The 144,179-nt window shown below is 31.7% G+C and overlaps 6 protein-coding genes across 15 annotated transcripts; 2 read left to right on the top strand and 4 right to left on the bottom strand.

The window, feature by feature from the left end:
• Positions 1-26,196: 26,196 nt before the first annotated feature.
• Positions 26,197-37,501, bottom strand: LOC139491583 (uncharacterized). Of its 2 annotated transcripts, XM_071279339.1 has the most exons (8): positions 37,415-37,501; positions 34,530-34,600; positions 34,125-34,250; positions 31,927-32,040; positions 30,871-30,954; positions 29,190-29,273; positions 28,646-28,662; positions 26,197-28,087 (listed from the first exon to the last, which is right to left on the bottom strand). In XM_071279339.1, exons 1-8 carry the CDS (start codon positions 37,432-37,434, stop codon positions 26,921-26,923), a joined length of 1,683 nt encoding a protein of 560 aa, XP_071135440.1. In that variant the 5' UTR covers positions 37,435-37,501; the 3' UTR covers positions 26,197-26,920. The 2 variants fall into 2 exon arrangements, with proteins under 2 accessions (XP_071135440.1, XP_071135441.1); XM_071279340.1 differs by lacking the exons at positions 34,125-34,250; positions 34,530-34,600; positions 37,415-37,501 and adding an exon at positions 32,594-32,704.
• Positions 37,502-37,523: 22 nt separating this feature from the next.
• LOC139491582 (E3 ubiquitin-protein ligase XIAP-like) lies at positions 37,524-47,322 on the top strand. 2 transcript variants are annotated; one of them, XM_071279338.1, is made up of 7 exons: positions 37,524-37,583; positions 38,480-38,529; positions 39,237-40,338; positions 41,819-41,985; positions 43,538-43,661; positions 44,556-44,724; positions 45,527-47,322. In XM_071279338.1, the coding sequence occupies exons 3-7, from the start codon at positions 39,495-39,497 to the stop codon at positions 45,540-45,542; spliced, it is 1,320 nt and encodes a 439-aa protein (XP_071135439.1). In that variant the 5' UTR covers positions 37,524-37,583; positions 38,480-38,529; positions 39,237-39,494; the 3' UTR covers positions 45,543-47,322. The 2 variants fall into 2 exon arrangements, with proteins under 2 accessions (XP_071135439.1, XP_071135438.1); XM_071279337.1 differs by lacking the exon at positions 37,524-37,583 and having other exon boundaries at positions 38,478-38,529; positions 45,530-45,623.
• A 2,746-nt stretch (positions 47,323-50,068) lies between these two features.
• Positions 50,069-76,166, bottom strand: LOC139492511 (obscurin-like protein 1). 4 transcript variants are annotated; one of them, XM_071280682.1, is made up of 11 exons: positions 76,120-76,166; positions 73,777-74,034; positions 73,002-73,267; positions 64,287-64,544; positions 63,231-63,488; positions 59,051-59,311; positions 56,106-56,360; positions 55,015-55,269; positions 53,558-53,812; positions 52,582-52,598; positions 50,069-51,146 (listed from the first exon to the last, which is right to left on the bottom strand). In XM_071280682.1, exons 3-11 carry the CDS (start codon positions 73,108-73,110, stop codon positions 50,256-50,258), a joined length of 2,559 nt encoding a protein of 852 aa, XP_071136783.1. In that variant the 5' UTR covers positions 73,111-73,267; positions 73,777-74,034; positions 76,120-76,166; the 3' UTR covers positions 50,069-50,255. The 4 variants fall into 4 exon arrangements, with proteins under 4 accessions (XP_071136783.1, XP_071136781.1, XP_071136782.1 ...); XM_071280680.1 differs by having other exon boundaries at positions 73,002-73,256; positions 76,120-76,154; XM_071280681.1 differs by having other exon boundaries at positions 56,130-56,360; positions 73,002-73,256; positions 76,120-76,154.
• Positions 76,167-83,709: 7,543 nt separating this feature from the next.
• On the bottom strand, positions 83,710-100,166 carry LOC139491577 (uncharacterized). Of its 2 annotated transcripts, none has more exons than XM_071279330.1 (8): positions 100,052-100,166; positions 93,942-94,024; positions 92,009-92,155; positions 89,807-89,917; positions 88,888-89,001; positions 88,340-88,450; positions 86,941-86,963; positions 83,710-85,113 (listed from the first exon to the last, which is right to left on the bottom strand). In XM_071279330.1, the coding sequence occupies exons 2-8, from the start codon at positions 93,994-93,996 to the stop codon at positions 84,013-84,015; spliced, it is 1,662 nt and encodes a 553-aa protein (XP_071135431.1). In that variant the 5' UTR covers positions 93,997-94,024; positions 100,052-100,166; the 3' UTR covers positions 83,710-84,012. The 2 variants fall into 2 exon arrangements, with proteins under 2 accessions (XP_071135431.1, XP_071135432.1); XM_071279331.1 differs by lacking the exon at positions 100,052-100,166 and adding an exon at positions 99,187-99,282.
• Positions 99,462-122,791, top strand: LOC139491580 (baculoviral IAP repeat-containing protein 3-like). Of its 3 annotated transcripts, none has more exons than XM_071279334.1 (8): positions 99,462-99,618; positions 104,223-105,038; positions 105,715-105,881; positions 108,144-108,270; positions 110,462-110,646; positions 113,619-113,649; positions 120,847-121,631; positions 122,631-122,791. In XM_071279334.1, the coding sequence occupies exons 2-7, from the start codon at positions 104,621-104,623 to the stop codon at positions 121,101-121,103; spliced, it is 1,185 nt and encodes a 394-aa protein (XP_071135435.1). In that variant the 5' UTR covers positions 99,462-99,618; positions 104,223-104,620; the 3' UTR covers positions 121,104-121,631; positions 122,631-122,791. The 3 variants fall into 3 exon arrangements, with proteins under 3 accessions (XP_071135435.1, XP_071135436.1, XP_071135437.1); XM_071279335.1 differs by lacking the exon at positions 122,631-122,791 and adding an exon at positions 114,294-114,486 and having other exon boundaries at positions 120,847-120,962; XM_071279336.1 differs by lacking the exons at positions 113,619-113,649; positions 122,631-122,791 and having other exon boundaries at positions 120,847-122,543.
• Positions 122,792-125,568: 2,777 nt separating this feature from the next.
• On the bottom strand, positions 125,569-139,578 carry LOC139491578 (uncharacterized). 2 transcript variants are annotated; one of them, XM_071279332.1, is made up of 7 exons: positions 139,337-139,578; positions 138,276-138,343; positions 137,045-137,176; positions 136,078-136,191; positions 134,478-134,582; positions 128,045-128,067; positions 125,569-126,948 (listed from the first exon to the last, which is right to left on the bottom strand). In XM_071279332.1, the coding sequence occupies exons 2-7, from the start codon at positions 138,313-138,315 to the stop codon at positions 125,794-125,796; spliced, it is 1,569 nt and encodes a 522-aa protein (XP_071135433.1). In that variant the 5' UTR covers positions 138,316-138,343; positions 139,337-139,578; the 3' UTR covers positions 125,569-125,793. The 2 variants fall into 2 exon arrangements, with proteins under 2 accessions (XP_071135433.1, XP_071135434.1); XM_071279333.1 differs by lacking the exon at positions 136,078-136,191 and having other exon boundaries at positions 139,337-139,428.
• Between the last annotated feature and the right edge of the window lie 4,601 nt (positions 139,579-144,179).

The raw sequence follows: 144,179 nt of genomic DNA, 5'->3' as shown, positions 1-144,179 counted from the left end.
ATTTTTGCTGTTTACAGTTTATCTTTATCTATAATAATATTCAAGATAATGACCAAAAACTGCAAAATTTCCTTAAAATTACCAATTAAGTGGCAGCAACCCAACAATGGTTTGTTTGATTCATCTGAAAATTTCAGGGCTGATAGATCTTGACCTAATGAACATTTTTACCCCCATGTCAGATTTGCTCTAAATGCTTTCGTTTTTGAGATATAAGCCAAAAACTGCATTTGACCCCTATGTTCTATTTTAAGTAACAGCGGCCATGTTTTTTTGACGGATGAAAAATCCAAGCACACACTTTGTGCAGGATAATCTAAGGAACAATCATGCTAAGTTTCATTCAAATCCATTCAGTAGTTTCAGAGGAGAAGATTTTTTAAAGTTAGCAAATGTGATGAACAAATTGTGAAAAATTGTCATTAAAGGACAATAACCCCTTAAGGGGTCAATTGACAATTTTGGTCACATTAACTTATTTGTAGATCTTACTTTGCTGATCATTTTTGCTGTTTACAGTTTATCTTTATCTATAATAATATTCAAGATAATGACCAAAAACTGCAAAATTTCCTTAAAATTACCAATTAAGTGGCAGCAACCCAACAATGGTTTGTTTGATTCATCTGAAAATTTCAGGGCTGATAGATCTTGACCTAATGAACATTTTTAACTATGTCAGATTTGCTCTAAATGCTTTCGTTTTTGAGATATAAGCCAAAAACTGCATTTGACCCCTATGTTCTATTTTAAGTAACGGCGGCCATGTTTTTTTGACGGATGAAAAATCCAAGCACACACTTTGTGCAGGATAATCTAAGGAACAATCATGCTAAGTTTCATTCAAATCCATTCAGTAGTTTCAGAGGAGAAGATTTTTTAAAGTTAGCAAATGTGATGAACAAATTGTGAAAAATTGTCATTAAAGGACAATAACCCCTTAAGGGGTCAATTGACAATTTTGGTCACATTAACTTATTTGTAGATCTTACTTTGCTGATCATTTTTGCTGTTTACAGTTTATCTTTATCTATAATAATATTCAAGATAATGACCAAAAACTGCAAAATTTCCTTAAAATTACCAATTAAGTGGCAGCAACCCAACAATGGTTTGTTTGATTCATCTGAAAATTTCAGGGCTGATAGATCTTGACCTAATGAACATTTTTACCCCCATGTCAGATTTGCTCTAAATGCTTTCGTTTTTGAGATATAAGCCAAAAACTGCATTTGACCCCTATGTTCTATTTTAAGTAACGGCGGCCATGTTTTTTGACGGATCAAAAATCGAAGCACACATTTTGTGCAGGATAATCTAAGAAACAATCATGCTAAGTTTCATTCAAATCCATTCAGTAGTTTCAGAGGAGAAGATTTTTTAAAGTTAGCAAATGTGAAGAACAAATTGTGAAAAATTGTCATTAAAGGACAATAACCCCTTAAGGGGTCAATTGACAATTTTGGTCACATTAACTTATTTGTAGATCTTACTTTGCTGATCATTTTTGCTGTTTACAGTTTATCTTTATCTATAATAATATTCAAGATAATGACCAAAAACTGCAAAATTTCCTTAAAATTACCAATTAAGTGGCAGCAACCCAACAATGGTTTGTTTGATTCATCTGAAAATTTCAGGGCTGATAGATCTTGACCTAATGAACATTTTTACCCCCATGTCAGATTTGCTCTAAATGCTTTCGTTTTTGAGATATAAGCCAAAAACTGCATTTGACCCCTATGTTCTATTTTAAGTAACAGCGGCCATGTTTTTTTGACGGATCAAAAATCCAAGCACACACTTTGTGCAGGATAATCTAAGGAACAATCATGCTAAGTTTCATTCAAATCCATTCAGTAGTTTCAGAGGAGAAGATTTTTTAAAGTTAGCAAATGTGATGAACAAATTGTGAAAAATTGTCATTAAAGGACAATAACCCCTTAAGGGGTCAATTGACAATTTTGGTCACATTAACTTATTTGTAGATCTTACTTTGCTGATCATTTTTGCTGTTTACAGTTTATCTTTATCTATAATAATATTCAAGATCATGACCAAAAACTGCAAAATTTCCTTAAAATTACCAATTAAGTGGCAGCAACCCAACAATGGTTTGTTTGATTCATCTGAAAATTTCAGGGCTGATAGATCTTGACCTAATGAACATTTTTAACTCATGTCAGATTTGCTCTAAATGCTTTCGTTTTTGAGATATAAGCCAAAAACTGCATTTGACCCCTATGTTCTATTTTAAGTAACGGCGGCCATGTTTTTTGACGGATCAAAAATCGAAGCACACATTTTGTGCAGGATAATCTAAGGAACAATCATGCTAAGTTTCATTTAAATCCATTCAGTAGTTTCAGAGGAGAAGATGTTTGAAAAATTGTTAACGACGACGACGACGGACGCCAAGTGATGGGAAAAGCTCACATGGCCTTTTAGGCCAGGTGAGCTAATAATATCATTCATTTATAAAAATATGTGATTCAAGTCAAAACTTTTCTTACACTCGTAAAATTATATTGCAAAGTGTAAATTTTCTTTACTTTGTTAAATTATATTGACCTTAAAATATATTTTTGTTTTATTCTGAACACTTTCATTAATTCCTTCAGAGAACAAACTTGCTACTCCCCAATGGAGCTTATGGTTCTGTTGTTTGAAGTACAATCTGCTACAAAAACAGTCTGATTAAAACCAGTCCCTACTGCAAGTGAATGGTGGGGCTGGTTTTAATCAGACTGCACAAAAGAATGATTACACACAAAAAGCATAACAAATAACAATAATATCATTCATTTATAAAAATATGTGATTCAAAAGTCAAAACTTTCTTACACTCGTAAAATTATATTGCAAAGTCTAAATTTTCTTTACTTTGTTAAATAATATTGACCTAAAAATATATTTTTCTTTTATTCTGAACACTTTCATTAATACCTTAAGAGAACATATTTGCTACTCCCCAATGGAGCTTATGGTTCTGTTGTTTGAAGTACAATCTGCTACAAAAAGAGTCCGATTAAAACCAGTCCCTACTGCAAGTGAACGGTGGGGCTGGTTTTAATCAGACTGCAAAAAAGAATGATTACGCACAAAAAGCATCACAAATAACAATAATATCATTCATTTATAAAAATATGTGATTCAAAAGTCAAAACTTTTCATACACTCGTAAAATTATATTGCAAAGTGTAAATTTTCTTTACTTTGTTAAATTATATTGACCTTGAAATATATTTGTGTTTTATTCTGAACACTTTCATTAATTCCTTTAGAGAACAAACTTGCTACTCCTCAATGGAGCTTATGGTTCTGTTGTTTGAAGTACAATCTGCTACAAAAACAGTCTGATTAAAACCAGTCCCTATACTACAAGTGAATGGTGGGGCTGGTTTTAATCAGACTGCAAAAAAGAATGATTACACACAAAATGAATCACAAATAACAATAATATCATTCATTATAAAAATATGTGATTCAAAAGTCAAAACTTTTCTTACACTTGTAAAGTTATATTGCAAAGTCTAAAATTTCTTTACTTTGTTAAATTATATTGACCTAAAAATATATGTTTCTTTTATTCTGAACACTTTCATTAATTCCTTAAGAGAACATACTTGCTTCTCCCCAATGGAGCTTATGGTTCTGTTGTTTGAAGTACAATCTGCTACAAAAACAGTCTGATTAAAACCAGTCCCTACTGCAAGTGAATGGTGGGGCTGGTTTTGATGTTATATGTATATGTTATATTTGTTATTCTCGTGGGATTTTGTCTATGTGTGTTACATTTTAGTGTTATGTCGTTGTTCTCCACTTATATTTAATGCGTTTCCCTCGGTTTTAGTTTGTTATCCCGATTTTGTTTTTTGTCCATGGATTGATGAGTTTTGAACAGCGGTATACTACTGTTGCCTTTATTTAATCAGACTGCAAAAAAGAATGATTACACACAAAAAGCATCACAAATAACAATAATATCATTCATTTATAAAAATATGTGATTCAAAAGTCAAAACTTTTCTTACACTAGTAAAGTTATATTGCAAAGTCTAAATTTTCTTTACTTTGTTAAATAATATTGACCTAAAAATATATTTTTCTTATATTCTGAACACTTTCATTAATTCCTTAAGAGAACATTCTTGCTTCTCCCCAATGGAGCTTATGGTTCTGTTGTTTGAAGTACAATCTGCTACAAAAACAGTCTGATTAAAACCAGTCCCTACTGCAAGTAAATGGTGGGGCTTGTATTAATCAGACTGCAAAAAAGAATGATTACACACAAAAAGCATCACAAATAACAAAAATATCATTCATTTATAAAAATATGTGATTCAAAAGTCAAAACTTTTCTTACACTTGTAAAGTTATTTGCAAAGTCTAAATTTTCTTTACTTTGTTAAATTATATTGACCTAAAAATATATTTTTCTTTTATTCTGAACACTTTCATTAATTCCTTAAGACATACTTGCTTCTCCCCAATGGAGCTGATGGTTCTGTTGTTTGAAGTACAATCTGCTACAAAAACAGTCTGATTAAAACCAGTCCCTACTGCAAGTGAATGATGGGGCTGGTTTTAATCAGACTGCAAAAAAGAATGATTACACACAAAAAGCATCACAAATAACAATACTATCATTCATTTATAAAGATATGTGAATCAAAAGTCAAAACTTTTCTTATACTCGTAAAATCATATTGCAAAGTGTAAATTTTCTTTACTTTGTTAAATTATATTGACCTTAAAATATATTTTTGTTTTATTCTGAACACTTTCATTAATTCCTTTAGAGAACAAACTTGCTACTCCTCAATGGAGCTTATGGTTCTGTTGTTTGAAGTACAATCTGCTAAAAAAAACCAGTCTGATTAAAACCAGTCCCTACTGCAAGTACATGATGGGGCTGGTTTTAATCAGACTGCAAAAAAGAATGATTACACACAAAAAGCATCACAAATAACAATAATATCATTCATTTATAAAAATATGTGATTCAAGTCAAAACTTTTCTTACACTCGTAAAATTATATTGCAAAGTGTAAATTTTCTTTACTTTGTTAAATTATATTGACCTTAAAATATATTTTTGTTTTATTCTGAACACTTTCATTAATTCCTTTAGAGAACAAACTTGCTACTCCCCAATGGAGCTTATGGTTCTGTTGTTTGAAATACAATCTGCTACAAAAACAGTCTGATTAAAACCAGTCCCTACTGCAAGTGAATGGTGGGGCTGGTTTTAATCAGACTGCAAAAAAGAATGATTACACACAAAAAGCATAACAAATAACAATAATATCATTCATTTATAAAAATATGTGATTCAAAAGTCAAAACTTTTCTTACACTCGTAAAATTATATTGCAAAGTCTAAAATTTCTTTACTTTGTTAAATAATATTGACCTAAAAATATATTTTTCTTTTATTCTGAACACTTTCATTAATACCTTAAGAGAACATACTTGCTACTCCCCAATGGAGCTTATGGTTCTGTTGTTTGAAGTACAATCTGCTACAAAAACAGTCTGATTAAAACCAGTCCCTACTACAAGTGAATGGTGGGGCTGGTTTTAATCAGACTGCAAAAAAGAATGATTACACACAAAATGAATCACAAATAACAATAATATCATTCATTATAAAAATATGTGATTCAAAAGTCAAAACATTTCTTACACTTGTAAAGTTATATTGCAAAGTCTAAAATTTCTTTACTTTGTTAAATCATATTGACCTAAAAATATATGTTTCTTTTATTCTGAACACTTTCATTAATTCCTTAAGAGAACATACTTGCTTCTCCCCACTGGAGCTTATGGTTCTGTTGTTTGAAGTACAATCTGCTACAAAAACAGTCTGATTAAAACCAGTCCCTACTGCAAGTGAATGGTGGGGCTGGTTTTGATGTTATATATATATGTTATATTTGTTATTCTCGTGGGATTTTGTCTATGTGTGTTACATTTTAGTGTTATGTCGTTGTTCTCCTCTTATATTTAATGCGTTTCCCTCGGTTTTAGTTTGTTATCCCGATTTTGTTTTTTGTCCATGGATTGATGAGTTTTGAACAGCGGTATACTACTGTTGCCTTTATTTAATCAGACTGCAAAAAAGAATGATTACACACAAAAAGCATCACAAATAACAATAATATCATTCATTTATAAAAATATGCGATTCAAAAGTCAAAACTTTTCTTACACTAGTAAAGTTATATTGCAAAGTCTAAATTTTCTTTACTTTGTTAAATAATATTGACCTAAAAATATATTTTTCTTTTATTCTGAACACTTTCATTAATACCTTAAGAGAACATATCATTCTTTTTTGCAGTCTGATTAAAACCAGCCCCGTTGTCACTTGCAGTAGGGACTGGTTTTAATCAGACTGTTTTTGTAGCAGATTGTACTTCAAACAACAGAACCATAAGCTCCATTGGAGAGTAGCAAGTTTGTTCTCTAAAGGAAATAATGAAAGTGTTCAGAATAAAACAAAAATATATTTTAAGGTCAATATAATTGAACAAAGAAAAGAAAATTTACACTTTGCAATATAATTTTACGAGTGTAAGAAAAGTTGACTTTATATATATATATTTTTCTTTTATTCTGAACACTTTCATTAATTCCTTAAAAGAACATTTTTGCTTCTCCCCAATGGAGCTGATGGTTCTGTTGTTTGAAGTACAATCTGCTACAAAAACAGTCTGATGCAAGTGAATGATGGGACTGGTTTCAATCAGACTGCAACAAATAAAGATTTCAAACAAAAAAACACCACGATTAACAGTACATTCTGCTACAAAGATATTTGGATTAAAACCATTATTTCTGCAGGGGGAAGATAGGTCTTGTTTTAATTCGACTGCAACAAAGAATGATTACACACAAAACACATTATAAATAACAATTATAGTATCATTCTTTTATTAAAACATGTGATGGCAAAGTCAAACTTATCTTAGATTGATAAAATTTATATTGCAAAGTAAAACAATCTTGAAGATGTTTAAATTTTGGAAATTAGTATGGCGTTCATTATCACTGAACTAGTATATATTTGTTTAGGGTCCAGCTGAAGGACGCCTCCGGGTGCGGGAATTTTTCGCTACATTGAAAACCTGTTGGTGACCTTCTGCTGTTGTTTTTTTCTATGGTCTGGTTGTTAATTGTCTCTTTGGCACATTCCCCATTTCCATTCTCAATTTAATTAACACATCGTTGTGAACATTATTTATTTATTTTAACATATGATTGCAGAGTCAATTTTGTAAAATTATATGGCAATCAAAAACACTGTTGAAGATACTGGTGAATAATGAAAAAATAGGCAGAAATTTTATGATATTTTTTTGTAAACCTTAAAGGACAGATTTGATTAGGTTACAATTACGTCAGAAAACAATCAATTTATCAACTTGTGTAAATTAAAATTAAATTTACAAGAAATTGAGAAAATAAAAACAACCATAAGATCAGCCATTCAGCATAGCATTTAAATTTGCGTGCTTGTGCATGCTATTAGTAGTATTATTGTGGTTCTGCTGCTATGTTAATCCATGCCATGCCTGTGTTTTCTTGTGTTTTGCAAACCAAAGGTTACAATCTTTTTTGCTTTGAAACAGATTGTAAACACTGACAAGCAAAATTATACTACACTGAACTTTTTAACATTATGGAGTGCTTTACAATCATAGATTTTAACTTTGAAATAAATTCTCAAATCCTTTTAAACATCATTGTTAAGAATTGTTTGATTGAATGTTGTGCTTTACAACTAATAAAAGAAATTTGGATAGTTGTCATACTAATAACATTCTGGTGTACAAGACCTGTAGCATCCATCTACGGGAAAGCAGGAAGTTGCATCCATGTTTTATTCATGAATTCATAATTTATAAAATTAAAACACATCTGGTGGTCAACATATCTGAGATCATTAATATTTGATTTAAACAATTTTTTTTTATAGTGGATTGGGAAACAAGTTATTGCAACTTATATTAATCCCTTTCTTCTTTGCAGGTGCAAGTGCTAATCTACAAGGGTGACTGTCTTTTACGTGCAAGAGATATGGCTCCGTCTGAACACAGGTCAGCCATTTATCGTCGACTTCCTACGGACTATCATCGTTTCCTCAAGCCATACTCGCAAATAGTGTCAAGGGCTAGCCGAAAATTCATTTATCGTAACTGTAGATTTTATCAAGCTGTAAGTTAGTCAAGTTGAGAAATCCAGAGATTATCCGAGAACTTCCACTAGGCAAAACAATAATGTGTGCGTTTCCTATTTGATCTTTGAAAAAAATAGGGTAGGTAGGTAGGTATTTTTTTATTTTACATTTTGTTTTTACATTGAGTCTATAGGAGGGACATTCTGACTTTAACAGTGCTTATTGAAAAATTACAAAATAAACTTTAGGGTAGACTATTCTCGAGCTTGCAAAATAAGGTGGGTACCATAATAGGAAACATGCATCTTTTTTTTTATTTGGCCTTACCAATTTCTAAGAAATAACAAACATCACTACTAGTTTTGACAAAATATAACAACTATACATGGGTTCCTGCTTTGGTACAAGCATATTATAAAAAAACAAACTATTTTATCTATTATATATAGAATATTATTTTGTAAAACAATCTTTTCTTATTTCCCCTCTTTTTAGTTTGATTCAGTAAAGATGTATTAAACTATTTGGAAATACTTTAAATATGGGAGATAACTCAGGTTTTCAATCATTATGAAATTATTTCTTCCTTGCTTAAAAAAAAATGTAATCACTATATACTTACCATTCCTCCACCAAATTGCTTTCCTTTATGGCTTGCTGTCTCTTCATTGGTCAATCTGTCATACTGCTTATTCAAATTCCATCTAAAATAGTAATTAAGGTTCCTTAGTAACAAAACAAGATAATGCTGTCAATGAATATTATAATTCAAATGTACTTTCTTTACAAAGCCATAATTGTCTATATCATTCATTGTATTTAGATGGTTCATAAAATCATTTGATTGATTCAAGGATGTTTATTATCAAGATGGAATCTTGGAAGGGGGATGTGGGAGGGGGGGGGGGGGTGTAACAATATACGCTGAAATGTCTCGCCTTCTTTACTAACCATTGATATTATGTTAATAGTTTTGATATACAGCTTTGATACAACTATCACATAAACTTATTAAATGTGGTCAAGGTCAAATAAAACCTGAGATACTGACATGTACTTCATAAAATATTTCCACACACCAAATATAGTAGATCTATTACATACAGTATAAAACAAGAGTGCACACCCTGAAATGTATAGCCTTCTTTACTAACCATTGATATTGATGTTGATAGTCCTGAATATACAACTTTACTACAACTTTATCACTTAAATATTTAAAATGATCCAAGAAAAAGAGGTCAAGGTCATTTAAACCAAACGAGAAATACGAGAAATACATGTACACCTTACAATCATTCAATACACTAGATATAGTTGACCTATTGCTTATAGTTTCTAAAAATTAAACTTAACCAAGCAAACTAAACATTGACCAATAAACCACGAAAATGAGGTCATGGTCAGATGAATCATGGCAGTTGGACATGCACACCTTACAATCCTTTCATACAACAAATATAGTTGACCTATTGCTTATAGTATCTGAAATATGGACTTGAGCACCATATTATATTTAAGAAAAACAGATCAAAACACAAAAACTTAACTTTGACCACTGAACCATAAAAATGAGGTCATGGTCAGATGAAACCTGTCAGTTTCTAAAAAACACTCAACCAAGAAGACTAAACATTGACCAATGAACCGTAAACATGAGGCCAAGGTCAAGTAAAACCTGTGATACTGACATGTACTTCATAATATATTTCCACACACCAAATATAGTACTGATCTATTGCATATATTATTAGAAAAAGACCAAATCTAAAAAACGTAACTTTGACCACAGAACCATGAAAATAAGATCATGGTCAGATGACACCTGCCAGTTGGACATGTACACCTTACAATCATTCCATATACCAAATAGAGTAGACCTAATGCATACAGTATAAAAAAACCAGACCAAAACACAAAACAAAACTATAACCACTGAACCATGAAAATGCCAGTTGGACATGTACACTTTACAATCCTTCCATACACCAAATATACTAGACCTATTGCTTATAGTATCTGAAATATGGACTTGAGCACCAAAACTTAACCTTGGTCACAGATCCATGAAATGAGGTAAAGGTCAAGTGAAACGGTCTGACTGGTATGAATACCTTACAAGGTACCGACATACCAAATACAGTTAACCTATTGCTCATAATAAGAGAGAAACTAACTTTGTTACATAAGGCATTTATGTACAAAGTATGATTCATCATCCAGGTCTTCCACCTTCTAAAATATAAAGCTTTTAAGAAGTTAGTTAACACTGCCACGCTAATAACTACTCCTATGTTGAGCTTTCTGCAGGCTCGTCAAAAACGAGAATCGAGACACACTTATAAACCACGTTCACATCAGCAAAAGACAACCACTTAACAACAGGTTCCTGACTTAGGAGAGGTGCAAACAATTGCAGTGGGTTTAAACATTTACAGCTTTTCCAAACAAACATATAGCAAGCATGTTGATCAAAGGTTTGCTTTGCATGCTTATATAGTAATGCTGTACACGCTCCAACCTCCACCCTGACCTGAATAAAACATCACAACATATAGAAACGCTATAGGTTGCACTTTGTAAATACAGCTGCTTTTCAAACCACGCCTGTTTTGGGGAGATTTTGAATTTTCATAGATAATTATTTTTGTTTACATACTGGTTCCCAGTTCTGATCTGTAGGTTGCATCTCATAGAGGCATAGCTTAGGAATGTTACCAGTAAATATACATGTGAATATTGTTTATTTTGACATCTGTGGAAACCCTACAGTTGACCAGGGGTAGTTAAAAAATCGCAACAATTCCTGAAGGGGTCAAATGACTAGGCTGGTCATGTTGACTTATTTGTAGATCTTACTTTGCTGAACATTATTGCTGTTTACAGTTTATCTCAATCTATAATAATATTCAAGATAATAACCAAAAGCTGAATTTTTTTCTTAAAATTATCAATTCAGGTGCAGCAACCCAACAACGAGTTGCCTGATTGGTCTAAAAATTTCAGGGCAGATAGATCTTGACTGAATAAACAATTTTATCTCTGTCTGATTTGCTCTGAATGCTTTGGTTCCAGAGATATGAGCCAAAAACTGCATTTTACCCTATGTACTATTTTTAGCCATGGCGGCCATCTAAATTTGCGGGCGGGGTCATCGGACACATTTTGTAAACTAGATACCCTAATAATGATTGTGGACAAGTTTGGTTAAATTAGTCTTACTTAAGTTTCAGAGGAGAAGATTTTTGTAAAAGATTACAAAAATTTACGAAAAATTGTTAACAAGTGTTCACTCAACTTCACACGCTGAAATGTCTCGCCTTCTTTACTTATCATTGATATTATGTTGATAATCCTAAATATATAGCTTTATTACAAATGTGACATAAACTCAACATTAATAAAAAAAAAAAACATTGACTAATGAACCATGCCAGGCAGACATGTACAGCTAACAATTCTTCAATACAACAATTAAAGTTGACCTATTGCTTATACTTTAAGAAAAACAGACGAAATCACAAAAACTTAACACTGAACCAAGAAAATGAGGTCAAGGTCAGATGACACCTGCCAGCCATACATGTACACCTTACAATTATTCCAAACACCAAATATAGTAGACGTATCACATACAGTATAAGAATAAACTGTTATCACAGAGATGTGTCTCATTATTTTGTAATTTCGATAATGCAAATGTTGAAATTAAAATAGGGATACATGTACTTTAACATACATGTATATGTTTTGCAAATATTCAAAGTCAATGAACCATTACTGAAAGTATATGGCTAAAAGGTTTCCATGGAAATGAGATGTGCCAATGCTAATATAACTGCATACCAAATACCTTTGACTTATCACAAACTAAGCAAAATTTATAAGTAAATAAACCATGACCGCGGGGGCGGGGGCCAAAAAAAACTCCATGGAAATGAGATATGCCAATGATAATGCAACTGCATACTAAATACCATTGACTTATCATAAATAGTTCCATTTAAAAAAAACCTAAACACATACTTAGTCTAATACATGTAAACTAAGCAAAGTTCCAAAGTCAATAAACCATGACCGAGGGGGCGAGGCCATATGATCTCCATGGAAATGAGATATGCCAATGCTTATGCAACTGCATACCAATAATCATTAACTTACCACTGGTGGTTCCCTATAAACTGACCAATAAATCACAAACTAATACATGAAAAACAAGTGAAACTGTGAGCTTCTGCTCACTGATGATACCCCCGTCCAAATGTGTTCGGTAAACAGGATATAGCTGACTTATATCAAGTCTGAAACCAAATATCAGAAATCTTGGTGGTGCAGTTCCTGAGAAAAATGTGACGAAAAAATTTCAACTTGGCTATCAGGTGTAAAAATGATACAAGTGTTCGGTAAACAGGAAGTTGTCGAGTGATGAATCTGAAAACGCATCACATAGTATAGTTGACTTATATCAAGCCTGAAACCAAATTTCAGAAATCTTGGTAGTGTAGTTCCTTAGAAAAATGTGACGAAAAATATTCATGGGACGGACGGACTGACTGACAGACTGACGGACTGACGGACTGACGGAAGGACAGACAGAGGTAAAACAGTATACCCCCTTTTTTTCAAAGTGGGGGTATTAAAGAACCTTATTGAGCACGCTCACATACCCCACGTGATCCCAGTTCCCCACATTGTCATTGGAGAAATTAAATAAGTGTAAGAAAAAAAAATTGTAATAATAATTTCCTGCAAAAATGCACATCTACACATATCTACAAAATTTCATGAAATTCTGTTGTGTGGTTTCAGAGGAGTTGAGATGACAAACTGTTGCAGAAGTACATTGAAGCAAATAAGTTCAAAGGGGCGTAACTCCTAGAAGAAAAAATGAATCGTAATTTCCTGTCAATATGCACATCTACGTAGTATGTCCTTATTATCTACAAAGTTTCAAGAAACTTTGTTGTGTGGTTTCAGAGGAGTTGAGATGACAAACTGTTGAAGTAGTACCTTAAAGCTAATAAGTTCATGAAGGAGTGTAACTAATAGAAAAAAAATCAAATCGTAATTTCCTGTCGATATGCACATCTAAAAAGGTTTCATGAAATTCTGTTGTGTGGTTTCAAAGGAGTTGTGATGACAAACTGTTGCAGTAGTACATTAAAGTAAATAAGTTCAAAGGGGCGTAACTCCTAAAAAAAATTGAATCGTAATTTCCTGATGATATGCACAACTACATAATAGGTCCTTATTATCTTTAAAGGTTTCATGAAATTCTGTTGTGTAGTTTCAGAGGAGTTGCGATGACAAACTGTTGCTGTAGTACATTGAAGTAAATAAGTTCAAAGGGGCGTAACTCCTAGAAAAAAAATTGAATCGCAATTTCCTGTTGATATGCACATCTAGATAGTATGTCCTTATTATCTTAAAAGGTTTCATGATATTTTGTTGTGTGGTTTCAGAGGAGTTGAGATGACAAACTGTTGCAGTAGTACATTAAAGTAAATAAGTTCAAAGTGGCGTAACTCCTAGAAAAAAAATTGAATCGTAATTTCCTGTCGATATGCACAACTAATATATATTTCCTTTTCATCCAAAAAGGTTTCGTGAAATTCTGTTGTGTTGTTTGAGAGGAGTTGCGGTGACAAGAAACAGGACTGACGGACGGACGGGTCAAAAACATTATACCCTCCGCAACTTCGTTGCGTGGGGTATAATAAGCATTATTTCAAAGTCAAAAGACCGTAACTGAGGGGCAGGGCAAAATGATCTCCATGGTAATGAGATGTACCAATACTAATACAACTGCATAAATATACCAAATATCTTTGACTTACTTCTAGTGGTCAACATAAACTAGACCTAATCACAAATTTATACATTGTTGACGCCGCCATTGCCGCCTTCAGAAACAGCATACCTATGTCATGGCTGCCAAGTCTCACGCATGTTCATGCCTTTTTGGTTGCATTTTCCTTTGATCTATTGTTTTCTCTTTTTGGTCTTTTCAATTTTGGCCAAATCTCACGCATTTGCTTGATGAAAAGTGTGCAGAACTGCTATACGTCTCGCTTTTTGACTGTCAAGCGAGACAAAAACAGACCAAAACACAAAAACTTAACTATAACCTCTGAACCATGAAAATAAGGTCAGATGACACTTTACAGCTAGACATGTATACCTTAATACAATAATTCCAAACACCGAGTATAGTAGACATATTGCATTATTATAATAGTATTAGAAAAAAACACAAAAACTTAACTGTAACCACTGAACCATGAAAATGAGGTCATATGACACCTTACAAACCGTCCATACATTGAAAATACTACTCCTATTGCTTATAGTATCTGAGATATGGACTTGATCACCATAACTTAACCTTGTTCACTGATCCATGAAATGAGGTCGAGGTCAATTGAAAACTGTCTGCAAGCATGAGGACCTTGCAAGGTAGGCAAATACCAAATATAGTTAGCCTATTACTTATAATAAGAGAGAATTTAACATTACAAACAATCTTAACTTTTTTTTCAAGCAGTCACTAAACCATTAAAATGAGGTCAAGGACATTGGACATGTGACTGACACGAGGCATCCATATACAAAGTACGAAGCATCAAGGTCTTCCACCTTCTAAAATATAAAGCTTTTAAGAACTTAGATTATGCCCCCGCCGGATCACTATGATCCCTATGTCTAACAAAAATCAGTACTGTTGTGTTTTCATGTTATTCGTGAAATTATCTCCCTTCGTTTGAAACCCTACTATGTATCTCTCTCTTGCTCTATAGCTTTAATTTGGTGTTTCGTTTACCAAACTCTACATATATCCCTCACAGTTTAGCCATTGAATAATGCTGAAAAAAGTAACAAACAAAATCATATAGGACCAACTTCAAACTAAAAACATATCGGTATTGCAGTGATTCATACAGGTATTTCAAAGAATTTTCCATGACACACAATATTTTCACAAAGTGAGCTAAAATAGAATGAAAGAAGATCAGACTTCATGTAATATCATAATCTGAAATTACAAGTAGCAATAGGCCATAGGTACTTGGGTACAGGACAATATTTGTAAGCCCTCCCCCTTTTTTTCCAAAATCCATCACTTTTTATATATATTTTCTATTTATTTCAGCTATTTTCGGGCTTTTCTATATTCTATGAACATAAATTTAGCTGAGTCAATGTCAACATAATATTATATCAATTATAATATATTGCTATTATTTTTTTTGTGTGTGTTTCCCACATGTCACAGATATATATTATCGGTGTATTGCATATGTTATTGTTCATAATGATATTGTTTGTATGCTATATGCCCTCCTGAGGCCCAAATTTGGTGAATAAAAATATTCTATTCTAATTCTATACTATTTTCAATAACTTGCATTTGCTATTTTCCATCAATTCAAAGTTTACTATCCATAGCCGTCGCTGATATATCATATCTATATATATATATATCTATATCCTTGACCGCTGTGGATAACAGATTAAGGAAAAAAGGGGGAGGGCTAAAAAAAAGGTCCTGTCCTCAAGTACCTATTGCAGTGCCAGCATGATCAAACTAGGCCATCACACGAAAATGTATATGCTTTTCTGAATATTTTTTTTTTTTTAGTAAAATCATAACTTATTTTCATTTCTTCTATGTGTATTTGCTCTTATTATATGCTATAACAACAGCAGTAGTTTACATATAATGCCCCTCTATTTTCATGGAACATTACAAATTAAGTGAAAATAATTTAAATATAAAGATCCAGGTACGTTTTTAATTTTCTGAAACGTATACTACATGTAACTTTTATATATCTAGTTCCTGCCATGCTTTAAAACTATCCTAGATATATCATATTAAATTTTGAGGTGTAAACACGGCCATATTTTGCAATTCCTTATGATGAACCTTAAATGCAATTAAACAAAAAATGATAATGCTTTTCCCGAAGTTTCCTCTTGCTACATGTACAAAATGGCCATCTCTATTTTTCATTATCGTTGCTGTATTGATACTATTGCTATTTGAAAATGTCATGATTCACATGGCTACATAAGGGGTCATAAGCCTTAATGCATCTATACGTTTAACATTTAGCTTCAAACTTCTGTGGGAAGATTACATGTGCTGCCTATTTATAAGACTATTAAGACCTATAATGTCACTTTCGTTCCTTTTAAAATTAAGTATGAACACAATTTTACGTACCCTTCGTTATGTTTTTCGTGTGTTTCAGATTCGAAAATGCTGTTTCCTTTGTGAATAAGACATTAACTCTCTCGAATTTTCTATCGATGCTAAACGTAACATGTGTGGTTCAAATTTAAAAAGTTGCATGCGCAATGAGGTTAATGGAATCTCGGATAAAGGTAACTTTCGCTTACTTTGACCTTGACCACTGTCAAAGGTTCATTCGATTTGATTGTTTTTAAAATTGATCAATGATAAATTGATTGTCCTTCAGCTTGCATGATATTTTTCAAATGTAGCAGAAACTTGGTTAACAATTACAGAAAAAAATGGGGGTTTAGGAAAGAGACAACTATTGATCTAAATATAAATATATATTAATAGTTAAACGTCTGATGATATGTATCGTACGTACCCTAAATGTATGAGAACAGATTTTATAAGTCGTGTTTTTATCCATAAAACGAAAATAATTCTGGGAAAATATATACCTTGTATGTGTGGCTTAAAAAGCTTCAAAGATTACATAGTCTTCTTCTTCTCTAAAATATGTCCGACTTGTTTATCTATGAACAAAGATTTTTTTGGAAACATTTCGGCGGGAAGTTTTCCACTGGTCAATAATTGAGGGTCATAAAACATCAAACCAATGAGAACCAACAAAACAAGACACACCCTCGACACGAAAACAACTCACAAATTCATTCGACCAAAGCCTTGTTGATCAATTTAATATCGATCTCAAATTATAATACAAAACGAACATTCATTTCAAATCCATAAACTCAACTTGAGAAGCGTTTTTTTTCCATATATTATTTATTTTTAATAGCATATACATGTATATACCTATCGAGGCCTTCAATACGGACTAACAGGCGAATTTGTCCTTAACAGACGTACACCTGATATCTAGATTTCATAACGGCAACCAGATGTGAATCTATATAGAAATAATCATATATTTAAATATTATTTCCCGACACAATTTGAACAACTTCAGTTGCTAGCTGACAAGTTACAAGGGGAAATGTGTATATACGTACTCTATAGACAAACTTCCGACAACAGTACACCAAAGTTCTCACCTTACCTTACCGACGTATTATTTTATTCTTGTCTAGAATATGCATGAGTATAAATAAGGCTGTTAGTTTTCTCGTTTGAATTGTTTTACATTGTCTTATCGGGTCCTTTTATAGCTGACTAGGTGGTATGGGCTTTGCTCATTGTTGAAGGTTGTACGGTGACCTATAGTTGTTAATGTCTGTGTCATTTTGGTCTCTTGTGGACAGTTGTCTCATTGGCAATCATACCACATCTTCTTTTTTATATGAAATATTTGCAACTGGACATTAGTGGATCCAGAACTTTAAATAAGGAAGTCCCGCTGACTGATCTAAAGGGGGCTCCAATCATGCTACAGTTATTCCCTATAATTATAATCAACCAATTTTTTCGAACAAAAGGGGACCGGGCTGATTGAAATATTTACATCAAAACCATACTATTGAAAGTAAATGTAACAGTGCTAAATATGGTACTGCGCCATAAGAATCTTCGTAGCATAAGCTATCTGTAAATAAGGTATGAAGAATACCGGTAACAAATAGTTTACGCCGTCGCCGCATTGTATTTCGAAATCTGCGACGACAAACATCAACTAGGAGGAGGAGCCACCTGAAATTTTCCACTAATCTTGTTTATCCGTTTTATCAGGTACGCTTGCGTTAGGTGTCCGTTTTATGCGATACTCGTCCGTTGTATGAACGTTCGACATCCGTTCTCTCCGGAACATTTTCGTTTCTCGTACGTGACATATCATGTGGGTATCCGTTAGGCATTCGTTACTCGTTCGTTTTATTAGGTCAGTACACCATCGGACTCCCAACGGAATGGAAAAAAATGTCAACGGAAAACGTTTTTTTCGTCCGTTCGGCGTCAGGTGTTACATGTACCACAGCTTTAAATTAAATTATCTGGCTCCTGAGATCTTCTTGTTTTTGACAAGTGACTGTGTCCAAACGAACTTAAGACTTGTATGAAAATCAGTAAAGGTCGGAAACATTCGGTAACCGTTGAAAGCATAATGATCTCATTTGGTTAATACTATATATATATACACTTGAATACAACGCTATAATGAAACGAAAATCCCATCGATTTCCCCCAGAATTTTGTAAAAAAAATTGATAAACATAAAGGGAATCGAATTTAAAGAGAGTGGTAAAAAGGGAGGGGGCTCTGAACACGGGAAACACTTGAAATTAAAATCGCAAAAAAGTTGCACGGAAAAAAAAATCGGATAAAACGAAGCACGAGAAATAAAATCGTAAATATTAAGGAAATAAATACTAAAAGTTATTATTCAGCTGTTCTTGGAGATCATGCAGTCATTATTAATGGACATGAAGACCCTGCGGTCACCTTTCAGCGTCAGCTGATTTATTTGATTTGAGAAAAAAAATATTAATCAAAGTAACTTGATAGTAATTAATATCCTGGGAACACACAATTAGAACAATCTCCTGGCTGACTTTGAATTTAGAACTGATTTTCTTTTTAATCAAATTCGATACAAGCACTAGAAATTAGAATACCGACACGAAACACGGAAAATTAATATGGGAAACACGGAGCACGCACGTCTAACCAAACACGAGAAAACGAGAAATTAAATGTTAAAACACGAAAACACGTGAAATAAAAAGGCCAAAAACGTTGCACGAAAATAACTCTTTTCCACTCTCTTTAAAGGCCGTACTTTGACATATAATATGGTTTACTTTTATAGATTGCAGGGTATTTGGCATGATGGAGAGTTGTCTCATTGGCTTTCCAATATATTTAATCTTTATTGCAAAATTACACTCATAAGGGTCAAGCAATAAATCAAACAATAATTTTATACAAAACAATGTAATACATTGAAATACAATGTAATACAATGCAATACAATGAAATACAATATAATACAATATAATACAATACAATATATAGAATAATAGAACATTAGAGTTCAATTATAAATGTATGTTAAAAACACCATGATCATAACATTGTCTGACACGGGTCTGACTCCCTCAGTTCTAAAGACTGCTTAATGAAGACTCCAATATGACCAAAAAGTTCATGGATGGGGTTGAGAATACAGAATGTGTTTAAGTTTATTGAATGCATCAAAATGTTGAAATAATGGTGCACAGTCTTTTAGATAAGCAAAAAGATTAGAACGTAAAGATATGTTAATGTCACAATACAAAAAGAAATGAAATTCATCATTTAGGACTCCACATTTTTTACATAATCTTTGTGCTCTTGGAATGTGTCTGTACCTTCCTAATTCAATGCCTAGGGAATGATCACTTAGTCTAAATTTTGAGAGTAAGTGCCTATGTATAAAATTATTGCAATTTAAATATTCCTCAGACTGACAATTATTTTTTAATTTCCCATAAAGACAAAGTTTGGATGAGGAATCCATTTTTGAAAGTTTATTTAAAGTATTTTTTTCATATTCCTCTGAAACACACTTTTGTATATTACATTTTAATATGTTTTTTGATTGTTTAAAAGGTACATTAATATTACAGTAATTTTCTGGGTTTACTTTCATTTCTTTAAAATTTTAATATGCAAATGAGTACCAAGAATAAATTCCTTCTGAATGTAAATTTATGTTTGTTTGTAGAGATTCTTTAACCAGGGGATTAATATCATAACAATTTATTCTATAAAAATACATGAGTGTTTGAGTTTTTATATAGGAGTCCAAAGTAAATCTATCTAATTCTGATCTAGCACCTATGTTAGTGGCAGTCTTTTTTCAGTCCTAATACTGCTTTACAAAATTTAGAATGAACCTTGGTGTTCTAAAAGGGATATTTTTCTGTTAATGCAAGAATATCACAAAATGTATTATTTACTGCAGCTCTATTAGATGCCCTAAAAGCTGACTGAAAATTATCCATAAACCAAATTTCAGAGTTGTATGTCAAAATAGGTCTTATAAGAGTATAAAATAATTTACATGACAAATAAGTGGGAACAAAATTAAAATTGGACATATATTTTCTCAATAAAAATAAAACTTTAATGCCTTTTTTAGACAGTTCTTCAGTAGTTTTTGTACAATTGCCCCTATAGTTAATAATATTCCCTAGAAATGTAAAGTCCTTAACTTCAGTCAAAAATTTATTATTGAACAAGAGGGGTGGGGATTGTTTATAAATATTCTGAAAAACTAGAATTTTAGTCTTGTTTGTATTAACACTCAACTGCCATTGAAATAATTGTCAGTCTGAGGAATATTTAAATCAAAAAATTGAATGTAAATCATTTATATAACAATTAAACAAAGTAGAACTTAAACTGTCACCTTGTCTTACACCTCTAATAATTGGAAAAAACAAAGAGTGTTCATTGTCAATCTTCAGTGCAGACTGGGATAAACTATACATATTTTTTTAAAATAGTATAAAATTTCACACCAACACCATCATTTATCAATTTATACAACAGGCCATTTTGCCAAACAGTCAAAAGCACCACGCAAATCGACAAAACAAGCAAACAGCTTTTTCTTCTTTTTTTTCAAATATTTAGTGACAAGGGTTTTTAAAATAAATATGCTATCAGATGTTTTATGATTTGAACGAAATCCAAATTGATGACTGGAGAACTTATTGTCATAATGCTTTACTAGTCTTTTATTAAAAATAGAGCTATATAATTTTGCTAGACAGTTTAAAATAGAAATAATTACCCATGTGAAATCTGGGACTATTATCATGATTATACTAAGTATAAATCGTCTTAAGAAATCTGAAATCCACATTGCTTTAAGGAAGCTCGCTTGTCATGTTTTGGAATTTTGGTCAGATTTTTGGAATCCTCTGGTTTTATCCATTTGAATGCCTTAACCAATTTTGCCAGGTGACCCCCATTTTTTTTAAAATTCTTTTACATGTATAATAATAAGCTATCTGTTGAAGTCTTATATAAAATTTTAATTATTTACTAATAGATTTTGAGGACTTACCCTTGTCAATGACAAAGCTATTAAAAGTCAAGAGAGAACATTTTCCCGCCAACATTTCAATGGCTAATATCTCGAAAACAAGCACGGTGATTTCATATATAGTTTTTGCTCTTTTGATTCCTTTGTTAATCCCCTATCAATGTATGCTAGTTTTTTTAAAAGTTAATTATTTTTGAACTGAGAAGCCAACTCAAATGTAACACAAAAATGTCAAAAATGATAGAGTTATTACTTTGGGATACATATTGGAACAAACTGTGCGCTTCTCCTGTCGAACTCCTCTTTTTTCATTTGATTTAAATTTGTTGGTTGTTTTTTTTTGTTTTTTTTGCAGAACAAATAAATCACAATTTCCCAAAATAGGGTAGAATTAACAAAGTAAGTATGTTTTTGGAGGAAGACCTTTTTTTTTTAACGAATTGTCAACATTCCTATGGGACCGAACTGTGCGCCTCTATTTGTTTTCATTTGAGTCGGAGTTCCTTCAGACACTTGTCATAAAGAAGTAAATCCAGGAAGTCAAATAATTTTTTTTTAAACATTCAGATATATTAATGATAGTATTTACATCAATCCAAACTTTTCTGATTGGTTTCCACGATACCTCTTATTTGACATAAGTGGTCACCTCAATACCATAAATTTTTGTATTCTTGTCTATCTTTTTTGCTGATGTGCATTGTCTATACTGATTGTGACCAATGCTTTTATTCTAAATATATATGTATATGCCGCTATTATTGTTGTTGTTACCAATTATGTAAATCAATTGTATATGATACCTTTATGGGCCCTGTAATTTGTGAAATACAAATATTCTATTCTATATTCTATTCTATTCTATTCTATTCTATTCTATTCTATTCTATTCTATTCTATTCTCTATTCTATTCTCTTCTCTTCTCTTCTCTTCTCTTCTCTTCTCTTCTCTTCTCTTCTCTTCTCTTCTCTTATCTTCTATTCTCTTCTCTTCTCTTCTCTTCTCTTCTCTTCTATTCTATTCTATTCTATTCTATTCTATTCTATTCGTTTCTTTTGTATTGTATTGTATTGTATTGTATTGTATTGTATTGTATTGTATTGTATTGTATTGTATTGTATTGTATTGTATTGTATTGTATTGTATTGTATTGTATTGTATTGTATTGTATTGTATTGTATTGTATTGTATTGTATTGTATTGTATTGTATTGTATTGTATTGTATTGTATTCTATTCTATTCTATTCAAATGTATATTATACTAGAACACACCCGTGATATCGCGGGTCCGTGACTGATATATAACTATGCGTATGCCTTATTTTAGTATTGGTATTGTCATCTGATAAAGTCATGTCGATTATAACATGTATAAGGTGCACAGTTTTCTCTGCTTTCAAAATCTTTCTGTTTGAACCCGTCGACCTGGAACCTATCAATTATTGGTAATATTAATAATTTGGAAAACAAAAGGGCCTGGAATGGAGTATTTTTTACTCGACAGTGTACAGCGCAAACTTCTAAATACACTGTTTGGTGGTGCGCCTGTCAGATGCGGAACGTACAGATAAGGTAATAGGTAACAGGTGAATATACTATTGGTATAGGTGGCGGACTCGATCCGGAACTTCTTAATTATTGGCAATATTAATTACGTGGAAAACAAACGGGCCTAGAGTGGTGTAATTTTTAATCAACACCATTGTACTATATTAGTTATATATAAAGTTGAATTCTTTGATTCATCGTTTTTGCGTGATGACGGCTGACAAATTGGACCTCGTAATTTTAGTATTATAGATTCTATTCTATTCTATTCTATTCTATTCTATTCTATTCTATTCTATTCTATTCTATTCTATTCTATTCCATTCTTAATTCTATTCTATTCTATTCTATTCTATTCTATTCTATTCTACTATTCTATTCTATTCTATTCTATTCTATTCTATTCTATTCTATTCTATTCTATTCTATTGTATTCTATTCTATTCTATTCTATTCTATTGTATTCTATTCTATTCTATTCTATTCTATTCTATTCTATTCTATTCTATTGTATTCTATTCTATTCTATTCTATTCTATTCTATTCTATTCTATTCTATTCTATTCTATTCTATTCTATTCTATTCTATTCTATTCTATTCTATTCTTTATACCTTTTTGTTTGTCGACATGTTTGTTTTGAGTTGTAGTGATTAAGACTTTATCACAATGATGACTGCTATCACTATTTTAGATCCCCCCCCCTCCAAATATGCCTGTTTGTTTTGTTCACACATTGTTGCCAGTTTAATGGAATTTTATTCCACGGTCAAACGAGTGACTGATCGACAGATTTAGCTAGATATATATAGAACCAGGTTTGATCCACCATTTTGCAATGTAGGAAAACGCCCGTGCTAAGTCGGGACTTGACAGTTGTACAATGTAGTCCTTTCATTTGATATTTTTGAGCTTTTGATTTTGTTATTTGATTAGGGACTAAATTCTCTTTCCGTTTTGAATTTTCCTCAGTGTTCGGTATTTTTGTTATTTTACTTCTAACCACATGCAATAACAGAATCCATTCAAAATGAATAAAAATGAAAACAACATTTCCCATAGGAAGTATTTGTTTAAGTCACGGTCAGTAATCATCTATAAAACAGCTAATATGACAAAGCATCATACATGTATCTATGATTAAATACAGATGTTCTGTTCTTAACCTGAAATTACTTCAAGGATAAATGTCAGATTTCCAGTACACCTATACGCTATTATGCGTATGTTCCTTTTAATATTGCCTTTGAATACTTTGAATATTGAATATTTCCAGCACATATATGCCCGTAAAAACTTGAATTACTAGGCAATTGAAAGGCAATATTTAAAAAAAATAACTTATTAACATTTAATGACAAATAAGCTATATTTTACGGGAAAAGCAATTGTAATTTGAGTGCTTTTAAAAATAAAAGAATTTATGACATATGAGTCGAAACATGATTTAGATCAATTTTGATCAATGCATGTACATGTGTCGATTTTTATCCGATGCAGTAGATAATGATCTTTTTCGTCAAGATATATGTGTCTGTAATATTTTTCGCTAAATATACAAGTGTGGACACCGATCAGTGTGGATAGTATGTATGAATGTTTGACAGTGTAAGCTTACATGGGGTTCTATATATATTAAACTGTTACACAATATGCAAGTGTGGACACAGATCAGTGTGGATAGTATGTTTGAAAGTTTGACAGTGTAAGCTTACATGGGGTTCTATATATATTAAACTGTTACACAATCAATGACAATGACAGCTCACCTGAACAAAACTCTAAACGTTAGCAGTATTGTTTATTTAATACTTTGTTTTAATGTTCAAGACTGCCATGAAGGAGACACTTATTGCATTGCTTACCAAAATTAATGATTAAAATTATGAAATGTTTCGCTAAATATAACACTGTGTTATAGTAATTCAAGTTTTTACGGGCATATGAGCTGGGAAACCTGACAGCATAGTCTGACTCCTTATCAAAAACTAGCAACTAAGTGTCAAAATAGATTTTTTTAAATGGATCAAACTGGAAAGCATGTGACAAAGAAAAATAACTTATTAACATTGTTGAAGGGCTGGGACCTACACGTGCCCTCAACTTCTACTCACAGTTTGTCTCATGTGGAAACTTGTCTTGTTGACAATCGTCTACATCTAGTTTGTCTCATGTGAAAACTTCTCTCATTGACAATCATATCACATGCATTTTCTTATTTTATATTGTCGATTAACAAATGTAATATAACAATGGTTTTTTGATAATCGAAAACAAAATTGAAGATAAAAAATTAGGCGATCACAAATTAAATGAAAAGTAAAATAACAAAAATGGGACTCAGAAAATTCAAAATAAAGACCCTAAGCAAATGGCAAAATCAAAAGCTCAAATACATCAAACGAATGATTTTATCATAAAAAAACAACCCTAAAAATGGTGAAGATATCACATAACAAGAAAAACAAATGGCGAATATATCATTACAGAAAAGGAAAACAAAATGGTGAAGATATCGTAGAACAGACAAAACAAATGGTGAAGATATCATTTAACAAGAAAAACAAATGGTGAAGATATCATAGTACAGGAAACAAAACGATGAAGTATCACAAAACAACAAAACAATAAATGAAAAATGGTGAATATATCATCATGATAATAGGGCAGGAAACACTATCTTATGTATTGCGGAAGTTAAACAGTACCAACTCCAGAATGCGCAACTAGAAGAACAGTTTGATTCAGATAAAATGGATGATTATGGTTTTAAATTCAATTTGATCAACATAGTTTTGCATTAACAAACCAGCAATGAAGCTGACGAAAATTGATTATTGGTCATGTAAACGACAAAAAATCGAACTCATCAATCATGAACCGCAATATTTTGATTTTTTCAACAAGCGAGATCCATAACTCTGAAATAGAAAATGTAAAAAAAAAAAGACAATCAAAATTGATCTTTGTTTAGTGGTCTATAACATTTAATTAATATTTGAATCACAACTTTAAAGGTTCTCTGTCTATTATCTAGGAACCACAAAATTTAGAAATTTTACCACAATCAATAGTTTATATTTACACAAGTCATGCCATGCAACTCGAAAGGCCAAAGTGAAACGACGCAAACACATGTTTAGAAAAGAAGCGAAAAACCCAAAGGGATACAAAAAAAACCCAACAAACCCTGATAATGTCATGGCAAAATGAAAAACACAAAAAAACAAAAAAACAATGTTTAACCTGTATTGTATGGTCCACACAAATCCATTAGAATTTCAATCATTTCATTCGACAAATGCGTGTATCATGTCATATGAGTTTATTGACAGTTGTGTTTCACTTGTCCCACTAATTTATAACGTTTGATTTTTTTTAAATTCTTTTTTACATTGCTGTTATTTATAAATATGCCAACATGGTTAATACTCAAATAAAACTGCATGGATCAGGTATGCAGAAAAAAAATTAGACCAAGAGTACACAAAATAAATGAGTTGAATACAAAAAGAGAATAATTATTGTGTTTTAATATATAGAATAGGAAATAAAAGTCAAAACTTATAAAGAATAGAGAAAAAATACATTAGATTAAAACAAAACAAAAAAACAGAAAAAAGAACCGTCCATTTCAACTATCAAATAAGCAAAACATTGCCCATATCTAGCTATCATGGTTATGTATGTATCGAATAGCACATTGAATACAGAAACATACGCATGGATGTGTAATGATAATAGTATGCCTACCACAACTTTGTTGCCAGGCGAAAACATAAAAAAAAACTATTGCTTCACTTTGTAATATTCTTCATCTAAAAGAGAATATGTTAAAGTTACCAACAATTCCCGTTTACATTAACACACCACAATAAATAAATGACAGTGTGTCTACCTAGTGCAAATTACAGTGCCAACTAATATCAACAAACGTATTCTGTTCTGATTGAACCACTAATTGCTTTGATCACAGTCGTTATCATTTTCATCTGTATCACTTATGTTTAAATAATATTCATCATCTATTTCAATATTACTACAATCACTTTGTTCACAACTATCAACTTGTTCGGTAACCGTAGAGTTATCTTCCTTTTGTTGGTTGTTATTGTCACCTGTGAAGGGGTCACTTAGTGTATGGTTATGATCTTCGTCTTCGTCTAAAAATCGAAGTTTGTACGGTAATAGTGGATGCATGCTCGGCCATGGTACATTAGGTCTTTCAAATGAAGCTTTATACCTGCGATCAACCTCAGGCCCTAACATCCCATAAACAGCTTGGCGTATCATATCGTCTCCAAAATAATCGGAAACTAAATTTCTAAGTACATCTTCTCCAGGTACCAAATATATTTTCCATTCCAGGTGCTTTGTTTGTGTTTTCACTTTACTTTTTCTCATTTTAGTTGGAACAACCCTATGAGTAGGTACCTTAGTTTTAGATTTTTTAAGATCAGGTTTCTCACAAAAGTCATTTGTCATACTCAAATCTATTTTATGCAGATTTTTCGATATGACGTTGTTTTGTATACAAATTTGTTTTCTATTGTATTCATTGTCTTGGCTATAATTATATAGTTCATCATTCTCAATATTCAATTCTTCCATATCTCCTGGCTTCTGGCTATGATCAGTATCCTTGATGACATTTTTACTATTTTTTCGTTTTGTTTTTCGTTTTGTTTTTTGTTGTGTGTTCTTATGTTTGCAGAAATCGGATAGTTGTACTGCCCGTTCTTGAGATTCTGGCAGTTGAATTACATCTTTAAGTTTTCTAACGTTGCAACCTTCTTTCAAATTTTGAAGATTTTCAGCTACTTGAAATGCCGTATTATTGAAGACATTTGATAAAATCTCAAGTCGTAATTGCCCTTTTCTGCCCGAAAACAATAAGATATTAAAATAATCGTCATCAGTATTGTTCTCTTTTATTATTTTCCGTATAGCAGATGGAGAATATAGATCTTTTCTCCAGCTAAAAAGAATACATGTGTCTCTCTCTTGCAATGAATCGGATGTGGAATATGTAACAGATTCGAGAAGTGATGTATGTCCATTAAATACAAATTTCTTTATGCTTTGTGATTTTATTTCGACACTTACTCCGCGATGAAATGGTCCCTGAAAAATCAAACAAATTACTGTCAAGAAAGTATGAAAAATGAAGAAAACAATATTGTTCTGTTATAAACTCTAGATGACAATGTTTGATATCTTCGTTCGATTATTTTATTGTTTTATTCATTTCCCGTGCATATTCTGTGCGGCTAACGAGTTAGGATTAAGGAATTCTTTTTCTGTATATGCTTATTGTCTTTAGTTGAATGCTTTATTAACAATATACATGTAAGATAAATCCCATACATCACTTTGTCTCATTATGACATAGTACCACAATATGTGATGATGCAATACAATACATTCTACTATATGTAAACAATAACAATGTTGTATACAAAAACATTTATATTTACTAAATACCACTCAATGTTATTTTCCGAAACTAAATTTCTCTCAAACTTTAGGTACGGCAAGTTATTGTATGAAGGACCCAAGAAATAGTTTAATATTTGGCGGAACATTATGCATGCCAAATTTGGGAAATCTTGTGGTATACTTTGTTTTATGTGTTACTTATTTATATACTAGTGACATATTCTTTTTAAAAAACAACTTTACCTCATTTTTTGGGTAACCTAAAACGAGAAAAAAATATGAGAGTAATAACGATTTTAAGACTTAAAAAATGTTATAAAAAGGCATATTTACGTTGATATGTTTACAATATTTCTTGTGTTACATATGTTTTTCGGTTATTTTTTGTACATAAATTAGACCGTTAGTTTTCTCGTTTGAATTGTTTTACATTTGTCATTTCGGGGCTTTCTATAGCTGACTTTGTGGTATGGTATTTGCTCATTAGTGAAGACTGTAGGGTGACCTGAAGTTTTTAATTTTTGTGTCATTTGGTCCCTTGTGCAGAGTTGTCTCATTTTCAATCATACAACATCTTCTTTTTATTAATGATATTCATCTGCATGTCCGATATTAGTGTTTAAAACAATATCCAGCTGAAATAAATGAGCTGGTGAGTTTTCAAACAAGTATTGAAGTGTCCTATGACCGTTATACAAGCAGGTATATGCACTGAGAACAATTTTAATTTATAGTATAATACAGGTTTGTACCAAGTTCCACAGAACTAAGACAAAAAATTGCATACCTTCGACTAAAGAATGAATATCTTCTTTGCGTGTAAAGGGTGACCATTGATCATTCATCTTTAAGAATTCACAATTTAAATTATCTAGAAAAGATGGGAAAAATAGAATGAAGTGTTATACATTTCAGATTGATTTAAAAATAAATAAATCGACGAACCAGGGGTATGTCAAAGAACGTCTCGTCCTTTTTCTAAAAAAGTTTCTTTAGAATATACCAAGACCAAGTTGATAAATTATCCATATCAACTTCACAAATAAAACACGATGGTTTGGAAATATAAATTATGGGAACTGAAGTTGTTTATAATCTGAATTACGCGATATTATTTCTTTATTTGTCTTTAGGAATATAACTTTAACTGCTTAAACTGTTTTTGATGATATTCATTGACGTAGCTCTGTACTATGTGCTATGGTAAAATTTTGTAGTCTTGTTTTTCATTTTTGCTAAGTTCAACGTGCTTGGTCTATATCCCTTTTAGTGTTTCCTTGTTACATATGACGTGGCTTTGTACTTATACATCCTGTCATTGTGATATTGTCCTATGGTAAATTTTTATATTGTTGTTTTTCATTTTTACTAGTGTGCTTTGTCGACATTCCATTTTGTGTTTCTTAGTTACATACTTGTTTGTTTTTGTATGATTCAGATTAAAACACAATGTTGACTGCTGTATGCACATTTTTGACATTTTTGCCTATAATGTTTGTTTGTTTTTTCAATATAATAGAATTTTATGCTAAGTATAAGTGAGAGCTTTAGGTAGCTATAAAACCAGGTCTAATCCACCATTTGTTTACAGAAGAAAATTAAAGTTTTTTCCTCATTCGTTTGATGTGTTTGAGCTATTGATTTTGCGATTCGTATGGACTTTGCATTTTCCTCGGCGTTCGGTATTTTTGTGATTTTCTTTTAAAAGATACTGCTTAATCTATCCATTTTCATGTACAGTTAACTGGCAGATTGTAGGTTCAATTTTACATTATATATTAAACATGTTCAAGTATACCTTATAATGACATATGTACTAAATTTTAAATCTATTCTTTGTGAGTACATTAAATCAAAACGATTGTAATTTGACATGCCAAAACACAAATGGACATCCGTGATATATCCACGGTTGCTGAAAGTGACAATAAAGCCTTATGCCACAAGTCAAACTGAAACAATTTACTAAAAGTAAGCTTAACCAAATTAAATCGTAAATGGTAAACTTAAACTTAGTGCTGTAGTGTATTGTGCCATGGGTACTTCTGTCGATCACAAATTGGTACAACCATATTTTTTTTTGTTCAAAGGAAATCAAGTTGTATTACATTTGATTTGTTATATACACAATAAAAAAAATGTTGTGGTTTACCATCTTTGCCGCAAGTTTATTGTTTTCTACTTAGTATCAAATTAATACAGAAATCAATTTTGTTACACCTTGTGATTATATTTTTTGGCAATCGTCAATGGCAGTCAGCAGCAGGGTTTAAGAACATCAGTTGTTCGACCTGCTACTCAAATGCGTTTTTGTTTGGTTTGTATTTAGATCACTCTGCAACGAAATTTATTACATGCACACGTATAAAAATTGCGATTATTATCCAACGCAATCATAAGTTTGAACGTTGTTTTCAATTTAGACTTGTTTATATATATGTATATATATATGCATACAAACAACGTACCTGCATCTGTCTGACATTTCTGGTTAGAAAATTGCAAAGTTGGTTTTTGGTTGAGATCGCTTTTTCTTCTATTTCTTGAAACATCTTGAAAAAAATGTGTGTCATAAATCCAACTTATTGATAAACAACATACAACACAAAACTTAAGGCAACTTCAAAGATAATTGGATCAACACAATCAAAGCTTTACAATGTCATCATAGAAATTAACAAATCATTATAAATTGTAAAACGGGTTGTGAAAAGCTGTTGAAAATATGTGAACCAATTAACTAAGCAATACCACAATCTGTTAGTAGTCCTGTTAATATATGTATTATTATCTTTTGTATAGTTTCTTTAAACATTGGACTTGGGCTTCTTTAAAATTGAGTTTTATTGTGCGTATTGATATGTGCTTGTTGAATCTACATTGGCTAGATGTATCGGGGAGGGTTGAGATCTAACTAAACATATTTGTCCACGCTGTATGTTGCGCCTGTCCCAAGTCAGGAGCATTTGATTTTCTTAGTCTTGTAGGATTTTTGAGTTTTAAGTCATTTATATGGTTTTGAGTTAATATGGCGTCCATTTTCACTGAACTAAAACACTTGGTTGTAAATGGTAGGTAATGTTGATTTCAGTGGTTCTTTATCGTAATTCTGTTGGAGCAGCTTTTTTATTTGTAAGGAGTATACCCTGCTAACGAAATCCTTTTAATGTTAGTTATGATAAAGCCTTTTTATGTTTAAAGGCCAGCTGAAGCACGATTTTCTCACTGCATGGAAGACCCATTAGTGGCTTTTGGCTGTTATCTGCTCTTTGGTAGAGTTGTTGTCTCGTTTGCACATTCTCATTTCCATACTCAATTTTATTTCCTTATAACTGCTATCATTTTTTGCTGCAACGCGTAGTGAAGAGGAATTCATATATGAGAGTTTTCAAATTTGGGACTATTTTCTGTGTGTTTATTAAATAAGCATTCATCATTGACTGACTGTAAGTGACAATAATAGATGCAAATGTGACAAGTATTAGGTCAATAATATTATTTTGTGAAAAAATAGAACAACATACCCGCAACATAACCAAAATACGCATAAAATTCCGTTCGATTCTCTGTTTTAGTGAAATATTCCATCAGAGCATTTACTGGCAGACTAATCTTAATTTTTGATCTGCCTTCACCATCTGTGAATGTATAACTACATGTATAGAAATGAATATAAGAAAACGTAAAATAGAATCCATATGCTGGTAATATATAAGAAAATTATAAAAAAAAATAACGGTTTCATCTCATCCCTTTTACTAGTACTTTCACTGCTTTCGCGTCTGGCGTATATACAAAATTTAGTCCTGGTATCTATGATGAGTTTATTCATATATATTCAGGTAATGTGACTTGTATACATAAGTATAATATAAAACAATTGATGGACGTTAACAATAGTATGACGTTAACAAATATAAGGGAGACTAATAATGTCATTTTAAGTCTTTAAAAATGTTACGTTAAAATCAATTCTTGAAATGCTGTAGTCTCCATATAAATAATGATCTTCAATTGTTCGAATCCCGAGTATTCAAATACATACGTAAGTAGACAAGAAAAAGTTAAGTAGAATCCGTATGCTGGTAACATATAAGAAAATTAATACATATAATAATGATAGAAATGAGAGGATATAATTATAAATCAACAGAATAGATGTATTTAATATATCTTAATAAAGGACGGTACCTTCATAAGGATCATGTCACATCCGAAGGATATTGAAATTTACGACTGCAGAAAATATCATCCGATCATTGATGAAATCATTACACTATTATATTCTGACCTCATTCATTTTTCCATTTTCTTTCGGTCAATTTCAACTTTCTTTGAATCCCACTATACTTTTCAACATTCATGTTATAAAGAAGATGTGGTATGAGTGTCAATGAGACAACTCTCCATCCAAGTCACAAATTATAAAAGTAAACCGTTAAAGGTCGAAGTACGGTCTTCAACACGGTGCCTTGGCTCACACTGAACAGCAAGCTGTACATGGCCCCAACAATGATTAATGTCCCACCTTTCAAACAAGGGAACCAACGGTCTAATCTATATAGAAAACGAAAAACTGGAAACATTTATGAACCACATCAACAAACGACAACTACTGAACATCAGATTCCTGACTTAGGACAGATGCAAACAATTGCAGCGGGTTTACAAAAATTTAAAAGGTACCAACCTTCACCCTTATCTGAACCAACAGTGTAACATCACAACATCGAAGACACAATACAAAATATCAATTGAAATGGCTTAACTCAATCAAAAGACATATCAACACAAGTGAACATGCAATAAACGAATAAATTTGATCTAATGTAAAAACAAAATCAATAACATAAGGCACTATTAATGTTAAAAAATGCCAAAAATAAATGTATGAACAGGCACTTGGATAGTTAGGAGTTAATCTCTTTATAGATTAAATGAACGCGTGTGCATGAATTTACCATGGTGACCTCGGCATTGTATTTACATAGGTAACAACTTAATAATCGACAACATGGGCTATCAAAGTGCAAACCAAGGGGAAACATAATAACGGATAAATTGCATTCAAGTTTTTGTAGATATGCAAGTCATTTAAAAAATTTAAATGAGAAGTTGGGTACCTTTCAATTAGGCGACAACAAAATGACATCAATGACTGAAAGTGTTTTTTTAGTTCATTTGTGTTAGACATGGATCTCTCTTTGCAAGTATATGTATTTTTCTAACATAAAAACAGTATGGCCATGCTATAAACGCTGCCAGCTCCCTGTAGAATTTATCTCATGTTTACCTTGATTCCAAGTAATTTGGAGTCTCTTGTTTTCTTGTCCTCAATGCTCTTCAACTTTGTACTTGTTTGGCTTTATACATATTTTTGAGCGTCACTGGTGAGTCTTGTGTAGACGAAACGCGCGTCTGGCGTACTAAATTATAATCCTAGTACCTTTGATAACTATCTTAAAGAATGGTGATATTCCTGTAGTTAGTGACTGCACTATGTAGGTGTTTATTGTATCTTTTATATTGATTACATTTGTTACATTATATTCCTGTACTGTGTAAGGCTGTCATCTAGAGATGTGTCATTCGATTTTCTTTGTATTTGTACGTCTATTATTTTTTTCGACGGAAATTTTTTTTTTAGTTGCAATCGGTGTGATATGTTTTACTATCTACTCGTACATATGGAATTATTCTATTTTTTTTTTAGTTTTATTACCTGTATATGTGATAAAACCTATCTTCTCTCCTTCCTGAACTATTTCAATATCTGGATAAACAAAGATTTTAGCAGTTGCAAAATATCCACATAGCGTCTGATAAAACGATTTTACAGTGACTGGACCTAAAATGAAGATATTGTATCAATAATAACCAGTAAAACTGTTGTTTGAACATCTAGAAAAAAGACATATCAATGACCTTAAACATTTTCATTAGGTGTATACGGACTCTCACTTTTGCTATATTCAATGATATAAGTACCACTAATTAATAAATTCATTAATACATGTTTAACTGTTTCACGTTCAGAAATGTAAATTTTTAATGTTCATCAGATTTAAACTATATCCCTTTTGGTTGATAATATCCAATGTGATGCTTTAAATAACGAAATACTTACTTTGAGCTGAAATAGATATACTCTCATAATTTGGACAAGTACTGGCTTCATTATTGTGAACAGTCTGCCTTCTGTAATCAGTAATGTAAAATTTTAAATAAATTAAGAAGAAACATAAACAAAATAATATGGCTACACGACTAATAAAAACATCAAACATATCTTTAAATGGTATTAGTTCAAAAAATTGTTGCGTATACCATAAAAATTGCAATGCACAAAAGAAATTTGTATTTGAAGGAAAATTACAAAAGCAACCAAAATTAAAGCATTCTCCATGGACATTTGAAAACCAGTTACGTATGCCAATAAACTCTAAAAAATAATTTGAATGCTAGCACACATAGGAACTGACGGACAAGTTCTATTGTCATTTTTCTTAACAGAATAAAGAATAAAATAATAGAAATACCGAAATACAAGAAATATTTAAATCAGCAAGTCCCGTACCAAATGACAAAAAAAAGTCTCAAACACATCAATTTAATATAAAAAAAAACTGTCATCTTCCGGACTTGGTACAGGCATTTCCTTATGTAGAAAATGGTGGATTATACCTGGTTTTAAAGCTAGCTAAACCTCTCACTTGTATGACAGTCAAACCAAATTTCATTATATTGGCAACAATATATGAACAAAACCAACAGACGTAAGTGGTACAAATGTCCAAAATATGGGGAAAATTAGTCTACATTGTGTTATAATCTTAATCACAATTGAAATACATGCTATATGTAATAAATACAGCTGTTATAATTAAGTCATCATATATACCAGGACTAAAATTTTATATTTACGCCAGACGCGCGTTTCGTCTACAAAAGACGCTTGTATAAAAAAAATGTTTAAAAGGCCAAATAGAGTATGGAGTTGAGGAGCATTGAGGACCAAAAATTCGTAATTTTTTTGGAAATACAGCTAAGGTAATCTATTCCCGAGGTAGAAAAGCCTTAGTTTTTCAAAAATTTCTAGTTTGTTAACAGATATAACTTTGTACACAGACAAATGGTTAACATTTTCCTCTTATCTTGGAAACTGTTAGAAATATAAAGAAAGCAAATCTTTACATCGAAATGTTTACACATATAACAGTTATGGCTGCTTTTGAGCATCATCTATTGCCGTTACGTTAAACAGTTCTATATTAGCTGAAAATCAACATACGTGTAGTATAAGTAAATAAAAGTCAAAACACAATCAGTTTCAAATATACAAATAAAATCCATATATGTCAAAGAGAGAAAAATTGCATAGAATTAAACAATATACTGAGGACTAGCCCCCAGGGGGACGCAACTTCAGGAAATCGCCCAAGATACATAATTCCAAAAGGGAATATCATTCTTATCCGCACCAATATTATACCTTGGGGCAAAGACATTACGCATTCATTACTCACCACATTTATATGGGAAACCTGGTAAACGTTTCCACGGGTTGAACAAAGGCGAAAAGCAGTTTCGTTTCAACATACATTGATATAAGCATGCTTAGTTATACTTATTATTAAGACAACGATGACGGAGATATTATTTTTCGTGCTGGAATGAACCAGAAAAGGTTAAATAAATTAAGTTTACATTTATTTAAAAGTCCGCACTTTGAATCAAAATAATTTTGCAAAGGAGCTTAAAGAAATATAGATAGATATACTTTAGTTTTCGTCATGGACTATTAAATATAAATATAAAACCGTTTTAAACCTTAACAAATATTGTACTGTACAATGTAAATGTATTGGCAATTGGTCAGAGAAGTAATTATTGACCTGTATTTTCAAATAACCTGATATGGTTTTGAGCATAAGTCTTATAAAATGCAATTATTTTTTGTAATTTTAGTCTTATTTTGAACACCACATGGATAATTCGTGTATAGGACTATAAATTCCGCCGTTGTAATGACGTTTAAATATTATAAAAAGTAGTAAAGTCAATTACTGTATATAAAAGGTAGTAGTTTGAATTGATTTAGTCGAAATGCATTCAGGGACCAGACTAAAATGATCACACTCGAACTCGTGGTCAACTAAGTCATAAACCCTTCCAAATGAAGTACGTTAATAGTGAACGACATATATAATATAAAAAAGTATTTAAGAAGATAGAAATACCAGTAATAACTCCGAGGGGTGTGCCTTTTCCCCTTAAAGAATGTACCCATTTTAATAGAACTTTCACTGAAATTCAGAACCTATAGCTAAATTATATTAAAGAATGAATGACCTATACTTATATACAAGTTAGGAGACAAATTTCCGGGGTTCATTTAGCGAACTATTTGAAAGATGAACTTGCAAATAAACTGATTAGATTTAATATGATAATTGACCATTTATAACCAAAGATTCTAAATAATATATCTATATATGATATGTAATTCATACACACCCTAAATCAATATATGGTTATCAAACATAAATGCTCTTTAATATAGAATGTTATCAAAAAGAGTCACTTTTATATTAAATCTTGCAATATTATGACCCATATTTTTGGCACATCCTCTTGTAACAAATAATTTGAAGTGAACCCCCTGGATCAACCATAATCATCATTCAAACCCTGGTCTACCCCCATGTCTTATTGAGATTGATACATTTATTCTAAGTATAGAACATACAACAAAAGTGTTCTTGGAAAACCTACAAAAAATATAATAGGTGGAATGTTAACTCGCTTGACAAGTTTAAACGGAAATAAACATCTGTCGAGGCAAACACGTCTATTAAACGTTTTGAATTAACATACTGTACCGACACATATTATTAGTATCTCGTTTCAAATATGTTGATTATGGTTACTCTAAGGTTACTGTAAAGTTTCCTTATATTTTAATTAAATTCTATATTGAACGAAAAAAAACAGTCTACTCATTTCACCTACCTTGAGTTTATATCGGCCATACTGCGGAAATACGTTTTAAATCATAAACGTAGTGTTAAAGGACGTAGCTATTAATACAAGTGGAAATTCCCAATCCTATATTTAAACATTTTTTAATATCGACACATTTACATGTAATAACATGACTTTTGTATTATGTGTTTAAAAGGTAAGAAATTCCTTTTTGATCGTTTTGCAATGAACTGTATTGTAGCAAAATAATAATGATTACCAATAGTTTGAAATTATATATTAATTATATATTAATCACGTGACTCAATTAATTGTCAGTTGACCAACTTTACTGAACGAAAGTAAGTTTATAGGAAATCGAAATTGCATAAGTTTTTTGTTCGCAGGAAACCAACATATAATAACATGGCAAACACTTGATATATTGAAAGTAAAATATTGAGCAGAATATAAATTAGTGTAGTCAATGCACATAGAACACAATTGATATCGAAAGTACAAAAAAAAAAACCCCAAAACATTTCAAAGCCTTCAATCAACTTGCACAAAAACAAAACTGTTATTGGAGGAACATTCTAAAAGCGACCATAATAATAATAATAATAATAATAATAGTAATAATAATATTGATAATGATAGTAATAATAATAATAATAATATTGATAATGATAATGATAATATTAAAGCTAATAATAATAATAATAATAATAATAATAATAATAATAATAATAATAATAATAATAATAATAATAATAATAATAATAATAATAATAATAATAATAATAATAATAATAATAATGATAATGATAATAATAATAATAATAATAATAATAATAATAATAATAATAATAATAATAATAATAATAATAATAATAATAATAATGATAATTATCATAAAAATGATAATACTACTACAACAACTAATAATAATGGAAATAATAATTAAAAAAAAATAATAATGATAGTAAAAATGATTACAATAATAATAAGTATTTCTAGTATTGATTGCAATTAATGAAATATTTACAAATACAAGAAGAACTATAAAGCTTGTGCATGTCAAGTTATGTGACATTTTTTCTTTTCTTTCAGATGAAACATGATAGAAGTATCACTGGGGTCGGAAATGACTGACTTATAAGGTATATACCTTATAAACTAATTGACAGATTGAAACTTTTTTAATATCTTTTTTTTTATTTAAAGAAAGGTAGGCTTTCAAAATAAGAAAAAATATATAAAAAAAATCAATGATCTAGAAATGTTGACTCTGCTAACAGAGAACTGGTGATTGAGATTTCATTACTCTAAAAGTTTGTTTCTTTCTAGATAATGAATGCTTTATGCTGACTGTTTACATAAGTGTATGCGATGGGCAGTTGTCTCCTTGACACCTGTGATTAAGATTTTATCACTTCAATATTTTCTAAACGATGAATGCTTGATGCTGACTGTTTACATAAATGTATGTGACTGCCAGTTCTCTCATTGGCAACCATACTAAATATCTTCATTCTTTATCATTCAAGTTAAAAAATTACTACATGGATCTTGTACATGTAAATGGTATGATGGGTTATTATTCAAATTATCTCATTTTTAATGTAGATTTGGACCGTTAGTTTTCCCATTTGAATGGTTTTACACTAGGAGTATTTTGGAGCCCTTTATAGCTTGATGCTCGATGTTGAAGGCCGTACTTTGACCTATAATGGTTTCCTTTTATATATTGCTCCTTGGATGGAGAATTGTGTTATTGGCTTTAATTTATGCTTCATCTTCTTATGTCTATATAATCAATTATTTCTGTTTTTATTGAAACAATTGCTTTGATAACATTTATTTTCAGTATGGAATATAATAAAAGAACGCTGAATCAGAAATATAGATTATTAGAACGAGGTCTATCCTGTCAACGACCACCTCTACAAAACATATAGCAGATATAAAGTTTTTGCTACCCAAAATGGACTTTAGAATGAAATGTAATTTGTATGACAAGGAGTATGAAAATGATTCGCAAAGTCATAATAATTACTTTAGTAATCAGCCGGATGTTAAAGTCGATTATGGTTTTTGGTTTTTTTAAATCAGCAAATATTTAAATATGAATCATTTTGGAAAGAAATATCCAAATAAAAGTCAGTATTCTCTTTTAAAACATTTTGTCAAATTGAAGATAATTCAACACCGTGTTGAAAATATTTTAAGACATTCAATAAAGAAATGCTTTTATCTCATTTTTAAGCGTTATCGAAGGAAATTAGCAATACAACTGTTTTTAGATTATTTTATAAAGAATCAGCAATATTTTCACACAAGAACAAAAAATCATGCAAAACGAATTCGAAAATGTTCGAAGGAAGATAAGTGTATAAGAAATCAATCAAAAATCAATTCTATAATTAAAACAAAAACGGTTGGGGAAAAAGAAACAAGTTCTAATAGTAAAAACGAACCAGAAACTTATTACAGAAATAACACTGAGTTTGCAAACGATACCGATAGATATGGAAGTAGTTTCTCAAAGGTACCCACACTTCGAAATGATGGCATTTACACAAGAAGAACAATTAAAATGAGCAGTCCCTTTGAAAGACAACGTTCACTTACGAAATGGATATATGGAGAAGTAAACCAAATTTTGCAAGCAGGGTTTAAATATACTGGAAAATTAGACTTACTTTACTGCGAAACGTGTGAAACTAGGACATCATATCTTGAATGGATGGGAGAAAAGACGCCATCTGAGGCACATTATAATATGAGTCCTCATTGTGAACTTGCTAAGTCACAAACTCAGTTCAACGTGAATAATGTCTTATATAATAGAGATTATTTGTATCCGAAGTATGAACATTCGTATGAACGTGTTTCTTCGTTTGGCAAATGGCAGTATGGCGACATCCAATCATACACAAGACTGGTTAATGCAGGATTTTTCTATAAAGGTAATGCTATAGCATATAGTTAAATAGTATACTATCGAAATTGAAAAACTTTTAGTTAAGCAAATGGGAAGCACCATTATTAATCAATAAAAAAAAATGACAAGGCAAACGAAAAAAGTAAAACAATAATTATTTTTGATCGTTTAACATGACCCATATTTTTTTTCAATAAAATCTATGGCGAACGAACATGATACTATATTAATAAATAAATAAAGGCAACAGTAGTATACCGCTGTTCAAAACTCATAAATCCATGGACAAAAAACAAAATCAGGATAACAAACTAAAACCGAGGGAAACGCATTAAATATAAGAGGAAAACAACGACATAACACTAAAATGTAACACACATAGACAAAATTCCACGAGAATAACAAATATAACATCAACTCTACTAACAAAAACATCGAAGAAAGTAAAGGTGGTTGAAAATGTTGCGCGCAATCTGTTTTAAGTTTTTCAAAGGAAAATGCGATGATTAAATAAAACTTTTAACCAGTTGTTCTTATCTTTATCTTTATCATCACATACACTATATTCATCGCCGTATGCCTCGCAGCATTTTTCCACGATACATTTTTACATATTATGTATTTTTTCCGAGTCATCTTTCAATTCTTTTTGCCATTAGACGTTTAACCGAGTTCACAAATTATGATGAATTGACTTATCTTACCAAAAAGTAAAACAGCATAAATACCGAACTCATAGGGAAATTCATAACGAAAAGTCCTTTGAAAAATAGCAAAATTAAAAGCTCAGACACATAAAACAAATGGAAAAACAACTGTCATATAATTAACCTGGAACATGAATGACGGTCTGGATGGTGGGGGGTCTGTTATTCTGTAAACATTAAATTTTCACCCCTTTTTACTCTAATCTTTAAAAAATTAACCCCTTTTTCCTCTAATCTACAAAGAATTAGACCACGGATTTCTCTAATCTTCATTTTGTTTGCCCGTTATTCTCTAATCTTCATTTTTTTAAGGGCATTATTCTTTAATCATTTAACCCCATCCAAACCCTCATGCATTTCCTTAAAAATGATGGAATAAACCTTGTTTTATAGCTATAGTTAGTATTGGTAACTTTGGAAGCGCAGTATTTCTAAATTTAAAAAAAACCAAAGTCAGTTTCATGTGAAAATCATTGCACATTTTGTTTAAAGAGAAATAAGAGATCATCTGTAGAAACCTAAAAAATAAGCATTCTCTTTACCTCTCTGATCTAGTTGTTGTTGTTATGTTTTTGTCCTCCACATAAGGTAAAATGAAGAAAAAAGTAAATTTTTCTGGAAAATGACACCAATAATAGTTATTTAAATATATAATAGAAACCAAGATCTAACTGCTGCATACATTTGGTGGAATATTTGATTCAGAATATCTATTTATGCATCGAATAAAGAGATGAATCATTATATCATGTAAATTCAACTGATTCATATCAAGGAAAATTCCTAATATTACTGCAGGTTGGTCAGACTATACTGTTTGTTTTTGTTGTGGACTTTGGGTTGCAGAATGGGAAAAAGACGAAGATCCTTGGAAAGTCCATGCTAAATACTGTCCTGTGTGCTTGTTTCTGAAAAAGTCAAAAGGCCTGAAATATATAAGGGATATACAGACCGAATGGAGAAAGGTAAAGAAAAAAACACGTGTTGAATTTCGTTCGTCCAATGACATTTTCTGTATTAATTTTCTCCACGAAAGCTGAAATCTATATAATAAAAAACCGGGGAGATTCAAATAAGTAGAAACGCCATAAACGTGATGAGCTATAAAACCAATTGAAAACATGCACAGTTTTTTCCGAGGTCAACTAAACCTAACAGACAGGAATCTTAGTTTAAACAAATATTAACTTGATTTATTAACGGTAAATTGATGCCAAAACATATACAAGAAATCATGTCAGTACCACAGCATTGGCATGTGAACTGATGGTACCCTATGATATACACTATCAATTATCAGTGGTATGAACTCAGTGATATATATAGTAATAGAAACTAACAAACTCTTTTTACCTTCATCGAGATCGCCAAAATCATTACCTTTGAAAGCCGAGAATGTTAAGAAACGTAGAAATACTCATAACTAAATAGTTTAAAGATTTCATGATCAGCAATCTGACTATGTGTGTATATTGATGAGGAAATCGATGATGTAGTATATATTTTCCAGTGGCAAATATAACATGATTATAAGGATGAGTAAATGTAAAAAGTAAAATACCAAAATATTGAACTTTAACGAAAATTCAAGACGGAAAGTCCCTTAACTGTTTCTGTTGTGTCGTTGTTCTCCTCTTATATTTGACGAGTTTCCCTCAGTTTTATTCTGTAACCCTGATTTGTTTTTTCTTCAAACGATTTATGAATTTTATACAGCGGTATAGTCTGTTACCTTTATTGAACTTATGGCAAATTCACAAAATCAAAAACATCAACGAGTTAAAATAATTGTCAAATTCCTGACTTGATACAGTGAATTCCTTATGTAGAAAATGGTGGATTTAACCTGATTTTATAGCCATTCAAACCTCTCACTTGTATAACAGTCGCATAATATTCTGTTTTATCAATGTTTATTGACAACAACGTTTGAGCACAACACAGACATAATTGGTGACACATTATAAGAACATGTCAACAAACAAAAACAAAATGGCTTGTTGTCTCTCTATACACATGATAGACAAAACACATAAGCTAAGTTTGGTAAAAAAAATATGTTTGTACTTAATCGAAACGCTCAGATAATATGAACACTTGTAACACTACTCTGACCCATTATTCTAAAGCAGGAATATTGCATACATTCCATAGAAGTAGCAAATTTTATATCCATGGTTGTCTCGATCTAGATAAAAAAAAAAAACATTCCCACTCCCTAAACAATTTGCCTCGATAATACTACGCTTGACTACATACATCGGAAACAGTTCGCAAATAACGAATTAAACAGATCAACTTTTCGAATTAAAATGTATTTGCCAAAATACCATAATATGCCCGTCAAATTCTTTCATCATAAAATGTTATGACACAAGTTTTAATTTGAGGAAACATGCTTATAAGTAAGCTATTTGAAGATGTACATGTATCACTTGCAATATAAACTGTATTCAGCGCATATCAATTAAATAAAAAATATATTATATATGGTATCTATCTTTTACTATATTACAGATTTACAAACCCTTAAAGCCATCAATGGAAGACGAAGCAAACAGAATCAAAACATTTCAATTGTCGGATGAGTATAATTGGAGTAAAAAGGCTGAGCCACTTGCAAAAGCTGGTTTCTTTCTAGGTTTATGTTGTAATGCAAACATACATTTTTTTTTATTCCAAAAGATCATACAACACACATTGTAATTTATTTTTATATATAGAAAAACTTTTCAGAAATAAATCAAACATATTTTTATGTAATAATAAGCAAATTCCTTAAAGGATAACCACCCTTTTCGACAGTCGGTGCGCAGAAAAGAGTTTTAAAGAGTAAAACGATCAATTTCATGCTTAGTTTACACATACAATGTATTCATTTTTTCTATCAAATTGTTGATTAATTAATTGTTGATCAGTAATTGATAGTAACAAAATCTAAGAACTTGGATATACCAAAGAGGAAGAGTAATTCGTTTTGATAGTTATGATCATCTGTGTTAACATAATTATTTACATTTGGAATACAAGGTAGCAATTATTGTGCCATCGGCAACATTACTAACATTTTCTAAATTAACCACTTTTTATAATAAAAATACAGTTATGCGTGGTGTTAGTACTTTATCAATCTATTTAAAAATTGAGCCAAATAGTATCACGACCAACTACGTACGCATTTTGTTTATGTCATCCATGCCGACCGTAATTCCACATCAAATTTACGAAATATTGGAAGTTTTTTTCGAATAATTAGAAAATATTTCAATGGGTTTTAAAATGTATTTTCTCAATAAATTCACTGCAGTTCTTCACAGATAGATAAAATAATATTGCACCCTTACATCTAATCACATCGCTCCTACGTTGACTTCCTTCACCTGTCTCTTGGTTACACATAAGGCCAACATATTGCTGGGAAAATGTAATACTACTTTTTTCCTTATACATAGAAGACATACATAAAACTATGATAATGATGACGACGACGACGATAATGCGTGATAATGAGGTCAAATTATCTTTCTTTTTGTAGAATGCATTGCAGGAGAAAAACTAAAAGTAGTGTGTCATTACTGTAATTGCCAGCTAGAACCATGTATACATGACTGTGATCCTTGGCTTGAGCACGTTAAACGAATGACAGAATGTAAATTTGTGGAAATAAGGAAAGGAAAGAAATTTATTTCAAGGATATTAGCTAGGTAAGACTAACTTCAATTCGTGTTTGTTTGACTTTAATTCATTCATATTCGCAATGTATTGATCAGTTTTAACTTATATATTACTTCTTATGATACATTCAAAACAAATATCCTGGCTGTCCTACCGAAATTACCACTAGGCTGAGACAGTTAATGCAAACTAGATATGCACGATTTGTCTTTCTTGTCGTTTTGCACTTTCAGTGTTTAAAAATTGTCTTTTTGGTATTAATGTGTTATTATAAAACAGTCTTTATAATAAAAACCCATTATAGATACCAGGTTTTAATTTGTTCACCAGACTTCGAAATACTGATCAGTGGCGCTCGAATAAAACAAGTAGAAAAGGACAGTTAAATACAAAGTTCAAGAGGTTCAAGGACCCAGAGTTCGAATGATTTTGCCATTTACTTACTGTATTTTAAACAATCCATAGCTTTTAAAAAACAGTTGGTTTTAAAATATAACGATATCAATGCTATTTCATGGCAAAACTGAAGTGCTGACGGTGCTGATGGTATAAACCCTATTGTTTCATTTCATAATTTCCATTTCTTTTTACTCCCGTCTTTATTAATTTCTAGTGTGACATTCTTAAAGCCTGTTCAAATGGTTAAACATTTAAGTACAATTTTGTACTTGAATTTGAAAAAAACAAATGTTGCCGTAAAAAAAACAATTGGTTCAAAATACTATAAAATAGCAAAATCAGACACATCTTTCCAATTATATTGATGAATATCATAGATGCATTATCTGCATATGAGGATGACGTTATTTGTGCATTTTTTCTTTATTTCAGCAGAGATAGACCTTAAACTTTTCAAGTCATAAAATTAACTAGTGAATCTTAAAACATTTAACATTTGCAAATACACAAATAAATTGCAAATATATAGTAAGAAGGAAGATGGACGAACATTAGATATTTTTTCAATCTGATAAGCATTAGTACAATATTTGGAACTACTGCATGTACAGTACATCTAGGAAGGAATGCATGTATAGACATGCTAGCGATCCCTTAGTTCTGCAAATGATCCAAGTAGCACGATTACATGTTACCTTCATGTTAAATAAACACGAAGAAACATGAAGGTAAAATCGATATTGGATTTGAAAAACAAAAATTAGCATGTGTTTAAATACATTGTCTTACATGTATATAAGTCTTTGGAAATATATTCCTCATACACAAGTTCCTGCCGATATTTCATATATCTGATATTGAGAATTAGGAGATACAAATTACACAATATCTGATCAAGCTACTAATTTAGAAATACACAAAATAATTCAGACACACAAAACGAAGTATGGCGATAAAATAATAAGTCTTCTAGTGGCTAGTGGAACAATCTTCTCACTGATGAAAACAGGAGTTCATAGAACTAATGGGCTGAACCGGACATTTTACTCATTGATGAAAACAGGTGTTCATGGATCTTATGAGCTTTACTGGACATTTTGCTCAATTATGAACACAGACGTTCATGGACCTCATTGGCTAAACCCGATAATTTACCCACTGATAAAAACAGGCGTGTATAGAGCCTATAGGCTAAACCAGACATTATATTCATTGACAAAAAAAGGCGTTCATTGAATGTATATATTTAACCGTACGATCTAGAAAACAATAAAAAAAAAAAAGGGTGCTCATCATGAAGCTAACGGGATAATCTAGACATTCTACTGATTAATGATAAAAGCTTTCATGGCACTACTGGACTGAACCTGACATTCTACTACCTGATGGAAACAGGCGTTCACAGAAAGTTTTCAAAACTGAACGATTCGTCTTTTTGAAATAGAATGTAAATATTGTAGAATGTCACCAAGTTCGGAAAACAGCTTTAAATGTAGCAGGTAAAACAAAACGAGTACCTGGTAAATCCAGAGTTTGAAAATTGAATTTATATGTTATTTAGTAAACAGGCATTTGTAAAAGCTATTATTATATTTTTAAATTGCATATTATTAGCAGTAAAGCCAAAATAAATTATAAACATTGTCGAACTAAAGAAGAAAATGTCACTCATTTTATAACCAGATGTCTAGCATAAGAGAGTATGCGTAGATCGTAGTTATATGAATGCAGTAAATAACATATTGACTTTAAAATTGGAAGTGTTAGTGTTATAAGTTCCGAGATGTTATTCTCAATTTTATATAGCATCACCAAACAGCTGAATCTGTGTGTCTTAGTGTGCCTACTAGAATGACAGAAGTATTACTGGCCTTGTATTGCTATGTGGTGTTGACTACCTTACTCCAAATGTAATAATAACCTTGTTTTAAAGATTTAAGTGTGAAATTAACCTTTAAAAGAAAAAAAAAATTGAAACCTTACGTATGTTTAAATGCTTTATGGTGTAAGCTTTTTATTTGGGGATACCAATGTGAATGTGTAATATAAACCATCTTTTCCATGCTGATTTTGTGCCCATATAGTATAGGTTTAGGTTTATAAATCCGTTTTTGGATGAAGTCCTAATTAACAGTAGAAAGATAAAAAAGTTTGATTGACGGTTCCATGATAGCCAATAATATGGAGTCAGCCGTGCAGATAAGAATGAATGAATGTGCCAGATCATGGTATGTTGTATCTAAAATACATGTTATATATAGTTGCATATCTTAAGAGTCAATTACCATTTTTTTTTAAAGCATAATCAGTAACTTATTAACCTGTCAAAAAGAGGTAACACGGTGAATTAAACAGAATCTGCTTACCCCTCCGGAGCATCTGAAATCGTTTTAATTGGGGTTCGTATTGTGCAGTATTTAGTTTCCAAAGTTGTGTGCTGTGTACTGTTGATAGTCTTAATGTCGTTTTTTTTTCATTGCCATTGTCAGTTTGTTTTCGACTTATGAGTTCTACTATCACTTCAAATCTTTCAACTCTCTTTTGCACAACAATTTTCAAATATAAAATAATCATTCGCCGTTTCTTCTACACATAAATTATAAAATAAAATTCATGTGTTTTATATGCACAATTAATCGAATGTCGAAACTCATTTCTACATTAAAATGTTCAATTTTCTAATATTCTATTGATAACCAAATCAAACGGATAGGAAAAAGGGACAGTTCCTTTATATTCTCTCAAACACACCAAACCGCGTACGTCTACTAACGCAGAGAACGATTATTAACTTATATATGTATAACAATATATGTTCATGTTATGCTAAATAGCTTCAGTGCTACACTAGAAAGAATCTATTTGGTTCTTTTTATATTGTTGTTTACAATATTAATGCTTTCACTCATTCCTTTTCAGAAAGAAAAGCTAAAGAAGAATAGGATTTTTGATGATACAAACTTTGAAAATTCACAAACGATTAGATAAATAAACAATTCGTTATTTGAAATTAAATATGCAAATATACTTGAGTCTGAACTGACGATGATTATAATCATAACAACATTGTGATTTGTGTCCTGTACATTATATGCATTATGCTTGGTAATTGATTACAGGCAACCAAAACGTTTTCTTTATGGAATTTGGTATCAGATGTTGCAGGGCGAGCGCAAAAATTGCTCCGACAGAGTTATAAGGAAGATTTACTGATTTCAACACTTCGTGAAGGTGATTGTCACCATCATAAATTAGTTGACCGATACGATATGACTGTCTCACAAGCGGCATGTTTTCATGGTCTTGAAACTAAAAAAAACTGTAAGGTCGTCTGATGTGCTTTTTTTATATTATCGACTGTGTCTCTCCTCGAATGTTTTATTTTGACTGAGAATTCGCATGGCCGATGATGTATACGTAGCCGGAAACTCATGCAACCTCCATGGTCCTCTTCTTTTGGAGAATATGCAATCCCAATAATGTGTCCTTTCACATTCAATTGACGAGAATAACTTTTGTTGTCACGACTGTATTGTCGTTACGACAAAAGAGATGATTTCAGCTTTCTTTATTGTGAACTTTTCATTTATATGTAGCAAATTTCCAGCAGCGCATGCGTACGGAGTATACATTTCCCAGTTTATACGATATAGGGCTTGTATATCCTATCATGATTTCATTGATTGCTCACAAGGAAGATGTAAAACCAAGAGTTCTAATGGGTGAAAATGACATAATTCCTTCGTAAGTTTTAAAGACGCCATCACGAGTTAGATGCCCGTTGTAATATATTCGTTACACAAATGATAGCAGATATGTGCCTAATGTCGTAACTTCAATTCCCTTTTTGCCGAATGTGACCACTAAAATAGACGTATTACTGAGTTTGTACTAACATGAGCAACACGACGTGTGCCACATTTGGAGCAGAATATGCTTAACCTTTCGGAGCACATCACCTTAATTTTTGGTTGGGTTCGTGTTGCTCATTCTTTTGTTGTATTTTGTATATTGTGTAATATTGTTTGTATGCTGGTCTTCTTTTTAGCCATCGTATTGTCAGTTTATTTCGACTTATGAGTTTGTATGTCCCTTTGGTGATATTCTTATTTGCTTATATAATAAACTACCGTGATTTCTTATTAAGAAGATCGAAGAGTAAATAGTTCTATTTGAATTTGGAACGAAATTAACATGTCTAGTACTTTTTTTAAAGTTAAAAAAAAAAAAAAAACAACAACAACAGTATTTCAGTCTTTTTGATATGATGCAAACGGCGACCAATGATCAAAATGCAAGTAACTTATTTAAAAAGTTGCCACAGATTAAAGAGTATGGTCATGTTGGTTTTTGCAACATGAATTGGAAGTTTTTTTTGGAATGAATAGAGCACCCGACCAGTAGCTATCACGGTCAATTCACCAACTCCAGTTCCTTTCTAAATCACTTTTTTTTTTTATCAAACATTACAAATTATTTGTTTACTTCAAAGACGAATATCAATTGCAAAACAATATTGAAAATTTAATAAATCGGATATTCATTCATCTATTTTTGAAGATTTATTGAACTCAAATAATAGTTGTTTTGTTACACGACTCTCACAGCTGAGAGTAGGGTTTATCGCCCACTAACAACAATGAACAATTTTAACCAGTTTAACCCTGCAGTATTCTGCATGTGCCTATCATAAGTCAGTGATTATCATATCTGTATTTCATTCATTGGTTATAACATGAATTAGGCTTTTTGGTTTCTCGTTTGGGTTTTACATTTGTAATTAATTCAGAGCCTTTTATAGCTGACTATGCAGTGTGGGTTTTACTCATTGCTGAAGGTCATACGGTGACGTACAGTTATTAACTGCTTTGTTTGGTAGAGAGTTGTATAAATAACAGAGTAATACTACATTTTATTTTTTGTATGAATGTATTGCCAAGATGTAGTGCACATCCCAAATAACATAACAAAGTATTTTGTTCCGAATTGTTGATTGGTTTAATAATAACTACATACTTTTTTATCTGTAAAATTTATGTTCTATGATGTCCACAATCATTTTTAGCACAACTACAACCATATTCACAACTATTACAGTGTTTGATAGAACAATCATCCCGTTGTACTAGGTTACAAGCAGTATGGTGGTTACGAGCGTGTGTTAATGATTCTCGTCTAAAAATCGAAGTTTGTACGATATCGGTGATTGTCGGTTCACGGTCTGCCATGGTACGCTTGGTCTTTTAAAAGAAGGTATATTCATCCCAAAATATTCACCAACACCATTTGCTATTTCAAGATTTCTTAAATATATTTTCCATCTTGGAGGAGGTGTCACTTGTTTCACCTTACAATTTTTCATTTTCACCAAACCGATTCGCGGAACCTTTCGTCTATCCAATCTGAAATCTTTAATATTCAAATCCGTGTGTCGCTCTTTTTTTGAACCGAACTTTTCGGGGTTGTCGTATTCAATTGATTTGTTTTGTATTTTTTTCGGATATTCTTTTTGTTGGCCCAAACGATACGGTTCATTAGTACTAACCAATGATTTTGTCCTTCCGCACTCAACGTCTGTTTGTCTATTATCGTCTTTGTCTATGGATTTAATTTTGAAATGTGTATTACTAGGTTTGATGAAATCAGTTTTTATTTCTCCTTTGTGGAGAAATTCCAGGACATCTTCAAGGCTTCCTTTTTGACAGTCATCTTTTAATTTCTGGAGACTTGTTGCTATCTTAAATGCAGTATATTTGTCGACATCTGACAAAACCTCTAAACTAAATTGGCCCTCGTTTTCCGAAAACAATAGTACATCAAAATTGTGATGAACAGAATCATTATCTATTATAATTTGTTTCATCGCAATAGGAGGATCAGACCGATGTGATTTCGAGCTGGAGAGAATACATGTATCTCTTTCTTGACATGAATCGCCAGAAATGTTTGTAAGTGTAAAAGATTTGAATGCTGAAATTTGTTGGCTAAAATCAAATTTCTTTGTACTTTGCACATTGAATTCAACATTTAGTCCACATTGGGAAAATAGCTCCTGAAAAGGAAAGCATTGGCTATTGAAAAAAGATAATTGATCATACAAAATCAGAACATTAAAACAAAAACAAAACACTAAAGAGTTATAAAAGGTACCAGGATTATAATTTTATACTCCAGACGTACGTTTCGTCTACATAAGACTCATCAGTGATGCTTAGATCAAAACATAGTCATAAAACCAAACAAGTACAAAGTTGAAGAGCATTGCGGATCTTGATTTCAAAAAAGTTGCGCCAAATACGTCTAAGGTAATATATGCCTTGGATACGAAAATCCTTAGTTTTTCGCTAATTTCATAGTGTTGTTAACAGGCAATTTATAAAAAAAAAAGAACATATGATTGATATCCATGTCAACACCGAAGTTGGCTAGTGATACCCTCAGGAACGAAACGTCCACCAGCAGTGGCATCGACCCGGTGGTGAAAATAGTTCTCTACACATTTCTCATCAGTGATGCTCAGATCAAAACACATGCAAATTTGAAGAGCATAAATGATCCTGAATTCCAAAAAGTTGTGCCGAAAACTGTTAAGGTAATCTATGCCCGGGATATGAAAATCCTTAGTTTTTCGCAAAATGTATAGTTTTGTAGAAGTGCTGACTACTGGGCCGGTGATACCCTCAGGAACGAATTGTCCACCAGCAGTGGCATCGACCCGATCGTGCAAATAGTTATCAAAGGTACCAGGATTATAATTTTATACGCCAGACGTGCGTTTTGTCTACATAAGAATCCTCAGTTACTTGTATGCTCAGATCAAAGTAGTCATAAAATCAAACACGTACAAAGGTGAAAATCATTGAGGATCCTATATTCCAAAACGTTGTGCCAAATACGGCTAAGATTATCTATGACTGAGATATTAAAATGCTTAGTTTTTCGCAAATTTTATAGTGTTGAAAACAGGAAATTTAAAAACATGACCATATAATTGATATTCATGTCAACAACGAGGTGCTAACTACTGGGCAGGTGATCACCTCAGAGACGAAACGTCCACTAGCAGTGGCATCGACCCAGATCGACAATTATAAAGAGGTTCCCCTCATTCGATCGACCGATTGACAGAGATCAATATTAAATTTCCGGGACATTTTGAAATGTTAATAGCTTGAATAATGTAAACAAATAATTTAGCGATTTTCGCGAGTAGAAAGATAACGCGAATATAAATCAGAATGACAAAAATAAGTACACTTTCTGTCGATGTATTCTGAATAATATGAACAAGCTTGGCTTTTTACTCACATTTCCACTGTTAGAATTTACTTAAGAGTTCATTTGTTTTATAATAATAATTTTAATGTACAAATTTAGGATTTGAATTTGTAGACAATGTCTATAAAACAGATGTCTTAATGCGGGTGATGCAATTGTGTGTAGATTGTTTTTGTTTTGTTTTTTTATGTAATTTCTAGAAATCTTACCTCATGTTCAGAACAACCTACAATGTAGTGAAAGAGGGTATAATATGAGACATAAAACCATGAGATATTGAACATGATTTTTATAAGACATTTTTAGGCTGCAGTTTTCGGTAAAGTTTGTCAGGAATAAAACATACAGAGAAGAATAGAAAATAGGATGCATACTATTTTTCTTTCATTTAAATATATATAGGTGTATTCTACTATTTGTCCATCGCTAAACACTTTCTGTTTTGTATAATAAATTCAATCTTCTTATAGATTAAAACTTTAAACCGAATAAGAAATATTTCCAAAATGATTGCTAATCAATGTAAACAACATCATTTGTTTTATATGTCTATACAAACCTTTAAAAGACAAAACGAAGTTATCTATCATAGTAGGTATAGGAAACGACTTTGATGTCTTGAATTGGTGATATATTATATGTATTTTTCGAATAGAAGGATACTAGTTGCTCTTGGCAATTTACAATCCGGTAATTGGTCGCTTTTATTCCAAGAAGAATGATAAAGAATGAAATTGTGGTTACCACAAGTGGAACTAATCCGTTGTCATCTTTGACACAAATATTGCATTCTCAAACATATCAGGACGCCGATCATTCAAACTTGGTAGAATCTCTTGAACGTCATAATTGAGACCGTTGTAATGATAATAGCTTGAAACCTCTTCATATAAAAATAACTAAAGAATTTTCTATGAAATTCTATGAGTTCGGTTCAATTAATTGAGAAGAAGACATTTAACACGCGGAACTAAGTTTTAACAAATGTAATGTTTCATACTTGAAGATTTATCCATGAAGACTCTGATTTCATGTTGTTTTTCTTTTTAAAAGATCAAGCTTACGATAGGTTTCATAGTTGGAATATACCGATAGATTTATTTTAATTCTAATAATTCTGATTCTGTACTCCCAACACAAAGTGATAAGATAGTGTGATTATTTTTAAATTGTATTTAAATTCACCTTCAACCATTAAAAGTGCTGTCCTGGTTTTGTTAATTACAAATATGCTGGTATGTTCATGATCAATTGTATTAATGTTACTGCTACTTAGGTGATAACCTTGTTCCTTTTGTTCTTCTATATGCCTATCAAAACTTATGTCTTTGGCATCTTTATTCAACTTCACTTCCAAACCGTTTTCCGTTGCTTCACATTTAAATCGAGCTATTTCTCCCTTTTTGCAAGTAATATAGTTGAGCATCATTGTTGAATAATCTGTGTGCAAAATCAATAAATTAAAAATAAAAATACATATTATATTATTTTTCTTAATCTTCCTGAATTTCTTATTAATAAGGAAAACATAAACAAAATTGTGCAAGGTAAGATTAACAAGTAAGTTTTATAAAAATACAATCATTATACACATGTACTTTGTATAGCCTACAAAGATGTTTGATAATCTATTCGGTAAGATTAAAGTGTCCATTTCGTGATATGATCATCCTTTATCATCTAGATAATCATTTTTTAAATTTATTGCAGTTGAACAATTACTGGCGTCACTATAAGGTTTTATTTTGAAAACACATATAGTGTGTTCTGGAATGAAAATGCAGTCTACCGTTAAAGACAAACAAAAAAGATCCGAAAGTTAGTTTTCAATGGCAGACAAGAATCTTCTCAATTAATGCAATATTTCAGATATGATAATGATCACTCAATATTTACGTTAGGTCCGTATCGTTTTGTCTAGCAAATTGAAAGAAGATCCATCTTGTATGCCTTTGGCTAGTTTAAAGCAATGTTTGTTTTCATCAGGATACACCATTGCAAATTTTACTTGAAATGGATTTTATTATTAATTTTAACTGTAAACAAATTGAAGATGAAATTCATTTCTTTTTATATTGTGATAGAAACCACAATAATAGAAACGTTTATTTTGATTTTTTGATGAATGAGAATATCCTATTTATTAATTTAAATGACATAGATAAAATAACATATATACACTCAACCAAATTTCACACATTAGGTAAATAAGCTAGGATCCTTTTTAAAACAGTCTAGTGAACTAAAGACAGGGGACTCTTAAAATATTTACTTTTATTGTGTATATTAATGATCTTGTTGTTATTTTTTTTTTTTTTTTGTTATGTTGTGTCACATTCTAAAATATGTAGTTTTATGGCAATACATATTTGAATTAATTTTAGGGGTGGTTCGGTCTTATAACTCTTCTAAATGTTCGGTTCTTATAGATTCAAATATTAGACTTTGAGCGTTTCTAATAATGGTCAATCCAGAAAACCGTATCGGACGCATGGGGTTCTTAAAATGCTGTTTTCATTTCTATTTTTTTCTGTAATTTGGGTCTCTTTCGTTCAGATTATCATCGAGTACAAATGTTGTTTCTTTGTTACCAAAGTAGTATTTCTCAAATCGATTGCCAACTTATATTTAAACTATATTACCCTCAATCTTGAGAAAAGCTGTCCTGGTCCTACCATTTACACTTATGGTGTATCGTCCATTATCCATTGTATCAACATTGTTTATAGTCAGTTGATAAATTTGTCCCTTTTGTTCAACTATACATTGATCAGGGTTTATGTTTTTATCATCCTTAAACCACTTCACTTCCATACCGTGTTTCATTGCTTCACATTCGAATCGAACTGTGTCTCCCTTTTTGCAGGTAATGTCTTTGGGTCTCCCTTTAAAATAATCTGTGAATCAAATCAAATGAGTAAACACTTGCAGGAAAATAAAATTACAAATTAATTTTTATTAGCGTTCTCGATTTTTTTAATGATAATATGTAATCTTGGTGGAGGTGTCTAAACACAGCACAAACAAAACTTTCCAAAAGACCAAAGACCAAGAAAGTGAAAAAGTATATTTTTTACAAAACGCATTTGACTAGCAGGTCGAACAACGGATGTTCTTAAACCCTGCTTACTGCCATTGGCGATTGCCAAAAATAAAAAGAACCAGATAACAGGATAAAGCAAGCACAGCATCACAGATGTACATATGTATGGCTGTTACGGTTCACATCCCATGGACATATTCATGTTGTAGGTTATGTTCAAAAACAAATGTGTTGATTTCGCTGTGTGAAAATTTAGAAAAAAGAACTAATTCATAGTACATAAATGTGGTGCCTTTTTGATTCAAAATAAGAAATAATTAATGCATAAAGGATTGAAATATTAACCATGTTAACTGAAACTGAATCAAATTTCGCTAAATTCAAAGAATGATTTAGGTAAATCAACGTCATGTAAAAACATCACGTCATACGAAGAAAAACTCTAAAGCGGAAGGTTATTTCGTTAGTTATCAGCTACCAATTTGAATAAGTTTTTATTAGAATCGAAGTACTGCGTTTTTCGCAAATTTATAAATGCCTACAACTAAACATGACACTAGCTCCGTAGTTACTAATTGTTTGATGGTAAAAGCCAACGAATGAAAAAAAGAAAAATGGAAAATTTTGAGATGAGAACACTGATTAAAAGCATTTTTTTCATGAGTATTTTTTTCTCTCAATTATACACACCTTTCACGTGTAAAATGGCATTACTTGTTTTCCCATTCACATTAATGCAGTAGTGTCCACTATCGCTAGGTTTCACATTCTGAATTTTAAGCTTGTGGACATAATTCATGTGTTCTAAAATGCATCTACTATTACATATCACGTCATTATTTTTACTCCATTTTGCTGGTGAAGCCGGTTCTATTGATTTACAGCTGAATTTGATATTATCACCTTCGTGACAAATAATATCTTTGAGAGGCTTAGTAAAGAAATCTGTAATTATATTATAATTGCACAAACTATTCAATTACAAAAATTATAAATGTAGGTAGTACATTGTTTCTTTGGTATACATATACAATAAATAAAGAGGATGACTTTTGACCATTGTAGTGAATAGGATTTGTTTTTGTAAAAACACTTTATTGTACCCATTTAAGTAATCTTAATTGCAAAATAACCACATTTAAGACAAATGATGTCTCTGGTCATTCAGATGTAAGTACTTGAAACTCGAAAATCATAAAGAAACATGGGAAAAAGGAAATAGTACACAATGGCTGGAAATATAGCAAAACTAGGACAAAGAATCATATCATTAAGATTGATATGGTTTGCATAACGAAAAATTATTATAAAACAATGCATCAACATGACCGGAAAACAAATCAGTCCAACATAATGTTATTTGCTTGTAATTATTTAATTCATATATTTCTTTTATTTCTTCCGAATACAATATTTGATGGATTATAAGTTTATCTTTCCTGCTAAAACGATAAACATTTAAATATACCAGATAATAGTAGTAATTATCTTGGTCTAATCAGGGGTTAACTGAATTTCACATGGTGTGGAAAATTCACATACCCTGGGGCGCACCAGTGTAATGAATTTATTTCTGATGTGGCGTACCTTTAGTCATTTTTATACTGGGATGCCATAATTGAAAAATGCTAATGAAAATATCTAATTACAATATTTTTTAACACCGAGTTGTTACATTGTTACATCAATTGAACCTTTATTAAAATATAAATAATATAATGAAAACTTGTGTATAAAATATCGCAGTTTATTTAACTAGTAAGTTTTGCCAATTTAAAAAATAAATCAATACTTGTGAAATTTGTACAAAATATGAAATTAATATCATCTTAAAGTTCTGTATTTGTAATTGAAATTGAAGGCACCAGTGTAAAACATATATTTGTCATTTCCTATCGTTAAATATCCATTTTTAGGTGGTGACGTTCCCTTGTCACCATCTTACGGTGTTTATATATCTCAACTTGTACGATTCGCTCGTGTATGTAACAATGTTTTAGATTTTAACGAGAGAAATTTATGTATTACTGAAAAATTATTACGCCAAGGTTTTCGATATCACAAACTAGTCAAAACATTTACTAAATTTTATCATCGGTATAAGGACATCATTCGTAAATATAGCTCAACATGCAGACGTCTTATACGTTCAAGTATTTCACATCCAATTTTTTATGGAAATATTCTTTATAAAGCACAAAGGTGTCAGTATTCACCTCAAAAACTAACAAAATCTTTGAATAGACTTATTAAGAAGGGATATAGTTACGATACTGTTGTCAGGCCATTAAAGATTGCATATGTTGGCGTTAATATTGATTCACTTATAGGGTCTTTGCATCGGAACACATTTATTCAAAAACCAGTTGTTGGCATGACACGGGTTATGTTCTTCTCATATATGTTATGATGGTATGATACTAAACCCCTAACGGGAAGGATTGTGCCTGATGTTCATATGATGAAATCATAATCTTTCAGTCAATTTAATTGAAGTCTGGAGCTGGCATGTCAGTTAACTGCTAGTAGTCTGTTGTTATTTATGTATTATTGTCATTTTATTAATTTTCTTTGGTTACATCTTCTGACATCAGACTCGGACTTCTCTTGAACTGAATTTTAATGTGCGTATTGTTATGCGTTTACTTTTCTACATTGGCTAGAGATATAGGGGGAGGGTTGAGATCTCACAAATATGTTAACCCCGCCACATGTTTGCGCCTGTCCAAAGTCAGGAGCCTCTGGCCTTTGTTAGTCTTGTATTATTTTAATTTTAGTTTCTTGTGTACAATTTGGAAATTAGTATTGCGTTCATTATCACTGAACTAGTATATATTTGTTTAGGGGCCAGCCGAACGACGCCTCCGGTTGCGGGAATTTCTCGCTACATTGAAGACATGTTGGTAACCTTCTGCTGTTGTTTTTTTCTATGGTCGGGTTGTTGTCTCTTTGGCACATTCCCCATTTCCATTCTCAATTTTATTATTACCAAAAAGAAATGTATTAAGGGAATATCCATTTAAACATGTTAAACATTATCACACAAAAAATAATATTTATAAAACCACTGAAAATTAATAACATTTACAAAATGTGTTGAGTCTTTCGCATTTTTCAAAAAGGCTCAATCTAAAAGACATTCCGTATACACGAGGAGTTACATGACCAAATCTGTCTAAAACGAAGGGCCAAAACAAAATCTTTACTATACGATCAGTTCCAATTCATTTGTTATAATTACGTCATGAAGGTTCTCGTACAAATAAAAAGAATACAAAAACTAACAAAACGAGAACTGTCACTTTCAAGGTTCATTTAAGTTCGTGTAATATGTAATAGAAGACCAACAAAAAGTATGCTGTCAAAACGGTAAAAAGTATCTGTTCATCGTTGGTTTGTTGTTGTTTCAAATTTAGGCTGTGTAAAATTGTTCTTATATAATACGACATTTTAGGTCTAAAGCATAATACCAAAGTACGGAACAACACAAACCTCCTCCAAAACGGGGATGATATCATGCTCTTCGGGCTTATTAGGTTTATAATTACTCTTTAGAAATGTCTCAATTTCAAATATAGTCAGGAAACTTGATAAACTAGTTTTGTGTGTTCCTTACGACTATTTTACTATATTACCTTTCACGGTTACACGTGCCGTCCGTTTTCTGCCAGTTACATTTACTGAGTACCATCCACTGTCCATCTTATTAACATTTTGTATAGCCAATTGGTATTGGTTTCTGTTCTGTTGTATGGAGAACTTTCCGTTAGTAACATCTATATCTATACCCTCTTTGTACCATTTTACTGGACTGCTTATCTCTCTTGTTTCACATGTGAGATAGACAGTTTCTCCCCCCTCACGAGTAATATTCCTAGGATTTTTAATAAAGTATCCTGCAATATGTTAATTCATTATCAATCATAAACGCATTTTATCGACTGGCTTTTTTTCTTATGGGATATTCTGAGTTATAGAGTACACATTTTAACCTCACAGGCATACCTCATAAATATTCACCAGTGCTCCTTTTTCGTTAGTAATGTATTAGTTTTTCAGTTATAACACCAAGCCTTAGATTAGTAAGATCTAGAATCTTGAGAGAACCTACTTGAAATTTGTTAGCATGCACTTTAACAAAAAATAAACATTCTGTAAGATAACACTTTAATTCGGAGGAATATTTAAGTATAGATGTTATAGGAAAAGTGAATGAATGATATTTTTTATGCAATGCATAACAGGAGACGCGTACCCAGACGCCGCAACATGTCCTGCTCATTTCAGAGTTTGTAAGATTAATTAAATTTGTTTTATTACCTGCCTTTTCTATTATTAATCAATAATTAAAATTTGAACATTGATCTTTTATGTGGCAGGTTGGAAGGTTCAGTCTCAAATAAGGCGGTGTACACTTTGCATGAGGAAATAGATACATGGAAATCTGATAACCGTCGTTTTCGAACCTTCAAGATTGAGGCAGAAAACCTGGCTGTGTTGGAGTGTATTCTAATTGTGTTTTTCTGTAATTCAGTTTATTTACTCATTTAACTCTTTACTGGTATTACACATAATAAAAGTATAATGAAATTCATTGGTCAGCATGAAAGCTATAATACAGATATTCTCATATTCAACGGTCATCAACGAAGACTAATTATCAGACTGTCGTTTTTTACACGATCCCTTATATTGAACCAAGAATTATCACCAAACTACCAAAGTAAAATTGCACTAACGTTTCAGTTTATATTAACATTCAGTAGACAGGTATGACATCATCTATATTAAATGAATCTATGCATTTGTTTTTTCCGAGTTTACCGAATGAATTAAGAGAACCTAAACAAAATTAAATTTGACCAGTTTTCACATTGAATACGGTGACTCAAAACATCTTGAATATCGATATTGATCCTAAGGCAGTACGTTTTACGGAAGCCATCATGATATAAATAAAATGATGTAGTCGACCATTTTACATGATCTTTGTCACAGATCACCTCGGATATTTTCCTTTTTTCCTCTCCTATTACATCATAGAATCAACGAATTTCGAGTTACATTTCATAATATTTAAGCACAATTAAAACATGTAAAATTGGCTTATTCAATTGACATACCTTTCTTCTGCAAAATACCTGATGAATACTGCGGCAGAGACTACCTCTCTGTCAATACTAAATTACTTTTAGGTAGCAATAAACAGTTAGGAAAAAATATTGAAATGTGCCCTCATAGATTTTACCATCCCCTCTTCATTGCTTTCTTGCAATATTAAGGTTGCTGTGTGATCCGAATCTTCCAGTATAAAAAATGGAAAAAAAATATAATTTCTTTTTGGTGTATCAATATCAACAATCTGCATTTATTTGCTATAAAATATTGCAAAAAGGGGGAAACAGATGTCACACATTTCTCCTAGATTTGGCTAAAAGTAGCCATCCAATCACTTAAAGTAATACCGTTTCTGAAACTGTTTGTATTTATCTTTCCTTTCAGTAAATCCAATGAAAATCATGTCAATTTTTTTAAATTGCGTCAAAAACTTCGTGTTGAAAAAAGTGTTTGTAAACATTATATCAATTTCTGGACCGATGGCCAGTCTAGCTATGAAAACACGGAGAGTCAAACATAAAGAGGCCCATAAAACATGTAAAACATAATCTTAATGTTCTTATAAACCATCTTTCAGGGCCAAAATAGTACTTAGCTGTCTAAAAATGAATTTTATTTCACAATAACTTTTATATTTGAAAAATCCATTGGGGTCAAAATGCGAAACCAAACTGCTAACTGTGTATTGCTACCTTAGCAAAGAAAATTTGTATCGTAGAAAAATGGTAAAGTAAAGACTTGATTTAAACATTGGTGTGACGATTATAAACAATCAAATACATCTAAACATTGATATAGTGAGATTCGCAACCTGTCCCAAAAGAACTTCCTTAACATTGACAAATATAACGAAATAAAGCAAAACATTGATCAGAGATAAACTAAACGAAGAACAGAAAAAAGTGCCACACAAGAGAGGAGCAAACTATATTTATTGTGGAATTATTCGTAGGATACCAATTTTCGGGGGTTTCGGTGTTACAGTTGAACCACAAATTCAATGTTCAACGAATATCAATTTTCCTAATAAAGTCTTTTTTACATAAATAAGGCCGTTAATTTTTTCCTTTGAATTGATTTACATTGTCTTATCGGGGCTTTTTATAGCTGACTATGCGGTATGGGCTTTGCTCATTGTTGAAGGCCGTACGGTGACCTATAGTTGTTAATGTCTGTGTCATTTTGGTCTTTTGTGGATAGTTGTCTCATTGGCAATCATACCACATCTTTTTTATATTATCTGCAAACTTTGGCAAAACCACAAAATTAAATATCCACCAAAATGCATGTTTCCTAATTCCACGAAAATTGGTACCATCGAAAATAAGTTTATCCACAGTAGATCACAGTATATACGTTATCATTCCAAGAAATGACGCATGAATAGGTAACATTACATATGCATACACTTTTTTCTTCTAACCATTATCATTTGATTGTGTTCATGTGATGACGTGATTATTTAAATTTATAGGTTGCGAAGATCTTTTGCTGTCTGGTAAACTTTTGAATTGACAATTTTTATTAAAAAAAATCTGTTGTTCGATTTTATATGTTCTAGTCTATTCGCCTCTAAATTATGAGTAGGTGTATCACATATGTGTTACTCGGGGTACGCAGGAATTCTCTTTGTGTGTGTATAAAGGTCAAAGGTACCAGTATTACAATTGTGTACGCCAGACGCGCGTTTCGTCTTCATTAGACTCATCAGTGACGCTCATATCAAAATATTTGTAAAGCCAAACGAGTACAAAGTTGAAGAGCATTGAGGATCCAAATTCTAAAAAGTTGTGCCAAATACGGCTAAGGGAATCTATGCCTGGGATTAGAAAATCCTTAGTTTTTTGAAAAAATCAAAGTTTTGTAAACAGGAAATTATAGGTAAATAACTTAACATATTTGAGGAGAACTGAAAACAAATTTCAATAAACGAACTATTGGAAAGCAAGACACAAATTAACATATATCACATACTAGTATATATCTATAGATAAACATGTTGTAAGATATAAATTATTCTGAAAATTAATTGCAGCTTGTTCGGATTTAAACGAAAGCCGGAAGTGGCTTTTTTTGTACTTTTGTTTTTAAATTATGTTGTTTCTACAGTATAATCTGTTAAAATGATATAGGTAATATTAGTTACATAGTGTGCAAGTGACCTAATACGGTATATATGGGGTTAGTAAATTCCATATGGGATGAGAGCGAAGCTCCCATAAATACCATATTAGGTCACTAGCACACTATGTAACGAATTTAACTTAACATGTGAAATTTAGACTAGTGACCTTTCAAAATGAGGAAGTTTCAATACTGTTAGCATTAAGAGACTACTTCCATTAATCTTACAAAACAGATACCAATAATAACAACTTGTTTGGTTTAAATGTGATTTATGAATTTATTTCAATCTTAATCATCACTTTCTTCGTCTATTGAATCCTACACGATTTTTCTCTCAGTACCATTTTGTTTTTATAAAGCGAAATAACACCGGTACCACTACTAACCGTGTATGAAATAAGCCCCGCCTCCCTACTACCTTACAAGGAATATAAAGGGACGTAACACCACTATTAACAGTGTATGAGATAAACCCCGCCTCCCTTCTAACCTAATATGAAATATACACGGGGGCGCTTTTAACCAATCACATTCCTAGAAATGTATAGGAGGTACGATAAGTATACATACCTTCAACAAGAAGCGATGATTTTGTCACATGGTTATGAACATTGAAAGAATACTCTCCACTGTCAACTATAGATGTGTCATTTAGAACCAGAATGTTGATCTTCCCTGACTTTGTAATATCAAACTTTTTAGAACTGATAACTTTTTCATCATCTTTGTACCATGTTCCCACATCGTCTTGACAACTGACCTCACAATGAAATTGCGCGCTACATCCTTCTCTCACGGTTTTACTCTCCAACTGTCTCAGAAAGTATTCTACAATAGATTGTTTCACTTAGCTTCCTTACGTTAACCAGCAGTATCATACTAAAGTTAAAACCTACGTTAACAGTTTTTATTAATGTTGATTCGCACAAAATTTGGACATTTAGTTTTAAAACAGTGCTTCTCAAAACGTTTTTTTAAAGGTGCAATTTAAAAAGACCTTGCATAACACTTATCAATGCATTTATTTTAGTTTTCATATATATAAAAGTACTCTTTCGTTGCCAACGATGACTCACTGTTGCTTACAGCAACGTCATTTTGACACTCGTTGATAGTTCCTCCTAGGGAATCATGCAACATCTCAAATTATTTATGCTGCATGTCATTCCTAAAATCATGTAGAGTGTTTATGTTTGCGAAAAAGAATGGAAATAAGGCAAATCACACTTTTTAATCAGTTCAGATCCATGGTTTTTTTTTTATCTTTTCTGAAATTAAAATACTGATTTCAAAGGGTCATCACTAATTGAGAAACAACAATGCTGACAACAATTGACAAAATATTTGCTATCAATGTTATCAATTTTCAATTCTATGTGAAATTAACCTCTTGATAATTAAACAAGTCTAAAAAAAATCTGACAAAATCAAGTATTTCAATTCTGCTAAGATCATGTCATGCATAAATATAATATGTAAACATTACCTCTCAATGCACTATGACTTTCTATACATGTTTTTGCCAAATGTTCTTTTATTCCTATTCTTTTTCTCAGTGATTTTAATTACTTTAGAGTAATATTTGATCATTTACATAGCCATGCTCTGTATTACAGGAATACTTACTGCTAACAATCAGAGAACACTTCCTTGTGCAGTTTTTTACTCTTACAGTTATTTCTTCACTATCTTCAGTACTAACATTTTTTATTTCCAACACTGTTTTTCTATTCTGAGATCGCACATGATACTTGTCGGATGTCGAGATCTCCAAACTGCCATGAAACCATACTATAGGTTCCTTTGTGGTATGAAGTTCACATAAAAAAGTGACATTCTCTCCTTCTGTACAGGAAATGCTATTTGGATCTGTCATAAAACATGCTGAAAATGAATAATAAAGCAAAGTAAAGAGTTTTCGATATTTTTGAAATTTCGTAATTCAGTCAAACTTCAGTGTGACTACTTTTAATATAGTCGTTATGAAAGCTTATATACCTACATGGAGTTATTTCTTTTAGAACGATAGGTCATTCTTTCGAATAATCAACCCGGACATTAATTTCCTTGATAAAAATGAAAACAATAATATACTCAAACTCAATACCATTGTCCTACATTAGTTATCTATAACATTGAATTATTTGACTCGTTGTTTTTACCCCATGACGGCTATCAAATTGGACCTCGTTATTTTAGTATTATATATTTATACCTTTTACTCTTTGAAATGATCAACTGATCAAATATTATTAAATTCTATAGACAAACAACAATATACCTCAAAATAAAGTCAGGGAATATAGAATTACATCCTTATTCTCTGCTTGAATTTTGTTTTTAGTACCGTTGAAAAACAACTATCCTAAATAGTTTATTCGTTAATTTTCTTTTTAAATCTGCGTTTCCTTTATAAAGATGTTTTTTTTTAAAAAGAAATGAAAAACATACCACCCCCTTTCGTAATAAATTAATTACAAAGTGACTTGTATTTTTATACACCATAATCAGGCGGTAACGATTTATATATTTTTTATTGTGTATCGATTATAATTTCTAAAGTTTATATCTAGATTCATCAGTGAGTTTTATTTCACATTATTAATAAACCGTACGGCGTATTAAAACCTGAACACATCATAACAGAATATCCAATTTTAGTGTGGCTGGTAAAACGGGATGCAAATTCTGAAAATCTTTGCAGAAAATAGTAGTTTATTGGCGGTATATAAGTCAGTTAATGCACATTTTAAGGTTTTTCTTGTCGTAGAACACTCCTTAGGGTGTCAGGATTGACCAAAGAACGACCTATCTACGGTCGGTCTTTCATTTGATCAATAACGACATCCCTCGGTGTGTTCTATGACAAGAATATTCTTAAAAACTGTTTTTTTAGATGAATTTTTGAAGACAATAAAATGTGACGGTATTGAAGAATTTCTAATTTGATTCAACTGGATAAATGCAGATGATTTTTAAATTCTTTTTCGATATTTAAGTAATGTTACTGCACGTTTGTTGTACTTTTCTTAAAATCGCAATACAATACCCAACCATAGAGCCTTAGGCCGCTAATAGGTATTCAACACTGCTACATCCACAAACGATACAGAGAGTCCAAATCTCACCCCTAATCATAGGATCTGGTGCAAAAAGGACCTTATTTGGCCTAAAATTAGAAATGTTACACGAAGCTTTATAGTGGTGTAGCTTAATATTCATTTACTCACAAAATTACAGCTATAAAATCTTAACCCATCCTAAACGTTTGTGAAAATTAAATATCAGATTTCAGTTCATTTATAAATGATATATAAACGAACATATACAGAACATACATGCATATATGCTTATAATGGGTCGTGCCTCAGGTTGAGAACCAAGACGCACCTATACGTATTGTTTTTTTTTTTGCTTAATAAATCAAATTGCTTTGTAAAATATAGTGTTAACACCAAAAACAGACCATAACACATATTCTCTGTGTTATAGATTGCATACAGATGGACAGAAATTTGATTAAAAGACTTTGTCATATTACTCATGTCAAACGGGACACATAATGCAAAATTTCAAGGTAAATATAATTCACCAATGTCAATGTTATCCTATTGATATGAACAGTCGAAATCTATTGCTTAATCAAGGAAAAGAAAAACCGAATTTCAGCATTTTTCGATCATTCACACCTGTTTCTATTTTTAATTTAACTCTACGATAAAAAAAAAACCAAAATGTTTTAAGTTAAAGGATATAAGACATCTTTTTGACCAAAAACTAATAGTTTATCTTTTGGTTATGATTGTATGTTGGTGCAAGTACAAAATGTAATTGTGGATCTTGAAATATATATATTAGTCAATTAAATCTAAAATATTCTCATGATGAATTTGTGTATGTGCCCCGAACAACACTAATTTAAAAGACAGATATCTACACTGGGTAATGACCTGATAATGAAAAAAAAATGTCCAGTTAATCAAGTTATAAATTCCTTTTGCATTATGAGTCAGCTGCTTGGTCACTTAAATGTATAAAACAAAACAACTGGTCGGTGATAATTTGTGTCGGAGATAATAATGATTGTATGGTAATAATTTTGTGTTTGCTGATTAAAACTACAACGCCCGTAGTCGGTAAGAAATATCCCTACAAACAGCTCTAAAAAGACCATATTTTGTACATGACCCAGTAAGGTCAAGAGAAGATTTAAGTTGAAAAGCCTGTTAAAATTAAGTATTCAATTAATAGGTAGAAAAAGTCTAGAATTTTCAGATAGGAATAAATTTAGATACATGTAGATACTTATTAATAACGTCCTTAAATTTGACAGCAATAAATCAAGCTACCAAATGACCTGGTATTTTGTTAAATCAATATATAATTGATACAGCTGTAGAGATTAATCAAAATCCAATATGATTTAGAAAAATTATACAAACTCTTAACTTATCTGAATTAAGACCGAACTTGAAAGTATAGCTTTCTTTACCTATTGGTAAAATACGTTAATTCGATAGCGATAAACTGAACTATCACATCATATGGAATTTTTAATATCAATATATAATGGACATATCTGTTAAGTTTTCCAATAATGCAAGATGATTTGAAAAATGCTGAAGACATTTTCAAAGGTGCCTTTTTGAATTTAGTCAGAACTGACTAGCTTTTTTCACCTATTAATTGAATACTTAAATAGGACAGCAATGAACCAAACTTACAAATAACTTGTCATTTTGTTAGATCACTACATAATTGAGATATATGGGGTGATTCAGACCCGTCGAGGCTAAGTATTTATGTCACGACTGGTCGAGACAGGTCACGACTAGTCAAGACCGGTCGAGACTGGTCGAGCATTTGTACAATTAAGTACTGTCGAGATTATGTCGAGTATTGTGAAGTAAATTATGTGTTCGATTTAACTGGTCAAGCACAAAATGTGATATTTTTAGACTCTGGGAAGTTTGTATTGTATCCTTTTATAAATATGCCAAACAGTTGGACGGCAAACGATTTAATGGCTTCTAAGGTCAAGACATTGGTCACGTGATAAAAGGTCAGAGTTTACGATTTTTTGGTAAACGTGCATGCCTCGTGGTTTTTGGACTCGTATTGACTTATTTGTACTCGTACATTAATAAAAACCAAATTTGCGTAGGTCAACGGAAAATCCTTAATAATTCTTAAATAGGTTTGGTAACGTGTTGAGGGGTATAAAATATGAAGTAAAACCATTTTTTGGTTCTTTATATACTCTAACAGATCAGAAAAACCCCGGATACGCAATTGTGTCAGCTTATTCGTGGCGAAGCGGAGATCAAAGGGAGATACATCGGTACGCGCATCGTTGGATATTGCAAGTTCACAACAGTAAATTCGAGTAAAATTAATGATTGCAGATATATTTCGACGATTTCTTAAATAATATTTAAATATTCCATGTTCCTCTACTGTTGTAACATTAAAATAGTCATGGAAAGGTTGAATATGACATTTTGTTCAAGTACTTACAGGTTATTGAACACTTCCAAAGAAGAAAATTATACATTTAACTGATTTTTCTCTGAAACTTGGACTTATTGTACATGTTGTATATTCTCAAACACCTTTTGGTAGATAGAAGGATACAAGAAGGGTTTATCAGTAACCTGTGTTACAATAGAATTGAACTTTTCATTACATTAAAACAAAAATATGGAAAAAAAGGAAATATGGTCTTCAAAATTGTGAACATTACCATTGAATGAAAATAAAATTAATTTGCAGTGGACAGAAGTACATGTACAATTTTTGTTGTTTTATTATACCTGCTTTAAGATACAGTGGTGGATCCCAGGGGGTCTGGATATTGGAACCTCCTCTTTTTATGGAATATTAATGCATTTGAATGGGATCATATAGTTGGAACCCTCCTTTTAATCCTTGGTTGAGAATACCACCACCCATGTTTAAAATTGTCTGGATTCACCCTGAGATAAGAAACTATATAAGATGTACAAGTTCTATAGCTTGTCTTAATCAAGAGAAAAAAATCTGAACACCCAACGAACCAGAAAGGGATTTAAAACATAATAATCAACACAACATGCACAAAGATAACTGAAAAAAAGCTGTCACATTGCAATCTGATATCATGCAGATCTCATAATTCCTATTATTTGTATTATTTCAAGTTTTGCTTTATTTTTTTTCCTTCTTACATTTGAATTCAAAAGTCCTACAACCAACTGTTGAGTCCTTTCAATTAAGTTATTGATTGAATAATAAGCTAAGCTGACCATTAAATAAAGTTTGAAAATGCTTTGTTGAATTAAAATAGTGGTATTATGTCATAAAATATACTGAATCAACTTCAAATTTAATCCACATTCATATTTTCCTGCCCTAAAATGCATAGTCAATTGAACTAAAAAAACACAAACCTGAGATTACTACAATGTATAACATAGAGATTGGTCACTTCCCATGTTATAGTGGTCAAAAACAAAACTGACTTAAATACAGTATGTTAAGATTTTTTTTTTAAAAAGGACAACAATGAGATATTTATTATTCTGATATCTCATAGTATCACATCAGAATGTCAGTTCTTAGAATTGAGATAATCAATTTAATCACATTAATACTTTTATAAAAAAAAATCTCATGATATTATCTGGATTTACAATCATCATGATCATTGACTAAGCTTGTCAACATCTCATGACACTTACTTGAAATGCTTTTAAAAGTTAACCTGTCAGTACTAAAATAAAGAGATGTGGTATAAGATAAGATATGTTATTTCAATTAAAGAGCCCATGAAGAGCAAAGTAATGTATTGCAATGATTTTTATAATTGACACAATAATGTTGATATATAGATTTTAAACCACAGCCAGATCAGAGCCACACATATATTAGAAAAAGGGCATAACAATTATATATTCTACATGTATTAACAGGCAAATATATTCAAAGTCTTAATTAAAACATTATCTGCACTTTATTGATAGTTTTCTGAGCTCAAAACATTTATTTTAAATTGCAACACTTTTCAATACCTCTAGGTTTACTTGAATAAAAAGCCAATTATATTTGGCACTAGTGCTTAACTTTTCAAAATTTTTACAACTTATTATTGTATTATCATTAAATTCTTTTCTTAAAAAGTTATAAAGGGGAAACTGACATTTAAATATGGTATAATTGCCAATGAGATAACAGTCTAGAAACTTATCACCAGAGTCCAAGTGTCTGTTAGCAGTGACAGTTAAATTACAAGTCCCTTTACATACATCAACAATGAATAAATTCCATTGTTTTCAGGCAAATGAGGAATATAAGAGTAACAATAGCTTTTGTCTTACTACATGTACAAGAGAATAATAGAAATGATAATATAAATAAGGAAATATCAGAGACAAAAAAGACAGGACTAAGCCACTGGACTATATGTGAAGTATTCCCTTACTAATCCTTATAGGAGCTGCTGTATACTTAGAAAAAATGATGTTGAGGACTTGGCCCCCTTCAATTAGCATTTTAGACATTAGATTATTGTCAATTGCAATCTGCTCTATTTGTTCCAACCTATAATGAGTATCAAAATTTATACCTAGGGTGGAAATTAAACCCATGTATGTTCATTTATTCTATTGTTCTTTGTGTACATAAAATGTACAGTACATGTATATGAAATATATCAAATGCAAAAAAAATGCTGTAATGTAAATATGGTAATTTGTAAACATCATTACACCCTCATTATTTAAAGTCCTAGTAAAGGAAGTCATTGCACCTAGCTGGACGTGTTTCTTAGGCAAGATGTATTATATAACTATTGAAAGTATAACACGATAAGGGACGACATCAAAAGATCAATGTAAGATAAAAAAACTTTATTCAAATGGTTTGGGGGTGGGGGTTGAACTGCTGCAATATTTGGTTATCCGACATTGATTTTTACATATATCCATATGGGTCAATCAAATTTCCCCAAATTAAGTTAATAGGGGGTAAGGGGGTCAGTGAAAAAACTATTTGAATTAAGTTTTTTATCCTTCATTGAACTTTTGATGTCGTCCCTAAAGGTTGTAAGTATATAGTAACATCAACGTGCAATTAAGGTAAACAAACTATCAAACATAAACAATCTACCACGTGTTTGTCTGCTGTGCTTGAATTCAAAACGACCCATGAGGCTTATTTACACGAATTTTTGCTAAAACAGACAGTTAAATACGTCTGTTTAATTTATGAGGTCTGTTAAGAATGGATTTGCTGTTATGACTTGTGAATTGCATGGAAATTTAATGAAGAAAACATTGATTTTTACCGTAACTTTTGAATACACAACATTCCCAAGGTATCCCCACAAAACACATGGCTACTTTGTAACGATGGCTGGTAACGTGTAGCCACTTTCTAACGGTAAATGTAATTGGATGATCTTCAAAGATCAATAATAAAATTGCTACATAATGATCGGATACGAAATTTTGCCAGATTATAAATAGACGAAAAAATGTAAACATTGAAATCCGCCATTTTGACGTAGGAAACAAACTAATTTTCAATCTTGGATTAAAGGACATTGCGCACATTGCCAGCGTATCATGCATAACCAGTCATCTACAAATATATCTTTCAATTGTTTTTTACACTTACTTTTCTATGTTTTAGTTAATTTAATGTTTTAATTTACTACAGAACGGGACATCGTTCTCAAAGATGCCGTAGAAAAAAAATATAGGGGGCGCTGTTTGTTGGCGTAAACATTTCACATACGGGTCCTTTTTGTGTCGACAAGTTGACCTTTATCTGTCAGATTCAGGCGTTTGCCGTCCAACTGAAATTTGCAATTGATTATCTGCGAAATAAATTGAGCAGTCCGTGAAGTATATTAAAGTTGACAGTTATCATGGCGAACTAAATCCATCATTGAAGTAAAACTTACTATCTAATGTTCTCTTCGTCAATAAGAGTCAACCAAGAAATGTGTGAATAAAAGTTATATCCTTTCATTTTGTGATTAGCTGTAACCTAAAGGAGACAACCTTATCTAAGATTTCTACAGAACGTGCGATATTCCATCTTACCGAGAGGTGTGCAGTGTTAGTAATGATATAAAAACTATGGAATCGTCCTGTTCATTTTGTGTAGGTCATGTCTTCAAATTAAGTTATTTTTTATGTGTGTTTATATAGTTTATGTGTGTGTTTGTGTTGATTAATTTCATTATTGCATTTTTGTCGAATAACATTAATTTTGTTTTGTTTATTCAATTTATCTAAATTATGTGTGTATAACATTGTCCACTTGACAATGCCAAAAAATAATACGTCGTTTAAAAGATATTTAAGGATAATATAGTCTTTAACTTCTGAATATTTCTGAGCTGCTCTTTTACGACATTTGTGTGTTTTTTCACTTATTAATAAAATGTTTTCCATGAAAAAAAACAACATTGAAAAAAATATGTTTATGCGTCCGAAGTGCTTTTCTGGATTTTAAATGTATTATATGGTGTTAATATTTAGAGCAATTATCTGTCTGTCAAAATACAATTTCCAAGTAGGGATCTCAAACATTCAAGGTGAATAAAATTAATTATTATAAAGAGCTCTATTTACGTAGTTCACCTTTGTAATAGCTACCATTTTCATTAAGAAAAATCAAAATGAGAAGACATTTTAGTGATGTATACATTTGACAGACATTTTGCCACATTTCACAAGGATGAGTTCATGACTTTCAGAAAAATATTTAGGTCATCAACATACCTTATCATGGTTATCAAATGTTGTCATCAACGTTTTAAGAATGTAGTTTTTAATAAATGATGTGATATGATAACCACGTTTTACTATGCATGACCAAAACCAGTGCATGCTGTTTTCTTATCATTCCAATAACTAGATGCAAATCTTAGATGCAAATCTTGCTTCTTGATATTTTACAAAATTAGTAGGCGATTATCTTTTCCTTTTTGTTTCCAAATATTACGAGTAGACAAGTGATATAGTTTTGCTAGTAATAAATGGATCATAAATCATATTCCAGTTAAGGCTTCTTAAGCTAGAATAAAAAGAAAAGACAAAACAACAAACAACGTATTGTTTGTACCATTTTCTTGTCATCTTCTCTCTGGAATATATCGAGAACAGTAAAACAATGGTTTGTAAAAGAGTTTATAAAAGATTAGAAAAAAGTAAGCATAAGAACAAAAAAATGTTAATAAAAAAGAAAATTCAATAAAAAATAATCAAACCATTTGCAGTTTATGCCATGATTTGACAGTCACACAAAATAAAAACACCAAGAAAACGAGAATATGAGAAAATCCAATTTTACCTTTAACATTTAGTGATGCTTCTCTTATTCTACCGTTGACATCAACAGTAAAGCAACCATTATCGCAGTGATTAACATCCAATATTGTCAATTGATGAGTTTTCCCCATCTGTTTTATGTTATATCTGTTGTGTTTAACATTGATACCGTCTTTTTTACATTGTGCTACTGTATCACTTTCTTTAACCTCACATACAAAAGTTACAGTGTCTCCTTCAGAGCAGTTTTTATTCCTAAGAGTTCTAGTAAAATACGCTGTAAAAAATCTAAAATATTAACACTTAAGATAAAACCCCGAATATTGATCTAATTTTTTGGAATGAAATACGGTTTGCAGCTGGATTAAACAAATCAATTTCTTTGACTTTAAATATTTGTTTTGGGTTTATGTTCATCACGGTAACATACATGTAATGTCTTGTAGTTTTGACTTGGTTAAGTTTCTGACTAAATGATAACCAATATGCACGAAATCTTTAGCTTTAAAAACGACTACCAAGACCATTCGGGTATTTTTTATGAAGTTTTAATCGTTTAGCTTTTTAAATAAAAATTGAAAGTAGCTTTTTGACACTTTTTACTACGGAAATATGATCTTTTAGTCTGCAAAAATTAGTATTGTTTCTACTTCAATATGCACCATTTATAGACCTAATAAATAGACATTTCTTTTAGTAGTTTATGATAATTTGCCAAACTTTGTTGAATATCAAAACAAAATTACAACATATCAAGGATAAAAAAAAATTACGTAATTTTATTTCCTGGCATTTACCTTTTACATCCAAAAACGCTTTAGTTTTAATATTATTTACTTCACAACTATATACTCCCGTGTCCTGTAGACTTGTTGCATAAATTTGCAGCCGACGTTTTCTGCCGATGTTTTGTATATTCATATCTGGATATTCATGAAGTTCAGTACCGTCCTTATACCATTTTCCTTCAAGTTTACTCTTAGTTACTTCACATTCAAATTGAACATCGTGTCCTTCAAGAACTTCTTCATCCCGTAATAGCCTCAAAAAAGTGACTGTACGAAAAAAAAAGGGACAAAATTGAAATAATTTTATACGTATTTTCATTTTCTTAGTTTTAAGAATTATCCTTCAAATCATACAGAAGTCTGGTATTTGATGACATTATTTGTCTGAGTAGTAGCAAATAGCAAACAGAGTTGAGAAATTATTTGTAAATGTAAATTTTTAATCCGCAATCTAGTTCAACGTGTTAACATTATCTTGACATGACATGAAGGAGTAAGACTAGTTAAAGATGTCCGTTTAGCATGAAAATTACGGCATGAACAATTGAAATTTAACTAATATAGAGGCTAATTTGCGCACTCGAAACAAATCAGTCTAAGAAAACCTGACAACGCAATTACAAAGTTCGACAAAAAGACGAAATGATAACCACAAATCTAAAAAATATTTTATATCCAATTAAAGATTGAACAATACTAACCATCCCAAAAAATAGGATAATTTTAGGTAGTCCGTAAGGGTTAAGAATTTCTGATCCACACGTATCAACCGTCATGTTGTACAAATGCAATGATAAGACTTATTTGGTAGTGTCACAGTCGATAATGTTATATTCATAAACAATTATTGTAAAAAGTCAAACAAGACATAAACGTGTGTTTAAAATCTTATAAAATAGGAGAAACAGTAATTTGAAATCATCAGATAGTAATTTTCAAAGTAGGTAATCGTATATATTCGCAAAGAAGGAGATATGATTAGAGCTAATAGTCGACCCCAGCAATTGCAAAACTAATAAAACCATTAATTTTTTAACAAATTTACCAGTAAATAAAAGCAAGATGATGCAGTGTAGAAGTGTCACTTATCATATTACTCTGAAGTTATAAATATGCTGAAATTGAAATTTGTGAACTAAAATGGTCATTTTACGCATAGTTTTTACACAAAATCAGGTATAAGTCATATTAGCAGATGTCTTACTTAAAGAAAAAAAAATCTAAACAATAACATTTTCATGAAAAATGTTTTACATCTTTTTTTGTATAGCCCTTTGACATCTTATGCTCATAAAAATTAAATAATAATACAGCAAAATGATACTTAGGTGATGATTTTTGCAGTTTTGAATTAAATTCATGAAACTTGAAGCATCATTAAAAATATATAAGACAAAAGTCAAATATGAAAAAAAAACCCGATATCTGTCAGGCTAACGTCTCATGAACGTGTTAGGGATAATATTTGGTTGATTTTGAATTGTCGATTTCATGAGGTAAATTAAATGGCCTTTTGCTATCTCCGTCTTTATTTTCTATAATGAGGTGAACTAACTTATTTTAAATGTATAAAATAACATGAACTGTCGTCTGTACGGAAGATATCAATTGTAACATTCATCTAAAAATACTACAACCTTGTGTGAGTTTACATAAATGCTTCATTGATCTCGTAAAAAGCTAATTAAATGAACAATGGTACTTTTTTGACACACGGAAATATTTAGTTGGATTTGTAAATCTATGTTTCCGGTTATTTAAAAATTTCATGTAAAATTACGATTTTTTTTCAAATAAGCTTTGTCATCATGTTATTAAAATTCCTATGACGAATTAATAACATATTTTTATCATATATGATGGAGTCAATAAAATTCTAGAGAATGATATGAATAAACTGATCATAAAGACCAGGAATATTTTTTAGGCAGATGCGCATTAATCTACACATCTATGACGCTCGTTTTATATTAAGTAATGAGGACATGAATACACCTTTTCCTTAACTACAGTACATTATGAAAAATTATGAGAAAGAACTGTCGATAATGTTCGTTATCAAAAGTAATGAATTTAGATACCGTATTACACTTCTGTGAAACAATAATCTCGTTTTTTTCTATTTCTACAAGTTGTCAATCGCAAACGTAATAATATATTACACCACAATATGCACCTACATGTATCTGACTTTCTAAAACTCACACGTTATACTTTGCGAAATTGATCAATCTTTTTAATCATTAATAAATAAGTGACAACTTTTTTTTATATTCAATAGTCAAATCTTAATCTGAATTTAGTTTGCGGACAAACATTTTGTACTGTTTAACGATACTTTTTAAAACTTACGTGTAGGAACTTTGAACGCCATGTTTTGTTTTATGATTTCTGAAATAGCTTATGGCTAATTTTAAAATAGGGATTTCCAACTTCTTTTTATTGTTGATTTTTTAGTAATCAAAAGTACTTTAATTTAAAGAGATACTAATTATTTACTTGTTTTTTTTTTAAAGTAGCATTTTAGTTCACTTCTTATAATAACTTCTTAAAACTCACTTATCATGCTTATAATGTTTTCACTTTTCCTATTCATTATGCCAGCATATATATGTGTGTACAATGTATATACGTGCTACATTTTAATTACATGCGTCATATTTATTTTCTTACAGAGAAATTTCTCATGAAATTACAGAATCATGCGATTTTGTTGTTGTTTCTTACTATAATGTACTTCTTGTTATAGTTTAAGCCTCATTGCTGACGTCCTGAACAATTCCATAAAGTTCTTGTGCAGTATAAGTGGGACTGTTTATGATTATTAATATTTTTAGTAGTAGAATTAGTATACAGTATTTATATATAGATAAAAATTAGAATGGAAATGGGGAGTATGTCAAAGAGACAACAATCCGACCATAGAAGAAACAACAGCAGAAGGTCACCAACAGGTCTTCAATGTAGCGAGAAATTCCCGCACCCAGAGGCGTCCTTCAACTGGCCCCTAAACAAATATATACTAGTTCAGTGATAATTAACGCCATACTTATTTCCAAATTGTACACAAGGCCAGAGGCTCCTGACTTGGGACAGGCGCTAAAATGCGGCGGGGTTAATCATGTTTATGAGATCTCAAACCTCACCCTATACATCTAGCCAATGTAGAAAGGTAAACACATAACAATATGCACATTTAAAATTTAGTTCAAGAGAAGTCCGAGTCTGATGTCAGAAGATGTAACCAAAGAAAATAAACAAAATGACAATAATACATAAATAACAACAGACTACTAGCAGTTAACTGACTTGCCAGCTCCAGACTTCAATTAAACTGATTGAAAGATTATGATTTCATCATAAGAATATCAGGAACAGTCCTTCCCGTTAGGGGTTTCGTATTATACCATCATAACATATATGAAAAGAACATAACCCGTGTCATGCCAACAACTGGTTTTTGAATAAATGTGTTTAGCTCCGATGCAAAGACCCTCTAAGTGATTCAATATTACGCCAAAATATGCAATCTTTAATGACCTGACAACAGTATCGTAACTATATCCCTTCTTAATATTGAAAGGTTTTGTTAGTTTCTGAGGTGAATACTGACATGTTTGTGCTTTATAAAGAATATTTCCATAAAAAATCGGATGTGAAATACCCGAACGTATAAGAAGTCTGCATGTTGAGCTATATTTACCAATGATGTCCTTATACCGATGATAAAATGTAGTAAATGTTTTGACTAGTTTGTGATATCTTAAACCCTGATGTAATAGTTTTTCAGTTATACATAAATTTCTCTCGTTAAAATCTAAAACATTGTTACATACACGAGCGAATCGTACAAGTTGAGATATATAAACACCGTACGATGGTGACAAGGGAACGTCACCATCTAAAAATGGATAATTAACGATAAGAAATGAAAAATCATCTCTTTGTTTTTCAGATGTTGTTTCGATGGGTCTTTCCTGATTTTTGTCATAAATTGTAACTCATAGCAACAGGTCCGCAATAAGTGGTGCACAGTTAGTCCCCATTAGAATTCCGATAACCTGACGATATACGGAATCTCCAAAGCGAACAAAAATGTTATCTAGTAAAAATTCAAGGGAATATATAATATCGAAGCATGTCCAATTGACATAGTTTTTTTGTTTATTGCTACTAAAAAATGACCTAAAAGAGTTTGAACATATATATTCATTTTCTGACTTTTTAAATGCCCATTTAATTAGTGGTGTGATTTTTGTCTTAATGAGAAATAAACATTTTATAATATCAAAAGTACACTGAGCGTTTTGCAACATAAAAAGTATATCCATTAAAATATATGAAACTAGTATTTACAATAAAATATGAAAGCCCATATGTTATAAAATCCTAAAACAAACAGATTTGTAATATATTGTTTATAAAACTATCAAATTAAAGTTACAGTAATATTGAGTAAAGATATCTGCAAATAAAAATTTCAAAAGGTATTATATAAAATATAAATTGACGTCGAAAGTCACTGAACTGTGAACTAAACGAATCGTTGATTGTGAAAGATGAGACACTGTCATTATAGAATGTCGATATTAAACAAAAGGTTTTTTTTGCGTTTTTTTTCTACAGTGGGAGATCTTAACCATCCGAAATTTCAATCAAAATGTATCAAATATACAAGCTCTACATTATGTGACAGTTTATTGTTCTTTGTTCGAAACAGAAAGATAAGTTTATCACACACAATAGTGAACATTCTTGATCAATCCGCAGTAAAAAAAATCATTTCTAAATGAACGATGCTTGTGGGCGTGTTTTCGAGTTATCTATCCAATGCCAGATATGGTTCCAATCAATTGAAAACAAGACCACGTTTTATAGTCATAAACAAACTATTGTCTAGAAACATCCACCAACGGTCTACTTTGATGGCATATTTTACTGGTAATTAAACGATTACATATAAACTATAATACTAACACTTGTATTCCGTCAGTTTACAATTATGTGTCTTTCCTACAGCAGAAAATAATGTAATACAACTTTAAAATTTTGATGGATTCAGTCGAGGATTATGCCAGGCAATGGGCTAAGCGCGAGAAGGAAGACGTAGACACTCTATCCGAATGGATAAAGGCAGTGAGGTCCTTAATACAAATCAGAATTAAGAAACTGAATGGGTCCATCAATGCCCATGCTACGTCAATTTTTAAAGACCCAAATGTTGCTAAACACCTATCCGACCTCCATGATAAATATGTTGTTGTCCCCGCAGACAAAGCCCCAAATAACATCGTTTTTGTCTGTAAAAGTCATTACATTAATTGCTTGATAAACGAATTAGGTATAGACAATTCACTTGGAAACTCAACATATACCCTCACGACACTTACCAAAGAGGAAATCCTGGATAATCATAGGTCTGTTCTTTGTTCCTTTGGTATTTCAACCAAAGATGAAGAACTGGATCTTCCATCACTGTATTGGATACCTAAACTACATAAGTGTCCTTACAAACAGCGGTATATTGCTGGGTCTTCCAAGTGCTCCACAAAACCTCTTTCTAAATTATTAACATCCATTTTATCAGCAATCAAAGACGGGCTTCAAAGTTATTGTGAAACGGCCTATTCTAGAGGTGGCGTGAATCAGATGTGGATACTTAAAAATTCCAAAGATCTTTTAGAGTACATACAATCTAACTCTCTTTCATCTTGTAACAGTATTAAAACATTTGACTTCTCTACTCTTTACACAAGTATTCCACATTCCAAACTTAAAGACAAATTAAAAGAGTTGGTATTACTTTGCTTCATAAAAAAGAATGGCCAACGTAGATACAAGTATCTTGTCTTAGGGAGGGATAAATCATACTTTGTAAAGAATCACTCTGATTCAAACAAAAAATTCTCTGAAACCGATATTATCAAGATGCTTGATTTCTTGATTGACAACATATTTGTTACGTTCGGAGGACGTGTTTTTCAACAGACTGTCGGCATACCAATGGGAACAAACTGTGCCCCTCTACTTGCTGACTTGTTTCTTTATTATTATGAGGCTGACTTCATGCAGGAACTTCTTAGGAAGAAAGATAAGAAGTTAGCAATATCCTTTAACTCTACTTTCCGCTATATAGATGACGTTCTTTCACTAAACAATTCAAAATTTGGTGACTATGTGGAACGCATCTATCCCATCGAATTGGAGATAAAGGATACTACAGATACAGTTAAGTCAGCTTCATATCTTGACTTACATCTAGAAATTGACAATGAGGGTCGGTTGAAGACAAAACTTTACGACAAAAGAGATGATTTCAGCTTTCCAATTGTGAACTTTCCATTTCTAAGTAGCAACATTCCAGCAGCACCTGCATACGGGGTATATATCTCTCAATTGATACGATATTCCCGTGCTTGCATTTCCTATCATGATTTTCTTGATAGAGGGTTACTGCTCACAAGGAAGCTATTAAATCAAGAGTTCCAAATGGTGAAGTTGAAATCATCCCTTCGTAAATTTTACGGACGCCATCACGAGTTGGTTGACCGTTATGGAATAACCATTTCACAAATGATATCGGATATGTTCCTCACGTCGTAACTACAATCCCCTTCCCTTTCATGAATTTGACCTACCGAATTAGACTATTTACCGGATTTGTAATCACATAAGCAACACGACGGGTGCCGCATGTGGAGCAGGATCTGCTTACCCTTCCGGAGCACCTGAGATCACCCCTAGTTTTTGGTGGGGTTCGTGTTGTTTATTCTTTAGTTTTCTATGTTGTGTCATGTGTACTATTGTTTTTCTGTTTGTCTTTTTCATTTTTAGCCATGGCGTTGTCAGTTTGTTTTAGATTTATGAGTTTGACTGTCCCTTTGGTATCTTTCGTCCCTCTTTTTATACTTAAGGATGTTCGCTTGTCATGTTTTGGGAATTTTTGTCAGATTTTCAGAACGCTCCTTATTTATCCATTTGAATGCCTTAAAATTGTTTGCACATTAGCCCCTATTTTTCTTTTTATAAATCTTTTGCATATATAATTATAAGCCACTTGTAAAAGTCTTATAAAATCTTAATTTTTTTTTTAATAGTTTTTGAGAACTTTAACTTTTTTATGATAAAGCTAAAAAAACAAGAGAGAACATTTTCCCGCCAAAATTTCAATGGCTTTTTATCTCGAAAACAAGCAGATTGACTTTTATATATTTTTTTTATTTTTTTATTCCTTTTATTAATCCCCTATCAATATTTACTAGTTTTATGAAAAGCTATTTATTTTGAATCTGAGTAGCGAACTTCCTTAAGCACTATTTTTAATGTTAAAAATTTTAACCTATCAATGATTGCTTTCAAGACAATAAGAAAATAAATTAAAAAAAAAAAAAAGAGACTGGTATATTTGATCGTAAAAGGGAAAATTGATATAACAGTTAAATGAAACAATCAGTAGTAAAGATTTTAAAGAATCTTACGAAAAATATTTGAAAAACGAAGATAGATAAAATGTTATCAACAGTAAAGATGGTTACCAAAAACCTTTTTCAGTTAAACAAGAAACACCGATTTTTTTTAAAAATATATCAGATTTACAAAATTTAGAAAATCTACCCTTATTGTACAGGATACCAAAACTTTACTAAAATCCTAACATGAATAAGGAAAGATTCATATCTGGATCATCAAGATGTCATCGTTACATTTTTCTAAAGTACTGACTATTTTATTTTTACAGTAAAAGATGGCCTTAAGAAATAGTGTGATGCAATATATTTAACAAGTGCTGTCAATAAGATGTTGATTCTTAAAAATTCAAAAAATCTACCGAAATCCTAAATCATAATATCTGCAATTTTGAAGAAGCACCAAGACCTTTGGATTTTCTGAGCTTTACACTACTATTCCCAATCCTCAAATGAAAGAGCGACTTTTCCATCTCATTGAACAGAGCTTTTTCTATAAAAATTGGAATCGTAAATACAAATTTCTTGCATTGGGATTTAATACTTCTTATTTTGTGAAGAACCACACTGATTCTATCAGAAAATATAATGAAGACGATATTATAAAAATACTGGACACATTGATCAACAATATGTTAGTTGAATTTCAAGTATTGACATTTTAGCAGACATTCAATATTCCAATGGGTACTTATAGTGCACCCCTACTGGCCGATTTGTTTTTGTACTCAGAATTCATTCGACACCTTTTAAAAGACAACAAAAAAGCACCTTGCGAAATTCTTTTAATTTTACTTTAGATATATTGATGATGGCCTATCACCTCAAATCCCATATTTGAGTCAGAACTTGCTTCTCACACAAAAAGTTTTATCACAAAAATACTGAACACAGAGGAAAATTAAAAAAGGAAGTCCCTAATCAAATGGCAAAATAGAAACTCAAACACATCAAATTGATAACAACTGTCTTATTCTTGACTTGATACAGGCATTTTCTTATGTAGAAAATGGTCGAGTAAACCTGGTTTTATAGCTATCTAAACTTCTTACTTGTACGACAGTCGCATAAAAATCCATTACATTGTAAACGACGTAAGAACAAAACATACAGTGAACTTGAAATTAATATTCCGATACTAGGACTGCTTCAACCTTGATATTTTCCTCAATATTGACACAGATGGTTGTCTTCTATAAAAAAAAAATACGAAACAAGATAATTTAAACTTCCAAATTATCGATTTCCCATTTCGAAGCAGTAACATACCCTCTGCCCCGTCGTATATTGTTTACCTTTCTCAATTGATACGTCATGTTCGTGTATGTTCGCTCTATACTAAGCTTCATATACATAAGTGTGCTCTTCACGCAGAAAATATTGAGTTATGAAGAGAAAAGATTTAAAATGACACTACGTAAATTTTATGGACACTATATCACGAGTTGTTTGAACTTTAGGATGTGTCTTTCTCTAAACTAACTAACGACATTTTATCACGTCTTATATTGTGGTTAATCATATACGTCGTGTGGTCTGATTAGTACCGAATGGGACCTATTCCTGAAAATAACTGTTTTTTCGAGAGTGAATTCGAATTGCTGTGCGACGTTTTTCATTATTTATTTATCCAACATTTATGTATTTGATTATGATGTTTCTTCTGTAAGTCTGGTTGGATATATTGTTATGTTTTCGCTGTTGGAGACGACTTACAAATGTAGTTCGATGTTTAAATATCCAGCTTTCGGGTATCTAGTGTTATTTTCTTATACATGTGGATCTGGTGGGTAATTTTTTTTGCAAAACGTTTAGTACTTTCTTTGGCCTTTTAACTTTTTTGGATTCGAGCGTCACTGAGGAGTCTTTTGTAGACGAAACGCGCGTCTGGCGTATATACAAAATTTAGTCCTGATTTCTATGATGAGTTTATTTACAACCACTGGGTCGATGCCACTGCTGGTGGAGATTTATTTCCCGGAGGGTATCACAAGCCCAGTAGTCAGCACTTTTTGTGCTGACATGAATTATCATTGATTTGGTTATATTTATAAATTAACTGTTTACAAAATAATTTTGAATTTTTTGAAATACTAATGCTTTTCTACCTCAGGCATATAGATTACCTTAGCTGTATTTGGCAAAACTTTTACGAATTTTGGTCATCAATGCTCTTCAACTTCGTACTTTATTTTGCCTTTTAACCTTTTTGGATTCGAGCGTCACTGATGAGTCTTTTGTAGACGAAACACGCGTCTGGCGTATATACAAAATTTAGTCCTGGTATCTATGATGAGTTTATTTTGTACTGTTGTCGTTGAATTAGTTCAGTTTTTTCATTTGTTTTTCTTCTGTATCTTACCATATATAAATAAAAAAAAGGTTTCGTTATGGTAAACGTTTTGTTTCATATGGTTTTTAAATAAATATGGACAGATTATCTGGTTTCTTACTCAATCAATCAATTAAACAAACAAAGCACAAAGTATATTTATTAAGAACGACACTCAAATATTGCGAACTAATGTAAAAAGACATAGGAAAGAGAATAATATCAGTACGTTTCTGTATTTGCAAATGAAGTTGAATACAATTTTAAATATGAACAGGTATTTTAAGCAATCCAATTACAAAACAGCTTCCCTAACGGATTAATCATTCAAATAACAAAATGTGTTAAATTAGTTGGTTTGTTTGTGTCTTCCTGTATCCTGTTAAACCGTGACTATAAGATTACGTCAATATAATTTGATATTACAGTTATAAACGTCTGTAGTTATCAATCATTATCTTGATCATTATCATTGTCGATTTCTTCTGTACATTCACTAGTACAACTACCATATTGATCAGTATCGTCATCACTAGAAAAATTGTCTATATTTTCTGTATTTTGATCATTCTGAGCTTCATTATGCTGTTCCGGGTTACGATGAAAGTCTGATGTTTCCTCGTTTTCGTCCAGGTATCGTAGTTTGTAGGGTAAGAGTGGGTGCATACTTGGCCATGGGACGTTCGGTCTACCAAATGAAGTCTTATTTCGCCGAGTTACATCCGGACTACAGAACCCATAAACTGCTTGTCGTATCATAGTATCTTCAAAATATTCATTTACTAAACCCGCAAAGTCAACTTCTACTGATTGCAAGTATATTTTTAATTCTCGGACTGGTTTTGATTGTGTTCTTACTTTGGAATTTTTCTTTTTCGATCGGTCAGTCCATTGTGTACGTAAGCCCGTGTTATTGCGCAATCCCTTTACTGCATTATTGCTATCAACATTTACAGTTTTCGGTTCAATAAACTTATTCCTATGGCTATCATTGTCTGAGTTGTTATTCACATGATATTGAATAGGCCGGTCCGTACTTCCCTGATAAGCATCCATACCATTATACTGAATACAATTATCATTAATGTCATTGAGATGATTATCGTTATTTTTCCTCGTGCCCATAATGGAATCTTCCGGATTACTTTGTTCGGAAATATCATTTGTTTCGAATAAACGAAGGATATCTGCTAGTCTTAATAGTTCCATTTCCAAACTATTATTTTGGATTACCTTTGCAATTGAGATTGCCAACTCTTTACTTATACCTTTCATAAATTCAATATTGAGGTAATCGTCTGTTTCAGAAAACGCCGTTACATATATAGCTTGGTTAAATTCCTCTGTTCCTTGTTCTTGTACTTTCTGCAAAAACGCAGACGGTGAATATATTTTGCCCCTGCAAATCAAGAGTGTGCACGTTTTTCTACGTTGCATATTTCCTTTCGAATATTTCAGTGATATCAGCAAACTTGTTTCTTGATCTATGTATATTTCTTCTATGCTATTAGACTTGAGTCTTATTTCTTCTCCCCTGTATACGATGGCCTAAAATAAAACAGCAGAAATTATTGGACTGAATAAATGCAATATGATCAATATGCACTGTTTATTTTCGACATTTTTGATACATATGATATGCCCGACAGTTTTAAGCCTTCCTACTATAGGGACAAAAGTTGAATATAGATATTAAACTAATAATACGAATAAAGCTTGAACTTATACTGTGTTGAAAAGATACTGAAACAGTGCATGCTCATTTTATGTTGTGTATATATTCCTTCCTGAACATATAAAAAGCTATACGGTATGTAGAGTTCGAACATTTGTTCTCAAATGAATTAGACAGACATTGTAGAAATAACACAAGTAGTATGTTCTTGTTATCAAGGGACAACACTTTACAACGACAAATTTGAAGTCTGTCAAACTCACCTAAAAGTGGATATAAATTTATTTGATTGAAACATCAATGGATTTATCGAGACTGCAAACAATAGTGGCTGAACAAATTGGTCAACTAGAGGTCTATTATATGAGATAAATTTGGAAAACCATAAGTAAATATCCTTCAAATAATAATTGGTCTTACAATGCGATTTTAACAGATATGAATATTCCCAATTGATAAATAATTTAGAGGATTACTGAAATTTTTGCCCAAAATCCATACACTAAACATTTTTCATTTTTATGAAGCCTTATGGATTGACTGTAACGCTTTTAAATTTATTTGTCAAAATAAAACTTCATTTGTGTTTTGTGACTGGTTTTTAAATTTCAAATGATTTGTTTCAGTTTCTTCGAGTTTTTTTTAGGGGATACAATGTAACTCTAGAAAACAAAAGTCAAGTTGGTGAATGCTAAATTTAATTGATGTTTATACTAATAGCTGTTGTTGCAAAGCATAATGAATTGGATTATCAATTACATCGTCAAAATGTATATGTATATGTTCATTTTAGTAGGAATAGCATATACCCTGTTTTCAACTTAAAGACACAGTGAACTGGAAATGTTTCTTTTTTTATTTAAGGTAGTCTGCAAGAAAACATACCATCCTACCCAGACTCGCTATTTACGCCAACATCAACAATGTTTGTTCGTGTTCAAAAGTACCATAGGATCAGCAGACTGAGCGAACAAGAAATGTAATATCTTAAGTGAAACATTTGATTGAACTTCAGATCACCCATATTCAAGAAGCCATCACATTATTGAGTGATATAAGGGAGGTTACACCTTTCTAAAAATGTTACAATAACTGCTGAATACTTATTGAGAGACTTTTGCGAGTTTCTTTTTTCATTTTATTTACGTTAACAAACACACCTTACAACAAATATATTACACCACTGCAGGTTCAAATAATTTTGTGTCCTAGGTGCCAAACTCGAACTATCATTTTCTATGTTCAGTGGATCGTGAAATTGGAGTAAAAAACTATAATTTTGCATTTAGAAAAAAAAGATCACATCATAAGGAACATATGTACTAAGTTTCAAGTTGATTGGACTTCATCTTCATAAAAAACTACAGTTACCAAAATAAATCAATTTTAGGCGGGACAGACAAACGAAAGGTCGCACAGACTGGAAAACATAATGGCCTTAGGTGGGACATACACAATCAAATTAACAAAATTGAGAATCATACAATGCCAAGTGTCCTTTGAAATAAAGTTTTTTTTTATAAAATTTCAATAGTTTTGAAATACATTTTCACTTAAAAAAATGTTTGACCTTTCACTAAATAAGGTTTTATATATCTAACTCCGTTATTATTCCTTCTATGAAAAACAATTACTTAAGTTTCGAATTTGAGTGCTAGTAGCCTATTGCGACAATGAAATAAAATATAATAACTAATTACCATACTCGAGCCTTTTGCTGGTTCTGTAATGAATAACACATAATTATATTTAGTAATTCATTAACAATAGTAATCCATTTTGTTTTAAAAGAAAATAACAACAAAATTTGAAAAAAAGAATGTGAAACTTTTGTGTGGAGAAAAGTTGAGCATTATGCATATGACAGTAGAAAGTCAAGAAATTATTCCAATGAGATTTTTCACAATCTTAGTTTCGTGATGAATTACAAGCCAATGTAGTTCCTTGATATTTACTTTCATTTTAAACATTTGAACAGTGTAGTCATTAACTCAATCATTTCAAAACAAAGACTAAAAGGCGAATACAAATGCAATGCTTCAGTATATATTTGTCGGTTGTTTTTGTTTACGAATATACGCATAATTTATACATTTGTAGTGATTTCACAGTACAAAACTCATAAACATATTAATTTTATACTGAACATTTTTTTCGGTGTATCTTTTTTTTTATCAATCAGATAATCTGCAATCCCTATTTATTGTAGAAGGTAAATCAATGTTTTAAAACTTTCAGTAAAATGTGTTTTTACTTAACTTTGTTACTGTTGATTCATTAATATTCGTTAGATACCAATTTGTGAATTTCGTGCGAACAGGGGATCCATAAAATCAAGTTCAACCAATTACAATTTTTCTAAAGGAATTTATGCGGACTATGCCAAAACAACGAAATTTGATATCCACGAATATGCAAGTTTTCCACAAACCACGAAAAATGGTACCCACGAAAATAAATGAATCAACAGTATGTCTAAGTCATGATTATTTTAATTTAAAAAAAAATCTCTTTTTTCAAGCCTCATATTCATTATGAGACGATCAATTGAATATATAATAATAAAAAGATGTGGTATGATTGACAATGAGACAACTCTTAACCAGAGAACAAATAACATAAATATCTAAAACAACTATAATTCATAGTACGGATTTCAACAATACGCAAGACCCATACCCCATATAATCTACGAAAGGTTCCAAATTGACAAAAAAACATAATACAATAAAATACTAACGGCCTGATTTATGTAAAAAAAAAAATGATCGAAACTATAAAATAATTGACGACAACTAATGAATTGCAGACTCATATATCATGGTTAAACTAGTTTGCGGGCGTCAAGACCTCCTCTAACATGGGACATTATCATAAGGAGCTTCATCTAGGAATAATTGTTATAACTCTTTTACAGCTGAAATCCATTTTAATTATTAAAATCATACTGAGCCAACTCCCCCTTTTCTACCAGACTTATATATAGCATATGCATGTAAGTAATGGGCATAATTATTAAATTTTTAATATAATACAAAATATAAAATTAACCGTTATTTCACATAAAAATAAGTTATTTATTAGTATTATTTTTTTTACCTTTTCTAGTTCTACAGGAACCAGCACTAGCATTTTGAAATTGTATTGACTGACCCAGATTTCCGTCATGAAAGCTTTGAATATTGTCCAGTTGTCGAGGATGTGAATTATCTATTTAATCAAATATTCATCATCAGCATGACATCATAGAAAGAAATGAATGCACATTTAGGCACCGATCATATTATATTTAAGTGGGTTTGTATTATAAAATTAAATATGTCCTTTACAATAACATAAATATAAGGAAATGTGATATGATTTCCAAATTGAATTAAGCAGCTATAATTAAAAAGCTCAAATAGTTCACTTTTGTAAAAACTAATCCACTATTTACCATAAAAACACATGCTTACTCCTAGAGATTTTCTATCGTTTTAGTATGTAAATTTTGCTTAATTAATGTCGTCCTTGTTAAAATATCTAATAAAGTGTTTATTTTGTACAAAAAAATGTATAAACCAAATGATGTCTTGTTTATGTGAACATGGATAAGTATGATTTCAACAAAAGAAGACACACCTATAAAATATTTGACATGTATTTACCTTGCATATTCTTATCAATGCATGTTGTTTGGTCTCTGGTAACAACATTCTCATTGGTTTGCCGCTTTTTCTTTTCTGTTCTCCCTTTACGTTGGACGGCATTTTTATTTGATACTAAAAAGTCAATAAATTCAAACAAGTTTTTAACATTTGTAATACATTTTCTTTTGTTCGAGCACTTTAGATCACCCCTAGTTTTTGTTAGGGTTTGTGTTGCTTTCTCTTTGGTTTTCTTTGTTGTGTTTTGTGTACTGTTGTTGGTTTTTCATGCTCTATCCATTTTTTGAAATTTTTGTCAGTTTGTTTTCAACCTATGAATTCAATTTGAATGCCTCTTTTATATATTTCGCCTCTGTAGATCTTCTTCTTATCAGTGATATTCTAGCACACTGCAAGTCTAAACAAGTTTCAAAGTATACTCTTAAGCTTTAATTATATACATACATTTAAATAACAGTTATCATATATGAAATGTATGTCCTTATACCTATCTATACTAAATATCCTATTTAGTGATTTACTTTTTTTCATGGTACATGTATATTACTGTTGGTTTCATGGGTCTTTATCGAATTTTGTATCAACCTTAACATAAGAAGTGCAAACCAAGAAAACGTAAATCTTATACATTGAAAACAACACTATTTTGTATCACGTTTATCATGCTGTATCTTTTGAACATTTTACTAAAAAAGCATGAATTTGAAAATTATCTCTTTTTAAAATTCAGTCAAATGCAAAATAGTAAATTATTTTTATGGAAACAAAACTCGTTTGAAGCATTTTTTTTAGAATTTTACCCCACGGATCCTTAATTAATCACTTACTTTGAGAATCATTTCATGCCCATATCGAAGCACTTAGCAGGACAAGATTTCATTTTAATTATTTTTTTTAGCTTAAGCAAAGCATTACTCACCGTTTAGATTTAGTTCAGCTTGGAATTCAGTTCCATCTTGAGTTTTTGAGAAGTATTTAAACTTAGAACCAGTAGGCAGATTAATATCTAACTTGGAACGACCTGATTTGTCTGAAAAAATGAAAACAGTTTTTAGTGTGTGTAATCAAGTCAGTGCAAAAACGACAGGACAATAAAGACATCTGATGCATCTAAAATTAAATAAATTATAAATGGTCAAGCGATACAAATTTCGTTAATTCTAAGTTATTGTAGACTTTTTATTTCTAAACTATGATATTGTTGGATGTAATGATATATGCGTATTATAGATGACCACGAATATGGTCTCCAAAATAACCGAATGCGACTTGTATGCTCATATTTCATGGACAGGTGCAACAAGTAGGAACTGCCTACCCTTCTAGAGTATCAGAATTCACCTCGGTTTTTTGTTGTGTTTCGTGTTACTCAAAAATAAGTGTGTAGTGATTTTTGAGAAGTTGTCTTGTTTTTCTCCGAATAATGTTTTTTTACCTTCTTGTTATCTCTTCCCTCTATGTCTTTTTTACAATTCTTTAAATGTTTTGAGAATGAAATATTTTTAGAGGGTCGTATCGAATAAAATAATATAACGATACGTAATTAATACACGATGTATTCTTAGCTTCCGTTTGCATGCTTGTACAAAATTAGCATACGAGAATAACTTTAATTTAAACATATTTATTTATAGTGGATTGGGAAATAAATTTGCAACTTATATAAATCCCTTTCCACTTTGCAGGTGAGAGTGCTGCCTTGTAGCGACATTATCCTGCTCATTTACGGGTGTCTTTTACGTGCAAGAGATATGGCTCTATGTTAACACGGGTCAGTCATTTATCGTCCCCTTCCGACGGACTATCATCGTTTCCGCATGACCATTCTCGCAAATGGTGTGGAGTCCCTAATTTTTTTTTTTAATCCCGGAACGGGAATCGAACCAGGAACCTTTGTGTTAATATTCCGATGCCCTTACCACTACACCACGGCTCTCTTTGAGAATAACTTTGACTTTTGTAACGGTCAAGAAAAACATAACAATTAATTCCTACACCTTTCTTACACTTTTTTTCTTTTAGACTTCATTTAGATTAAAAACGCATGTCAGAAATCCGGCAAATTGCATTAGGGTAAAATACCATGAAATGTATCCTCAGATTTCGTATACGCTCTTCGTTCTTACAGCGGTTCTTGAATCATGTATTTCGGTTGTTAAACAATGGTACATATAAAAAAATAAGGAGATGTGGTATGATTTATAAAAAAAATTAGGAGATGTGTTATGATTTCCAATGGAGTGGATGTAATCAAGCAATTTTAGCAACCGTACGCGTACAGCCTGCAACAATGTTATGAGTGTGTAAAGTTGGTTATCTCCGTTGTACGGTCAGTTTGAATTTGTTTGGGGAATATTGTAGTTCCTTAATTAGAATGTAGTGATAAATACGAACATTAAGCAAAATGCATCTAACCTCATATTTTTATTTTCCTCACATACATTAACTTTTTTAATTAAACCATTTTGTTTAAATTGGAATTTGATTTCATTTCAACGTACTAGATACATTGCCTGAAAGTTCCTTGGCGAGATATTATCAAAATATCCTTGAAAGTTTCCTTACGTGTCAAATTAGCAAATAAGGATCCCTCCGAATTCGCTATGTCTTACAATGTATCAGTGATTTTCGAATATGAAATAATTTCCACTGGACGTTCAACAAGCAACACTCAATATATCAATTAATAATTTTGGCTATGAGTACGATTGAGGATTATATTCTGCGTCAAAATGTTGATGTTTCGTGTATATTTTAATTGGGTCAGAAACTCTTCTTTTTGTCAGTTAGTTCTAATGTTATTCCCGAACTTTGTACTTGAAAGAAGAAACCTTTATATAATTAATATGTTTCTTGTGCACTTATTTGTTATTCTCCGCGATATTTTTTTTAAGTTCAGCTCTTACAACATTTGTCTTGGATTTGTAGAATGGTTGGTCCTTACATCTTTATACAAGAAATACTTGTCACAAAATACACGTGTTAACTGGTATGAAGAGTTTGTAGACCTGTAAGATAAATGTACTTGTATGTTTATTATGTTTTATCTTGAAGATGATCTTATATCGTCTTTCATTCGTATAAAGCGATTTGGTAGCATTTGGCTTCAATAGTACTGTACCTTTGTAACTAAGTATATCTAATGTGTTGCTTCCTTGTTCAACAGAAATGTCGGGATATATATAGATATTTTGGATTTTTCCATTTCCGGTAATCATGGCAATATAATCCACAATCCTTTGAATATATGACTTCTTAATAATTCGTTCTGTAAAATAACAATAATTCATATTTTAACTTACATATAGAAATTTACAATGGGAGTCGGTTAAAAACAAAAGTAACACATGTGCCTGTATCCGCTCACCTGGTGAAAGAAATTGTCAGTTTGGTAATAATGAGATTTGACTCTATATATTCATTTGTAACTACAATGTATACCATATATAGTTATTTTTGTGTTGATGATCATTTTTTTCAGTTATAATGGTGAACCTAGCTCTCACAATTATTTTTATATATCAGCCAAAAATGCAAAACCAGTAACAAGCAGCATTTGTGAGGCACTACATAGACAATAATAGTGCATTGACTTGACATATCAACGATATAAGGATGAGGCTTAGAAACGGGGAAATGCGAGGCTGTGCCGAGCTATTTCCCCGTTTTGGGCCGAATCCTTATATCGTTGATATGTCAAGTCAATGCACTATTATTGTCTTTATACTCCAATCTAAAACAACATTTTCAATGGTTGTTTAATGCGTTAAGGTTAGTTATTTGATTTAAATCTTGGGGAAAATCCCCTTTAAAAAGGCCTCATATCATGCTCGCGGAGAAATATACATCACAATGAAATGTACATATTTACCTGTTAAAACTCACACTCGATGGTGAACGAAATCGTTTGAGTCTGGACTTAAATATCAACCATAAGCATGAAACATAATAATTTATAGGTGTCAAACAAAAAATATTAACAATTGAAATATGTTTTTCCAATAATTGCAAAAGAAACAAGGTTGAGTCGATCCACGCATCGTTGTGTGCATTGGAAACAAGAACAATTGAAGAGGTCGTATGAATAATTAAATATTATTTCGGCATTTTCTATTTAAATATTCATGAGGAAAAGAGATATCGGGTCAGTGACTGTATATGACATAGAAATATACAGTCAACGCATTTTGACTGCTCAAATAGAACGAGTGCAGTATAAATGAATGTATCAATTAAACGTGAGGTAAAAAAGGTTTATTTTCAACCTGTCTTTTTTTTCTTTAATCAATACTGACCCCTATATTTTAGCAGATCCATATTGGTCGATCAACCTCGATGTAAACCACAAACCTTATAGTAATATCCAAAAGATTATGCAGACAAACTTTGGACTCAATTTGGGTAAGTCGGAAACAGAAGATTTTTAAAGTTACGAATGACGGTCGACATACGACGAAAGGATCGATGCACAACAAACGCAAAGTGGTGGTAAACTTCACATTGCCGTTCGGTCCAGATGAGCTAACAAAATCTTACATCAAAACATCAATTAAGATTTCAAATTGTGAATTTTGTATTTTTACGTACACGTAGCAACATTTCAGGGAAGTTATATAGCAAAACTGTGAACACGTGCCACGTGGTAAATCTAGCTCGGTTATACCTGGAACAAAACAATGTAACAAACACTTAACGAGTTTATGAATTATACAAATTTATTAAACTATTTGAAAGAGTGGGCACAGCATGACTTCCGCAAAACAAAAGTGAAATTTGTCCTCTAAATATATCGGAGTGACGGACTGCAATGGTAAAACAGATTATGTACTGTAGATGCAATAAATGCGGAAAAACCTACTTACATGATTGTATTTACAGTTGATGTAGTTGTGATTGACAGACCGAATGTCGCAAGGTTAGCAAGTATATATAAATGTATACATACGGAGCTAGACGGCCGGAAACGAATTCATCATGTTTTAAATCATATATCCTTTCTTATGAATGTATGACACGAGAAAAAAAAACTTTTTATCTTTCTATCATATATATACCTTGTGCTCCTACAAAATAGTTACTGCAATGGTTTGGATCCTCCATTTTTACCATCGTTGTTCACTTGATGTAACTATAAATCCTAAAACAAAAGAACATGTAGAATATTAAATGTTATTGACGAAAATTCTGTTTATGAAAAATTGTGATTTTCATCGTGCATTTCAATTTCTATGATTGAAATGCTGTAATAAATATCTTACCATTCAATTCAAGTGTGTTTTTGTTTTATTTTCAATTTTTTTTATCAAGCTTTTGAACAAATCTATTTTAATATTAAAATTATATTTTGATTCCAACTTCTGCTCCGGTCAAATATGTGCGCTATTGTCTCTTAAATATGGACTAAGTTTAGTAGCGGCACTTCAAAGAGTGTTTAACATATAGCAGTTAAACACAGCTTCGTGAACATTATTCCTTGGGTTATCGAAATATTATGTTTTTTAAGTGCACTGAACTATAGGCAATAAATATCGACAACATAATACACTTTAGAACTTAATAAAAAGATTAGTCTCGATATCTTTAATTTGAATAAACTTATTTAATAGGGTTGCTGTCCAATTGATATACACATCTATTTGGGGTAATTTGATCTTCGTGTACACGAAAAAAAAAATACATCTATACTAGCAGGTACCCGCTGAAATAACGTGCGTTTTGTAAAAGTCTGAAATAAGACCGTGGCACTTATTGTAACAACAGGTTGCCATGTAAATACCAGTTACTCATCCTGTGTTAAGATAGAAATAAGGTTATCTAGCAAAAAGGCTGTTGTTTCTTTCTGCTAGGCCACTGCCAATCAGTTGGAACTTACTCCGATGAATCACCACCTATCCTTGTCTTGTCTTTTTTTCAATTAAGGTTATTGTCTCATTTGCACTTTCACCTGTCAAAGACAATAACCTTAATTGAAAAAAAAAAAAGTTCAAATATAAATTGTTCGTCCTGTTGCAGTATGATATATAAACGACGAATGACTTTGGGCATATACTTGTGTTTATCCCTTTGTCTTCTTTCAACCGGCAATGAAATTATTGCCATAAAAGGAGTGTTGTTATCCATTTTACCCTGCGGTATTTAAAACGAATATGAACATTACATCCAATGCCAATGACAAGAAGGTGTCAGGATCTCCACACGTTAAGCAACTTCAGCAGCAATTCTTTTAAATGTCCGTAATATGCATATTAAAAAGACTGTCCTCATCCAGTATGCTTCCTTTTCCAGTGGCATTTGTAAAGTTTTCGCCCTTCATCCAGGACAACCCCCTTATAGCGTGAAAAGGAGAAAAGCTAATCGTGAAATTTGAACTTGACCTACATTTAGTCATAGGACACAACATATCTAAATTTGAAAAGATTTCATCAAAATCATCAATATGTTTTGATGTTAAACCAGATGCCCCGCAGGGCGTAGCTTTATACGACCGCAGAGGTTGAACCCTGAACGGTAGGGGCAAGTATGGACACAACATTCAAGCTGGATTCAGCTCTAAATTTGGATTGTGATTAAATAGTTGACACAGCATAGGTTTCTGACACAGAATGAATGTGTTCTAATGAACTTAAAATTTTTGTTTTCTCTTAGAGCAATTCACTATGCTGTTGAATATTAATCCTCTCAAAACAAGAATGTGTCCTCAGTACACGAATGCCCCACTCGCACTATCATTTTCCATGTTCAGTGGACCGTGAAATTGGGGTAAAAACTCTAATTTGGCATTAAAATTAGAAAGATCATATCATAGGGGACATGTGTACTAAGTTTGAAGTCGATTGGACTTAAACTTCATCAAAAACTACCTTGACCAAAAACTTTAACCTGAAGCGGGACAGACGGACGAACGAACGGACAGACGGACGGACGGACGGACGGACGAATGCACAGACCAGAAAACATAATGCCCCTCTACTATTGTAGGTGGGGCATAAAAATGTTTGAAGAAATTTTCTTTTTTATTTATGAAATTTCAAATGAGAAAAATTGAACCCAATTTTTTTAATCACATCCCCCTTTCCCTTATTTCAAAACTAATCTCAATTAAAATTTCTAATGGAGTTTGCAACAATAACTACTCATTTAAATACATCATAAAATATTAAGATGTAAAAAAAACTGCTTGTTATCACTGAATGTTATTTATTATAATTTATCAGTTGGTAGTAAAAAGTGAATATACATTGTATATTGTATATAACAAAGATTTAAGTTGATTCTGGACAAAGAAAGATAACTCCAATTAAAAAAAAAATCTTGCTATTGCACAATATTTTGCAATTAGATATTTCTTGCTTACTATTCTGGACAAAGAAAGATAACTCTAATTAAAAAAAAATTTGCTATTTCACAATATTGTGCAATTAGATATTTCTTGCCATTGCGCAATACTGTGCAATTGAAAAGACTTGCTATTGCACAACACTTAATATAATAATTTTAGATCCTGATTTGGACCAACTTGAAAACTGGGCCCATAATAAAAAAATCTAAGTACATTTTTGGATTCAGCATATCAAAGAACCCCAAGATTTCAATTTTTGTTGAAATCAGACTAAGTTTAATTTTGGACCCTTTGGACTTTAGTGTAGACCAATTTGAAAACAGGACCAAAAATGAAGAATCTACATACACAGTTAGATTTGGTATATCAAAGAACCCCATTTATTCAATTTTTGATGAAATCAAACAAAGTTTAATTTTGGACCCCGATTTGGACCAACTTGAAAACTGGGCCAATAATCAAGAATCTAAGTACATTTTTAGATTCAGCATATCAAAGAACCTAACTGATTCATTTTTTGTCAAAATCAAACTAAGTTTAATTTTGGACCCTTTGGACCTTAATGTAGACCAATTTGAAAACGGGACCAAAAGTTAAGAATCTACATACACAGTCATGACAGTTAGATTCGGCATATCAAAGAACCCCAATTATTCAATTTTGATGAAATCAAACAAAGTTTAATTATGGACCCTTTGGGCCCCTTATTCTGTTGGGACCAAAACTCCCAAAATCAATACCAACCTTCCTTTTATGGTCATAAACCTTGTGTTTAAATTTCATAGATTTCTATTAACTTATACTAACGTTATGGTGCGAAAACCAAGAAAAATGCTTATTTGGGTCCCTTTTTGGCCCCTAATTCCTAAACTGTTGGGACCTAAACTCCCAAAATCAATACCAACCTTCCTTTTGTAGTCATTAACATTGTGTTTAAATTTCATTGATTTCTATTTACTTAAACTAAAGTTATTGTGCGAAAACCAAGAATAATGCTTATTTGGGCCCTTTTTTGGCCCCTAATTCCTAAACTGTTGAAACCTAAACTCCCAAAATCAATCCCAACCGTTCTTTTGTGGTCATAAACCTTGTGTCAAAATTTCATAGATTTCTATTAACTTAAACTAAAGTTATAGTGCGAAAACCAAGAAAATGTTTATTTGGGCCCTTTTTGGCCCCTAATTCCTAAAATGTTGGGACCAAAACTCCCAAAATCAATACCAACCTTCCTTTTGTGGTCATAAACCTTGTGTTAAAATTTCATAGATTTCCATTCACTTTTACTAAAGTTAGAGTGCGAAAACTAAAAGTATTCGGACGCCGGACGACGACGACGACGACGACGACGCCGACGCCAACGTGATAGCAATATACGACGAAAAAATTTTCAAATTTTGCGGTCGTATAAAAACTGACATTGTTTGGCAGCCAAACATCCGTCCGCCCACCCGCCGTACAACCCAAAATCATTATCCGATTTTTCTTTCTAAAATATGGTTAACAGGTTAAGAAATTAATTTCTCGTTTGAATTTTTTTACATTGTCATTTCGGGGCCTTTTATAGCTGATTATGCGGTATGGGCTTTGCGCATTGTTGAAGGCCGTACGGTGACCTATAGTTGTTAATTTCTGTGTTATTTTGGTCTCTTGTGGAAAGTTGTCTCATTGACAATCATACCACATCTTCCTTTTTTATATTAGAATTTATTTATATATGAAAAAAAACAAAACTGTGTTTAAATTTTATACACTTAAGATGACCGAAGAAAAATGACTCGGTTATCAGTAGGCCTATTATAGACGCCCTATAGTGACCAAAAAATTTAGCTGAAACATTTTAACCAATTCTGTCACATTTATGATCTATTGAATGATACAATCACGTTTCGTCTTGTGTTAGTTATCATATTGTAGTATGATTTGTTTCTAATATTAAATGAATTTAATGATCGTAAATAGTTATCTTATATGTTAAGTTACGTTAGACATGTTAGAGTTCTATTTGAATCAAGTCATTGTTTTATTCCATGAGCACATACGACATGTTATAAGTATAAATCAATACCTTTACAGCCAATTCAATTGAGTGTGTAGGCACAGGTAGTATCTTTGGTTAGCTTTCTTGCTAGCTTAACTGTGAAGTCATTATTAGGTAAGGTATACTCCTTTCGAAGCAGCCTAGTCCTACAGACAGATCCTACAGACAGATAGATTGGTTATCTGTCGGACTACTCTACCCTTAAAGGAGGATAGTTTACCTATCCTACTAATGACATCACGTTTCAGCTAGCAAGCAAGCTAACCAAAGATATTACCTTTGCCTACACACTCAATGAAATCGGCTGTAAAAGTGTTTCGCAAATTGGGTTGAGGAAAGAAGACTAATTCAGTATCAATGAATTTACCTGTTTTAAAATGAAGGCATAGTATAATTATATAATTGTATTCTTTTTAGTCATCGAGTCATTTGACATATCCTCTAGGACATGTAGGACTATTCATAACTATTCATTGCGTGAGAGTTTCACATTTAAGTATCAATTTCCGGGTAAAATCCATATCTTTCAAAAATACCCTATATCAATTTGTTTGACACGTACATTTGTACATGACGTATTGGATTTCATAACAAAAGTTGAGACATCCTCGAGCGTAAACACAATTTGAAATTACGATTTTTATAACACTATCATTTGCCTTTAATACTGCATTATTTATTAGAAATAACCCAACTGACGCGAAAATATATGTGACGAAAATAAACATGATAAAAAAAAATTGAGATACATTGATATATGTAATGATTCGACTTTGTTTTATACTGAGAATAAAACTCGATGACATATTATACACAGATGTGTAATAGTCACAATAATGAAGAATTTGATATCCCTATACAATTGTACACACTTCCTGTGAGGAAATATTTACCTTATCACTATGAATATGAAACAACTTACGTGGGTGACCTTTAAGCGCCATTTCAAATGTTGTATAGAATATTTAAACATTAGTCAGACACCGTATATAGGCTAATAATTTCTATTTTTAAAATTGAGACTTCCCCGTTCCTATTTTAAGAAAAAAATAACAAATGTGCTTTAATTATGTTTATAAGTAAAAAAAAAGTTATGTTTTAGTCTGTATTTAATGAAACTATCATTGTATTCTATCATTTAAATCAATAAAAAACTGTAAAATTCAAAAATAAATTTTATAGGTACTTTCACTTTTCAGTGTCACTGCGTACATTGTTTCAAGTGTACGGGAAACCCGCTGTGTGTCGAATAATCTATAACCTATATGTAATTACATATATTTTTATACTAAGTTTAAATTAACTTGCGTGTGTGGTTTTTAATGGAAATGCTTCTGAAATGTTTTGTTTCAGCGTAAGTTGATTATTCTTAGATTTTTATGACCGCATATCTAACAATGTCTAATTTATAAAAATATTACACAAATATTTATCATTAAACATGCATGTCTGCACTTTGAAATGTTGTAATTTATTCAACGTGGTTAACATGTCCCACAAAAACGAAAGTTGTAGTTAGGTCTTAGCTCTTCTAATTTTTTTTTATTGCAAGTTTTGTAAAAAAAAAACTTGATCATAATTGTTATACAGTACCTGATGTTTTTTTAATTTACACTGGTATTTCATGTCAAAACTATCGTACATTCACAAGCACTTGTTTCTATCCATAGGAAGGTCGACTATCCATATAAATAGAAGAAGGTGGCTAACGAATTTTTTTTTAGGTCACGACAGTCTCCGCTTCGGACGCTTTTTCTACCCTTCAACTTAATGCTAAAAATCCCTACCTTACATGAATCGATTCAGTGAATATTTTCCTTTAACACTAAACTAATTTCATAAACCCCACAGTGTTCCTCTTTACGGTAATCTACTCTCAATTCACTAAACCATGTCGAAAACTTGAACTACCATCTTTTCAATGTATCTACTTCCGGTTGTGGGCAGAATGCTATCTTTTTAAAAACGAAATGATTCTGTAAAATTACCAGGTTATTATTTTCATTATCAATTTATTTTTAAAGATGGAATTTCACCGAAATAAGTACATTTATCGTTGTTATTAAAAAAATCAGAAAGTCAGAAACTTATTTGAATGAAATGGATAATACTAGAGAATTCCGAATGTTTATGGTAACTCTTAAGATTTTTTATCGATCTTTTATTTTGGAGGTAAAAAACGTATTCAGATTCATAAGAATTAGGGGAAAGAAACTGAGTCAATGAATACAAAATAAATTTACTGCGATGTCAACCGGAAGTAGATACATTGAAAAGATGGTAGTTCAAGTTTTCGACATGGTTTAGTGAATTGAGAGTATATTACCGTGAAGAGGAACACTGTGGGGATTATGAAATTAGTTTAGTGTTGAAGGAAAATATTCACTGAATCGATTCATATAAGGTAGGGATTTTTATCATTAAGTTGAAGGGTAGAAAAAGCGTCCGAAGTGGAGACTGTCGTGACCTAAAAAAAAATTTGTTAGCCACCTTCTTCTATTTATATGGATAGTCGACCTTCCTATGGATAGAAACAAGTGCCTGTGCGTACATTGCCTGGTTTTCCAGTCGAATTACAAGGGCTTCTCAGCTCACATGATGATGCGTATATAGAATTTATTTACATGATAATTCAAATAATAAGAAGATGTTGTATGATACCCAATGAGACAAATTTCCACCAGAGAAACATAACGTAGAGGTTAACATCCATATGTACCGTGCAGCCTTCGACAATGTGCAAAACTTAAACCGCGTAGTATTAATCTATGAAAGACCTCAGAGAGACAATTTAAATGAGAAACCATTAAACGAGAAAAATGACTGCATCATTTAATTATGAACAAAACAATAAACGAAAAACAGCAACAAACGACAACCATTGAAAAACAAGTTCCAGAAAGAAAACAAAATTGAAGAAATTCCGACTCATAAAACACAAAGCACAGAAATGAAAATCTAACTCGCAATTATACTGACAGCGGTAGCGAATCAAGTCGTTTTACCTACGCATTTCGTATCCATGCGATATAACCTTTTCGTACCCAACATTTACCGTTTCGTACCCATAATCAAAACCTATCTGTACCCTGTAGGCCATGTACTCAAATGGAAATAATGTGTAAAATATGGCTTAGTGCAATGCTAAAATTTAGGTATGGGTTTCATATTAAATTATATTTGTAAAAAATGTTTTAGAGCATAAAAAAATAATACGATCACATTATGTGAAACGATCAAGATAGTCTTTACCAATAATATCTGTTCAAACAGGAAACAATGAAATATCCGTGGCCCCTTGTAACTTATAGTAGTTTTATTTAACAATTAAGCTCTTCAAATTATTTTCAAGTTACGATTCTGTAGTCTGCGGTAGAGAAACCAATAGAGAAAGTGCTAGTGCGACGTCATCAGGTCATATGGAAAGTCTAAATAATATTAGTTAGTTCCATAGTGCGCTAGTGACCTAATACAATAGATATAAAGTCAGTAAATTCCATATGGGATGAGCGAAGATCGAATCATTAAATAGAATTTACTGATCCCCATATATATCGTAGTAGATCAGTAACACACTATGAAACGCATTTTTCCTTCCGACTATCGTATCATGTCGTATTAGACCATAGTGGCCTATTAAAGTGACCAAGTCTTCCACACTGTAAGTATTACGAACCTACTTCCATTGATTTATACAAAAAAAAATGCCAACAAAAACAATTTGTTAGCTTAAATCCGTGTCGAATACCGTACCTTGTCCTGAAATGGTTTACTTTTATAAATTGTGACTTGGATGGAGAGTCTTCTCATTGGCACTCATACCACATCTTCCTATATCTATTTAAGAATATATTTCAATCGTTCATCATCAATTTCTTCATCTTATGAAACCTTTAAGATTGTTCCTGAATACCGTGTTGTTTTTATAAAGCGACGTAATACTACTACTAACTGTGTATTGAAACTAGCCCGGCCTACTAACTCAATATGGAACCCTACTTATCCCATATATGGAATATACACGGTCTCCACGCGGTTGCTTTTAACCTAAGTTTATCATTTCCCTAGTAGTGTGTAGGAATTAAGATAATTATTTATTCGGAAAAGGTGACCTAGAGCAATGCTAACATTTAAGTATGGGTTACTTATATTGTATTTGTATACGAGTATCACAAAATTGATACACAAACATAATCTGAACGATAAAGATTGTTTGAACCAAATTTGTTCAAAAAGGAAATAATGAAAGATGCACGCTAAATGCATCTACATGTAGTTGTATCCAATTTCGTTTCAGACGTAAAAATAAAAAGACTAAATATTTACTGTTTGTCAATTTTTGTGTAGTGTTAATTTATAAAAACAAGCGTATAAGAAACGAATGTATGTAAATTAAATATTTATGTTCTGGGGCCGTGTCAACGAAGCTGTCCTAGGACTAAGACATGTCTTAGGATGGTCTTAGGACACGTCTTAGTCCTAAGTCAGGTTAACGAAGGTGTCCTAAAATAAGATATGTCCTAAATTTGATCATAAAATTAGGATATATAAATAGGTGTCTTAGGATAGTCCTAAAGGTTACGATGTCCTAAAACGAAATAAAAACAACAAATGTGGCATAAATTCATTAATAAAAATACTAATACAATAATAAACTAGTATAATGTTATAAAAAATAAACTAATTAAACAAAATTTTTCAATATTTCTTAAAGATTCAATTGTGTTACATTATTTTCAATTTGTAGACAAATTTGTTATTTAAAATGCTTCCAGATATAAAAATAAAAGCGTTCATAGTATTTAGTTTGAGTTTTGGGAATAAGAAGCATATTACAAGACATTTGTGTGGGTGTGCTAGAAATTACATTGAGATATTGCGGACAAGTCATTTGGTGAAATGCTTTACTATTAACTAAAATTGCTTTTCTGTACACAACTCTATATGAAACGGACATCAAGAAAAAATCTCCAAAAAGTATGTTTGACGATGTCATATCGTTATGCTCATACATTTATATGGAATAAATGGGGCTGCCTTTTTGCTCAAAAAATACTATCATCATGAGTAACATTTTTTGCACCTAACCAAACGGTGCTATGTCAATTCAAATGTGGGGGAAAATGACTTCCTTTTACTTAATCCTTATTCAATACATGCAATGAAATCGAGTGGACCCAAAGACAAAACAATTTACATACTAACATTAAATTCCCACACGAATCGAATATCTCATTTAACAAAGTTGTGTGACTATTTAGTTTTGTTGTCGTATGCAATTCATTTTTATTTTTTTGTCGTGTATAATAACGTTCTACAAGTATTACGTTAAAACTTTTATTTTGCATAAATTGTTTTCCATAAAAGAGTCCTCCTTTCTGCCTTTACACATATAGTGAAATAGAACAAAGATATATGTCATTGAATTCCCTACATATTTTTTTCAATTAAATAAATGTGTTAGGATGGTCTTAGGACCATCGTAGTTAGGACTATCCTAAGATAGCTTTGTTTTACATCCTAAGACATGTCTCAGACACGTCCCTAGACCATCCTAAATAATGTCCTAAGACATATCTTAGGACATATCCTAGGATACTTTCATTGACACGGCCCCAGGAAGTCAAAGCATAGGTAATGGAATAAAACATTCATTTCACTTGCCGTCGGGAGATATAAATATTTGTTCACCCCCGAAAAATCATATTTTAACGGGTATTGTCCTCGTGCAATATAAATCCTTCTTGGAGAACAAATCTTCATATCTTTCCCGCACGGGAAAAAATTTATACTATAAAATGATGTTTAGATAATTTATAATAAACTTGTTTTGGCCTTATTCATCACTGGGGATGAAAAGGATAAGTAAGTTTATATACAATGATGAAATAAGGAACCTTTTGTTCTTATGAATATTGTAAAATTTAAAACAAAATCCTCATTTTATTCCTTATTTAGATTGGTACTACATTCACAAGGTGGTATAGTTTCTAGATCCAGTACAATGTCATTTGGTGACCAGTTTAGACTGTTTCTTATGTAAGAACATGACATAAAATTGTTATAAAAGACTATATGTGTTTTAAGGAAATTGAGTTTAAGGATATAGCTGGACATCTAAATTACGTTTTATAACATTCTGTCATTTTCAAATCGTTTCTGCATGTTCTGTAAAACCTTGTTTTACACACAAACACCGGCGAATATCCTGACTTGTAAATGGCATTGGAAATACAATGTTTGCAGATATTTATCTATTATAATCCTAATTGAAAGGACGAACACTAAAGATGAAACATACCTTATTGAATTTATCTAATATATTAATGAAATATTGAACAATACAAATTTCCAACATGGTCAACAGTTATACCATAAGTCCAAAAATAGCAACAATTAGCAACCCCTTTGAAAGACGTCATGCATACACCAATTGGCCCTTTGGTGAATGTGAGAAAAGGGAGCTTGCAGATGCTGGATTTGTTTACACTGGAAAAGAAGATATCCTGAAATGCGAAACATGCGAGAAGACTACACGATATCGTCACTGGAAGGATAAAAAGACCCCAAGTCAAGCCCACATTGACCTAAACCGCCACTGCGTATTCGCAAAAGACAATACAAACTCTACCAGTTTGTACAATCGACTAATTTGCCGTCCGATGTATCCGTATTATGAGGAATATAATCACCGACTTTCAAGTTATAGCACTTGGAAATTTGAGAATGTTCAGTCATCGAAAGGTCTTGCCGACGCTGGATTTTTTAATACAGGTATTTTAAACAAAAAACGATATAATTCTAAGGCCCCAAAACAAGAAAAATGCAAATAAAAGATCCCCTGTTATCTTTATAGTGCGTTCTAATTAAGCATTATTGTATCCGTTTTGTGTTGTAATTTTTTTTTAATATTCTTTAAAGTGCCTTTTAATGTTTTCCATAGAAATGAACAATTCTTTGTTATACTAATGATTAATGTATGAGGTACGTACTCATTATGGATAATTAGTTTTAGAAATGGAACGAATCTCGAATGATATTGGATATTCTAATAAATTGTTTTTCGACACAGTATCTTAATGTAGGTAAGAATTCTTATCCATTTATGACTTTTAAAATTATTTGGAAACTGAGGTTTTAACTTTCTTAGACAAAGTTGACAAAAGATGTATGTAACTTGTTTTTTTATTGGTGTCCTTTTTGGTAAAAATGGTCATATAGTTATCCAATTGATTTGGTTCTTGTACATCTTCGGCTTTCAAATATTCAGCATTGGGAAGTCCTATTGGAAGCATATCTACAAAAGCGCTTCTGACGCCTGAAATTTATAACGAGTGTCTATATCAAGTCCAAAATATGCAATATACCAGTTAGATAAATATATCGACTTGTGTTGTCACGCTTTGAGCATTTCCTGCTTCGCTTGAGCATGCATGTCTTTGTATTACAGGTGAACACGATGAAACAATATGCTTCAGTTGTGGTCTTTGGCTGACAGATTGGGAACATGACGAGAAACCATGGATAGTTCATGTACGGTATTTTCCGAAGTGTCCATATATAAAAGAACAAAAAACATTATGTTTTATTAGGAACGTTCTTGAAGATTGGCAGAAGGTACTATTAGCAATAGTCATGATTAAAACTAACAGCACTTAACATAAATTAAAACTATTATCGAAAGGTTATGTAATAGCAAAACACTTATACAAAATTTAATCCTTGTATCTATGTGTTTATTTGCATACCTTTGCTACAGTTAAGAAAAAAAAATTGCTGATTGAACAATAATAATGTGATAACACATTTAATATTTTCACGAAAACAGTTATTCAAATGAATAAATATATTTTTGCACTCAATGGTACCCAAATGTAAAGAAAGTTTTGAAATCATTCCGAAAAAAATGTTTTATGTACACTTTAGCTGCACCAGGCCTATTTTGACCATCGAATATATTTATTCCGAACATGTAAACATTGTTTTTTTTTTATCATACTACAGTGTCTTGATTGTAGATTTTGCTCTCAATTTATTGCAGCTCATTTAACATTCTAACCAATTGCGTTTTTTGTTATCCTAGCAAACTATTCAACTGGTAAGAAATGTATTCATCAAAGTACATGTACAAGGCGATACAAAAAGCATAGTTATAATTATATATAAAACTTATAGTCTACATGTACTTCATTGATATTATGACAACATTGCTATAAACTATACAGCCATATTGTTCATGTAAAGAGTCATCTGAAAAGTGGGAGGTTTACATTTTTGTATTGCTTTACCAATGTCCAAAACTGATCTTTTCAAAAGGTCTTCTTTATGTTCATTAGAATCAGAAATACGTTCGAAAAAAAGACATGTTGTTTCAGTGAAATATATGTAAAAATACAATGGATGTGAAGTAAGCGGCCGGTTCGTTATTCAATATTCGATATTCAAAATTAAGTTGAAAATCATAAAAAAAACCACTTAATAACTTTAAAAGCATGATTTTCATAGTTTTGAGGACTGATAAGATACGTAGGAAATTGTTTAATGACCACTTCAAGCTGTCGTAAATTCTCGTTGTTCTCGAATTTAAACCCTTTTGTAACTTGCATATTTGTCTTAATGTAATATAGATTGTTGTCAATAAAAAAACTTCAAAGATGTTCTTTTATACATGATATTTCTTAAAACAAAAAGAAAAACCGATAACTCTTCAAAACATTTATGAATATAAATAGAAATATTTATCGAAAGCCCCCCAAAAAATATATAGTGAAGACCGCTTAAATGAGGGTGAGACTTCCTGGTCTTTTAATGTCCATAACATTTAACTAAATCTTAGACTCTGTATATATATAAGGGTTGTATAAGAAGGATTTCCAAGAATGATATCATATTTGATATCTATGGAGGTCTTATATTGTCACTTTTCAGATACATATTATAAATTACAAAGGGCACAGGGCAATGGTGAGAGCCCCCTGATCTCTCAATCTTTCTAATAGTATGCAGACATTTAATAGGTAGATACAAACGTGACTAAAAGGAATTTGGATACACTTCCGGTCTTTCATGTTTACGAAGCGCCTACAGTGAAAGTTGGATCAAAATATATAGTGAAAACCTACCTGAGACCGCTTAAATAAAAGTGAGACCCCCTGGTCTTTCAATGTCCATAAGGTTTAGGTAAATCACAAACTCAGTATATATTAACGTTGTATTAGAAGGATTTCCCAGAAATATGTCATATTCGATATCTATGGAGGGCTTATATTGTCACTTTTCAGCTTCAAATCCTTGGATACAATGTTTATATATACAGAGTCTATGAATTCGTCCAGTTTTATGTACATTCAAAGAAAAACTCTCCATCCAAGTCAGTTTGTCATTTTTTTTTAAGTATGCTTTATTTTACCACCTTGCGCTTTGATGGCATAAATATGGTTTTCTACAGCAGCTTTGTTTTTAACAATTTCTAACCAGTTGAACGGTTGGTTTCATACCACAAATTGCAACTGACAGAAAATTAAATGAACTACAATAAGTTGAGACCAAAACCTACAGGCAAGTCAGCGATTTTAGTTTTAGAGTTAGGGACAACAACACCACACCGTGTTAACTCAATATTCTCACGACCTTAGAGAGAGCGTTGTGTTTATCACGGCAAAACTTTCCTTTCATTTAGTTTTTATTGATGTCTGTTAACTGTAAATGCATTAAAATCAGTAAATCGACAAACATCGTAACGAGACTGAATGCAAACAACACAAAACTTGATAACATGTTTTAAATTGAAATAGACTTGAACATTAGATAGAGGATCTGTTCAATAAATACGACACCCATATATCTTACATTTGATACTTCATACATGTATGGTTGCAGATTTATAGACCAATGCATCTCAACTTTGAAGACGAAACAAAGCGTGCATCTTCATTCAATTTGTTCAATGGGAGAAATGTTGGCCATTCACCAGATAGTTTTGCCGAAGCTGGCTTCTTCCTTCAAGGTTTTATTGTTACTAATTATTAGATAAACTACTGTTAAGGAGAAACACGATTTTAGTTTTTAGTAATGACAGATTTAGCTATTGCGTCTTTCGCTTTGATAGATATATGGGTGTAACAATACAAACTACAGAGAAAAGCTTCTGAATTGTGTTTACAGTGAAAGAATGATATATAAGCTTACTTTATCACTAGGTCTTTTAAATAAGTCATAACAAAATATAAAACTGTCATAAAAACCTCTTATATCGTTTCTATATATACTATCTAAATATTAAAGTACAGAAATGCATGTATTAGTAGCTCGCTTATACGTATATATCAAAATCAGAGATCTACATATAGTTATATTATATAGATGCATAAATGTGACCAGCCACGACATATCCAGGCTTATGGATAAACCCCTAACGGGAGGGATTGTACCTGATATTCATATGATGAAGACATAATCTTTCAATCAGTTTAATTGAGGTCTGGAGCTGGCATGTCAGTTAACTGCTAGTAGTCTGTTGTTATTTATGTATTATTGTCATTTTATTTATTTTCTTTTGTTACATCTTTTGACATCAGACTCGGACTTCTCTTGAACTGAATTTTAATGTGCGTATTGTTATTGTTTTACTTTTCTACATTGGCTAGAGGTATAGGGGGAGGGTTGAGATCTCATAAACATGTTTAACCCCGCCGCAATTTTGCGCCTGTCCCAAGTCAGGAGCCTCTGGCCTTTGTTAGTCTTGTATGATTTTAAATTTTAGTTTCTTGTGTATAATTCGGAGTTTAGTATGACGTCCATTATCAATGTACTATTATGCATATTTTAGGGGCCAGCTGAAGGACACCTACGGGTGCGGGAATTCTCGCTACATTGAAGACCCATTGGTTGCCTTCGGCTGTTGTTTGCTCTATGGTCGGGTGGTTGTCGCTTTGACATATTCACCATTTCCTTTCTCAATTTTATTGTGAGAAAAACGCCATTAACTATATGTGTCTAACCACTTCAAGGCTTAGGAGGGTACATTGTCTAAAATTTGCTTTTTGTATATTTATCTAGAAGACCTAGTCATGTTTTTATGACATTTTTGTTGTAAAAGCAACGAGTCATTTCAAATACCGGTATGGAAATGAGACTGTTCTATGACGACTTTTATTTATTGAAGGCACTAATTTATAAAACACAAAATTGTATTTATTGGCTCTTGGTGATGTTCAATAGCGTATTTGAATAAAATATCAAAGCTTTAGATTTACTACAATACAAACAATTCTGATCTCTATTTTAGAACATGTAATTTAAACTTGTTGAAATGAAGTTAGCTTAAAATTTGTCAATATAAACTTTAAAAATTCCTTTTTTTTTAATTTAGATTTATTATGCATGTCTCTAAACATAGCATGCGACGCGTAACAGTTTATGAGGTGTTTTCATATATGCCTTTAATTCGGTGAATTTATTATGGATATATTTCAGACTTTATTTATGAAAGAAATCTTTAGAGCAGTCTCAGCATTTTTGTTTTGTTCGTAGCTCTATTCAAGAACATGTAATTTAAACTTGTTGAAATATGTTTAAAATTTGTCAAAATAAGCTTTAAGAATCCCCCTTTTGTTTTTAGATTTATTATGCATGTCTCTTTACATAGTATGCAACACGTAACAGTTTATAAGTAGGTGTTCTCTTAAATGCATTTAATACGGTGCATTTATTATTATGGATATATTTCAGACTTCATTTATGAAAGGAAATTTAAAGAGCAGAAATTATTTTTTTTGTACCAATTTAAAATGTAGATTCAAAAACTTTTCACTTCACACAATAAACTAAAACTACTTCAAAACTTATATATGATATATAATTCGGCGTTCGCAAAAAAGAAGCTAAGGAAAGTGTTCATCTCTTCTTTGCAATACGTATTTTATTGAATCTCGATATTTATCATGTTTATAATGTTTCTAACAATGACGTTCTACCTCCATAAGCCTGCAAATGTCATGGCGGGTCACAAATAAGTTTAGTTTTATTCATTGCTTTGATAACTTTTTGGATCAAAACACGTCACCAATTATCAACACCCATACAGGTTTTTTTTTAACAATTTCAAGACTTGATTTACTGTAGATATATTTTACGTTAAATAATGTCAATGTGGTTATGAATGAATATGGTTTCAACTAATATAATAAAATTTGTAGTTAACAAAGATGGAAACCAATACGTAGTATGTCATTATTGTAACATAACACTTTTACCATGGACGACAGACGTCAACCCTTGGGAAATGCATGCCAGATGGTTAGACCGTAAACAATATGAGTGTCAATATTTGGTAATAAGGAAGGGAAAGCAATTTGTAAACTCTGTCCTAAAAAAATATGTGGTAAGTAACTGTGAATAAACATAGATACAGTTGTTGCATGTCGATCTGCACAGTGTGCATAAAGCGCCTTGAAAGTAAATGCAATTATACACTAATAATTTAACTTTGGATGCAACGCGTCTTCTGATTGTCTGTCGGTTTATTTTGTTTATTAGCCCATAGACTAAATTAGTCATGTGACCGTGACGTAATCAACGTTTTTTCATAATTTTCTCCGGTTTAAAATGGAATTTAGAATTAAATAATAAGAAATGACTGTAATATTTTTTCTGTCTATTCGAAATAACATAAAAAAATGTGGTACATACTGTTAAATAATTTAATTTTGGATGTAACGCGTCTGCTGATTGGCTGACGTTATTTTGATATCAGCCCATAGACATGAATTAGTCATGTGACGTAATCAACGTTTTTTCATGGTTTTCTACGGTTTAAAATGGAATTTAGAATTAAATTATAAGAAATGACTGTAATATTTTTTCTGTCTATTCGAAATAACATAACAAATGTGGTTCACACTGTTAAATAACCCGCTACGTGTGTTATTCAGTGTGCACCGTATTTTTTATGATATTTCTTCATAGACAGAAAAAATATTACAGTCATTCCTTAAATAACCCGCTACGCGTGTTATTCAGTGTGCATCACATTTTTTATGTTATTTTTTCATAGACAGAAAAAATATAACAGTCTTTCCTTAAATATATTGTCTGATTTAAACATTGTATCCAAAACTGATTTAATGGAGATTATATTCCTGCAAGCTTATGATGAAGAAATGTCTCGAAATTGACTTTGTATTTCATTTCTTATTTCTACTAATGGTCGATAGGGCTTCTCTTAAAACAACGCCATACATACCGTTTCCAATCTAAATCTTTGACGTTCAAAAAATATATTTAGATTTAAACAATATTATAAATTATATATTAGAAATAAATAATCTAAATATTAAAACATGTGCAAAATTCGGAAATCGCGATCAATAGGTTCAACATATTAAGAAACATCTGGGCAAACTTTTGAAGACAACATCATAAACTCCCCTTTTTGGTCATACAAGTCCTATTATTGCTATGTGTTTATACATCCCTGGCTTAAAACGATTATGATTTGAGTGTTCAAAAGGACGATTAACCATAAAAGTTATTCATGCATAAGTAGATAAATAGGATTTCATCCTTTATTTCAGTTCGCTCATTCAGTGATATTTTCTAATGAGGTAAATCACAAATAATCTTCTACAAGTTTAGAAATTGACCTAATTTTGAAGTATCAGAATATGCAACTTCTAAATTAAGTTCTGAAAATGTTCAAGTGTAGTCGATTGTCAATGATACAAAATATATTAACAATATGACTTCGCTAATCTAGCACTGTAATGGATTTCTTAATACATCATTTCTAGTCATAGGAGTATGCACAACGCTCTGAAAGATTACATTTCTACCAACATTCGATATATTATTTCATCTAGTCTAGCATAATATTTTCCGTCTGTCATCAGGTCGAAAAAATAACCTACCTACTAGGCGGTAAAGAGTAAAATAAAAAAAGATATACTGAGCTCCGAGGAAAATTTCAAACTGAAAGTCACCAATCAAATAGCAAAATCAAAAGGTCAAACACTTAAAACAAATGGATAACAACTGTTATATTCCTAATTTGATTAATTTTCAAATGTAGAAAATGGTGGAATATACCTACCTGGTTTAATAGCTAGCTTAACCTGTAATTTGAATGACAGTCGCATTAAGGTAGATGGGGTGGGGTGTCTAAACTATAATCCATAGAATTTTTTAATAATTTGCCTAATTGTAGTTTATGTCATGTTTTAAAAAAATATAATAAAAAGAATGGGTCAAGGAGCTTATTTTCACGTTACATGGCGTTCAAAATTGACAGATTTTGTATAGATTATGCATGGAAAATCCAATTTTTTGCTACATTATAAAATAGGTAAATTCCTAACACATTCTATTGTAAAAGTACCTTAATCTGAATTATCCGTCCTTGCATTTGAGTTGCCTCCCATTATGTGGCTAAGTTTGAAAAATTTAATCAAACAAAAGTTTTCTATTTTTTGTAAAATACAACCATAAATATGATAAATAAAACATGTCATGTTCTATATTGAAATGAAAGGTCTCACACATGAATTACCTACTACTCTCAAAATTTGCACATTCTATTAAAGATCTAGACCTTGTTTTCTGATATTTCCAAATTCAAGATGGAGGAAGACATCCTATCTACCTTAAGTTCCATTAAATGATTACCGATGTGTGAACAAAAAATAGGGTACAGCAATCAACATTGTTTTTATAATCTTAATCACTATGAAAAACAAACAAATGTGTAACAAAGAAGCACACAAAAGGCATATAGACAAAGACTATTAGCAAAAACTGAAAGACGAGAATACAAATAATTACCATAGCACTATACCTCGATGACGGGATGTATAAGCACAGAGCCACGACATGTAACAATGAAACACAAAATGCATACGCACAAAGCACATTAGCAAAAATGGAAGACACGAGTAGAATTTGTTTTACCATAGAAACCACATTACATTGATGGGATGTACTGGGATTGGATAGGCACAAAGTACTGAGCCAATTTTCTTTTAATCTAGTAAATTAATTTTTCATTGCAACTCTGCCAGTATACTTTGTAAAGAGAACAATCAATGAATTATCGTCATATCCTTAATTTCAAATCTGGAATGACACGATAATTATCTTCAGAGATTTTGCTTTCTTTTTCTAATAATAATATTCGTAGTATTCTTTTCTTAAATAGAAAAGGGTAATTGGTTGTCTTTTGAAAGAAAAAAATAAACATACTCTCTTTATGTTCAATACGTGACATATAACCATGATGGCATATGATTTCCGATGTCTATTTTTAAATTTCGTATTTTATATTTTTCTTACAATGATTTTTTAAAATGTCTTATTTGATAGGACGAACAAGAGAAGATAAAGAATAAATATGGTAGGAAAATTCTCTAATTAAATTTAAGACGTCAAAAAAGAAAAGACAAAACTAAGATATACTAGTAGTACTTTGTTGAAAGAATTCCAATAAAAAAAGAGTCCACACAAATAAGCATGAATAATCACAGAAAATATAAAGATACTAATATTTTTTCGTCTTTAATAACCTATTTGTTCTTGTTAAATTTAAATCAGCAGATTAAAATGGATAACAACAATTTATAACTTATTTTATGAGTTCTTGTAATTGGAACTTGTAACAATTTGGCTAACTTATTGTTTTAGTAAATGTTAATGCCGATTATCTTGGCAGTTTACCATACCGGTTAGGTTTGTTTTTAAATACTTTTAGTTTATCATTTTATTATTCTGAATTATTTTTTTACCTATATTATGTTGGGTAGAGGTGGTTGATTCGTTGATCAAAATTTTTCTGCTTTTTGTCATCTGCAAACATCATGTATAATTTTCTTGAAAGTGTGATTTTTAATGAGTTGGGTCAAACTCCTAGGATTGACATCCCATGAGTTTTAAATCTTTTTAGAAACGAGGGCGACACATTTTTGAATTAAAGAACATTTGTGGACCAATTTAATTTGGTTCAGAAATTCTTACTGTTATATAATGGTGTTTCATACTTAGGTAATGTGGTCGGAAAGAAGAGACATTTTTTATCATGCGTCCGATGCACGGGTTTTCGAACAAGGAGGTACTTTAAGGAGTATTGTTTTCACACCCACTTTCCAGAAAGGTTAGCAAGTACGAAAATTGCACATGAGTTGTTGGCTGTTAGTGGGTGTCTGAAAGTATGGAATACTAAAGAATAGACATTTCTGTAAGTTTCTGATTCTGGAAGGGAATATCCGCCATAATTATAAATTTCTTTATTTGTAAAATGGAATTTCTTAATTTGTAACATGCAATTTCTTTATTTGTAAAATGTCATTTCTGAATTTGTAACATGTACTTTTTCAATCTGTTAAATGATTTTCAACAATACTTGATTTGTGAAATGTAACGTCTTAATTTGTATATGCAGTTTCTTAATTTGTTAACGTATTTCGCGATCATTACATAGATTTCTACATTTCTTAATGTGTGAAATGTAACTTGTTTCTTTGTTTGAGTAACGTTTTTAGAGATCAGTGTAATTGTCAGCGCCACAAGCCAATGAAAAGTTCCGTTTCTAAAGAAACACAACAAGCTACAAATCAACATGTTACAAACCAAGAATAGAATAGTTCCACATTATTCCGCACGAGGTCCCTGTGGATTCATGTAAACCCGTACCTTCGCCAAATCGTACCAAATATTTTATTATTTATATCCATTGAAGTTGTCATATTCGTTTGTTTATTAAAGAAACATACAACTACAATAATTGAAAATACAACTACTTTGATTAATAATGTGATGCAAATTCTTTTCAAATCAGAAATGCCATAAGTTAACCATTCGTCTTCAACAATCAGCTCTCCAATCCGGACACTGTATAAGAAGACGAATTTAGAGTAAACAGAGCACACCAGCTCTTCGTCTACAAATCATGACACGACTCTAAATGGGTTTTAGTCTATTGATACCCCAGTTAAGTTTTGTATTTTTAATGATCGGGGGCTGAACAAAATTAAAAAAAAAAATGCTGTGTCCGGAATTCATTGACATCTTGCTTGGACATTATATCTGTTTTTGTTGTTGCTGAAACGATGTCAACTGACTTAGATACTTCAAACCTACAAGGCGATTATTTTTTCAAATTGTTTGATCCATGTGCTGATTTTGTCACTTCAAAAAGATACGAAAGGTCTTCATATATAAATTAAATAGAACAATCTTCTTGAACACATGTTCAACGCAAAGATCAGGGAAAAGATATCTATAGGATTTTACATATACAGTTATTTAGATACTATAGTTTATACGAACAATGATTAAGATTAAAAGTATCCCCCCCCCCCTGTTAGTTTTTACAAAGTTAATAAGTAAAACTCAATGGATTATGATGTTCAAATTGCAGTATTTATTAGAAATCTGTGTTTTCACATATCCGTCTACAGAGGCGGATTAAGAGGGTTTTTCATTGAGCCCGGCCCCTCTTTTCTAGGTAAAAATGGATTGATTAAATATGGAATCACTAGACCATGACGAGAGTGGGCCCCCTCATAGTCAGTCAATTGACCCCAACTTATGAAAATTTCTGGATCCGCCGCTGGTCTATGTTTTATTTCCTTTATTAAAACATTAAAACAACCCAGTTCTATTTTTGTATGTTGGAGCCTATAATCCACTAATTATATATAATCAGTCGCAAATCCAGTAATTTTTAAAAGGAGGTGCAAACACCTTCAAGTCAAATAGAAAAGGGGGTTCTTACCATCTGTCCCCATGCAAAAGCATTAGTAGTCAAACAAATAGGGGTTTCAACACCCGGAACCTTCCATCACCTTCCCTGCCACTGATTAATGGTCACTGTGTAGAATATTGTGTGATTATAATTATTAAATCGTTGTATATGAAATAAATAATCGTTCAAAGAACTTCATACATGTCATATAATCGCTTTCTCCTAAGAAATTTGATTAACTTGAGATATTTTTTTTAAGGTGGGAATTGACACGGATCCACAGCGACTTCGTGTGCAATATTGTGAAACTATTTCATTCTAGACATGTAAAACTTCTTGATTTGTAACTTGTAGTTTTTCTTTAGAAACGTAACTTCTCTTTGGATGGCAGCGGTAACAATTGCACTGCTACGATCTACCGCAACGTGACTCAAAGGAAGAAACAAGTTACATTCCACGAAACGCACGAAGAAAATACGTTAACAAATTAAGAAATTGCATTTACAAATCAAGAAGTTACATTTCACAAATCAGGAAATGTAGAAATTCATGAAACGAATGCAGAAAATACATTAACAAATTAAAAAACTGCATTGATAAATTAAGAAGTTACATGTCACAAATTAAGAATTTACATTTTACAAATGAAGAATTGTTTAATTATGGTGGATATTCCCTTCCATATCTGCTTCATTATAAACCAGGGGAAACCAGCAGTAGCATTTTTTACACTTTTTGAAATAGTTTTGCTTATCTTCTTCAATTAATGATTGTCATTAATGAATAAGATGATATAGTTACTTATTTGCTTTTTATGTGGATTAATATGAATATGTTATTCATAAAAAAAAAGTCAAATTACAAAAATATCAAATAAACTGCAGATACTATTTGCTTTGCTTTGCTATTGTATTACTTAAATTCTTTTTTTTTTTGAAGTTATCCAACATAAAAGGTACTACTTGTATTGCACCAGTAAGCATTGTAATGTCTGTCTAGTTTGCTAAGATACAGTATGGAGAAAATATTTCAAAGTGTTATAAGAGTTTATTATCTAAGAACGTATTGTTATATAAAAACAACCTCTAATTGTACGAGCATTGATTCTTATTTTCATGTTTGTTTGTACATGGTTTTTTTTATATTTATAAATCGATAGTACTTCAAGTAATTTATGTAAGATTGATCAAGTTTATTACTGTAACAGTAATTGCAATTTAGACTTCGACAGCTACTCATCTGTCGTATGTCATAAAATGACATCATTACATAAGACACATTATGCTAAAGAAACTAAGGATTTTCTAATCTCTGGCATAGATTACCTTAGCCGTATTTGGCACATTGTTTGGCGTCACTGAAGAGTCTATATGTAGACGAAACGCGCGTCTGGCGTACTAAATTATAATTCTGGTACCTTTGATAACTATATTCAATCGCCAGTAAACCAGTTTTAATACTATCTTTAACTTCTACAACCAAGATCTTTGTCTTTAACTCACGATAAAGAAGTTCAAGAATTATGTTTTTACATACGTTTGACATACTCAAACAGATATAAATGAATATAAGTGTGTTATTTTTTCCTCAGAAAAGAGTCATATAGACCTTGTTTACTAGCCTTCGGGCCAGGTGAGCTTTTCTTATCACTTTGCGTCCGTCGTCCGTCGTTGTCGTCGTCGTCCGGCGTCGGCTATTAACTTTTACAAAAATCTTCTCCTTTGAAACTACTAGGCCAAATTTTACCAAACTTAGCCACAATCATCATTGGAGTATTTAGTTTAAAAGATGTGTCCGGTGACATGGCCAACCAACCAAGATGGCCGCCATGGCTAAAAATAGAACATAGGGGTAAAATGTAGATTTAGCTTATAACTCTGAAACCAAAGCATTTAGAGCAAATCTGACATGGGGGTAAAATTGTTCATCAGGTTAAGATATATCTGCCCTGAAATTTTCAGATGAATTGGACAACCCGTTTTGGGTTGCTGCCCATGAATTGGTAATTTTAAGGAAATTTTGCCGTTTGTGGTCATTATCCTGAATACTATTATAGATAGAGATAAACTGTAAACAGCAATAATGTTCAGCAAAGTAAAATCTACAAATAAGTCAGCATGATCAAAATGGTCGGTTGACCCCTTAAGGAGTTATTGCCCTTTATAGTCATTATTTACCAATTTTTTGTAAATTTTGTAGTCTTTTACAAAAATCTTCTCATCTGAAACTACTAGGCCAAATTTTACCAAACTTAGCCACAATCATCATTGGAGTATCTTGTTTTAAAAAATGTGTTCGGTGACCCGGCCAACCAACCAAGATGGCTACTATGGCTATAATTAGAACATATTTTTAAATTTAGATTTTGGCTTATAACTCTGAAACCAAAGCATTTAGAGCAAATCTGAAAGGGGTTAAATTGTTTATCTAGTCAATATGTATCTGCTCTGAAATTTTCAGATGAATTGGACAATGTGTTGTTGGGTTGCTTCCCCACAATCGGTATTTTTTAAAGAAATTTTGCTGTTTTTGGTTATTATCTTGAATATTAGTTTAGATAGAGATAAACTGTCAACAGCAATAATGTCTACAAATAAGTCAACATGACCTAAATGATCAGTTGACCCCCTCAAAGAGTTATTGCCCTTTATAGTCATTTTTTAACAAATTTCATTAATTTTATAAATTTTCCTCTGTGTAACTAAAGGGCCAAGTTTATTATAGAAATAATTGTAAGTAGCAAGAATGTTCAGTAAAGTAAGATCTACAAACACATCACCATCATCAAAACACAATTTTGTCATGAATCCATCTGTGTCCTTTGTTTAATACATGTATGCACATAGACCAAGGTGAGCGACACAGGCTCTTAAGAGCCTCTAGTTTCCCAGATGCACATTATGATTTTGTGGGATTAATTGTATAACATAAGAATTGTTTAATATGTTTTCATGTGCTTGAGGTATTTGCATCCTATATGTTTACCTACTGTTTTAGAAAATGCCTTTACCCAATAACTTATATAGCAGTTGTTTTCACAGATAAAGTTCTCTGATGTGTGCTACATTGTATTTGTTGGTGGTTTCAGTACTTTTACATTTGTTCGCTTTTTAACAGCGTACTCGTTATATATTTCGATGTGTCTCGATTTTGTTGAAATGTTTGCACTGTTTCTATACGTACAGCAAATATTTTAAGTATTTCATAACAGTATTTGTAAGATGTTTGGTTCTTTTCATGGTGATTCGAATCATCTAGAATTTGCAGTCAGGAGTGTTTAAGAAAGACGCATTCAGGTACCTTGTGTTAAAATGTAAAATTATAAAACAACACATGCTAAAAGCGTAACTATATGTATATCATGAGCTAAATTTCTATACACAATTTATGCCGGCGTCACACATTGGCGTATAGACCGTCGTACACCAAACGTACAGAGACAGAGTTCAAAGTCGGTATACGTTAGTTGCACGTCAGAGGAACGCTTAGCAAACGTTAAACGCGCGCTGCATTAGTTTGAAGCACGTCGAAATACAAAGGTATACGCTTGGTGAACGCTACAACTCGTGGAAATTTTTATGCAGCATAAAAATGTTCATCCAGCTCAAGCGTGTGTCTAGCGTGTACCTACATTCACGTTATACATACGCTACAAGCGCGTTGAACTCGCTACAGATAAGTTTGAGACACGTTTAAGGCATGTTGTAGACGCTTGAAGATAGTTCGACTTTAACTAAAACGTATGAGGGTGTGTTTGTAACAAAAACCCCATAATAGAACGTCCAAGACATGACCGGGACGCGTCTCGAATACGTTCAAGAAACTTTTGTTCTTAATAACGTGCATTCCATCTGCGTTAGACAATAGCCAGGGATACGCCAACATACGTTTCTTCAACGCCCGATAAACATTTAGGTACACTTCTCGTTCACCAAATACACGCTTAAAGCGCGTTGAGCACACGTAACAGTTATAATTGACAGATTGAATACACCCAAAATTACTACCGTATTGGTAGCGTTCATGATTTTTTAACACGTCCGGCGTACGTCGGAGCTATACGCTGATGTGTGACGCCGGTATTAGCATACACGTCTTTCCTCATTACCAGTTTTGTACACTCAAAAAGTTGTAACTATGGTTGAACAATAAGTTATTCATTTTGAAATGTATTCTCGCATCGATAGGTCCGAGACCACAATTGTCGTCCCTTGATTTTCGTTGTTCACGAATATAGTCCCTAGTGTTGACAGTGGGTTACTTGCCATTTATTTTTATACCCCTTCCAAATTTATTTCTCCATGTTTAATGCCTTAATTTGCAAGTAGGGGGGCGAAATTACACTGTAAAAAAATTTGGGTCCAGCTGAAAAAGGTTAAAACATTAGCACTTCGGAAGCTGTCAAAAGATTTCAAGACGCCTTAAAAATAAAATTGTCTATATTTTGAGTTAGAGCCGATGAAGTTTTCTATAATTTTGATATAATTTGTCCCAAAAGTAGTACAACACACTGTAAAAAAATTTTTGAGAAAGCGCAGGTGGGATTTTTTTTAATTTTCATTTATGTTCTAAAATAAATGCACTACGTAATAATTGTGGTCTCGGACCATTACAATGTAATCTTATATGGAACCGTACACATGTTTCCCATTAAAAATGTTTTAATGACTCTTTTATGTACGTTCAGAACAAGAATCATAAACATAAATCGCAATGTAATGTGTAGGACACTATGACGCACAGACGCTTAGAACTACGGTTTCCACATTCTTACGTCAAAATGTATTATCATTATCGGAAGGTTATGATGCATTGTGTTATTTCAATATTTGAAATACTATATATTTTTAGACAAAGGAGGAAAAACCAGTTGCAAGTCAGATATATTCGATAGTCTTAACGATGATGTCCCACTTCGAAATAAAAGTGAAGTTTGTACATATAATGATATCATTAAAGGAAAGTGCATCAAATGTAAAATTGAAAAAGCAACTAGTTTATTTCTGAAATGTGGCCATAGAATCACGTGTTATCAGTGTTCTCTTTTATTTACAAAATGTCCGTATTGTGACACCGATGTAATCAATAGAATAATAACAATCCTATGAAGTGTCCAATCACCAACAGTTAACATTTTTGATTTCTAGTATTCAAAAGTCTCTCTGTTCTGCAACTAAATATTTTTTTCATGTGGACCATGTGATATTAAAATGTTTATATAAAACCACGTCGTCCTTGGAATGAAAAGTAAAATGGCCATTTTCTTGAAATCGATCACAGAATTTCTGAACAATAGAAATCTTTTGAACTCGCTTCACAGTCGGGAACTCTAGATCCAATAATAAACTCTAGATCCAATAATAAGATTGGTAAACTTTATGTCAAGAAGACAAATTTGTTTGCCTTGACGGTGTGCTTGAATATTTGGTATTTTAACAAACATCAGAACACATCACTGTGTAAAAGACGACATTTTGTTAATGAAATGTTATTTCACTGATGAAAGGAGTTGAAGTAAAAACTCAGCCTCAAATGCGACCTAACTGATTTAAAAAAAAAGAAGAAAATGCAGAGGCATTTTATTTGTAAGTAGAGCATATCGTGATGGTGACAAAAAAAAGGACACTACATGAAAGGTAAGTGCACTTAATATTTAGAAGCATTAAAAAATAAACACAAATAAGAAAGAGAATTTAAGGGAACTAAAGGTGAGAACGACCCACATCAGTCGACACAATAGCATCTCTCCAATAAAATGTTCAGTTGTTATAATTATTCTGCCCAGTATCTGTCTCTTCTCTTGAAAAGATATATGCGCATCGGAGAATAAGCTGTAAGAATCGACAATTGTAATGATGTCATAATACGAATGAATAGCTTAACGAATTAGTGTTTCGAATTGAAAAATGTTTGTTCACAAATCGTAGTAAATATTTTACGGGATACTTATTCGATTATAAAGAGGCAGTCGTATAAAACTCTAAGGTGAATTTGAGAAGGAGTACGTTAATAAAACATAATAAAATAAAACGCCCGATTTGTCAAACAATAGAACGAATGGCAAACAAATGTCATGAACGACTTTATGCAAGCATATCGAGAAGAAAATGAGTGGTTAACGCTAGTAAAATAATTATGATCTTAACCTCTTATTTGTATGACAGTTTTTGATAGTTAAGTTATATTGAAAATATTGGGTGAGAAACCCCGAAACGTGACAATTATTGGGCATCCAAAGTGTTTTAAACATACATCACTTAATGCAAACACAACTGATTCAAAGATTCAGACAAACATCTAAACAATCAGACAAAGATGAAAATAGAAACAGATCGTAATTGATAGTACATCGTTTATAGTAAAACATAATTTATACACACTTTCTTAATACATTACATATTAATTAAAACGTGAATAAGTAATCAAAATGAAGGTAACACTAATTAAATCTCACTTTTCCGAGTCACTTCAAGCATGACAAGAATCTAACAACTAAAAAGTACACAATAGTACAAAGACAAATAAACTAAAAACTGAAAAAGAAAAAATATACCCCACGTCAGCACGTAAGACCTATACCTCAAGATTATAAGTAGACACTGAATATTTATCTTTGAGGTTATTTGAACTTTCAGATGAACTTCAACAAAAAGAGGAGACGCTCTTTGACAAATCCTAGTCATCCATGATGGTTTATAAAAGTTAAAATTACAATTTCAAGCTCTTGAATTTCTCATGAGCTGAGAAATGTATACTATATATGCGGTTCGTGTGGAATTATTACTGCTTAGAAGAGGTAAAGTAATGATTTCAAGATTGACATGTTATAAGAGTTGTCATATCCCGCGTTTTTTCTGTTGTCTTCATTCTCAATATCTTTTTGTTTGTAAAAGACAAGGTTTTTTTTTTGTCGAGATCTTGTATGATTGAACAACATTATAATATTTTTTTCCTTAAAACTTAATGACACCAGAAACTAGCAGAACACGAACAGCATTAGTTGAATAGACACAAATACGAATAAACTCCATAATGAAGATGTTTGCAAAACTTAATCTAGAGGAAAAGATAACACAAAAGGATATAAAGATGGTCAGATTGTGAAACATGTCTTCGGTGAACGATTGACAAGTGCCAGGATATTTTTGTAGATTTTATGGGGGCTAACGGGTATACATCATTTTTTTTATATAGGATTTCTCTATCATGTCTATATTTTTCTATAAATGAACTTTATCATATACTTGAATTGATTTTGTGGATGACTTTTGTACCAAATTGATAAAGTAACAACTTATAAAGTAGTAAATAAAATTTGTAATAAAAAAGAAAATGTTTAATTCTTTTCTAAAATATTTTAACCTTCGAGCCTCCTTAAGGTAGATAAACTGTAATCGTTAAGATCAAATGAATAGGATAACATGGACACTATTCCGCGAAAGCACATCAAACCACGTACATCTACTTACTAAGTAAGAGTATATTTGAATGTTTCTACTTTTAGATTAATGATAAAATACATTTGTCTTATGCTCACTTCAGTACTGAAATAAAAATTCAGTACTGCACTAAATATAATAAATTTGTATGCGTTTGTTATGTTTGTGCTTTTACCATCGTCATAAAAAATATGAATATTTTCAATCATTTATTTTCAGCAGAAGAAAAAACAAGGCTAGAAGAGGATTTTTAATGTACAAAACGTTTACAAAAAGTTGAAGAAAGAACTGGTGAAAGATTCCACAAATGCGTTTTTTGTTTATAGCAATGCAACTGTTAATTTTCTGAGTTTGACTATGACGAATATCACTATTATAACGTTATGTTTTCTGTAATTACTTCTACGTCTTCAATTTGTGATAATAAAACACTCTGTATAACGGAATCAAGGAACATTGTATGCTTAAAACTCAATAATAAATAAAAGACAACAAAAGACGTTGACTTTATGGAACTACTTTTTATTTTTCTTATGAACATGTGTTTTGGTCGTTTCAAACTATGCTCTTCCTTTTTAACTATTGACTGTTATTGTAATTTTTATCGTGTCATACAAATATTAGTGTATTTTAGTAGCTTCGTATTCTAGTGAGTTTCTCGATATTAACAGAAATAGACGACTTCGTATTAGAATCTATGACATATACGTGATGATATTAACATACCTATTACCAACTCATCATTTCTCAGCAGTAACATTCCCTCGCGATCGGCCCTCAGCATGGCATTCACATATCTTAAGTGTTTTTGGTTCGTGAATTTTCATACGATTCGGACTTCATAAACAGGGGTGTGATCCAACAGAGTTGTGATAAAAAAAACAACGGAAGTCAACTTTGCTTTTTTTTTCATATATACATATATATATATTCATATTGCACATTTACACATCTAAGTGTTCTTAATCTTCGTAATCTAAGCAAGATTGATTAATACTTTTGTTCAGTATGGGTAAGACTATGGTCGAGTAAGGTTTAGACTTTGGACGAGTATGGTTCAGAATTTGGTCGAGTATGGTTCAGAGTGTGGTTGAGTATGGTTCATATTTTGATCAAGTATTGTTCAGATTTGGTAAAGTATGGTAAATACTGGTTCAGAATGGTTCAGAGTTTGGTCGATGATGGTTCATATTTTGGTCAAGTGTTGTTCAGAGTTGGGTCGAGTATTGGTCAGAGTTTTGTTAAGATTGATTCAAACTTTTGTCCAGTATGGGATAGACTATGGTCGCGTATGGTTTAGACTTTGGTCGAGTATGGTTTAAAATTTGGTCGAGTATGGTTCAGAGTGTGGTTGAGTATGGTTTATATTTTGATCAAGTATTGTTCAGATTTTGGTAAAGTATGGTAAATACTGGTTCAGAATGGTTCAGAGTTTGGTCGAGGATGGTTCAGACTTAAGTCGAGTATGGTTATGAGTTTGGTCGTGTGTGGTTTATACTATTCTCGAGTAAGATTCAGAGTTTGATCGAATACATTTAAGACTTTGGTCGAAAAGGGTTCAAAGTTGGGTCAATATAAAAATGAAGATGTGGTATGATTGGCATTGAGACAATTTTCCACAAGTGACAAAATGGCACAGAAATCAACAGACTTTGGTCGAGGGTGGTTCAGAATTTAGTCGAGTATGGTTCAGACTTAGTTCGAAGATGAATTTTCACGAACATCTAGACATGCTAGATGTTTTATTTGTTTGATAATGCACTAACTGGAAAAAGTCTTTTCTCAATTTTATATTCGTCATCTCAAAACCCATTTCATCTTTAAACATTTGACTTCATATGCGATAATAAAAAGGGCACAGGTCGAATATACTTTGATGGTACGGTATAACCATAATTTAACATTTATAAGGTACATTAATTGTACCTTGTTTCTTATGCACATAGGAAGCATTGTTGCCATATATTTACATTATAATTATCTTTGAAGATCGTCAGTTTGCAGTTGTTGTTTGATTGAGCTGATTATAATAATATATTCTTATATTACTAGTAAAAATGTCACTAAACACAATCAATGTGTGTTTAGAGATATATAACACCAAATATAGCTAGAGAAGTAATCAGGTATGTGCTAGAAGAAAAATCCGTTTATTCAATCCAGGTAAAATATTTTTTCTGTTAAACCTTTTACGAAAAATCAAAAATTAACTCACTCTAAAGAAACCTCATTATACATATCAATATATTTAAAAGTGGTTTTCATGGTTGCATTCCCCCTTTTTACAGATCGTTTCGATGTTGATAAGATAAATTAAACAAACTTCAAAAATCATTCTTCAGTCGTCTTTTCCCTGTTTTTAACTATCAAATTGATTATTATCAGTGTTATTTTCGTCCGTACACTGTTGATCTAAATCTCTATCAGTACTACATTCACTAGGACAACTTTCATATTGATCAGTACCGCTATCACTAGTCAAACTCTCCAGACTTTCGGTTTTGAATTCACTCACAAACTCATTACATTGTTCCTGGTTACGATGAAAGTTTGGTGTTTCATCGTCAACGTCTAAGTATCGTAGTTTGTAGGGTAAAAGTGGGTGCATGCTTGGCCATGGTACGCTGGGTCTATTAAAGGAAGTCTTACATCGCCGATCAAAATCATGTCTAAACGATCCATATACCGCCTGTCGTATTATGTTTTCATCAAAATATTCATTTACCAAATCTCCTATTTCATTTTCCCATGACTGTAAATATATTTTCAAGTCTCCAGATGACGTCTTGGTATTTGTTTTTACTCTAGCATTTTTCATCTTTGATCGCACAAACCATTGCTCATTTAATCTGTTATTGTTGCGTCGTTCATAGTTGGTAGTAGTGTTATCAACATCTTGCTTTTTTTCGACTGACTGCTGCCGTTCAGCATGCGAAAATGTTGTATCTTTGTTATCCTTAATATGAAATTTAGAATTTGAATAATATCTTTCCTGATGAGCATCCAAAACTTTATTTTGGGAAATTTTGTTAATTTCGTTCAATCGTTTTATGCTAGATTTTTCGTTGCGGGTGCCTGAATCTCTATGATTGATGTTTGAACATTGTGATTGATTTCGAAGGGCCTGGTTTTTTGTTTCTAAATACCGAAGTAGATTTTTCAGTCTGCTTATTTCAGTGACGTTACTGTGATTTTGGAATTCCTTTGCAAGACGGTATACGACTTCTTTACTGTCACTGTGTAATATTTCAATGTAAAGGTATCGATCGGTTTCCGTAAAAGCTATAACATTTGAATAATTGCTCAAATCTTCAATTTCATCCACTCTTTGTAAATATGTAGAAGCCGAATTCATTTCACCTTTTAAGGTAAAAAGTGTGCAGGTTTTCTTGCGATACATAACATAACCATTTTCAAATTTCAGAGTTGTCAGTAAACATGCCTCTCCGTATATGTACAATTCTTTAGTGCTTTGGGACCTGAGTCTAGCTTCCACTCCTCCGTAGGAAAGTGTCTATAAATAAAACATAAAGGTCATTTTAGTTAGGTTAAATGATGGTTGATTTTCCTAATTTACTGTATTTTCCGCGTGACGGGTGATGCATTGATACAAGCATGCATACATGAAGCACCAGACGCAGGTCCTGTCGAAGCATTCGCTCTGGTTCCTTTTGTTGTTCATGCAATTACTTTTTTTCTTTCGTTACATTGAGTTGTCTTTTAGATTGATTTACGAGATCCCTTTTACAACGGCATATACTCTCGCGTTAATCTTTAGTGTGCTTTACCACGGTGTGATATATATGGAATCGATAGTTTCAGTTAAAACGGCTCTTAAGCCCATAAAGACTTATTACATGAAATGAGAATTGGCGAACAGTACATTTTTCACTGAGATATAAAATGAATTACAATTATCAGTCTTATTCTATTTCTAACTGGACATCAAATTTCAAATGTTATATTTTTTTGTCGTACTCTTAAAAGATTTTTTTTTTCAGAATAAGGGCTGCCCATTGATGAATGTAGTAATATGTATATCTTAGTCCTCTAATTGATCTCTAAGGACATGTGTCTCTTGTTTATTATACTACATCTCAATGTTTGGTAAATGGGTTGACAACATACCGATGATGGTACAACATGTATATAAAAATGCTTTTTTAAGAAATTCCATTAAGTTCTGGAATAGTTTAAGATTATCTACTTAAAAAAGATCATCTTGGATCAAAGCTTTAAAAAAAAAAAAAAAAAAAAAAAAAAGTACTCATATTATTTATTCTGGCTATCATTTGTAAATTTAATTTCTGTAAACTATACCATACCAAGGTGTAAAAAATCATGTCACTTTTTTAATATCTTGCTTTACCGCGTTTTATAAGGTTAATGCCAAAGGTTCTTTCCTGGAGCGATGAATAAAACTAAACATTTCATGCAACATTAAATTTAAAATTTCTCTGATTAGGGTAAGTTATAAACATTGTATCACTAGTCTCGCAATTTTTAAAAGAAATATTCTTTATACTATTACTTGCTCATAAACTACAAAAAATATAACTGTTCCCACTTGTACGTGCACTTATTGTATTAAGAAATGATTATTAATTTACCTGTAACGAGTCTTGTTCTTGGTCTACAAAAGAAATAAAATTAATCAAATGGTAAAACTATTCTTTAAAAAAGAAACTAGAGGCTCCTAAGAGCCTGTGTCGCTCACCTTGGTCTATGTGCATATTAAACAAATTACACATGACAAAATTGTGTTTTGGTGATGCTGATGTGTTTGTAGATCTTTATTTACTGAAATTCTTGCTACTTACAATTTTCTGTATCTATTATAAACTTGTTCCTTTCGTTACAGAGGAAAATATTTTGTAAAAATTTCAAAAATTTACCAAATTAATGAAAATTGTTAAAAATTGACTATAAAGGGCAATAACTCCTTAAGGGGTCAACTGACCATTTTGGTCATGTTGACTTACATGTATTTGTAGATCTTACTTTGTTAAACATTATTGCTGTTTACAGCTTATCTCTATCTATAATAGTATTTAAGATAATAATAAAAAAATGGCAAAATTTCTTTAAAATTACCAATTGGGGGACAGCAACCCAACAACCAGTTGTCCAATTCATCTGAAAATTTCAGGGCAGATAGATATTAACTTGATAAACAATTTAACTGATTTGCTTTAAATGCTTTGGTTTCAAAGTTATAAGCCAAAATCTACATTTTACCCATATGTTCAATTTTTAGCCATGGCGGCCATCTTGGTTGGTTGGCCGGGTCACTGCACACATTTTTTAAACTAGATACACTAATATTGATTGTGGCTAAGTTTGATCAAATTTGGCCCAGTAGTTTCAGAGGAGAAAATTGTTGTAGAAGATTACAAAAATTTACGAAAAATTGGTAAAAAATGAATATAATGAGCAATAACTCCTTAAGGGGATAACTGACCATTTGGTCATGGTGACTCATTTGTAGATCATACTTTGCTGAACATTATGATGTTTACAGTTTATCTCTATCTATAATAATATTCAAAATAATAACCAAAAACTGGAAAATTTTCGTAAAATTACCAATTTAGTGTCAGCAACCCAACAACAGGTTCTCGGATTCATCTGAAAATTTCAGGGCAGATAGATCTTGACCTGATAAACAATTTTACCCCTGTCAGATTTGCTCTAAATGCTTTGGTTTCAGAGATATAAGCCAAAACCTACATTCTACCCCTATGTTCTATTTTTAGCCATGGCGGCCATCTTGGTTGGTTGGCCGGGTCACCGTACACATGTTTTAAACTAGATACCCCAATGACGATTGTGGCCAAGTTTGGTTAAATTTGACCAGTGGTTTCAGAGGAGAAGATTTTTGTAAAAGTTAACAGACGACGACGACGACGGACGACGGACGCAAAGTGATGAGAAAAGCTCACTTGGCCCTTCTGGCCAGGTGAGCTAAAAAGGACACACTTTCAATCTGAATTAAATAATAAAGATCAAAAACTGTAAAAAGATAGCAATAAAATGATCATCAGGGCGCAGCTTGCAGGGGCGGATCCAGGATTTTGGAATGGGGGTGGGGCGAAGTAATAAATTACGCCGAGCGGAGCGAGGCTAAAAAATGTTGGGAACCTTTTTTTGTGCTAAAAAACATAAAATAAGTGTAAAATGCATTTCAGTTAAAGTGTAGGGCCTGGACATTTTTGGTGCCGTATTCTCTACATTGATTGTCTATTATAAAATGATTGAATGGATCCAAAGCTATGCTATGTACTATTTAATATATTTGAAGTTGAATTTGTCAGTAAAAAATGGACATGGGAAATTCCCGTTTGTTGTATGGTTAGTTAGCATAACTTTACAGATTTCTTGTTGTGAACAAGATATATGGCTATTCAATGAAATTTACAATACGACCGACACGAAGAAAAACAAACAAGAAATTTTTATCCATTGAAATGTTTGGTTGAAATGTTTCACCCAACAATGGAAGCGAGGGGTACAAATCAACCAAAAGGCTACGAATAAATCGGAAACGAAAATGAAGTTGTGAATAACGTTCGACACATGGAGTCCTATAGGCCACACCCAGTAGGCCGGTTGCAGTCGGGCTTTGAAAAAAGTATTCAGTATATCAGTTCGGCGGAACAGACCTTTCGGTCAGATATGGGATTCACATACAATCCTCCCCTTTCCCCCCAAAAAAAATTAAAAAAAATACGCCAGGTTTTTTTAGAGTGTAATAGAGTATAATTTTCTGTTGGGTGGAATTGTGATAAAGAAGTCAATACGTCCTTGCTCAATACTTTGAAGGTGTCATCCTTAGCCTAAACATGTGTTACTGTAATCTGAATTTCAAAATGACTGAGTGACGGTTTTTTTTCGACGTACTTGTCAACTCCATCGTAGCGAATCACATAACTTTGACATAATCAATAATATATTACAGTGAATACGAGCGAAAAATATCTTTATAAGTGGAGAACTGTCGCATTAAAATTAAATACACAGCAAAATTCACGAAGTCTAGGCTGATTATTAATCATTTTATAAAAATAAAAAATAAAAAAGTGCCAGCAAAAGGGGGGGGCGTACGCCCTCTACGCCCCCCTCTGAATCCGCCACTGGCTTGATACGGCAGCAGAGGTCGAACCCTGAACAGTTGGGGCAAGTATGGACACAACACGCAAGCATGATACAGCTCTGAATTTGGATTGTGATTAAATAGTTGACACAGCATAGGTTTCTGACACAGAATGAATGTGGTCTAAGAACTTAAAAATTTTAAATTGATCATTTACCTTTTATGGTCCAAATTGAATATCCAAAATCTAAATATATGGTTAGATTCATCACATAAAAGAATCCCATGAATTCAATTTTTGATGAAAATCAAAGTCAGTTTAATTTTGAACCCCTAATTCCTATCCTTTTGGGACAAAAACTCAAAAAATCGATCCCAACCTTCCGTTTGTGGTCATAAACCTTGTGTTTAAATTTGATAGATTCTATTTACTTATGTTATTGTGCGAAAACCAAGGAAAAAGCTTATTTGGGCCCTTTTTGGCCCCTAATTCCTAAACTGTAGGGATCAAAACTCCCAAAATCAATCCCAACCTTCCTTTTGTGGTCATAAAACTTGTGTTTAATAATATAATAGATTTCTATTCACTTATTAAAAGTTATTGTGCGAAAACCAAATGTCTTCGGACGACGACGACTGATACCAATATACGATAAAAATGGGTTCGTTAAACAACGGTTAGTAAATAAAACTTTAAATTTACATAAACTAAGATGTCAATATTGTAACCGATGCTTTTTTAAGAAGCTTCTTGGTATACATGAAAGAAATTAATAAATCAAATTTAAGAATTTGAGTAATTTAGTAAGGCATGAGTTTGGAAGCTTATATACAATTTTAATATGCTTTCCATACATATATCCAATTGACATATGATTATCGGGGAACATTATGTTTTATATGTGCAGACACATCCCAAATAAATATAAGTATTAGTAATATTTACCGTCTTTTGTGGAAGAAAACCCGATACATTCAAAGTAAATGTTTCAACACGGAACCTTGGCTTACAGGTATAAAGGGACATGTATGAACAGAACATAAAATTGAAAATACCTTCTGTTTTTTGTTTCACTTATTATTTGTAATTCTTCCATATGACAAGCCGTTTTATCGGTGTTTTTTTTTCAAATTAAGATATTTCATAAAATATACAAGATAAAATCTAGTACCTATAAAATATCTCGTGTAATTTATAAGTAATATAATAATTTTATTTGTTTTAACCAATAACTATATTCATAAACTTGTTTTAAGGAAATCAATGCTAGCACTGCATTCAATAATCCTATATATCTATCAGTCATCAAATTGCCAAATATGAGAGGTCAAGGATAAAGGCTGTGGTTTTTCTATAAAAATCTTCGTTTATTTGCCACAAAATACTTATTTTCTATCAAATGCAATGAAACAGTAAATAATAATGCTTTGTATCAAGTTACCTCTTTGTATATGTACAAAATGGCCTATCTCTATAATTCATTTTATCTGTTGTTTTGATACAATTGAAGTTTGAAAAGTTCGTACAAAAGTGGATACAGAAGGGGTCATAAACCTTAATTAAATTGAAAGAAAAAATTTCGATTCACGTTTCATTTCGACTAATCTTCATTCTTTATATCGATTTATATCATTTTAAGTTATCAATACATGTTAAAAATTCAGAGCCATCAAGTGTAACTCATAAGGCCTAAATTAAAATATTGTTTGTTTGCCCTTTTCCGACCCTATGTTTTGAAACAGGGTAGGTAGGTAGGTAAAATATTTTATTTTTTTCCCCATTAAAATAACTTGGCTCGGTATATTATTTGTCATGGGTAGGCAGGTAGGTATAATATTTTATTTTATAGATACAAAATCTGCAGAATGTCATTTTGGTCCGTTTTGTTTTTGCAAATAAGTTTTCTGGGACTATTAGTTTTGAATTTTTTTTTCACGTAGAATGTGAAGCTAATTCATATGCACTACTATTTTGTTTTCAAATATCAAAATATAGACCTGTGCCGCATATCTTCAACGTTTATATACCTGGAACTTTGAAGAGTTTGAACTTGCGCTCACATTCTGTACTACGTACCTTGTACGCTTACCTAATAGTTATCAAAGGTACCAGGATTATAATTTAGTACGTCAGATGCGCGTTTCGTCTACATAAGACTCATCAGTGACGCTCATATCAAAATATTTATAAAGCCAAACAAGTACAAAGTTGAAGAGCATTATGGATGAAACATTCCAAAAAGTTGTGCCAAATACGGCTAAGGCAATCTATGCCTGGGATAAGAAAATCCTTAGTTTTTCGAAAAATTCAAAGTTTTGTAAACAGGAAATTTATAAAAATGACCACATTTTTGATATTCATGTCAGCATTTTCTGTAAGAGATAACTTTGTACTGGTAAGATATGTCCGGGAAGTCATACATTACAAGTAGAAAAAGTCCATAGAGGGTTAAAAATTTCGTGTGTGCCTAAAAGGTGTTTCCAATAAAAATGCTACAAGACTTAAAACTCAATTGTCACGTATTTTCCATCGCATTTATAAATGATATGTATGGAAAACTTGGCGATTTTACTGCCAGATATTCTCCACTTTACAGGGTTTTGTCACTTTTGGTTCATTTCAGATATAAATAATATATCGGCATCGTTAACATAATCATCCTGATCTGCGGATCACAAAAGGCAATCCCTACATAGAACACAACGTCCGTTTACAAATTAGTTTGTACACACGTTGATAATTTTGTATCAAACGAACTTTTTTGTAAACGAACCCTGCTCTTTAAGTATAAAGGTACAGAGTATAAACGGACGTCATATCATGCTTTCAGGAAGCGTTCAACATCGATTTTAAACAAATGCGTTGAAACTTTAAATGCAAGAGTTCATGTCAAACGCTCAGGTGATACCAAACGGACTGGATCTTATACGTTAAAGATAAAACCCGAGGATTCCGGTAAAAATGTTTTGAGAGGGAAATACAAATATAAGATTTTTGGTAGGTACGAAAAAATGAAATAAAATAAAATCTTGCTGGTAAAAACAAATAAAAGATTTTCAGGCGGAACGAATTGATAGGGTCGGTCAGCGAAGGGCAAACAAACAATATTTTAATGTAAGCCTAACATTGTAACTTTGAAAATGTTTTATTTTTATTTTTCATGATTTGAAATATCAAATAATTTTTTATGAAATAAATAAAAAAAAATCGAAATCGATGTCGTTGTTTTATTTAAATAAATCTTAAGGAGCATACATGTACATTAAACAAAAGGTATCGATAATGCTATATGTATAGGCAATTCAACAAATCAAAAAGTAAACCCGAGGATAATCAAAAAGGAAACTTTAAGTCCCTAATCAAAAGGCAAAATTAAAAGCTCTAACACACCAAATGAATGGATAACAACTGAATTTGTACAGGCATTTTCTAATGTATAAAATGGTGGATTGAACCTGGTCTCATAGCTAGCTAAACCTCTAACTTGTATGACAGTCGCATCAAATTCAACAATTTCTTAATCCGAACGAATTTCTATTATTCAAATTGCTTTCGAATGGAATAGAATTTGTTGAACAATAGTCCATGTCAAATTTCAACACAGCTGTGTGTTTCTACAATTGAATGAGGCATATAACTTGACTGATGTATGCAATTCAAGATTTAATATCAACATAATTACTTCAGTATTTTTCCTGTCTATGAAGAAGTAAGTTAATAAGTTAAACATAAAAAATGCATAGCGGGTTATTCTAAAGGTAGTTCTGAATAGACAGAAACAATCTAACATTCATTTCTTCTATTTTAATTTCAAATTCAATTTTCAAAGGAGTAAATCGTAAAAATAACGTTGATGAAGTCACGGTCACATGTCAAAATTATGTCTATGAGCTGATAACAAAAACTTTCAGTCAATCAGAAGACGTGTTACAAATCATAAATTATTTACCCTTGCACGCATTATTTAATGTTGGCTGACAATATTGATTCTGAGAGACTTCTCGATGTGTCGATGCCCGCCTTGCTCTATGTTGGACAGAACTTCCACCTGAAACTAAAACAATTCAATCATGCCTATCCTTGTTTACACATTTTTTTTTAAACATTAAAATCTGTTAAAAACATCATTAAAGGGCAGTGTCAGATTCGTGTGGTGATTCATGATCTTTTTGGTAGAATAAAAAGTAGACATATCTGAACATTTTGTAACACTCATTCCCTCCTGTTCACAGGAGTAACAATCCCTACGTTGGTTTTCAATAAATAAGACGATATGTTGCACTTTACCTAAATAAGGTTTCAATTAGCCAGTTGTTGATTGATTCAAATAATTTTACTGACATAAATTAATCTAAATGCAATGACGGACAATCATTAAAAGTCTAGTGAGGGTAAATTTCATTTATGAGATTATCGGAATTTATCACAATGGAAAATTTATGTATAAATCAACGTCATCTATATAATAAGAAGATTTAATCCTTTGTGTGATAATTTCTGCATTTTACATAACACCTTGTAGAAAACATTAGACACTTCGATAATACCAAATGATGGGGGTGATCACATAAGCTCCAGAATGGTAAGCAGATCCTGCTCCAGTATTGGCATCAGCCAAGTCGCTCGTGGTTAGAACAATTTCGGGGCTGTCGCAATCGAGGAGAAGAGGACTTACTTATAGTTTGAATTAATGCTAACAATATAAAAGAAGATGTGTTTGACCGCCAATGAGACAACTCTTCACAACAGACAAAATGACACAGAAATTAACAGCTATAGGTCACTGTACGGCCTTAAAAATTAACAAAATAAATACCGCATAGTCAGCTATGTTTTACCCCGCCACATTCTGTATGTGCCTGTTCAAATTCAAGGACTATTGTTCAGTGGTTGTAACGTTGTTAGTTCATGTCTTTTATTTATATGTTTTTGCTACTTGATAGTTTTGTTATAGATTAGGTCGTTAGTCTTCTCAATTAGCCGTTTCAGAATCTATTGCATTCTGGGTAATATTTTCAAAAATGTACACCGAAACGTCGTGATTGGTTGAAAATGTCCAAAACAATGGAAATTTAACCAATGTCGTGACGTTATTTTCATTTTGGGGTACGAACAATGAAATTACCCATAGTCCTTTAGATTCTGAAACGGCTAATTAAATTGATTCATATATTTTCATGTCGGGGCCTTTTGAAGACGACTATACGTTATGGGTTTTCCTCATAATTGAAGGTCGTGCGATTTCCTTTAATTGCGTGTATTCACTTCATTTGGCAACCATATCACATCTTCTTTTATTCATATCTGTTTTCGATACATGTTATCAGATATAAAAGGTTGTTTTATCTGTTAATTGCAATTTACAAAAAACCTGACTTACAGAAGAGGCGAAGCATTTCAGAAACGTAAGGCAATTTTATAAAGTACTTTAAATTGAAACTAATAGCGTCAATGACGATTTTCGAAAACTTAAAAACGCTTAAGAAAATGACTTGCAAGGCTTAGTAATGAAGATAAGCGATTCATCCGTAAAATTATTGTCTTATTACCGTTTGGAGATACAATTTCCACTTCAAATTTAGTTCTAGATTGTGTTTTTATCATCTGTTTGAATTTGGAACCAGCTGGTAGTTTAACATTTAATTGTGATCGCCCTGATTCCTCTGAAATGATAAACAGAAACATGTGTAGTTTTCAATTAGAGGGGTCAATGTTACACTTATAAGCGTTATATAGAGCAAATCAGTTGTTCTTTCTATTTTTCTTGTTTTTCCCCCCAAAGATAAAGACATTGCATTCAATACAAAAAACAAAAAAGAAGAAAAAAACAATCGACTATAGAATGATATTTTTTTCAAAAGGTATAAGTAATGTGGTATGTTTAATATTTATTACTTAATATAATACTACCTTTAGTCTTTTGTGCTTTATTTTATGTTTGCATGGGTCATTTATATATATATATTATATATGTTTCGGAGTTAAGAATGTTTAATGTGACGTCCATTTTCGCTAAATAAGTACACATTTTTTTATTAGCGGCCAGCTGATTCAGTCTCCAGGTGCAGGATTTTCTTGATATGTTGAAAACCCATGAGTGGCTTGGTTTGATTTCTACTTTTTTGTCGGGTTGTTGTCTCTTTGGTTTATTCCACGTTTCCCTTTTCAATTGTATTACCATTCAGAATTCCGCAACCAACAGTTATAACCTAAAAGTTGTTATCTAGATAGTGTTCGTGGGTAAAATACAATGTTCCCACCCCTTATATGCCAAGTTCATTAAACTGGATGATAAACCAAACATTCTGAAAATAATCATGATACCCGAGTGCATTAAATTTCTGCCTAAACTAATTTTTAAATTTGTATCATAACTTTGAGTTTTTAAACGTTTTTGATGATAAAAATGGTTCGTCGGTTTGGCTTCAGGCCTTTGTTAGATGGACATCATTTGTCGCATTGCAGACCTGCATCACATATGGTATTATTTTGTACTATCAGACTGAGTATATATACCTTGGTAACATAATATCTCTAATGACTGACAGCCCTGTTCAATAGAAATTTCAGGATACACATACTTGGGCTTCTTATTTCCGGTTAGAAAATTGAAAATCTTCCAAAACAATGATATCTGTGTGACTGGTTCTAAGAAAAACATAAAACGAATTATTAATAGTTTTTTAACTATTTTTTGTTAACAAATAACAAAAAAACTTAATAATATGTGCAACTGAAGTTCAACTTCGGGTGCGGGATTTTCTCTCTGCGTTGCAGACCCAATGGTGACTTCCGACTGGTTTCTGCTCTTTGCTCAGGTTATTGTCTCTTTGACACATTCCCCATTTCAATTTTCAATATTAACATATCATTTGATTGGTAATTAAAATTTGAAACAATCTAATTATAATAAAGATTAATTTTTCAGTGTTTGCCATTGTAATAACATCCTTTATTTCCAGAAGAGGAATAAGAACCGAAACGTACGTTTCTATATGAGCTCATAAAAATGCTGATGTGTATTTTATACCAATGGCAAATCTAATGAGCACCTTGCGCAGTTACCCTTGAGGTATCCCTCTGGTAAAGTACTCGGTCCCTGCTTTTCCGACTGTCGGGTACGACTCTCAAAGATTGGCGTTAGTTTTGCTCTGCACGATGTACAAATGGACAGTCATTCCTCGATAAATAGAGTTTTTTTATTGAAAGGAAAACACAATACCCTTTGTATAATGAATAATATCAAAGCAATTGGTTGAATCTTAAAAGATGAATAAAGTTATTTGCAGGTAAAATGTCTGCCTGTCAAGCTCATTGACAGTATCAGTATGCATACAAATTATATCACTGAGCGTTACTAAAAATAAATACCAATCAAGCAATTCATATATTCCACAAGGAGATAAAAGAACAAAATACTTGAAACCTGTACACGATAAAATCCGTCTAAGTAATGATCAAGGTATCAACAAGTATCAAATTATATATGTTTGGTAAAAATAAGACAAACGTTAACATTCCTTAATCTCTTCAAAAAATATACATTGCTTTGGAAAGAAGACAGAAAGATTAAAATAAACACGGACCTGGACATTCATAGCTCAGCCTCAGATGGTTTGATCTTGAAACTAAATTGAAAGTTTGGTGGAAACAAGAGTGACAAATGAACAAACGCCAAGTACCCCCCCCCCCCCCCCCCCCCGAAACACACACACTTTCAGAAGAAAGTACTCATACCAATTATTACCTTGTGCTCCAGAAAAAATGTTATCCTTCATTTTCATCATATGTATTCAGTAAATGTAGCTAAAAATCCTAAATCAGAAGTGAAAGTAGTTCATGAATCATATTACTGTTTTTAATAACTGAATAAGTTAAAATATTTTAACACACAAAATCTTTTGTAAATTTATTAATTCAAATGTATTTATCTAATATTCATCAAATTTTGGAAACAATTTGACTTCTTCGTGTATTGTTTTTGTATTGATAAAGTATAATGTATTTGTTAGTACTTGTACAAGTGTATGAAACAAATACTCAGTCTGAGAAATCTATTTGAACTCGATATTGAGAGAAATACGTGCATTTTTTTTTCATATGACTATTCGATATTGCACCATTCTCATGTATTATATATTATACATGTCAAATTACGTATTATAATAGATCAGTGTTGTCTCATAAGCATACCTAAGTATTGTTTGTGACAAATACACGACGATAATTAACATGAAAAATACACCGATTTGACTACACATATCTAGTTACATGTACGACATACAAGCAAAGTATACATTATTGAAGGAAGCTACACATCATTTCCTGTTAAATATCATTATGGCTATATATATAGACTTTGTCAACTACGGAAGTCGTAATAAAACTTTCGATAGGTTAGGAAATGCTTCAGGAACGTAAAACCACACAAATTCATCCATTATATTTATTGTACGTACCTAATTTTAAAATGTCCATTTAAATCATTTTAATATAGCCGAACGTATCTTTTTTTAAAAACCTTGTGAAACAGGTTGTAAATTTGAAATAGTGATTTATTTTTTACACTGCAATTTGTATGTTAAACAACAGATTAAAGATTACAGATAAAAAATGAAATTTGGTTTATGTTATAATTTTATAGAAAATTATACGCATGCAGTGCCTTGTATAGTGCATGCACTCCAAAAAATCTTTATCGATAACTGATTTTAAGTCACCTGGTACTTCAGCATACTTGGCTTTCTGATAACATTGTGAAGTATTTACGTCATATTTACATTATTACTAAGATACATTTGTACTTACGTGTGTGACCTTTCAGCGCCATTCTACTAACTATTTTATGTTGATTTTCAGAAAACCTTATTCATTTCTATTTTTAGCCTAGAGACTTCCCCGTTACTATTTCAAGAAAGGAAATAAACAAATTAATGCTCTTTAATTTACAGTTAGTTTATAAGTGAACTAAATTAATTATGTGTTATTCTATATTTCAACCCTTCTTGCATTTTATCATATAAATTAAAATCATTGATGAGTTGTAGAACTCAGTACTTAATGATCCTTAATGATTTTTCTTTACTTTCGGTTTCCATATACAGTATCCATAGTAGTACGTCAGGTTACAAATTAAGGATGTTCGCTGCTCAGTTTCAAAATAAATAACTTTTCATAAAACTAGTATGTTTTGATAGGGAATAAATTGAGGAATCAAAAAAGCAAAACAAATATCGGGGTCAATGTGCTTGTTTTCGAGATGTTAGCCATTGAAATTTTGGCGGGAAAATGTTCTCTCTTGATTTTTCATGATAGCTTTATCATTGAACAGTTAAAGTTTCTCAAATACTATTAAAAAGTAAATAAAATTTATTAGACTTTTACAAATGACTTATAATTATACATGTAAAAGATTTATAAAAAGAAAAAAGGGGGTTCATGGGGATTTTTTTAAGGCATTCAAATGGATAAAACTAGAGGATTCCGAAAATCTGACAAAAATTTCAAAACATGACACGCAAACATCCTTAAGAGCGCATATTATTTGTTGACATTTTGAGATGGTACTCAGAATAGATTCCTATACGGCTTCTTATTGGATGATACAGGATTGGAATAACTTTTAATCGAAAGCTTATCCAATTAGGTTTAAAAAATGCAGAAAATCATATTCATATTTTTACAAAGTATAGAAAATATCTGCCATTTCTACACGTCGGAGCCATTATAAATATGCCTTATTAATTCATTAAGCGAAACAAAAATTGTCGACCTTTTTCAACCGTATTCAGTATTTTAAGTTAATTTTTGCCGCATGACTATATGTATTTTTTTGTTGTTGTAATGCAACACTGACATTTCTAGTAACAGGAACTGCTACCCGTTTTCCCCTATAGTTTGTGTATTATTTATTCGAGGGAAAAAGATACGAAACACCAGTGGTATCCTATGGAAAATGCAATTACGAATAATTGCGCTCTTGTAACCATGGTAAATGTCACCACTATGTATACACGTATACACACTGTTTGGTTGTAAGACAAAACTATATAGTTCATGATTTATATTCTTTGTTTTTAATACAGATCTGTTGCGTGTAGTTTTTATTAGATATGGCTCTGAAATATTTTATATCAGTGTAAGTTGATTATATTTATCACAGCAAATCAATCAATTATTCACATGATAGTACAAATATAAAAAAAATCATGCCTACGCTTTTAAGATTTAAATATTGTGATTTTTGCAGCAGAAACGGAAGAAGTACTTCAATTAAGTCTCAGCTAGTGTTTTATACGACCGGAAAACGTTGTCGTCGTCGTCGTCTTCGTCGTCCGAAGACATTTGGTTTCCGGACAATAACTTTAGTATAAGAAATAGAAATCAATGAAATTTAAACAATGTTTATTACCACAAAAGGAAGAATGAGATTGATATTTGGGGGGTTATTTTCCCAACAGTTTAGGAATAAGGGGTAAAAAAGGGGCCAAAAACAATGGTTTCGAGGTTAACGGACAACTAAGACAATCATAACGTAGAGTAAGGGAGGTAATCCAAACTCATTTAAAGTAATAATGTGTTAGTTTAAATCACCCCCTTACACTGCTTGTAAATTATGTATAAAGAAATCTTTTATTGTCTTGAGGTGATTAGCTGTCAAGTTACAATTAATTAATATTGATTTAAGCCTTGTATGTCATTTTCTATTTTAAGATTTTTCTGATGTATTTAAATGGGTAATTATGATTGCAAACTCTATTAGAAATTTGAATTGATATTATGACCATATCTTGAAGGAATGCAATTTTTTTATGGAAAAAGGAAAAAGGGGGGTGTTAAAAAATGGGGAGGGTAAATAAGGAATTGTGGGAGGGGACAATTATTTCTCATTTCGTCACTTTAGATTTCAGAAATTATATAGAAATTTCTTCAAATTTTTTTTGTTTGGCAAAAAAGAGGGGGGGGGGGGGGGGTAAAGAATTTCAATTTGTTTAGGGGGGGGGTTCAATATGTAACAGCATAGGGTATTGTAAAGAGTAAAAACACAAAAATACTGAACTCCGAGGAAAATTCAAAAAGGAAAGTCCAAAATCAAAAGTCCAAACACATCAAACGAATGGATAACAACTGTCATATTCCTGACTTGGTACAGGCATTCTCTAATGTAGAAAATGGTGGATTTAACCTGGTTTTATAGCTAGCTAAACCTCTCACTTATATGACAGTCGTATCAAATTCCATTACAATGTCAACGATGGGTGAAGAAAACAAACATACTCAAAGAGTAAACATGTCAAAAATAGGGGTACAGCAGTCATCATTATGTTATCATCTTAATCACTATAAAAAAAACAAATATAACGAAGAAGCACAAAAAGGCATACATCAAGTTTAACATCCTCATTTTGCTTATCTTATACGATTTTATTTATCTATGTAAAGTCTACCAATAAAGGTAAAAACAGGGTGTAGTTTGTTGGAGGGGAGGGGGAGGTCAATTCGCTACATCATAGAGTATTGCACAAAAGCAAACAATTGAGTATATTACATTCAAATCATATAACCAATTTTAGGTTCTTTGACTACAGTTATTTTGTGTATAATTAAACTCATCATAGATACCAGGACTAAATTTAGTATATACGCCTGGCCAGACGCGCGTTTCGTCTACAAAAGACTCATCAGTGACGCTCGAATCCAAAAAAGTTAAAAAGGCCAAATAAAGTACGATGTTGAAGAGCATTGAGGACCAAAATTCTTAAAAACTAGTAGTTGATTTAAAATTAACCGTTCTTTGTTGGCTGGAGCACAATGTTTATTTTTTTCGAGTGCTGTATCTTAAAGTCGACCATTTCACTATATAAATACAAAACAGTATACACATACTTATCTTGCTTCTATTTGTAGCAAACGGATACATTTGAATCATTGTTTATGTGGCAGTTTACTTTATGATATCTGTTAAAATGCTATCGATTTTAATGAAATATAACGCCATTAAAATAGAGATACATGTTTTCATGACTTGTGTGAATTATGAATTGTCTGCTAAAACATCAGTTTGTACTGTACATTGTAGGAAAATAAAACATGTATTTGTACTCGCTACGAAAAAGGAGAAAGTTTGGCGAACATTGCAGTTCCCTCGCATTTAAAATAAAGCTTTAAGTTATACAAATAAATGTTGCATATTCCGACAATGAACAAATTTTGTATTTGTAATTTTCAATGACGACTGTAAGGGAGGTTGTAACATTAGTGTGAACGGCAATCTAAACCAATTATCCAAATATTTAATACCCTCCGAATTGTTAAAAATTCATTTTACATGAAATATATTATTTTGCAACACATTAATTACCATTTTAGCAATGATTACGAGGTCGGTCTTCTTAGTTGAGAAACAACCGGTAAATTATGAAGCCTATCACATACATGTATGATATACCTTAGCATACTAGCATTTGCAAAAAGACTATTTTTTAAATTCGATGTTGTTATCCCTAGAATCTCATCCTTTTGGTCCATCGCACTTCAGCGTGATATACTACCGTACTTTAGTGAACAAACAAACATCGCATTTTAGCGTGAGCCACCATCGTACTTTAGCGTTGTCCATCGCACTTTAGCGTGAGACACCATCGTACTTTAGCGTAGTCCATCGCACTTTAGCGTGACCATCGCACTTTAGAGTCCTACATATTTAAGATGGATTCTTTAATGAACTTTTTGATTTGATGTTAACAGTTACATGTACATGGTTAACTTTGTTGTTCATTTCATGGTTATCCAATCTGGTTGCAATTATGGTTGGTTGTTAGTTGCTTAACGTCCAGTGGCAAATATTTCATGTATGTTTAGGACGATGCTGTTGCATTTATGCTTTCTCATTTTACAATACTTATTAGCTATTAAATTAAAATATAACAATAAGAAAAAGCGATATGATTGTCATTTAGACCATTCATCCAGAGACAACATGACGTAGATGTTAACATGATAGGCCACCGCAATGCCTTCAACACTGAGCCAAACTCATATTGCGTAGTAATAAATGAATGACCTTGAAATGACAAACGTGAAACGATATAACCAAAAATTATAACGGCCTTGTCTGTGTACAAAACAATAAACGAAAAAAACATTTATGATATACAGCAACAAACGACAATCACTTAAAAGCAGGTTCCTGACCTAGGACAGGCACGTACAGAATGTGACGGGGTAACACATGTTTTCCAATAACAAACCCTTCCCCAGCCTGAGAGAGTAAATCATAAGAACAAACTGTTTAGAGCACAGATATAAAAGAGGGGCGTAAGATACCAGAGGGACAGTCAAGTTATAAGTATGCCCGCAGTTACTGACAGCTGGTTAAAATCAAATAACAACTTATCATTTAGGTATACATTTAGCATCTGTATTAGGTACATATACCTACTTTTGCATTTGTATAAGAGCATCAACAAATAAATATACGCACATAATATTGATCAAAATCATATCTTTTCAAACAGGAAACGATCTAAGATCCATGTCCCATGCAACAACTAGTAGTTGTACTTCTATCAAGTTCGTAAACGCAATTTCCAAATTACGATTCTGTCGTCTGAGGTATAGAAACCAAAAGATAATGTGACAGTGCGACGTG

The sequence above is a fragment of the Mytilus edulis genome, chromosome 10 (assembly GCF_963676685.1).
Source record: "Mytilus edulis chromosome 10, xbMytEdul2.2, whole genome shotgun sequence".
NCBI lineage: Eukaryota > Metazoa > Mollusca > Bivalvia > Mytilida > Mytilidae > Mytilus > Mytilus edulis.
This window is presented reverse-complemented; position numbering and strand designations above follow the sequence as displayed.

What these genes read in the sequence shown, in the direction of transcription:
- LOC139491583 (XM_071279339.1), bottom strand. Translation starts at nt 37,434, where the DNA reads ATGGCCGATATAAACTCAAG. An exon ending in ATGGCCGATATAAACTCAAG is followed by an intron (nt 34,601 to 37,414) that starts GTAGGTGAAATG and finishes TACTGATTACAG; the next exon opens with AAGGCAGACTGTTCACAATA. An exon ending in GAAATGTCAGACAGATGCAG is followed by an intron (nt 29,274 to 30,870) that starts GTACGTTGTTTG and finishes CATCTTTTCTAG; the next exon opens with ATAATTTAAATTGTGAATTC.
- LOC139491582 (XM_071279338.1), top strand. Translation starts at nt 39,495, where the DNA reads ATGAATCATTTTGGAAAGAAATATCCAAATAAAAGTCAGTATTCTCTT. An exon ending in TGCAGGATTTTTCTATAAAG is followed by an intron (nt 40,339 to 41,818) that starts GTAATGCTATAG and finishes ATATTACTGCAG; the next exon opens with GTTGGTCAGACTATACTGTT. An exon ending in TACAGACCGAATGGAGAAAG is followed by an intron (nt 41,986 to 43,537) that starts GTAAAGAAAAAA and finishes ACTATATTACAG; the next exon opens with ATTTACAAACCCTTAAAGCC.
- LOC139492511 (XM_071280680.1), bottom strand. Translation starts at nt 76,141, where the DNA reads ATGGCGTTCAAAGTTCCTACAC. An exon ending in AGCGTTTTTGGATGTAAAAG is followed by an intron (nt 73,257 to 73,776) that starts GTAAATGCCAGG and finishes GATTTTTTACAG; the next exon opens with CGTATTTTACTAGAACTCTT. An exon ending in ATCATCGCTTCTTGTTGAAG is followed by an intron (nt 59,312 to 63,230) that starts GTATGTATACTT and finishes AACATATTGCAG; the next exon opens with GATACTTTATTAAAAATCCT.
- LOC139491577 (XM_071279330.1), bottom strand. Translation starts at nt 93,996, where the DNA reads ATGGTAAAAATGGAGGATCCAAACCATTGCAGTAACTATTTTGTAGGA. An exon ending in AGATATACTTAGTTACAAAG is followed by an intron (nt 89,918 to 92,008) that starts GTACAGTACTAT and finishes TCATTTTTTCAG; the next exon opens with ACAAATCAGGTCGTTCCAAG. An exon ending in TTCCTGTAGAACTAGAAAAG is followed by an intron (nt 86,964 to 88,339) that starts GTAAAAAAAATA and finishes TATTCATTACAG; the next exon opens with AACCAGCAAAAGGCTCGAGT.
- LOC139491580 (XM_071279334.1), top strand. Translation starts at nt 104,621, where the DNA reads ATGGTCAACAGTTATACCATAAGTCCAAAAATAGCAACAATTAGCAAC. An exon ending in AGCTGGCTTCTTCCTTCAAG is followed by an intron (nt 108,271 to 110,461) that starts GTTTTATTGTTA and finishes TAAAATTTGTAG; the next exon opens with TTAACAAAGATGGAAACCAA. An exon ending in GAAGATAAAGAATAAATATG is followed by an intron (nt 113,650 to 120,846) that starts GTAGGAAAATTC and finishes ATATATTTTTAG; the next exon opens with ACAAAGGAGGAAAAACCAGT.
- LOC139491578 (XM_071279332.1), bottom strand. Translation starts at nt 138,315, where the DNA reads ATGATGAAAATGAAGGATAACATTTTTTCTGGAGCACAAG. An exon ending in CATTTTTTCTGGAGCACAAG is followed by an intron (nt 137,177 to 138,275) that starts GTAATAATTGGT and finishes TGTTTTTCTTAG; the next exon opens with AACCAGTCACACAGATATCA. An exon ending in ATTAAATAATGCGTGCAAGG is followed by an intron (nt 128,068 to 134,477) that starts GTAAATAATTTA and finishes TTTCTTTTGTAG; the next exon opens with ACCAAGAACAAGACTCGTTA.